Source organism: Oratosquilla oratoria, chromosome 21 (genome assembly GCF_046742065.1).
Source record: "Oratosquilla oratoria isolate Oo_2021 chromosome 21, ASM4674206v1, whole genome shotgun sequence".
Taxonomy (NCBI): Eukaryota; Metazoa; Arthropoda; class Malacostraca; order Stomatopoda; family Squillidae; genus Oratosquilla; species Oratosquilla oratoria.
In genome coordinates this window covers 24,213,113-24,324,385 of record NC_134797.1, presented here as the reverse complement: position 1 = coordinate 24,324,385, position 111,273 = coordinate 24,213,113, and the positions used below count along the sequence as shown (strand labels likewise).

The 111,273-nt window shown below is 44.9% G+C and overlaps 4 protein-coding genes across 7 annotated transcripts in view; 3 read left to right on the top strand and 1 right to left on the bottom strand.

The window, feature by feature from the left end:
• Positions 1-6,556: 6,556 nt before the first annotated feature.
• LOC143036783 (uncharacterized) lies at positions 6,557-35,167 on the top strand. Its single transcript, XM_076204522.1, has 16 exons — positions 6,557-6,665; positions 10,848-11,038; positions 11,716-11,933; positions 16,020-16,121; positions 17,006-17,176; positions 17,755-17,912; positions 19,474-19,706; positions 20,442-20,653; positions 23,130-23,321; positions 24,235-24,344; positions 26,348-26,519; positions 28,412-28,482; positions 29,263-29,454; positions 31,093-31,213; positions 31,517-31,680; positions 34,946-35,167. The coding sequence occupies exons 2-16, from the start codon at positions 10,893-10,895 to the stop codon at positions 35,150-35,152; spliced, it is 2,469 nt and encodes an 822-aa protein (XP_076060637.1). The 5' UTR covers positions 6,557-6,665; positions 10,848-10,892; the 3' UTR covers positions 35,153-35,167.
• A 458-nt stretch (positions 35,168-35,625) lies between these two features.
• Positions 35,626-73,005, top strand: LOC143037034 (uncharacterized). The gene is made up of 31 exons (XM_076205139.1): positions 35,626-35,635; positions 35,773-35,880; positions 35,987-36,115; positions 36,366-36,544; positions 37,902-38,925; positions 50,215-51,531; positions 52,019-52,176; positions 52,637-52,735; positions 53,468-53,625; positions 55,565-55,644; positions 55,976-56,098; positions 56,708-56,825; positions 57,636-57,733; positions 58,014-58,229; positions 58,945-59,172; positions 59,480-59,646; positions 60,523-60,663; positions 61,143-61,248; positions 62,043-62,181; positions 62,357-62,473; positions 63,399-63,502; positions 64,412-64,500; positions 66,288-66,480; positions 67,199-67,513; positions 69,007-69,128; positions 69,268-69,387; positions 69,633-69,770; positions 70,512-70,652; positions 71,000-71,115; positions 71,982-72,137; positions 72,322-73,005. Exons 1-31 carry the CDS (start codon positions 35,626-35,628, stop codon positions 72,560-72,562), a joined length of 6,450 nt encoding a protein of 2,149 aa, XP_076061254.1. The 3' UTR covers positions 72,563-73,005.
• LOC143036649 (uncharacterized) lies at positions 46,329-50,210 on the top strand (the record flags this gene model as incomplete). The annotated part of the gene is made up of 1 exon (XM_076204207.1): positions 46,329-50,210. A coding segment is annotated over exon 1 (3,882 nt), but the record flags the coding sequence as incomplete, so codon positions are not given.
• A 29,150-nt stretch (positions 73,006-102,155) lies between the features above and the next one.
• Positions 102,156-111,273, bottom strand: part of LOC143036782 (proton-coupled folate transporter-like) — a 23,689-nt gene continuing 14,571 nt past the window's right edge. For all 4 annotated transcript variants that reach the window (XM_076204517.1, XM_076204520.1, XM_076204518.1 and 1 more), the window contains exons 7-10: positions 110,960-111,199; positions 107,152-107,235; positions 106,475-106,634; positions 102,156-104,397 (exon numbers count right to left, since the gene is read on the bottom strand). In XM_076204517.1, the coding sequence (XP_076060632.1) occupies positions 104,244-104,397; positions 106,475-106,634; positions 107,152-107,235; positions 110,960-111,199 (638 nt within the window). In that variant the 3' untranslated portion in view covers positions 102,156-104,243. The remainder of the gene's footprint in view (positions 104,398-106,474; positions 106,635-107,151; positions 107,236-110,959; positions 111,200-111,273) is intronic.

Genomic DNA, 111,273 nt, shown 5'->3' with positions numbered 1-111,273 from the left:
CAATACGGAGGTGCGGCAGTACCTGGTTTGAATCCTGCCCATGGCCGAAATTATTTGGGTATCGCTGCGCTTCGGGTCGTTACTCCGACTCTCGTGGGCGGGGAGTTGTGTATGTGTAAGGTCATAGCATTACCCATAGATCGGTCATACGAGCTCTGAGCTCTCTTCCGGGAGGAAAATAGCTGTCGATCACGAGTCCAACACGCGATCCAAAGACCAAGGTGAATACACACACACACACAAGCACACATCCAACGCTGTCTTGTCCTACACAGGTTCACAGATTACAATAGAAACACATGTTGGTGTCTAGCCATTGTATGGAAGCAGCATTATATGGTGCTGTGTCCCATCCCTTACTTCCCATTTGTCTTTACAGTGTAAATCATCTAGAATGAGCATCTTTGCATAGAAAGGATGTCGGAAAACAGGAGGCAAATTATCATGAAGCTATTGCGAGAAGGATAATTATATAATTCAATTTTACACTCGATACTCTCATTGCGATACATTCAATACATTTTTTTAACTAAACATCTGATTTTTTTATTAGTTACTCTGAATAATTAAAAAATGCTGCAAAATTCAGGTTTCATAAATAAAAAAGATAGAAATTATTTCATTTTTACTGTGCAAAGTAAAAAGCATGATGTTTACTTTCAAATGAAAAAAAAAAAAAAATGAAAAAAAAAAGCCATAAAGAAAAACCGAAGATATTACAACAGAAAAAAAAACTTTACAGGACAGGGGGATTTAAATTTTCGCGACCATTTGATGGTTGCGATGTATAGCAAATCTTCAATTTCCTCTTTGCTGATGAGGTGTGAGGATGAGTGGTGTGGCGTGGCAAGTAAAATGCTTGCGGAGTGTTGGGTGCAGCTTTGCTGCTTTTCTCCTCTTTCTTTTTCCTTCTTGTTTCTATGTCAGGTACTTATGGGCCCTCTGTATATTCTGCCGCTTCACTCTCTTGTTTCTTTCCCATGATCACAGCAACAATACAGGGTGAGGAATCAAAATTGTTGCATACGGTGAGAACGCCAGGAGCGACGTCACCTTTCCTTTGACCTTTTCAAGAGTACTGGTTCCCTATCCGCTGTCTTTGTGGGGTATGCTGGTGGGAGTAGTTGCCAAATATCTCCATAAACACAATTCTGTAGCAAAAAAACAAATAGCTATAGAAATATTGACGCCATTTCAATATACAGAATTTTTTATGGAATGGGTTGCCAGAGGTTGCCAATATTTTATCTATTTTATTCTGTATAACAATAGAAACGAAATACAGTTGTATAACTTTGTATGAGATTTTTTTTTATGTTTACCTAAAATTCGCTCATGTACCAGAATTTTGGAAGAGCAGTAATATCTTTCCAAGATCATACTTTCATTAATGCGAAAACGCGCGCGCGCGTGTGTACGTGGGTGTATGCGTGGTTGCGTGCATAGACACACACACACACACACACACACACTCGGTGGGGCAGTGGTAGAGTTCCCGACTGCCACTGCGGCGGTCCAGACTCGAATCCCGCCCAGGGCTGAAATAATTTTAGTATCACTGCGCTGCGAGTCGTTACTCCAGCTCTCGTGGGCGGGGAGTTCAGGGTGTGTGTGCGTGTAAGGTCACAGCATTACCCATAGATCTGTCATATATGAGCTCTGAGCTTTCTTCCAGGAGGGAAATAGCTGTCGACCACGAGTCAAAACGTGATCAAAGAACATGGTGAATCACACACACACACACACACACACACACACACACACACACACACACACACACACACACACACACACACACACACACACACACACACACACACACACACACACTTAAACGAACGGACGGCATAGACGAAGTACTGAAGGAATAGTGAAATGTCGTGGATCACAATGCAAAGGAAGTACCGATTGTTTTTTACAGGGTGGGGGGAAATTGCTCGTGGTGTAGGGAAAGTAAGGAAAAAGGAGAAGGGGAGGGATTACTGAGGGAAATGGAAGGAAATGAGGAAGGTGAGGACTTGGCCCAGGCAGGCAGACGAAATCTAAACAAAAGAGGTCCGGACCAATTTATCGATGATGAAATGTCTAATAAAAATGTAAAGATTAGAAGTATAGATAAGAGCAATATAGTAGAAAGTGATGAGAATATTTTCCAGGGATTTAAAGAGGGTGGGGGGGACACAACACACACACACACACACACACACACACACACCCCCGACTGACAAGACTAGAAGAGAAGGTCGATAAGATGATCGAGGACTTGGAGCGTAGGTTCGGTCATGTTAACAACATTATACGGAGAGTTGAAAAATTGGAAGAACTAGAGAAGGCGAACAAAAACTTAACTAAGGAAATTGAAGAATTAAAAAAACAGTTAAAAGAAGTAAAAGATGAGAATAAAGTCTTAAAGGAGAATAATAAGGAGAACAAGGAGGGTTGGAAAAAAATCATGAAAATAGCAAAGTTGCATTCACTGACATAATCAGACAGCAAATGAATGAACAAACTTCAGTTATTAAAGTGATGAGACAGAAGGAGAATATAGTAAGAGACTTAGCAGACAGAAAGAAATGTATAATTATATTAGGAATGGAAGAGAAACATAACCCAGATAGAACCACAAGAATCATAGAGGAAAATGAAGCAGTAAGAAATTTACTAGAATTAGTTCAGAAAGATGAACCAGAAATAATGAAACAAATCGAAGAGGAATTCAGGCTCGGGAAATATAGTACAGTTAAGACCAGACCAATTAAGATTAAATTCAGGTCACAAACTACGGCTGAGAATATCTTATCCAAAACAGGGAAACTAGCAACAAGTGAACAATACAAAAAGGTATGTATAAATATGGAAATGAATAAAGAGGAAAGAGAGGAAGAAAAACAGAAAAGACTTGAAGCAAAGGAAAAAAACGAGATAAGAATGGAGTCAGAAAAAGAGAGATTCTATTGGAGAGTAGTGAATATGAAACTAAAGAAAGTCGACATACAAGAGAAAAACAAAAGGGAAACAGAGAACACAATGGAAGTGACAGAAAACTAAGAGTGTCTTACACAAATATAGATGGATTAATAACAGGATTGAATGAGCTGAATGATAATTTGAAAGAAAAAGAACCAGACATAATGGGAATTGTAGAAACAAAATTAAAAGGTCCACTACCACCCAACAGTGTAGGACATGATGCATATAATTATTGGATTAGAAACAGAGTGAAAAAGGAAGGGGGTGGAGTTATGTTCCTGACTAAGAAGGATATAAACGTGAAGTGTGTCACATATGGAAAGAATACAGTAGAGATGATAATGATGGAAGTAGAAGACAGAGATAAGAAGAGCAGAAAGTTTGTGATAAATTATGTGCCCCCAAAAACAGCCTCATGGGAAGAGAGTGAACATAAAAGTATGTTAGAGGACACAAAGATAACATTAAACAAGATAATGGAAGAGGGAGTAAAAATAGTTATGATGGGCGACTTTAATTGCAAAGAAATCTGCTGGGAAGAAATGACAGTAAAGGGTGGAGACGGCTCATGGGGAAACGCTCTACTTGAGATGGTTACTGACCATACAATGACACAATGGATACAGGAGAACACTGGGTATAGAAATGAAGCCATCGAGACTAGACCTAGTAATTATATCCGAACCTAGAATAGTGGACAAAATTGAATATAAAACACCAATAAGTAAAAGTGACCACATATTGATTGAACTGGAACTTAATGAAGAAAAATATATGAAAAGAAATGAACAATATAGAAAAGGAAGAATGATGTATGAAAAAACAAACTTTGATAAAATAAGAGAATTCTTTCAAAAGGAAAACTGGGAAGAAATATACAAAGAAGAAACAACAGTAGAAGAGAAATGGAATATTTTGACAAAAAATTACAAAAAAGGAGTGGAAAAGTATGTCCCAAGACAAAAACAAGAAAAAGAATATGTAAAAAGCTGGTACAACAAAAGCTGTAGGGAGTTAAAAGACAAAAGAGACAAAGCCTGGACCAGATGGAAAAAAGACAGAAGACCTGAAAAATGGAAAATATATACCTGTTATAGAAATGAATATGTACAAATGTGCAGAGAGGAAAAGAGAAAATTAGAAAAAGATATCATAGAAAAGTGTAGAGATCAACCAAATCTACTCTACAGATTTGTAAACAATAAACTGAAAAACAAACAAGACTTGGAGAAATTAAGACAAGAGGGAGTTGAATACACTGAGGAAATGGAAATGGCGGAAATTATGAACAAACATTTTAAATCAGTGTTTACAAGGGAGAACATACAACCTGAAGAGAACGAAATGGAAAGAGAAAGTCCCCCCTATGGAAGAAATAGAAGTAACAAAGAATGAAATATTGACACACTTGAGTAATCTTGATGTCAGAAAATCGCATGGACCAGATGAAATAGCAAACTGGATACTGAAAGAATGCAGGAATGAACTGGCAGACAAAATACATAGCATACTAAACAGTTCCTTGAAAGAAGGAAAAGTTCCAGAAGATTGGAAAAAAGCAAATATAGTACCTATATATAAAGGAGGAAATAAAGAAGAACTTACAAACTATAGACCAGTCCTCTCTAACAAGCACAATAGCAAAAATTTGTGAACGAATTATCAAAAGTAGATGGGTAAAATATTTAGAAAAAAAAAAAACAAAGTGTTAAATCAAAGGCAATTTGGATTCAGACAAGGACGATCATGCGTCACCAATTTAATATGTTTTCTATTCAAGGCTAATAGATATAATACAAGAAAGAGATGGATGGGCGGACTGTGCATTTTTAGATCTAAAGAAAGCTTTTGACAAAGTACCACATAAGAAGTTGCTTAAGAAATTAGAAACTGAAGGAGGAATACAGGGCAAACTACTAAATTGGATGGAGGACTTTTTGCAAGAAAGAAAAATGAGAGTAGTGATAAGAAACCAGCACTCAAAATGGGATGAAGTAATAAGCGGTGTTCCGCAGGGAACAGTTTTGGCCCCAATAATGTTTGCTATATATATTAATGATATGGATGAAGGAATTGAAAGCTATATGAGCTTCTTTGCAGATGATGCAAAACTACTGAAAAGAGTGAAAACTGAAGAAGATTGTGAATCACTACAGAGAGACCTAAATATAGTACAGGAATGGAGTAGGAAGTGGGAGATGGAGTTCAATACAAAAAAGTGTAGTATAATGGAATTTGGAAAAAGCAAAAACAGAATAACAGGAGCATATAAATTGGGAGAAGAAGGAATAAAAAAAAGTAGAAAATGAGAAGGACCTGGGAGTCATTGTTATGAATAATATGTCACCTGAGCAACATATAAATAAGATTTTTGGAGAAAATTATAATTCAATATGAACAATTAAAGTTGCATTTACATACCTGGATGAAGAAATGGTGAAGAAAATTCTAATCGCCCTGATAAGACCAAGATTGGAATATGCAGCAACGATTTGGTCACCAAGTACAAAAAAATGTATAAAAAAACTTGAAAGAATACAAAGAGCAATTACAAAACTGGCACCAACGCTCTCAAAACTACCATATGAAGAGAGACTAGAAAAACTTGAACTACAGACACTAGAGCAAAGAAGAGAGAGAGGAGATTTGATAGCTATTTACAGAATCATGAAAGGCATAGAAATTACTGATAGAGAGAATCTGATAAAATGGAATGACAGAAATACAAGAGGACACGGAAAGAAAATAAAAAAAGACAGCTATAGAAGAGATTTGAAAAAGAACAGCTTTCCTCACAGAGTAATAGACAGTTGGAACAAGTTAGATGAGAAAGTGGTGTGTGCAAAAACAATACATGAATTTAAAAATAGTTTAGATAAAATGAGATATGAAGACGGGACCCCACGAGCATAGCTCCCCTTCCCGTAAAATACAACTAGGTAAATACACACACACACCTCGTGGCGCTGTGGTTAGAGTTCTCACCTGCCACTACGTCGGTCCGGGTTCGACTCCCGCCCAGGGCTGAAATTTCAGTATTGCTGCGCTGCGGGGTGTTACTCCAACTCTCGTGGGCGGGGAGTTGGGTGTGTGTGTGCGTGTAAGGTCACAGTATTACCCATAGATCGGTCATACGAGTTCTGAGCTCTCATCCGGGAGGTTAATAACTGTTGATCACGAGTCCAACACGTGATTCAAGACCATAGTTAATCACACACACACACACTGATGAGGTGTGCGCGTTATTGGTTGCGCAAGGTCCAAAACGGTCATTAATAGTTTTCTTTTTTACCTCAAGTAATAGTTACTAGCTACTCTGTCAGTGTATTGGATTCCTTTTACAAAGATTTATTCATTTTATTTTTCGTTTTGTTTTATTTCATTTATTCATTACTTAACTTATCTATCAATTAATCTATCAATTGATTGATTAATCCATTCATTTTCATTTATTTGTTTACATTCTTATTTCTAACTTTATTCTAATGTTAATTTGTACAAATCCGTTGATGAGACTTTACTATCCGAATTTGTAATTTGTTATGCCGAGGCCAGCGCCAAAGGGGAGAACAAACGTTCGGACAAGGTTGAATTGGTTCCCCGCGACGGCGCGTAAGTCAGTTCACTTGATTGTGTGGTTGACAACAAGTAGGAACTAAGAAATCGTCGGCTTTGTCTTCGTTCTTTCGACAAGGGTGAGTAGTTTGTACAAAGCGAACAATCCATCGTTTGTTACCCCGAGTTTTACCAAATGGGAAACCCGCAGCCCAGAAATGGCCGGCAATGATCCTCAGGAATTTTCACAGCGTTCTCTGGGAAGAAAATTTGGAATGTGCCTGATGTATTTTAATGTGGGATATTTCTATGTGCCTGATTGAAAGTGGTTAGGGTAAGAGCATAGTCGCCCGTTGTCCGCTCTCAATGTGTAAAAAAATATAAGAAATTCAGTTGGATGATAGATATCTTGGTCCAAATCAGGAGACCGTATCAGACCTCCAAATAAAGGTCGGGAGATTGGCGGGTTTTGAAAATGAGGCATTTTTTCAGATGTGCACATCTACGCGATATAGCATTGGAAAATCAAATGATAATCGTGTAAGTTATACCTTAATGTGATATACGATAACAGATAAAGTTTCTATGGACGATGCATAAACGATTGGAGTCGCGGCAACTCTCGAGACGCCATATTTGTTTTAATAGATTCGGAGGTCGAAGATTACGACCCTGGTTATCTGTAGAATTACAGGTACCCACCATCTTTTTTTTTTTTTTTTTTTTTTGTGGGGGGGTGTCTAGCGCCTCACGGCCAAGTAATCAAAATCGAATGACCCTATATGGCTCATGGAACTTAACTTTAGAATTTTCTAATCCCGTGGTGTCTAACTAGGATGCATAACCGGTAAAACTTCATTCTAAAAATCTTAAGCTATATCTGCTCACCTCAACATTTTGCTGAAAGTGGTCAACCCAGTTCCGATATTGGTGTACTAAAGTGGTTTTAATTATCTTATTTAGAGCTACACGAAAAAATTCCCCTCCCCTTTTGCAGACGGGGAATAGTACTTTTGACGTATAGAATTGGGGTTAACTATTACAGAAGGTTTAAGGCTTAACCTAATTCATGGAGGATTGAGCTTGCCTTTTTGTTCATGGTGTATCATGCAGCCATTTTTTTTAAATTGAATAGCTATTGTGGCAGTTACAAAACCGTTAATCTTAACGACTTAACGTCTGTTAAATATTGCTTGTTTTGTGTTCTCGGTAAGATTACAATTATGGAGTTTACATCGGAACGCTTGTGCAGAGAATGTTCACTGAATAGTTGAATTGTTTTTGGCGAAATGCATAAGTAGGCAATGTTTTGGCGAAAAGTCGTTAACGTTAACGGTTTTGTGGACGTCGTGAGGACTTCAAGCCAAACGTAAATAGTCACGTGTTTAGTTTCAGCTGGCGCATCGACAGGGGTACTAAACGAAGTCCCCATCCCCAGTTCTTTCTTTTGTACTTTTAAACCAATTACGTCTAACAACTAACGTTAGTGCTAAACTTGGTTGTGAATAGCTAGTTTGTGAATTTGTTTATTCATTAGATAATGGGTATTAATTGTGCACAACTACGCGATATAGCATTAGGAAATAAAATATCATTTTCAAATTAGAAGGCATGAGCATAACATGAGATCTTGGCGGAAATTACAAAAAACAAAACAAAACAAAATAATCCTACAAGCAAATTTACTAACGAAGCCGCTAGTATACGGTCCAGACGCCTTGTCTGTCCAGTCCAGTCGTTGTCAGTTAGACGATGGCTTTCACGTTGTGTACCGGGTGTTCTCCAACTCCAGGTGACGTTAATAAGCGCTTTTACAAAGACTATAGGGCTTCCTTGGACTGATAGAGCACGGGGTTCTGCCGTCATGTTAATTGCCCAAGGTATAATGATAATCGGGCCGTCAGTATCTAACGACGACGACGACCTGGATAATCTTTAGAGTTAGAGGTATCGAATTACTAAATATAGGTTTAGGTTAGGTGTGTAGGAAGGAAGGTCGGGTAGGTGGGCGGGTGGGTGTGAAGCAAGGACGGTGGTTGGTTGGTTGGCTGTGAAGGTAGGTAGGTAGGTAGGTAGGAAGGTTTGTGAAGGTAGGTAGATAGGTAAGAAGGTCGTGTGGGTGGGCGTGAAGCAAGCAAGCAAGCAAGCAAGCAAGGAAAGGTCGGGTGGGTGCGTGCGGGTGTGGGGTGAGGGTTGGGCGGGTGGATACGGGTGGGGATTGGCAGTTTCCACATGTATCGTTATTTCGGTCTAGAACAGGGGTTCTCAGCCTTGCTTGGCCCATGCACACCTTTCGCCATTTGTCAGAAATGTCATCCCCCCCCCTTTCCAAGATTTTCAAAAGGTGCATTCTGAACATGCAAATATTACTAAAAATCCTTTTTTTTCCAAATTAGTATATATACATTTAGTTTTACATGGTTTGTTTATAATAGTTTTACAAATTAAAAGCAATTTGAAAATATAACGTCACCATAGCCGATAATATTCTTACGCGAGCTATATTATCGCACGGCGTAACTTTTCTAATCCAAAGGTTAACTTGGGTCAGCACAGGTATAATTCCAGCCCAGGTGACAGGCCAGATAGGCCAAAACCTATAATTGCTTCCCTCACCCCGTAAACTTGCTGTGGTCACAATTCACCCCCAGAAAACCCAAGATTTCCACCCACCTGGGGGGTGACTTTCACTCCCTAATGAGAACCCCTGGTCTAGAACAAGGTGGCGAGAAGTTTCTCTCGGACGTTATTTCAATTGAACAGAGGGTTCAAGACTTAAGTTCAATCGATAAAGGTGCAGTGTTTCGAAAATACGCTTAACTGGTGTTTAAGTAGCATGGCCACTAAGTGACGTATTTTGTGATAATTGGGTAGTTTGTTCATTTTTCTGACCATACTTGTTACTGATTAGAAAAGTATTAGTTTGTCATCTGAACATTTGATAGCTAACGTAAACCAAAACTGTCCCACTTTTATTTTGGTAGAACTCGTGAAAGAGGTGCAATGGTAGTAAACAGGTTGATCAGTTTTAGTACATGGTGACGTGACAACTAGAGTACAGTGCGAACTTGGTTGAAATTGATTATCAGTATCCTCCCACCAAGCTGTTCATTTCTAACGTGTTTTGATTTCTTGGGTACAGCTCCAGTATATAAAAAAAGTTGTTGATTGCATTCTAGTTGTTCATACAAAACTAAAGGGTGAGTAACTTACGCCAGGAGTCGCATAACTGCTGTGGAAGCAGTCTCCTTGATCCTTTGCGCTCCTTGCACTGATGAGGTAAGTCACGGTTCGACAGACACGTGTTTAAAGTGACGTGTGAACGTGTGCACGGGGTATTTGGTTATCGAACACGTTGGTTAAACCCCAAATACCCCGTTCACACGTTCACACATCACTTTAAACACGTCTGTCGAACCGCGTTCGACGAAACCGTTAGACCGTCTAAACCCCCTCTTAGGCTGCGTTTACACCAAGCGAATCTAATAGATTCGATTCATGAAGAATCAACACGATTCATGAATAGTGTTGATTCGCCCCACTAGTTTCCATGTAACCGTTTACGCCAGGCGAATCAATGGACTCGATTCGCCTGCTGGAATAAAAGGTTACATCGAAACTATAGTGGTGAATAAACGCGATTCAGGAATCGTGTTGATTCTTTTCAAATTGAATAGATTCGATTTGCTTGATGTAAACGCAGCCTTAGAAGTGCGGTATTCGATCCCACAGCTGATCGAGCGAGATCGGCGTGCTTGCAACGACTCGCTAACGCGCATTTTGTTCAAAATTAACCCCCCCCCCCTTCACGCACAATAACGCAAAGCGTTCATAAAACAACGAAATTGAACCTCCATCAGAGAAAAGAGATTTATTCTGGAGGGGAATGTAGTATGAAACTGAGCAAACTAAGTGTAACGTACTCGGGTCTATTGATAATCCTAGATGTCTAATTTCGTGCATTTTTTCCACGCTACTCGCCCAAATGAAAATCCAACATTTACTGGAAGGGAATGTAAAGCAATTTGGTTGGCATTTCATTTCCTTGTCTTGGAGTCGTATGGTATTTGAGTTTCAGTCGATGCTCTTTGAATTGTTCGAATTTTTATTGCCTGGCCCGAAAGGTGTGGCTGTGGACGCTGGAGGACCCTTCGTCCACGAGGTCCTAAGAAGGAAAGAATAACGAATGGGACTTTGTATTGGTGTATGTGATGGGTGTGTATGGCTTGACTCTGCCACTCCCACCATGGGTTTTGTAAAATTTATTTTATACATATTTTTTCCATCCACTTGTTTATAAATTTTCCCCTCCAACCCCACAGGTAACGAAGTTGTATTGGACTCCTGCACCAGGTCCAGTGACGACCATGGTGCCTGGCAAGGCTCGCCCTCGAGGGGGCCTCCTCCTCTGCGTCTTCGTCCTTGTGCTGCTCCTCGATGGTCTGGTGGCCGGGGATCGGGTCAAAGTCAAAGACGAGAACCGGGGAAGTGAGGGAGTTAATGCTCGAAAGAGGTGGGCTATCACTGTCACCATGTTTTATGGATTTGTTTGTTTCTTAATTCTTTATTTTCTATACTTGTTTCATCTATATAACATTTCTTGAATATGCAATGATAAACATGAAATATAGTGCAATCTCGTATTATCTTCTAACCTAAAAATAAAGATGTTGCAAAGAACAAAGTTCTAAGACATGAATTGAAATCAGGGTGAGGCAAGACGGGAAAAAGGGATACCAGGGCCGTCATTTTTTTTTCTGAAAGGAAATATAGAATAGAATAAAACGCTGACAAAGTAATCTTGACTTTGTCAATATGGATAAACATGGCAAAGGAAACGTGGACTGGAAGTGAAGCTTTTATTCCTGACGTTTCGTCTATTGACTTTGAGAAAGTCGGTAGACGAAACGTCAGGAATAAACGCTTCACTTCCAGTCCTCCATGTTTCTTTTGCCGCGCCTATGCAACTTGTTCACATGGATTTTCATTTGTCAATATGGCTTTGCATGTCTATAGCTAGCAGGGACTTCGGCCATAATTTCGGCTCAAAACTATTGGTTTATCTAGTTTTAGTTCATTTACCTGTTCATTCTATTCGTAATTCTATTCTTTTTGATCTTGTATTATTTTATATCTCGTTTATTGGATTTTTCTAATTTATTCGAATCTCCGATTTTTTTTTTATTTTAGACTAGCTCGTGTTCCCGATGCTGCTGAAGGATCCTCTCGTGGTGCCTCTGATTCCTGGAAGGATCTCCCCGGGTTGCCTGAACTCTTCTCTAAGAAGGCAGAGAAATCCCCGGCAGAAGAGGCCGATGTTGAAGAGCCAAGGGACGATCCTGGTGTTCTATCGGGGATCTACAGCCGAATGAAGAACTGGATGTTTCCGAATAGTTCACAGGAAACAAGTAGGTGGACTGACAAGTTCCTTTTGGGAGTCTATGGCAAATGAAGTTTACAGAAAAAAAGTATAAATTAATAGATTAAGACGTTAATGTATATAGAAATTTTGAAATCTTGATACTGTATAGCAAAGGCATCTTCCCCTTTATTAAGGAGGTAGCCAGCTAAGGCGTGCATCCACTCGCACCTATTCCACTTCCAACACCAGTTTACTTCCTCATCTTGTCTCCTCATGAACGAAGGGTCGTTCCTATCCCCTGCCCGTGTCAGAGGAAATGCAGCAAGACACAGTAGGACCATTTAGTTTACACGGCGGGTTTCTCTCCCATTCCCCTCATAGGGCAAACAAGACTGATAAATCCCTCCGGGCTACGTCAAAATATTCAGGCACAACCATACTCCACTAGCATCTGTCCTCTGCCTTCTTCCTTCCCTTCTCAAAACCTTCCCCTTTTAATCAAAGATCCTTCCACTCCATCCATTCATCTGCTCCTCGGTCAACCCCTAAAGTTCGCTCCATCCACCTACTTTTCCACGTGTTTATTTTCTCTAATCTTCACTCGTTCTTTCCATATACCCAGACCATCCAAATAACATTTCATCAGCCCTATGTGCCAGCTCCCTACCCTTGATCTTCATCTAGTCTCGCTCTATCCAACCTTGTAACCTCCTCCATACTTCTCGGATACTTCTCGAACAGTTTTAAAGTTATCCTCTCTGCCTCTTAAATTCAGTCTCCGTCCCATAGTGTCCTAGTTTCACCCCATCATGTTCAGTTCCCGTCTCTCCGTAATTACTGGTTTAATTCTGTTTACTGTTCCCTTATATGGTACTATTTCTTCATTCACTTTCAATTTTTCTTCACGTAAGTATATCTTTCATATCTTTCTGTAGTAAGCAAGTAATTTCTCAATGGGGGTGAATTAAACTTAAATTTTCTTCGTTTCTTTCCGAATATTACGTGGCTTGTCAATTTACACCAAGGGACTCCTGCCTGGGATCCTCAATCCACTCACTAAGTCACTTCTGCTCCGACGCCACCATTTTATTCATCCAATGATCTTTAACGTTATAAATGTCTCCCCCAAGGGCGTGACTTTTCTCCCGTGTACCAATAATTTTTTCCCCTCCAATCACTGTTACATCTTAAGCAATACTGCTTACACAAGCAATCTCGATATCGAGGCGAAATGACTTAGTTTACATATTGTCACATCAACATTAAAATCTGTTCCCTAGCGGTTGTTTATATATTTCAAACGGTGAGCGAGATTATGCAACTCCTTCGCGACTCAAGTTTTCAAAACATCCTACACAATAAAATTCTCGCCACCTACCCCTCTCTACCTTACTTGTCTACCTTTATCTACCAGTCTCTTACACCTAGGTGCAATTTCTCCTTTATATAATATTTTGGCATCCGCTTCCAGATACTAATTTCTTGTGGCCCTTTCGAGTCCGTCCCCCAAAGACATTTTCTTGCTTCCCCCACTCTAAAGTTTACCTCGATCCCCACTCAATTTCCTACTACCTGTGGCCCCCAAATACTTAAAACTATCCACTTCGTCTAATATCTCTCTTAAGACTGGTTTCCATCTTGCCGCCACTCTCCCCCCCATGTAAATCTCCGCATCTTGCTTTTACCCACATTTACTTTCAACTTCCTATCGTATCCATTCCCAAACTGTAATTAACTGCTTTAGACCCTACTGTCTCCGCCACAAGCGCAGTCGTCTGTAAATTGGGTCACCTCCCACTTCTCTCCATTATTTCTAACCATCTCCAATCCACTGCCCCTCGTCCTTTCATTCACCTTCCGTACCACCACATCCATGTTACGCATTGAATTGCCATGGCAATATGACGAAGACCTGACGTAACCGCACCCTCATCTTTAACCACTCGCCCTCGTTTACAATCCTATCATAAGCTCTACTAGTCTCGTAAAAAAAAAAAAAAAAAAAAAAAAATTGCCCTTGACGAAGCTTTTTCTTAATCCTCTATCTGCAGTACCTCCCACAGTGCCTTCCTGGCTACTGTCGTTAGCCTTCTAATACACAAGCCCTTACAGTAAAAATTTGATCCACGCATCCTTTTGCCTAACCCATACTGTCTTTCCAACTACGCTCAACAAACTGATCCATCTAAAACTACATTCACACTTGTTCCCATTTCCTTTGTAAAACAACTATACAAGCATTCTTCTAGTCCTCCCTTAGACACTCGTTTAAATAACCTCGTTAGCCAATCCACTGTAACCTTACTTACCTTTTGGACACCCCGCATGACACCCATCCAACTCGGGTGCTTTCCAACCTTTGTAATTTTATCTTGTAATTCATCTTTCCCTATATCTTATTTTCCTATCCCATAATTTCCCTAGCACCTGCCATTGACACAATAAATCTCTCGCTAACCTCTTCCACATTCAACAACTCTAAGATACTATATTCATCTTTCCCTTACAGCCTTCATTTCCATTAACATCTGTCCATCTGCACATTTTAACTATTTCTCTATACCTGACTCGTACCCCTCACTCGTCCTTCCAAAATGTCTTGTTTGAAAAAAAAAAAATTGACATGCTTAATTCTATACCAGTTTTCTTTATCGTAGTCTTGTCGTACGTTTTACTTTCTATGTACCTAGTGTTTCAAGAGTCCAACTTGCAACCAATCCACGTATGCCTGCTTCTTTTCTATGAACATCATCGTCTAATCATCCCACCACTCGCTACCTTTCCTTTGATTCCCTCCCATTCTTTGTTCCAAATACCATCTCTGACTTGGTCATTTTCTCCTTGAAACAAACTCGTTCATCTTCTACTACCTCTACTCTATGCCTCGTCACCTTCAACACTTCTCAGCTTCTGGTATTCTTTTAATTTTCCTTCTCGTTCAAATTTACTCAAAGCATCTCTGCCTTCCACCCTTTTCCTCTTCCACTTATCCTCCACTCTCAATTTCCCTTCTATAAAAATTATCCGACACACTCCTACTCTCCCCTAGGAACATGGGCACCCAGAAGTCCATTATTCCTTGGAATAACGCTATAGTCCATTAATGCCATCTACCATCCTTTCCCATATATACTTGTACTTGAATCTTTTTAAACGCTATAAGCTCCCTTTTAAGATCCTTCTCCAACGTCTTTATACTATAACTTTTACCTGGTACTAAAAAAAAATTCCTTGCATCTTTGATCCTCCCCTACTCTAACAATGAGATCCTCCAACACAACATTGGTATTCCTCCCAAAACTAAGCACTCGTTTAAATATCCAAAAAGCCTATTTTCTCTACGCTCTTCCCACTACCAGGTCCATACGCGCTTACAAATATCCACATCTCCCATTCCAATTTTACACTATATCCACATTAGCTTTGGAGATGCTCTACTCTACTCCATCTTTTTCCTATCTCATCACTTACCAGCAGTTGCTCCTTTCCTTCTTCGCCCCCTCCTCTCTCCCGACACACTCCCCACCACACCTCCAGATTCAAAATCGCCCCTCCCTTTCAACTAGGTTTCACTTGATACTAATACATCCATCTTCAATCTCGCAACACAATGCTTATCTCTTCCCGTTTACTCTAAACTGTACTACAACTATGAACACTTAATGACCCAAATTCTAGGATTTTTGTTGTTCTCCCAGATCCCCTTATGCCTTATGATAAAGATACAAAGCAGGATCATTAGTCCGTCCTACTTTGTCGCCTTTCAAGACACTCGAGAATCACGGTGGCAGAATTATCCCCTCCCCCTCCAACCTACCACAGGGTATACGAAGATGTACAAGTAAAAGACTGTTTCAAAGAAGGAGCATAAATTTGGTACAGTTGTAGTACAAAATTAGAATCTCTCATTAATACTTAGAAATTTTACTAGAGTACTATATTCCATAGGGGTGACTAGTCCCTAAAGCATTGGCTGAATGCTGTCGTGCAATCACTACTGCATGACCACGTACAGTCAATAAACTGACAAGGTTGTTGTACAGGGTAAATGTCTTTACCCTTAAACTGCTAGGGGTGGGGATGTGGGTTTGACTTTGTAATACTGATAGCGACTCTTGTCAAATCCACACAGGGAAAAAACTGTCTGATTTTCGGAAGAGACTTGCTAAGCGGACTAAATCCATTGTACACACTTACACAAGTCTACGGGACACCGTTCTACCGGACAAGAAAGGTAAGTGACTTGTATGTTCTTGCGAACAAGTACATTACCTCCAGCCACAATCTGACGCTTCTATCTAGTTATCTATCCTACAGGAGGCTTTTTCCCCATTATAAGGTGGGTAGCCACTCGAGTAGTGCACCCACTCAGCCCCGCAACCCCACTCCCATCCACCACCTATACGTTTCAATTTTCTTACTTCCTTGTGAATGTAGGATGATCCCTACCCCATGCTCATTTTCTGGGATTAAAACAACACAGCAAAGGACACGCCAGGGCACCAAAAACCAGGGGAAGGGGTTAACTATGTCCTACTCTTAAAAAAATTGTGTAGCTCGAGAAATCTGTGAAGGTAAAAACTTGTAAGGTGTAATTCGTTCGCAAAAAGTCTTCGTGTTTTAGAAATCCTCAGTGGTAATGGAAATATGGCTTAAGTTACCAGTGAACGTTATGGTTCAAATAATTCTCTTAAGAATCTCGTGAATTAGAAAGTCTCCTGTATTCGGAACGAGAGGTTCCGAAATTTAGGAATTCTAGATACCAGAAATGCTAATAGGGTCTTTGAAATATCTAGTTCTGAGTGCACGATTTTTTTTTTTTTTTAATTCTCGATACAGTTACCTAAATTTTAGAACAACTCCCCGTTGTCAAGTCGACCCCAACTACAACGGGACTGAATTCGCGTGGAGGCGACTGTACGATACAAATTATTGAAACTAAGCAGGAAATTTAAACCATGCACATAGTTTTGCACTGTCGCCTTGTATACATTTCATACTGATTTTTTTGTCCCCCCAAGATGTATTTTTCCCACATGAATGTTGTAGAATTTGAGGAACCTTTCTACGTCTCGCGTAGTCTCGCTAATCTCGTGGCGTCTTTGCCCATTCCTTTAGGTTTCGATGCGCCCAACTTCGGCTACACCAGATCGGGACTCGATCTCGTCGGATATAGGAAGGCGCAAGTTCCCGACTTGAGGCCGGCCGAACTGGAGACTTCAGGGGACCTTGTGATCCGTAAGAAGAGAGCTCTCTCCCTGGACACCTTGATATATGGAGGATCAGGAGGCAAGTTATTCCCATGTAGCACTTGGACAGATAACGTTTTCCTGCATCACTTTTTTTTCAATGCTGGGTATGTTCTGCGTTTAGATTTCTAATCTTGGCTCCTCCCCAGCCTTTGAGTCCTTAATCCCATCTTTAGACTACAAAGGTTCCAGGAGTGAGCCTTTACAAAGGTTCAATTGTTTTGATGGGTAAAGGGTCGACATTTCGAAAATTGACACGATACAACAGCGAGAGTAATTTTTTTTAATTTTTTTTAGTAATTTTACTAGAGTATTTTTGTATTTGTAAAATTTGCGAATGTTTAATTCAAGACTTTAAAACTACTGGATAAAATGTCCTAAACATGACCATGTTTTATAACTAGTCTTGTTCATTGGAACCTCTCTAGATACCTGTCCTATAGAAACCTGTCATTCCAACAGGCTACTGGCGACTACCACTTGTCCTGGTCATTCAGCCAGATAGTAGTGGCCCCATTTTCTCACTGATTTAATCAATTAAATTAATATTTATTCCTATCCAAATTAAAAAAATTCTGAATGGAACGTCTTCTACAAGATTTCAAACTTTCTCTTCAGTGGTCTACCAAGCCACAGGGGTCGAGAACGCCGGGAAGATCGGCCTCGGAGGCTACGAGGACCTCAAACTCGTCAACTTCAAGAACCACCTCGTGGCCGTGACTAGGGACGCTGAGGATGAGATCGTCGTCCATGTAGCCTGGAACGAAGACCTCCAGGTGAGCAAGACTGTTCTCGAAAGTAGTTCAGAACCCCAACCGCCAACCTCCTGGGACTCTCTAACCCCTCGTCCTCCTCGTCCCCGACCCTCTGGGAGCTCCTCTTTGTCCTCCTGACCTCCCATCATCTAGGCTCTCCTCCTCGTGCCCAACCTCTGGGCTCTCCTCCTCGCCCTCCTCATCCCTGACCCTCTGATCTTTCTTCCTCGTCCTCTTCGTCCCGACCGTGACCATCTGGTATCTCCTCTTCGTCCCCCGACCCTGACCCTCTAGGCTTTCCTCTTCGTCCTCCTCACCCTCGACCCTCTGGGTTCGCCTCCTCGTCTTCGACTTTCTGGGCTATCCTCCTCGTCTTCGACTTTCTGGGCTGTCCTCCTCGTCTTCGACTTTCTGGGCTGTCCTCCTCGTCTTCGACTTTCTGGGCTGTCCTCCTCGTCTTCGACTTTCTGGGCTGTCCTCCTCGTCTTCGACTTTCTGGGCTGTCCTCCTCGTCTTCGACTTTCTGGGCTGTCCTCCTCGTCTTCGACTTTCTGGGCTGTCCTCCTCGTCTTCGACTTTCTGGGCTGTCCTCCTCGTCTTCGACTTTCTGGGCTGTCCTCCTCGTCTTCGACTTTCTGGGCTGTCCTCCTCGTCTTCGACTTTCTGGGCTGTCCTCCTCGTCTTCGACTTTCTGGGCTGTCCTCCTCGTCTTCGACTTTCTGGGCTGTCCTCCTCGTCTTCGACTTTCTGGGCTGTCCTCCTCGTCTTCGACTTTCTGGGCTGTCCTCCTCGTCTTCGACTTTCTGGGCTGTCCTCCTCGTCTTCGACTTTCTGGGCTGTCCTCCTCGTCTTCGACTTTCTGGGCTGTCCTCCTCGTCTTCGACTTTCTGGGCTGTCCTCCTCGTCTTCGCCTTTCTGGGCTGTCCTCCTCGTCTTCGCCTTTCTGGGCTGTCCTCCTCGTCTTCGCCTTTCTGGGCTGTCCTCCTCGTCTTCGCCTTTCTGGGCTGTCCTCCTCGTCTTCGACTTTCTGGGCTGTCCTCCTCGTCCCCGACCACCTGGGCCCGGTCCGGTCCTCCTCGTCCACGACCACCTGGGCCCGATCCGGTCCTCCTCGTCCCTGACCACCTGGGCCCGGTCCGGTCTTCCTCGTCCACGACCACCTGGGCCCGGTCCGGTCTTCCTCGTCCACGACCACCTGGGCCCGGTCCGGTCTTCCTCGTCCACGACCACCTGGGCCCGGTCCGGTCTTCCTCGTCCACGACCACCTGGGCCCGGTCCGGTCTTCCTCGTCCACGACCACCTGGGCCCGGTCCGGTCTTCCTCGTCCACGACCACCTGGGCCCGGTCCGGTCTTCCTCGTCCACGACCACCTGGGCCCGGTCCGGTCTTCCTCGTCCACGACCACCTGGGCCCGGTCCGGTCCTCCTCGTCCCCGACCACCTGGGCCCGGTCCGGTCCTCCTCGTCCACGACCACCTGGGCCCGATCCGGTCCTCCTCGTCCCTGACCACCTGGTGTCTTCTCCCCCTATCACCTAATGAAGCTTACAAAAATTGTAAACCATTTTCTTTCGTTCATTACAGTTTGTCAGGAGCAGAGTCGCACTCGGAGGCACAAAGTTCTTGCTCACCGTCGTGGGGAAGGTCAACAATCCCGGTGACCTCGAAACTGATGCCCTCTTGATCGCCTACATCCCCACTCCCGACGAAGTTGACGCCAGGGTCATGATCGACGAGCTTGTGCTGCAGAGCGGAACGGTGGAACGTAATCACTTGCAGACGATCTTCGGGATGACTCCAAGCTGCTTGCATGCATGGTAGGCTTTAGTTCGTGTCTTCGATCACGTGCTGCACTTGCAGTTATTCCCTTTTCCGGATGAGACCACGCATAGTCAGACCTATGGTTAACGATATGACCTTGCATGGCAAATTCTTGTTGCCCAATGGGAACAGTGACTGATTGATGTGAAGGTTGACCCTGAGCGGGGCGTGGTCTTGGGTTTGTGTGGTGGTCTGATCTCGAACGGGTTCTGTTATAGGTAACGCAACCTTAGACTACCTATTAAACCCCTTTCTTTGATACAGTAAGCTTAATAGATTCCATTACACCTTAAGTGGGGTGCTGCTTTGTGCACTGGACTCTCCTAGCCTTACCAAGACAACGATGTTTGTTACCTCTGGGGCAATGCCGTGGGTGTTGCCGGTTACTTGGGGGCCGGGGTTCCCCTGCATGATGTCTGAGGACAACGGATAGACTGGGTTATCACGCCTTCGTAATCTGTCGGTTGCTTCAGGTGTCTTTTGCAGAAAACCAGCGGCCTTCAGGTAGACGGCAACAGTCCCCGGGCGGGCTCGCAAGTCTCGTGGAAGAAGTCTTGTATAAGGATTGTTAATATGGGACTTTGTAGTATGCATTGTCTTTTGTATTGATGGTTGGATCTAAAGCAGCTTGAAACTGTGGCCAGATCTGTTCTGTGTTGGTATAGTTTCAGTGCTGAGCACAACACTGCATGTGGTTCATACTACTGCCTTACTACTTCGCGATATTGCAGGAAGTTTGCCGGCGAAGACTTCCTTCTTCTTATGGGTAGCGAGCCATGCGCCACTTCGACAGACCCAAACGAGAGGTGCGTCGATGTCTACGCCTTCATGGGCACATACTTCGACAAGAAGGCCATCTTCGACGCCCCAGCCAGCTCGTATATAGAACCAGTCATCGTCGGGGAGACCTTGTACATTGTAACGGTCGTGAAGGACGGGAATGGTGAGTTCTTGAAGCATGAAGGTTAGTGTTCGTGTGGTGTTGGGTGGTGATGGGCCTTCAGAGGCTGTTGGTGGAAGACCTGTCTGAAGTATTTTTCTGTAGTATCTTGTATACCAAACGCCCTTTCCATCTTATGGAAAGGATGGAAGAGTCGAAGCGTGTAGGAAATGGTCCTAAATAGTGGCTGTAAAAACTTGGTGCCTTGTATTGCTTACCATACAATATCTTATTGATCTGCCTACGGGATTAGAACCCTGGGCTGAATGGCGACAGATCACCTCAATCCTAACCCGCTACCGACAGTTACGAGGAAAATTTAGAGACAATTTAGTTTCCAGAACTCCCGTAAACATTGATCGAGGAAATGGACTACAACGCTCGTGCAAAGGGAACCCGTTGTCGGGAGACCAAATGGTCTTCTTGACATTCACCTCGTGGATCTATCGGTAGCGCGCTAAGGTTCGAATCCTGCAGAGATCTATTTTATAACTGTCGCTACGAGTATATACATTTTCAAAGTTCACTTCCACACTATTTTGATGTCCACGGGAACAATAGGATGGGGGGAAACTCCAAGGGGTCAGGTGTCTGCCATGAGTACTTGTATAGAGTGACGCATTGTTAGTCTACACAAAACCCCTTCAATTAGCTCTTCGGAAGGATCTTGATATCGAGGCCTGTAAGATAGATGTGAATGATAGAGCAGTGGCTCGCAAAATGGGGACCATAGATACCTACTGTAGATACCCCCTGGGAGTGGGGGTGGGGTGTGAGACGGGGCCAAAAATGGGGCTACACACCGGAAGCTTCTTAAAGAGGCTAAAGAACGGCAGGACACAAGTCTGATAAGTGGCGAAAGGCAGGTTGAACCCTTGGTTTTGACCCAAGTGGAAGGGTTACATTGCAAGTGGAAGTGTACGATGCATGTGTTGAAATGTCTTTGAACCTTTTACCAAATGCCATCACTAGTCTTGTTTAACGCGTATCTGGCGAATTGTTGCGCATGAACCGTTGCGCATGTACCTGACACAACACGTCACATCTAGACCACACCGTGCAGACTATTTTTCAGTTGCGCCTCTCCCACTGGCGGTGTATACGAAAAATCGTGTATAGCCGCGCATATTTAGGACGTATCCTTCTACCAGCTTTGATCGTGACCAGACGTGCCCCGATGTGCCACGGACAGTCCGTCTGTATCCAGCGGCAAGATTGAGGAAAGGTAGCAGATTCTCAGTAGACGTGCTATGGCTGGCCGGGTTCAGTCCTCGCTGGTTAAAATTCTAATTTTACTTTTGATATTTTCTGTAAACATGTTGTGCATTTATATGCATATTCACACCAAACGAATATACTATTACCTGTCCTCTCGCCGGCAAAATGGCTCCGCTACTTCAGGAAGTCTGTTCCGTCGGCCGGAACAAGGACGTCTCGCTCCTTTAAAGTTGAATGTACACCCGCTTAGAGGAAGCAACCCTCTATGCATAGCATACAAACACAAACATATCGCAAACAAAAACACTACTACACGCACAAACATCTACACGAGTTTTTCTTCTATTGAAATTTTAATTTCTAGCTTTCTCTTACTGAATCTTCTCGTTTCAGTTTACCTACTACTAAAAACCTTTGAATTTAAAAAAAAAAATTGTCCCTACGACTAAGCCTCCTACTCCTTCCTTGTTGGTTGAGGTTAAGACTAATAGATATCCCTAAAGTAACTTAGGTTACATATGAATCACAATGGCAAAAGCCGACAAGACTGTGAGAATAAACACCTTGTGAGATCGAAACCTTTATTAGTACTACGTTTCGCTTGTTACAGGATGAGGAGAAAATGCCTCGAAGCGGCCGCCATTCAAAGCTTCAAAACCATTGAGCAGAACAGAGGCATGTTTAACATCGCCCCTCCTATAATCCATCTGTTACCCGCATTAAATAAATGTATGAAATGTCCCCCTTAGTCCACTTCAACAAACTGTCCGAAATGTCCTCCTTTGTCTCCACCAAGTCCCACCCGTCCCCCTCCTCCCCCTCCACCTACCACCCACCCCTCCCTGATAACCTCTCCCAGTTCCTTCCCTGTTGGCTTATATGTGCTCAGAGTGTGTGTCATGTCTGTACTTGAAAAAGCTGTAACAAGCGAAACGTAGTACTAATAAAGGTTTCGATCTCACAAGGTGTTTATTCTCATAGGTTACATATATTGATTTCGGACTCCAACTCGGTCTCATGCCCACCCCTCCTAAGCCACGACTTCAAGCAATAAATATCCCTAAGAATTGCCCGGTGGAAATAGCCCTCTTTTATACACTATTTCAATTTTCATACAGACATCTTCCCCTCCAACTATCGATCCCGCGCGAGCCGGTCTGTCATGGGTACTCCATAGGTACTCCATAGGGGGGAGGGGGGAAGAGATCACGGGGACCACTTGTTCCTTTCCCTTTATACCAATATTTTCTATCTCCTCCAGGAAGTGACGATGCGGAGAGTAACGTGTACGAATACAAGGAAGAGCTGGTGAGCCAGTCTAAGGGCTTCGAATTCTCCCACTCTATCGTCACCCGTGGGGCTGTCCACGCTACCTCCTTCACCCTCGGGCCTCGAGAGGATCGGGAAGTCTTCCTGGTTGTGGCCAACAACTGCGAGGACAGGGTGGGAGAAGGCAAGTCTTTAGCAGTTGTCTCTTGGTGTCCTGGTTAAGTGGCTTAGTGTTACCTTGCACTACAATGCCCCAAACTAATAATCCTTAGATGCATCTTCCCCAAGTGATTTGGGGACCCTCCCGGAGGCTTTTGCCGGTTGTTTGAAGGCCACTGGTCCTCTGTAAGAGACGGGGCTAACGGATTGATTGGGTTACTGTAAAATCGTTTCGGCAAACGGTCAAGGGTGGGATCGGGGGTGGGAGTTAATCAAAAGTTACAAAGTAAACTTACCGTGCAAATGGTTGACGCGTGCACCCGTCACAAGAGTAGTTGCAACATTGCTGACGCGGCCCCCTCAAAAAAGTACATGTATAACATTAAATAAAACATGCAAGGTGGTCCTTGGGTTACCCTTTGTGTTTTGACATTTAAATCCACGGTAATAAAGTGACGAAGAACTGATTTCCTTGCCGAGTACAAGTGTTTGGGTTTGGGAGCAACGCTGGCCGCCAACTTGCGTCTGAACAGTTTAATCACTCTTAGTCATTAATATCAGACGAAGTATTCCGCCCCCACAGTGGCTTGTAGTGCGTGTGTAATGCTCTTCCAGGTTAACTGGTCCGTGGGCTCCACCCTAGGAGCCTCCCCATAGCTATTGCCTGTCGCAACAAATTTAGTAAGATTAGATTATAACTGAATGGAATTTGTCTATTAAAAGTTCTGTTGGATTCGGTAAAGGTATTAATAGAGTAAACTTTGACCCCTTTACGGCCCTTGGTTACAGCTTGAAAAAAAGGGAGAAGGGTTCATTTAAACGGCATTTTTTCCTCGTAGGGATATTAAACATGTCAACTTGAGCAGTTTTACGAAAACGGTAAAATGCGACATCGCCCACTTAGGGAATAAATGTTTTTCTTGTTCACTTTTCCTCAGTTGGATGCGATCCCCACACGAAGTCGACTATTTTCAAGCACCACGAGGGGAAGTTCCACATCTTCCAGAACATCGACACGTACGGTGCCGTGCAGTGGCACCCTTTGCAGGTATGTGCGACCATTTGGCTCAAGTTTCCATGCGGTGCCACACACCCTTGGCATTTGATTTAGCGATTCAATGCAGGGAACCCACCTAATGCCCGCGTGATTATGGTCTCGCTCGTAAACTATTCTCACAAAATTGACCACGACTCTTTACATGGAATTGTACAACTTACCTGGTATAATGTTGGTCTTTAGAGTGGGGTAGGGGTTTGAGGACGGGAATTGGGGGGTTGAGGGAAGAGGTATGGGGGGCGTTGGGAGAAGGGTATTGGATTTGATGTGATTAGGGAGGGATATTAGGAAATTTGAGGGGGATTTGTGGGATGGGTAGTGGGTGAATTGGGGGCATTAGAGGAAGGGTATTGGGGGGATTTGGGACTTTAGGTGTTGTGGCACTGGGGGGACTTTGGGTGTTGGGGCACTGTGGGGGACTTTGGGTGTTGGGGCACTGTGGGGGACTTTGGGTGTTGGGGCACTGTGGGGGGACTTTGGGTGTTGGGGCACTGTGGGGGGACGTTGGGTGTTGGGGCACTGTGGGGGGACTTTGGGTGTTGGGGCACTGTGGGGGGGACTTTGGGTGTTGGGGCACTGTGGGGGGACTTTGGGTGTTGGGGCACTGTGGGGGGGACTTTGGGTGTTGGGGCACTGTTGGGGCGACTTTGGGTGTTGGCGCAGTGTGGGGACTTTGGGTGTTGGGGGACTTTGGGTGTTGGGGCACTGTGGGGGACTTTGGGTGTTGGGGCACTGTGGGGGACTTTGGGTGTTGGGGCACTGTGGGGGACTTTGGGTGTTGGGGCACTGTGGGGGACTTTGGGTGTTGTGGCACTGTGGGGGACTTTGGGTGTTGGGGCACTGTGGGGGACTTTGGGTGTTGGGGCACTGTGGGGGACTTTGGGTGTTGGAGCACTGTGGGGGACTTTGGGTGTTGGAGCACTGTGGGGGACTTTGGGTGTTGGAGCACTGTGGGGGACTTTGGGTGTTGGAGCACTGTGGGGGACTTTGGGTGTTGGAGCACTGTGGGGGACTTTGGGTGTTGGAGCACTGTGGGGGACTTTGGGTGTTGGAGCACTGTGGGGGACTTTGGGTGTTGGAGCACTGTGGGGGACTTTGGGTGTTGGAGCACTGTGGGGGACTTTGGGCACTGTGGGGGACTTTGGGCACTGTGGGGGACTTTGGGCACTGTGGGGGACTTTGGGCACTGTGGGGGACTTTGGGCACTGTGGGGGACTTTGGGCACTGTGGGGGACTTTGGGCACTGTGGGGGACTTTGGGCACTGTGGGGGACTTTGGGCACTGTGGGGGACTTTGGGCACTGTGGGGGACTTTGGGCACTGTGGGGGACTTTGGGCACTGTGGGGGACTTTGGGCACTGTGGGGGACTTTGGGCACTGTGGGGGACTTTGGGCACTGTGGGGGACTTTGGGCACTGTGGGGGACTTTGGGCACTGTGGGGGACTTTGGGCACTGTGGGGGACTTTGGGCACTGTGGGGGACTTTGGGCACTGTGGGGGACTTTGGGCACTGTGGGGGACTTTGGGCACTGTGGGGGACTTTGGGCACTGTGGGGGACTTTGGGCACTGTGGGGGACTTTGGGCACTGTGGGGGACTTTGGGCACTGTGGGGGACTTTGGGCACTGTGGGGGACTTTGGGCACTGTGGGGGACTTTGGGCACTGTGGGGGACTTTGGGCACTGTGGGGGACTTTGGGCACTGTGGGGGACTTTGGGCACTGTGGGGGACTTTGGGCACTGTGGGGGACTTTGGGCACTGTGGGGGACTTTGGGCACTGTGGGGGACTTTGGGCACTGTGGGGGACTTTGGGCACTGTGGGGGACTTTGGGCACTGTGGGGGACTTTGGGCACTGTGGGGGACTTTGGGCACTGTGGGGGACTTTGGGCACTGTGGGGGACTTTGGGCACTGTGGGGGACTTTGGGCACTGTGGGGGACTTTGGGCACTGTGGGGGACTTGGGTGTTAAGGTTAAAGACACTTCTCTATTGCCAGGTTGGTTCCAGCGTCTTCCTCCTCTTGGTCTCTCTCGCCGAGGACGAGTCCAAAAGTGTCGAGGTCTTCCACTATGATGGGAGTAGATTCGTCACTGTCGACGAGATCGATGACTTTCAGCCTGGCACGGTCGGAGTCTCCTCGGTGTCCTTCCACCAGAGGACCTACATAGGCAAGTTCTCCTGAAGTGCTTCGTGGGTGAATTGGAAAACGTTTGAAAGAAAGTGTGGATCATTTGTCAATTTGTTGTAAAGACTTGCAGGTTACCCGTGGCTCCCTATTAATCGGAAACAGCCACCTGATTGGCTGTAAGTCACTCGAGAAAGAAATAGTATGGTTAGGATGGGGTAGTGTAAGGTGTTTTCGGTGTCCACTTTGTGCTGGTTGCATCTGGGGTAGCTTTTCTTCGGCCAGGCATATTGTGCTGGTATATTCTTGGTGAGTTAAACACCATATGAGGACGGAGCCTTTATTTGTACGACGTTTCGCTGAAATAAGCGAAACGTCGTACAAATAAAGGCTCCGTCCTCATATGGTGTTTAACTCTTCAGTCTTGTCGGTAACTGCCACTTTCATGAAAATATTTTCTTGGTGCTGGATGGTGATCTGAACGCAGTCGAGCTATTGTAGGTCTTACTTTTGATGGGAGTTTTGTACGTGTTTGGCGGTCTGAGTATGAAAGCTCTTGTACGTCTGGTGCAGATGGAAGGTTGCCAAAGTTAGAATAGTACTACAGTATACTGCTGGTTGTGCCTGGGATGTGGGATGGGTGAATAGGGTATAGGGCTTCTCATAGATCTGTGTACTTATCATTTTCATGTAATGTTCTATGGGGAGGAATTTGGTATGTAGGTGTTCTACTAAGGGGGAGGGGCAAAGAGTGATTGCATGTGGTGGTCTTGCAAGATGGACAGCGAAGCTCTCAAAAGCCGCTAACTTCCTTACCTCCCAGGATGCGCAGCTCTTGAGCTGACACCCAATCTCTCTACTGGGCTCAAGATCACTATAAACTTTAATTTCTTGCACTTCACACACGAGTTGACGACCAACAACTGTTCCTTCTTCGTATAATTTTCAAACTGTGACGTAGAAATGGTTCCACACTGATACAACAGCCCAAAGTCTTCCCAGCGACCTATGGGAAGTTCCGAGAACCATTGCCAGCCACTGTAGTATTGCATGTTTTCCACTTGGTGAAACTCGAAGCAACATCTGTTGTACTGGATTGGTTATGGTGAATCTTGTACTTTTTACAAAGGGTTGTCCAGTAGTTGGTATCAGTGCTGCGGAAGCTTAGGGTTTCTCGAACTTTACTATTGTATGTTTTGATTCATGGTTTTCTGGAGAGAGTAATATTACTGGTTTGACTGGATCGGCTGCTTATGTGAGCTCTCCGGGCTTTTTCTAGATCTGGTGTTGGGAGATAACTTCTAAAGAAGTTGAATAATGCAGATAAGCGTAGTGCGAATTTGGAGTCCACGGAACTTTTTTTACTCTAAGAAATTTGCTTGTCTTGGTTTTTGCAGCACCGCTGACAGATAACCGAGAATCCGTCGAGGATGCAATCCTCTCGGCCGTAAAGGCATCGTGCTACTACACCCCTCCCTCCCCTCCCTCCTCTCCGCAAGGAGGTGCGGCCCTAATGGGTCGGTACCTGGTTTCCTGATCTAGGGTGTTCGACGAATGGAATAAACTTAGTAACCATGTAGTAAGCGCTGAAACTTTCAGTTGTTTTAAGAAACGATTAGACAACTTTATGGATGGGGATGACAGGTGGTGATGGATACGGAGCTGCCTAGTGTAGGCCTTATGGTCTCTTGCAGTCTCCTTCATTATGTTATGTTCTTATGTTCAGAAATTTGCCATTACGGATCAGTGATGCATGGTAGCTGCACAAGCTTGCTGAGCAGATTTTTCAAACTATGTAGTGTTTTATAGCATTTCCTTTGCTAGTGATTTTTGTAAGCAAAACTGTAAATGCAGTGGGGAAAGCTATATTTACATGTCCTTCATGGTTCAGGTTTGAGTGATGATTAATCTTTATGGAATTAATATTTTTCACAGGAATGGCATGTCCCAAGTGCGATGCAGATAATCTGTACGAGCTAATATACACCTACGAGAACAGAGCCCAGGTATTCTTTTACAGTTACTGTATTTGATACGAGGGGGGTTGGTCCCGATGTAAATTAAATGGGGGAGGTGTAGACCAGGCTAGGCTGTCGGGCTCCGCTGTGGATGTGGTGTCTTACTGTGTTGCTTCTGACCTGAGCAGGGGGCAGTGATGCTCCATAATCTATAAGGAGCCAAGAGAAAAGGGGGAAAATGGATATGGGGTGGGTGGAAGCTGGGGGCATGGTTTGCATGCCATGGCTGGTTATCTAGCTTGTAAAGGGAGAAGTCTTTTGGTATACAGATAGTATTTGATATGAAGATGCTAAATTTGGATGCAGTAGTAAATATACAGTCTTGATGTTGCAGATGTGGGGACTTAGACTTGATATTTCAATTCTGTCGAGACACTGCCTCCTCTGGGATTTTGGTAGAGGCCTGGTTAGAATTTTTTGCTTAGTCTCCCTATCCAGACCTGAATGTTCAAATATAACTGGCATACTTAAGAACTAACGTGTCAATAAATGGATAAAATATAAATTGGATAAAAATACAATGTTTAAAAGGGAGAAATAAATACATGTTTGGAAAAAATATTGCTTGAAAAAAATAGGCAAGACAAACTGTACAAATAAAATGTACAACACTTCGAAAATAGAATAGAATACACTATTAGAAAAATAGAATGCAATATCAAGATGGTAAAATAAAACTAAAATATATAAAGTGCAGTATCTTGAAGTTAAGTAGAATGATAATTAGAAAAAATTTGGAAAATAAATCCAAAATATCTATTGGCACAGAACTTCCGTCGTTCTTTGGGGCAGTGGTGCAACGAGACACTACAGGCCCTCGAGACTAGCCCCACGAACATCTCCACCCTCCTAGACCAGGCCCGTCAGATGCCTGGGGTAGAGCCAGGACAAATAGACTTCTCTGATCGAGACCTTGTCATGGAAAATGTCACCATTGATGACCTGACCATCTTAGAATCGGTAAGTTAAGTAGTGTATGTGGTCTAGCAGGTGGGGTCGAGGCATCTTTTGGTGGGTGTGGGGGGAGGATTTACTGGTGTGTGGGGGAGGATTATTTTTTGGTGTGTGGGGGGGAGGATTATCTTCTGGTGTGTGTGGGGGGAGGATTATCTTCTGGTGTGTGGGGGGAGGATTATCTTCTGGTGTGTGGGGGGAGGATTATCTTCTGGTGTGTGGGGGGAGGATTATCTTCTGGTGTGTGTGGGGGGAGGATTATCTTCTGGTGTGTGTGGGGGGAGGATTATCTTCTGGTGTGTGTGTGGGGGGGAGGAGGATTATCTTCTGGTGTGGAGTGGAGGATTGAGGTACCGTGTGTGTGGGAGGCACCTCCTGGTTGTCTGTGTGTCTCTGTATCTGTCTCGCGGTCTGTATCTGTCTCGCGGTCTGTATCTGTCTCGCGGTCTGTATCTGTGTCTCGCGGTCTGTATCTGTGTCTCGCGGTCTGTATCTGTCTCGCGGTCTGTATCTGTCTCGCGGTCTGTATCTGTCTCGCGGTCTGTATCTGTCTCGCGGTCTGTATCTGTCTCGCGGTCTGTATCTGTCTCGCGGTCTGTATCTGTCTCGCGGTCTGTATCTGTGTCTCGCGGTCTGTATCTGTGTCTCGCGGTCTGTATCTGTGTCTCGCGGTCTGTATCTGTGTCTCGCGGTCTGTATCTGTGTCTCGCGGTCTGTATCTGTGTCTCGCGGTCTGTATCTGTGTCTCGCGGTCTGTATCTGTGTCTCGCGGTCTGTATCTGTGTCTCGCGGTCTGTATCTGTGTCTCGCGGTCTGTATCTGTGTCTCGCGGTCTGTATCTGTGTCTCGCGGTCTGTATCTGTGTCTCGCGGTCTGTATCTGTGTCTCGCGGTCTGTATCTGTGTCTCGCGGTCTGTATCTGTGTCTCGCGGTCTGTATCTGTGTCTCGCGGTCTGTATCTGTGTCTCGCGGTCTGTATCTGTGTCTCGCGGTCTGTATCTGTGTCTCGCGGTCTGTATCTGTGTCTCGCGGTCTGTATCTGTGTCTCGCGGTCTGTATCTGTGTCTCGCGGTCTGTATCTGTGTCTCGCGGTCTGTATCTGTGTCTCGCGGTCTGTATCTGTGTCTCGCGGTCTGTATCTGTGTCTCGCGGTCTGTATCTGTGTCTCGCGGTCTGTATCTGTGTCTCGCGGTCTGTATCTGTGTCTCGCGGTCTGTATCTGTGTCTCGCGGTCTGTATCTGTGTCTCGCGGTCTGTATCTGTGTCTCGCGGTCTGTATCTGTGTCTCGCGGTCTGTATCTGTGTCTCGCGGTCTGTATCTGTGTCTCGCGGTCTGTATCTGTGTCTCGCGGTCTGTATCTGTGTCTCGCGGTCTGTATCTGTGTCTCGCGGTCTGTATCTGTGTCTCGCGGTCTGTATCTGTCCCTATCTGTCTCTCGCGGTCTGTATCGGTCTCTGTGTGCGCGTGTGTGCGTGCTCGTGCGCGACCTGTCTTTGTGCGTAGGAGTGGGGTATGGGGATCGGTATCTCTGTGTGGAGGGCGAGGCTCAAAAGCTTCGCTCCCTGAGTACTTTAAAACCGGGATGAATGTTCTTCCCTCTTAAAATGACCAGGGTCACTGTACGTTTTGGTTCCAAATTTCAGGGTTTGGTTCAACTGGATCTTGAGAACCTGACGGACACGAGCAATGGCCTTCGGGAACTTGTGGACAACCTTACCCAGAAGATGGAGACGAAACTGCGCGTGGGAATCTCCACATGGCCAGGTCAGTGAAGGAAACTAAAACATCGGCTTCGCCCCTCCGTCGTGGTAACGCTCTCCCGCTTGAATGAAAATTTCATAGAATGCTTTGGTGTCCCCCTACAAAAGGGAAGGTTCCCCTTGTTAGTTTCACTGGGATCTCGCCATAAAATGGACTTTAATCAAGTGAGATATTTTTAAGAACCTTGCCTACAGAGGGTGACTCCCCCTACATGCCTCGAATGCCCACCCACATTCTATCCTACAGCTTCCATCTAGCAAAATTTTATATCTTCGATGTTGAATGCCTTCTGCTTGTTCTTCGCAGAGCGCTTGACTTTCGACATGCTCGTCCTTGAAGATGCCAATGTGGAGAACCTCTCCGTTGGAATGTTTGGTGAAGAAAAAGCGATAACTTGGGATGACGTCGTTCCATTGAACGGAACTCAGCCTCTCACGTTGACTCAGACGTTCAATGACTTGGTTCTCACGGTAAGGAAATGTTAAAGTCCCCGTGCATGAAATGTGGTAAAAACGTTGGGATTGCAATATTATCAGCTTGATGCCGGACAACAGCCTGTGTGCTCAGTCCGTTCAAGGTGTGGCATACGTCGTGCCAAATCAACTTTGTACATACCTCTCTGATTTTCAATCTGTTATTTGTAATTTTTTAATTCTGTATATAGTAAAGGAAGTTGTATAGTGCAATGGGTACCACTTTCCAGGATCATAACAAAGATTACCTACACCCCATCCCATTTGTCTCACCTGTGACACCAACTCGGCGTGGTAACATCGGGAAAATGTTCTGCCACGTTTCATGAAGTTTATTCAATATGGCTTAACGTCAAACTCCCCCTTTGTCGGGGCTTTGTATAGTGAAATTTAATGACCAATGTCCTTGGTCCAACTTCGCCGGTGGTAGGGATCGAACTACCATCCCCTCGACCTTCGCCGCAGGCAGGGATCGAACTGCCATCCCCTCGACCTTCGCCGCAAGCAACGATCGAACTGCCATCCCCTCGACCTTCGCCGCAAGCAACGACTCCCTAACCCGCTCGGCCAGTGAGCTTCCATTTATTCAAATAGTAATCCTAAAGTGATGCTCATACTATACGGCTTCCTTTACCACACAGAATTTAAGAACTATTTCACATAACACATAGATGGGAAACAAGATGGATAGGTGTACTCTAAGTTTCATTTGGGAGAATGGAGTTCGGACAACGTTATAACATTTAGATGGTTCTTGGCTGATGTTAAAAACGTAGAGGTGGATACCAATAACCTTGTTAAGATTTACCATCCGAGAGCCCTTAGTCCTTGGCATGTTTTATAGATGAAATTTATGCAGAGAAACTATTCACTCCTGTATATAATATATTAGCCTTTGAAGAATCCCTCCCTCGAAGAACCACCACACTAGCAAAACTGCGTTTAGATCATCCAGCGCTAAGCATTACATACAGAATAGGCTTTGCCAAGAACTTCCCTTTATCTAGCCATTGGACAGACAACACCAAAGGCCTCGTCTTAAATTGCCTCGCCCTACCCATACCCATATGCTATTTGAATTGTGGACCAATTTAATGGTCGCTGGCTGTTGTCTAGTAATAGAAACTTGACCTTTGGGTAATATGGTCCTCCAAATTTCCTAGCTCTTAAACCTAGAGCAGGGACGGGCAACCTTCTAAGAGTGAGGACCAGATGACTTTTGGAAGGAGGCCGCGGGACGAAGTGAAAAACGAAATCCCCAGAATCTCTATTTTGTACAATACATTGAATACAATGAATAAATTACACAAATTGCATTGAACACCCTACAAATCAACGAGACTGCTGGTGCTGTTTGCCATGAAGCATTTCCATGTCTGGCTCGATGGTTGAAGTAAACGGAAGTGTCGTTGAGGTGGCGGTCTGAGAGCTGGAAGCGAAGGTGAGACTTCGTGTACTTCATTTTGGAGTTGTTGTTCGCAACAGTAGGTGCTGCCGAACATGACCACAATGCGATGTCGCGGAAGAAGGACAACGGGAAAGAAGTGCGGAACGTCGCCTTCATTTCATCGTTGCACAGTAGCTCCACCAACTCCACCAACTCCACCAACTCCATCTGTAGGGAGGCAGGGGCGTCTTCCACGGGGAAGTCAAAGGGAGCAGTGAAAAGCTTGAAGTCCCCAGCCAGCAGCCTGACTCCTGCAAAACGGGAAACAAATTCCTCACGTAGAGAGGTGACGACACCAACTCAAGTGTCCAGGTCCACGTCGTGAGGGGCACAAGCAGCAAGGCGAAGAAAATGCACAAACTGACCAGAGGCCAATTGAGCCTCCCACAAGCGCAGCTGAACCTCGAAGGCAGTATTGTGTGCGTACATGTGTGCCACGAGAATATCTTTGCCTTGCAGCATCATGTTGAGGGTGTTCAGGTGCGCCGTGATGTGCGTGAGCAGGGCCAAGCGAGCTAGCCACCGCGGATCAGAATTGATCAGCGTGGGGAAGGTTCTTCTGACGTAGGGCACCGTCGGTCGTCACGCCCACAAGACGGGAGAGGTCCAGGGAGTGTTGATAAACACACTGAAGCACAGCGTCGCAGATGTCTTTCCCAGTGGTGGTGCCGCGCAGCGGGATAAGCTGGAAGAATTCCTCACACACCTGAAGGTCAGCGGTGACGCCGCGGATGAAAACGGCCAGATGGGCCGTGTCCTTTGTGTCGGTGCTCTCATCCAGAGCGAGGGGAAAGGCGACGAAGTTCGAGCTGCGTGTTTTGAGTGAGTCGTGCACGTTGTCCGACATATCCTCGATGCGACGATGAACCGTGCGTGGCGAAAGGCTCACGCTCTCAAAGGCAGAAGGCTGCTCTGGACAGAAGAGTCCACTACAGCGAGGAGGCATTCCCTGAAGTCCCCATCCGCGAATGGCTTCATTCGGCAAGCAAGGATGCGGGAGACTTCATAACTGGCGCGCGTCACATTTTCAGCCTCAGCATTCTGCAATTTTGAAACTCCCCATTAAAAGTTTAGCAGAATCTAGTGTAAACTTGGGCTTTTCTAGAACCTCGCTAATCTGATCTAGCTTAAATTTCTACATACTACATACATGCTGCTGCTGCAACTGCTGCAACTAGTATTACTAATTGAATATAAAGTAATCCAATAATTTAATTTATTTGAAAACTTTATATCTTATATATATATATATTTTTTTTTCTCCTTTTGTTGGGAGTTTCGCGGGCCGGATTGCAATAATAATGCCTAGCAGGGTGGCGGGCCGGACGCTAGGCCTTCGCGGGCCGGACGCTAGGCCTTCGCGGGCCGGAGGTTACCCGCCCCTGACCTGGAGCTTAATGTACCCTCCTAGTATTTACACGATCACTTTTCCTCTAAAGGTGACACTTGCCAGGTAGAAACATCTAAGCTCGACAAAATAGTCTGAAGTTTGGTCAAACTACCTTTGATCACATTTGTTCCTTTGTCCAGTAAAAGAGCAACTGCATCCTACTTGTAGAGCACACAAGATTATTCTAAATCTATTCTTCCTCTCTGGGTGGCGTTTGGAGGAAACAAGGTAGGTGAACGATTTGGTCAAAGTTGTCGACACGCGACGGCAAATGGTCTTCAATCCCAAAATTTCAGCAAAGGCCATCATGTTTACCCCTACTCCAGCCGAGCAAGTAACGTCTGTAAAAAAAAAAAAAAAAAAAAAGATTCACGCTCTGAATAAACTTCCGCTTCACTTTTAACATTTACTCTTCCACGTTCTAGTCTTCAACAGAAGTAGACAAACTCAACGGCCTGCCCCTGGCTGACTACATGACTGTGAATGGCTCCTTCATCAGCCCGCACAAGCTCATCGTTGAGGGCGTCCTACAGGTCGACAAACTACAGGTTGATGGAACAGTTGACAGTGTTACCTTCGACCACCAAACAATTTTGTTCGTCGACGGGATACAATCACTCCAGGGCAAGTAGCTCTTTCTCTCACTACTCCTCCTCCCCCCTCTCCTTCTCCACTTTAACCTTGTGTGGTGCAGCCTACTATCTCTCCTCCGAACTACATATACCTGGTTTTCATCCTAATGGCTTGGTGACAGCTTCCTCTTGCTGTTCCTGCCCACAGAACAAAGGTAACTTGCTGCTTCGGTCGAAGTCAAAACAGCACGTAGTATAGTTTTCTCGTCCTAAGATGGAAAGGAATGGTTAAACATGATATACTGACGGGATTTTATCTTTATTGGAGAACGTGGTGCAACAAACGGGTAACGCCAAATTGTACAGACTTTGCTAAAAAGTTAGCTTAACCTCTTTTAAATCAGTCTTATAGAAAAGTCTGGTATTAAAACAAAATCGGCAAAGTTATACAATTTAAATTTAATAGTATTAATAATCTATATCTCGTTCATTCAACTTTCGCATTACAAAAAATGATAATCATGTAAACAGAAATGGCAGTTTGTAAAGTTCTGGAACATTCATGCTTGCTATACGTACGAACACACACACAATGACGCATCACTTATACGTACATCTGTACATAATGCTAACAGAATTATAATATCGCAGTACTTTAACCTTCCGCTTCTTCACAAAAGGCTCGGTCACCTGCGACAATCTCGTCACCAGCAACTTCTCGGCAGAATTAGTGAACGGGATACATCTCGATACAATCGTACTCCGTAGTGGAAACTACACCATTGAGGGTGAGTGTTTATCAGTTATCGTAATTTCTAGGTCACCATCATAGAAACCGATCCTTGTCGTAATCGGTTATCTGCCCTTTGTTTTACGTGATTGCCCTGCATCCAGGGAACATCGAGGCTTTGGACATCGTGCACCCGTTCAACCTCGCCGTGGATCGGATCTCTGGGTACGACATGACGTCACTTGAGGACCGGATCTTCCAAAAGAATTACTCCAATCATCAGGTCATCACAGGTACGTGTTGACACTATGGGAAATGTTTGGGATTTTGGGTATAACTTGAGCTCTGAAGAGCTGTGAATGCATTTGAACTGCATGGAGTAATTCAGCAGTTTGGTTTTCATATTAAATGTAATAGTTTAAAAGCAATACACAATTCGTGTTCCGCATGAGCAAAAGCTACCTATTTTAATCTGGTATCTTCTAATCGTAATTGTAAAGTCGGTTAAGGATTGGTATTCTAATAGCTTTTCTAACCCTTCAGCGAAAAACTTGTATGCTAACTTGGAAATGGAAGACATGAAAGTGCAAGGTCATCTCAACGGTGTCGGTACATCAGAGCTGATCATCAATGATCGTAACCTCGCTTACCATGTCAATTTGCTGGTCTTCAGTGATCTGGAAGTCGAGAAGATAAATGTATGGGGTGACTTCGACGAAATGGTTAGTAAATTGAAAGTTCGGTAACAAGTAAAAATGCCACCAAGTTGCATGTCGGAAGACCCTTTTACTCGTCTACAATCTTCCACTTGCACCACACAATACACGCAAAAATATAGTTCTGATCACAAAACGAGCACTTCGATCGACCTTCGCAGGCCACAGGAACTACTTTAAAAGTAATCAACCTCCGATCACTAGTTTTGAAATATCCCACCCTAGCCATACCCGTAAAAAAGTTTCTACCTTGAGTGACATGTGGGCCGATCCTATAGCCGTTTCAGTATAGAATATAGCCCCCGCCACGTCGGCTGCGTGTCGTAAGAGGCGACTAATGCCGATCCCCGGGCGGGGCTCTTGTTTCCCCGCACACGGCTTCCTCTTAGACTTCCTTTTCCACTCTTCCCTTCTCTTCCGCTTGCTGTCCCCTCCCTCCGACCTAAAAAAAAATTCTGGCGCTGAATGATCATTTTGGTCCCAGTGCCTGGCCGTCGGCCAAAAACTCATAAAATCAATCAACCTATAGCCGTTTCCAGTTATCTGGGGTTACCCGAGAGCCATGGTCTCCAGTAAAAGATCTAGAGCAGATCGGGACAATGTTCAATCCCCTATCCCCACCCCAGCTGGACTAGAAATCTAGTATTAGCTAATTCAAATACTTTCACATTTGGCCACAATAGACTTGAGTGAGGGGGTCCTTAACCTGAAGTCCATTGAACAATCCCCAGGGGAGGGGAGGGCAATTTAGAGCGAGGCGACAAACTGAAAGCTAGTGGTGGTTATTGGACTGCTCACAATTTTGTTGGTCTCCAGGAGGCTAAAGAACAGCAATACATAAGTATGGAAATGCGTAAGAAATTAGGTCGACCTCTGCTCTCAAGGAGCTAAAGGGTCGTACTAATTTGAAAAGTAATCTTCATAATCACGGTAGCTGATGCTAAACTATCTCGTTTACAATAGAGGGACCTGTAGTCTTTGATTAGGTTAATGAACAGAGGTCAGATTAACTAGTATTAACACCTGCTAGTCCTTCACCCAAGTCAAACTAGACTTGCTGTTATTAGCACGGCTTCTGGTCGAAAACTTCTCAATTGCCATGTTTCATAGTAATTCGGAATCTTGAAGCTTGTGTGTCTAGTTCCCTTGAACAAGTTTTTATTCAAAACTCACTCCTGTGGAATAGTTATCAGGATTTCGATAGAATAAAATTCCAATCATAAGAGCCGATTGTAGTAATGAAATTTGTTGGGCTTGAGGATTCCAGCGGTTTGATTGTTAGTGTTTCTATATGATCAACTGATTCACCTTACTATATCAATACTGAGCTGTTGACGTGAAGTTTCTACTTTTCTACTTTCAGATAAAGGACGGGAAACACGAGTTTCTTCTTCGTCATGGACATCAGATTCTTGAGGGTCCAAAGAACATAGGTCACCTTCATCTTATGAATGATGGACAGTGGGTTACGCCAGAAATCGAACAAGTGGAAGAAATCTATGATGAATACTACACAGTGAGGGATGGCGAGCAGAATACCCTTATGAGACAACGTGATTTAGACTTGTGCAGATCGATGACACCTGACTACGGGGAAGGGTGGCTCTTGGAAACTCTGGAATCCATTGGAAAGGACGTGAAGAATATAGAAGACTTGGGGAGTGGATGTACTTCCAACGACATTCAATGCATACAGTTCAGTTCCGGTGGTGAACTAAATTTAGAACTTCAGCCCAATAATTACATCAAATGTTTACTTAACGAGATGGCAGTAGAGGAGAGTTTGAAGAGAGATTTATTAGAAAAGAATGTGATAGATCTCTCAAAGAGAGAGCACTTGGGTACTGTGAGCAGAACCTTGCTTGATCTTGCATATAGGATATGGCTACGATATCTAGATTTAGTTTCTGAATCTGGCTGTTCTTATATACCCAAGAGTTTAAACCTTGGGTACCTGGAATTGTGCATGGACGTGAAATCGTGGCACGAACAAGAATTAAGAAATTACGAGAAGTTTGTCGACCACATGGAGGATCTTGTCGTCATTTACAAGGTGAAACTCTCTAATCCGATTTTGGCGGACACAAAAAGCAACACTAACGACCATGAAGAGATCATCCAGACTGTTGGTGACCTCGCAAAAGCGTTGCAGATTGAACTGCGATGCGTAATTGAGGACTGGAACAATACAGACGTCAAGAATACATCTAGTTTAACACCTGATGGGAATATTGCACAGATCTTGCTAGAGCACTGGACGGAAAAGTTGGAAGCCCATCGGTATGGCCTAAGAAAAACCATAAACGAGACGACGGGTGCAATTATGAACTACGCATCTTGTAATCCAGTGCATGATCACATAACTTTCTTACAGCGGTTCGTCACAGGTGAGTTGTCTTCCAAGTTTCTAAACTACATAGAGACAGTTGGGAAAACTTCAACGACAGACGTGCTTAATTCTAGAAGAAAACGTTCCTTAGTTGACCACACTGTAGATGATCATGATGAATACGAAAGTGGGAGACTGGGATGGGGTGTCGAAGGCGAGAAAGGATACTGGAATGACGTAGGACAGGCTAACGAGAATAGTGATGCAGCTATAGGTAGTTTTAGCTTTAACGTTGATTTCAAGAGTACTGTAGATTCCAGTCGTGTGAGTGAACATATGGGTAGTACTGGGGAAAAGACAAACCCTGATTTCACAGGAAAGATACCCAAGGAGTTCAACACACATGTCCAAACACTTGGCGGAGATCATTTGCCTAAAGGGTCGTCAAAGAAAAGCATCGGGAAGGGCGTTGTTGAATTTGAAGAGGAAAAGGAAAGTGCGCAATTTGAATCTCGTTATGGAATAGGTATGGATACTGCTAAAAATCTAGGATCCTTTGTCAATGAGATGGTGATCGGTAAAACAAAAAATGTTGACGGTTTTCATTCCACGCTTGCATTTCCTATGGTGTCATTGTCGGACCTGGGTGAAAGATATTCTCATGGGGATAATGTAGATCAGTCAGAAGGGAGTGGAGATTCTATGGAACAAGTTGGTATGGCAAATATCGAGGGACTAAATAAGGTAGGAAGTAGGCCTTGGGAGAGTAGAGTGGTCAAAGCCTCAAGCTATATGGAAAAACCTAGAGGGATAGGACTTGTCAATGAATATAGTCGGAAGTCAGGCACTGCTATGAAAGATGTGCCTATAGCATTGGGAAGCCTGAATAAAGTCCATTATTTGAAAAAGAGAAAAGAAAAGGGTCTAGATGCTAACAGACGTGTTAGCTTTCGTTTGCTGGTTGAGGACGACTATGATTTAGATGAAATAAAAAATGAAAGGGAGAGAACTCGCACGCGTAGAAAGAAAGAAAATGTTAATGCGGGACTTCCAGATCTAAAGGCCTCTTTATTGGAAATGGAAATGTATGATTTGCTGAAGGGCATTTCGAATAGGAGTACCTTATCAAGTAGCTTGGAAGAGGAAAGTCGCCAGAACAGACAAAATGCAATGTTAACGGATCTACACACAGTCGTCAAGAGAGAGTCCCCTATGGAAAATAGAGAAATAACATCACTTAAAGATGAAACGGTGCAATCTAATAACGGTGGCATTTTGAACACTGAACTTGAAGGTGCTTTTAGAATAGTTCCTCCCATGTCACGTGATACCATTTCAGAGTCTGAAGTGGATAGTCCACGTCCACCTCTTGGCGAAAGAAGGGAAGACGGCGAAAGGAAGGGATGTAAAGGGAACAAGAGCAAGGAAAGTGACGCATTGCCGTTTATTGGGGCTGGGCGAGATGGAGAGGCTAGTTGGAATATTAGCTCTGTGCTTGAGGAGGAGTTTGAAAAATCTCTTGCAGAACCTCCACAAGTTCAGGATGAAGGAAGTGGTGAAGTACCTGAGACATCCTCCTCGGTGGATCGAGAACTGGGGGGAAGCCTTTCAGCGGCCGATGTGTTAGGTAGAGGGCAAGGTAAAACGGGCGAACGACAACGCCAACGCGCAAAGCGAAAGCGTAAGCAAAATAAGAGAAAGGAAGAAACTAAAGTTTCAGAAGAGATGCTCCCAAGTTCTCTTGCCTCCGGCACAATCGTGAAGTCGACGACTGACTTGAACCAGCAATATGGTGACGTGGTAGGTTTGTTGGTTGTACCAGAGGAGGATTCAGAGGCGAGAATTGTGGGAAAGAAGAGTAAAAAGAAAAAGAAGAAAAACATAAAGGTACAGGGAAGATCGGTAGTAATTGAGTTTGAAGACCCTATGGTAGTGGATACCAACACTGACATGACAGAGACTGAATTGAAGAGGGTAACCCAGACGAAACCTGGCGATCTGGGTATTCTGACGGGACTAATGGGCGAGCCCCTTGCAGCTCTTGTGAAGACCACTACCATGGGTATAGATACATGGAAAGAGATCGAGTCGTTGAGCAAGCCATTAGGCAAACTAAATACAATCCCGATGAAGGAAGTGGCGACCGGCGAACTAGATGCGACCATTAAGGGAGACTTCGAGTTTCCGAGGATATCGACTGAAGTGGCAGGGGAAAACCCTAAGTCGTTGACGGAGTCTGCTGTAATGGCGGCGGGAGGATCTGATTGGATGACTCCGAGCGATCCCGGGTCACCGACAGTGACGATAGGACGGATGGAGAAGCCAGAGTCGAGGAGTACCACTATATTAGTGGGCGAACCCAAGACTTCGAAACCGGTAACAGAGCTAACGGACGAGTTAGATTCATGGGTGAACTCGGTGGAGCCAACGGAGAAGCCAGATTCTACAACAACGGTGACGGCAGGTAAGCCCAGTTCTACAACGATGACAAAGGGAGAGTCAAATTTCACAATGGAGAAAACAGGTGAGCCTGTTACAATGAGTGTTACGGGTGAGCTTGATATGACGACGACGACGACAGCGGGCGAGTCCGATACGACGACGACGACAATGGGCAAGCCCGATACGGCGACGACAATGGGCAAGCCCGATACGGCGACGACAATGGGCAAGCCCGATACGGCGACGACAATGGGCAAGCCCGATACGGCGACGACGACGCTGACAATGGGGAAGCCCGATACGGCGACGACGACACTGACAATGGGCAACCCCGATACGGCGACGACGACGATGACAATGGCCGAGCCCGATACGGCGAGGACGACGATGACAATGGGCAAACCCGATACGGCGACGAAGACGCTGACAATGGGCGAGCCCGATACGGCAACGACGACGCTGACAATGGGCGAGCCCGATACGGCAACGACGACGCTGACAATGGGCGAGCCCGATACGGCAACGACGACGCTGACAATGGGCGAGCCCGATACGGCGACGACGATGCTGACAATGGGCGAGCCCGATACGGCGACGACGATGCTGACAATGGGCGAGCCCGATACGGCGACGACGACGCTGACAATGGGCAAGCCCGATACGGCGACGACGACGCTGACAATGGGCAAGCCCGATACGGCGACGACGACGCTGACAATGGGCAAGCCCGATACGGCGACGAAGACGCTGACAATGGGCAAGCCCGATACGGCGATGAAGACGCTGACAATGGGCAAGCCCGATACGGCGATGAAGACGCTGACAATGGGCAAGCCCGATACGGCGGCGACGACGCTGACAATGGGCAAGCCCGATACGGCGACGACGACGCTGACAATGGGCAAGCCCGATACGGCGACGACGACGCTGACAATGGGCAAGCCCGATACGGCGACGACGACGCTGACAATGGGCAAGCCCGATACGGCGACGACGACGCTGACAATGGGCAAGCCCGATACGGCGACGACGACGCTGACAATGGGCAACCCCGATACGGCGACGACGACGCTAACAATGGGCAAACCCGATACGGCGACGACGACGCTAACAATGGGCAAACCCGATACGGCGACGACGACGCTGACAATGGGCGAGCCCGATACGGCGACGACGACGCTGACAATGGGAAAGCCCGATACGGCGACGACGACGCTGACAATGGGCGAGCCCGATACGGCGACGACGACGCTGACAATGGGAAAGCCCGATACGGCGACGACGACGCTGACAATGGGCGAGCCCGATACGGCGACGACGACGACAATGGGCGCGCCCGATACGGCGACGACGACAACAATGGGCGATCCCGATACGGCGACAACGACGACGACGACAATGGGCGAGCCCGATACGACGACGACGACAATGGGCGAGCCCGATACGACGACGACAACGACGACGACGACGACAATGGATGAGCCCGATACGGCGACGACAATGGGCGAGCCCGATACGGCGACGACAATGGGCGAGCCCGATACGGCGACGACAATGGGCGAGCCCGATACGGCGACGACAATGGGCGAGCCCGATGCGGCGACGACGACAATGGGCGAGCCCGATACGACGACGACGACGACAATGGGCGAGCCCGATACGACGACGACGACGACAATGGGCGAGCCCGATACGACGACGACGACAATGGGCGAGCCCGATACGACGACGACGACGACAATGGGCGAGCCCGATACGACGACGACGACGACAATGGGCGAGCCCGATACGACGACGACGACAATGGGCGAGCCCGATACGACGACGACGACAATGGGCGAGCCCGATACGACGACGACGACAATGGGCGAGCCCGATACGACGACGACGACAATGGGCGAGCCCGATACGACGACGACGACGACAATGGGCGAGCCCGATACGACGACGACGACGACAATGGGCGAGCCCGATACGACGACGACGACGACAATGGGCGAGCCCGATACGACGACGACGACAATGGGCGAGCCCGATACGACGACGACGACGACAATGGGCGAGCCCGATACGACGACGACGACGACAATGGGCGAGCCCGATACGACGACGACGACGACAATGGGCGAGCCCGATACGACGACGACGACGACAATGGGTGAGCCCGATACGACGACGACGACGACAATGGGTGAGCCCGATACGACGACGACGACGACAATGGGTGAGCCCGATACGACGACGACGACGACAATGGGTGAGCCCGATACGACGACGACGACGACAATGGGTGAGCCCGATACGACGACGACGACGACAATGGGTGAGCCCGATACGACGACGACGACGACAATGGGTGAGCCCGATACGACGACGACGACGACAATGGGTGAGCCCGATACGACGACGACGACGACAATGGGTGAGCCCGATACGACGACGACAATGGGTGAGCCCGATACGGCGACGACGACGACAATGGGCGAGCCCGATACGACGACGACAATGGGCGAGCCCGATACGACGACGACAATGGGCGAGCCCGATACGACGACGACGACAATGGGCGAGCCCGATACGACGACGACGACAATGGGCGAGCCCGATACGACGACGACAATGGGCGAGCCCGATACGGCGACGACGACGACAATGGGCGAGCCCGATACGGCGACGACGACGACAATGGGCGAGCCCGATACGGCGACGACGACGACAATGGGCGAGCCCGATACGGCGACGACGACGACAATGGGCGAGCCCGATACGGCGACGACGACGACAAGGGGCGAGCCCGATACGGCGACGACGACGACAATGGGCGAGCCCGATACGGCGACGACGACGACAATGGGCGAGCCCGATACGGCGACGACGACGACAATGGGCGAGCCCGATACGGCGACGACGACGACAATGGGCGAGCCCGATACGGCGACGACGACGACAATGGGCGAGCCCGATACGGCGACGACGACGACGACAGTGGGCGAGCCCGATACGGCGGCGACGACGACAATGGGCGAGCCCGATACGGCGGCGACGACGACAATGGGCGAGCCCGATACGGCGGCGACGACGACAATGGGCGAGCCCGATACGGCGGCGACGACGACAATGGGCGAGCCCGATACGGCGGCGACGACGACGATGGGCGAGCCCGATACGGCGACGACGACGACGATGGGCGAGCCCGATACGGCGACGACGACGACGACGACGATGGGCGAGCCCGATACGGCGACGACGACGACGATGGGCGAGCCCGATACGGCGACGACGACGATGGGCGAGCCCGATACGGCGACGACGACGACGATGGGCGAGCCCGATACGGCGACGACGATGGGCGAGCCCGATACAGCGACGACGACGACGATGGGCGAGCCCGAAACGACGACGACGACGACAATGGGCGAGCCCGATACGGCGACGACGACGACGACAATGGGCGAGCCCGATACGGTGACGACGACAATGGGTGAGCCCGATACGACGACGATGACGACAATGGGTGAACCCGATACGACGACGATGACAATGGGCGAGCCTGATACGATGACGACAATGGGCGAGCCTGATACGACGACGATGACGACAATGGGCGAGCCCGATACGACGACGATGACGACAATGGGCGAGCCCGATACGACGACGACAATGGGCGAGCCCGATACGGCGACGACGACGACAATGGGCGAGCCCGATACGGCGACGACGACGACAATGGGCGAGCCCGATACGGCGACGACGACGACAATGGGCGAGCCCGATACGGCGACGACGACGACAATGGGCGAGCCCGATACGGCGACGACGACGACAATGGGCGAGCCCGATACGGCGACGACGACGACAATGGGCGAGCCCGATACGGCGACGACGACGACAATGGGCGAGCCCGATACGGCGACGACGACGACAATGGGCGAGCCCGATACGGCGACGACGACGACAATGGGCGAGCCCGATACGGCGACGACGACGACGACAATGGGCGAGCCCGATACGACGACGATGACGACAATGGGCGAGCCCGATACGACGACGATGACGACAATGGGCGAGCCCGATACGACGACGATGACGACAATGGGCGAGCCCGATACGGCGACGACGACGACAATGGGCGAGCCCGATACGGCGACGACGACGACAATGGGCGAGCCCGATACGGCGACGACGACGACGACAATGGGCGAGCCCGATACGGCGACGACGACGACAATGGGCGAGCCCGATACGGCGACGACGACAAAGGGCGAGCCCGATACGGCGACGACGACGACAATGGGCGAGCCCGATACGGCGACGACGACGACAATGGGCGAGCACGATACGGCGACGACGACGACAATGGGCGAGCACGATGCGGCGACGACGACGACAATGGGCGAGCACGATGCGGCGACGACGACGACAATGGGCGAGCACGATGCGGCGACGACGACGACGACAATGGGCGAGCACGATACGGCGACGACGACGACGACAATGGGCGAGCACGATACGGCGACGACGACGACGACAATGGGCGAGCACGATGCGGCGACGACGACGACAATGGGCGAGCACGATGCGGCGACGACGACGACAATGGGCGAGCACGATGCGGCGACGACGACGACAATGGGCGAGCACGATGCGGCGACGACGACGACAATGGGCGAGCACGATGCGGCGACGACGACGGCAATGGGCGAGCACGATGCGGCGGCGGCGGCGGCGACGACGACGACGACAATGGGTGAGCCCGATATGGCGACGACGACGACAATGGGCGAGCCCGATACGGCGACGGCAATGGGCGAGTCCGATACGGCGACGACGACGACGGCAATGGGCGAGCCCAATACGGCGACGACGACGACGGCAATGGGCGAGCCCGATACGGCGACGACGACGACGGCAATGGGCGAGCCCGATACGGCGACGACGACGACGGCAATGGGCGAGCCCAATACGGCGACGACGACGACGGCAATGGGCGAGCCCGATACGGCGACGACGACGACGGCAATGGGCGAGCCCGATACGGCGACGACGACGACGGCAATGGGCGAGCCCAATACGGCGACGACGACGACGGCAATGGGCGAGCCCGATACGGCGACGACGACGACGGCAATGGGCGAGCCCGATACGGCTACGACAATGGGTGAGCCCGATACGGCGACGACGACGACAATAATGGGCGAGCCCGATACGGCGACGACTGCAATGGACGAGTCCGATATGACGACGACAGCAGTGGGCGAGTCCGATATGACGACGACAGCAGTGGGCGAGTCCGATATGACGACGACAGCAGCGGGCGAGCCCGATATGGCAACGACGACGACAGCGGCGGGCGAGCCCGATATGGCGGCGACAACAACGACGACGACGACAGTGGCGGGCGAGCCCGATATGGCGACGACGACAGCGGTGGGCGAGCCCGATATGGCGACGACGACGACAGCGGCGGGCGAGCCCGATATGGCGACGACGACGACAGCGGCGGGCGAGCCCGATATGGCGACGACGACGACAGCGGCGGGCGAGCCCGATATGGCGACGACGACGACAGCGGCGGGCGAGCCCGATATGACGATGACAGTTGAACCCAGTATGACGACAATGACGACGACGATGGCGGACGTGTATGATGTGACGGCGGAAGCGGACGCAGACGAGTTTGTGACGACAGAGGCGAGGACGATGGAGGCAGGGGCAGAGACTGAGGAGTTCGGTGTGACGACTGAGGTGGAGGCGGAGGAGTTCGGTGTGACGACTGAGGTGGAGGCGGACGAGTTCGGTGTGACGACAGAGGGGGAGACGGTCGAGTTCGGTGTGACGGACGCGTCAGAGGACAGGGACGAGTTTGATGTGACGGCGGAGAGGATGATGTCGGGCGAGTTTGATGTGACGGAAGAGACGGAGGGGTCGGGGGACACGGACGAGTTTGATGCGACGACGGAGACAATGATGTCGGGCGAGTTTGATGTGACGGAAGAGACGGAGGCGGACGAGTTTGATGTGACGCTGGAGACGGAAGAGGGCGAGTTTGATGTGGCACTGGAGATTGAGGCAGAAGAGTTTATGGCGCTGGAGACGGAGGCAGACGCGTTTGATGTGACGACCGAGGCTAAGGTCGACGAGTCTGATGCGACGACGAATCCTGAGGGGTACACGGACAAGATTGATGTGACGACGGAGGCGGACGAGGACAAGTTTGGTGTGACGGTGGAGAAAATGGTGACGGGCGAGTTTGATGTGACGGAAGAGACTGAGTTGAAGGCGGAAACGACGAAGGCGAGCGAATTTGATGTGATAGCGGAGACAGTGGCGGGGAGGTTTGATGTGACGGTAGAGGCGGAGGTGAAGTCGGAGACGACGGGGGTGGATGAGTTTGACGTGACGGCGACTACGGAGGCGAGCGAGATTGATGTGATGGCGGAGACGACGGAGGCAAGTGAGTTTGATGTGATGGCGGAGACGACAGAGGCGAGCGAGTTTGATGTGATGGCGGAGACGACAGAGGCGAGTGAGATTGATGTAATGGCGGAGACGACGGAGGCGAGTGAGATTGATGTGATGGAGGAGACGACGGAGGCGAGCGAGTTTGATGTGATGGCGGCGACGACGGAGGCGAGCGAGTTTGATGTGATGGCGGCGACGACGGAGGCGAGCGAGTTTGATGTGATGGCGGCGACGACGGAGGCGAGTGAATTTGACGTGACGGCGACGACGGAGGCGAGTGAATTTGACGTGACGGCGACGACGGAGGCGAGTGAATTTGACGTGACGGCGACGACGGAGGCGAGTGAATTTGACGTGACGGCGACGACGGAGGCGAGTGAATTTGACGTGACGGCGACGACGGAGGCGAGTGAATTTGACGTGACGGCGACGACGGAGGCGAGTGAATTTGACGTGACGGCGACGACGGAGGCGAGTGAATTTGACGTGACGGCGACGACGACAGAGGTGAGCGAGTTTGATGTGATGGCGGAGACGACGACGGAGGCGAGCGAGTTTGATGTGATGGCGGAGACGACGACGGAGGCGAGCGAGTTTGATGTGATGGCGGAGACGACGACGGAGGCGAGCGAGTTTGATGTGATGGCGGAGACGACGACGGAGGCGAGCGAGTTTGATGTGATGGCGGAGATCGAGCCGGAGCGGGGCGAATTCAATACAACGACAATGGACGCGGCCGACTATAATAAGACAAAATTTTCAACTTTGCTTTCGAAGTTGAATACGGGAGGGATTCCTACGAAAGGACACGTGCTCAATAGAATGTACAAAGTAGAGGGATTTCTGAGTACAGTCGTTGAAGCACACGAGAATATGTACAAAACTGCACACTTCCGGTATTCCGCTTTTGATATTCTAGTCAACAACTATCTGGAGAGAGTTCTCTCCATGCTGAGAAGAATAATTGAATGTCCGATTGACATGGCTCATCATTTGGAAGGAAAGTCCTCGAAATGGATACTAGAGTTTTCATCTGTTCTGAATGCCCTGGAACAGTATCCGAATTTGAGTCCCAGTCTTGAAGAAAAGATGGCAAAGGTCATCAACTTGGCCGAGAAAGCCCGAATGGTTCTCAAAGACCAGATGAATCGGGTCAAGAAATCGAATGTGTATGTTCAATGTTTTGAACTGGCTTTGTCATCGAAATGCCTGTTTTCTTTGGTTTCAAATTCAACAACCAGCAAATTGACCCCGGCAACCATTCACGAGACTGGGGCTACCGCAAATGCAGCTTCAGGGACTGAAACTTCCAGTGATGTAGCAGGTAATCTGAGCAAGGAATCTGGATATACAGGATCTTATTCAATGATTCCGAATTATTTACCAGAAGACGAATCTTCTGACACGCTTCCTCCAGATGACGAATATGCCCGGTCGTCGACGACGACGATGACGAAAATGACTACCTGGACCAGCGTAGAGACTTTGCCGTCGAATGTCCCCACATTACCATCGGTCACGCAATTGCCACAGTCGGTACAACCCTCACCGCCTCCTTCACCAACGCCACAGCTTCAGCCATTATTGCCACCAATGTTTTTCCCATTACCTCAGTCAGACTCTGTACTTGAAACTTCTGTAACTGAAAAAGACACTACTATAGAAAGACCGATTGAAGATGCACATACTCCAGGAAATGTAGACGTAGATGGTGAGACGGTGATCCGTTTTGAGGTTACTGATGGTTATAATAGTGGTACAACAGCCGTCGAAAGTTTACCGGGGGTACTTGATGCTAATTCGGGCCCATTGGGTAATGACCTAGTAGGTAGTTCTTACCAAGATAATATAGATAGGTGTTTAGAATACGTTAACTTGGTCGTAAAAGACTTCGGTTGTAAGAGGCTTCACTCTTGGAAAATGACCTCGCAAGAGAATAGAACACTTCTTGTGCTCGAGTCTCTTTTTACCGATGTATTACCCACTGCTCGCGAATTTGTTAGAAAATTAGACGAAAAAGCACAAGTAGAGTACTTGAAAGGGTTGCATTCGAATAAGGCTATTTCAGTACATCTCAAATTTGTCTTTTGCGAGTATCTGTTTAAAGTTTCCGCAGAATTTGGTACACTGGCGAAAGAAATTAGTTCGAGTACGGTTAAGTTCGAAACTTTTGAGGGAAGAAGTGGACCAAAACAAAAAAATTATTCGGAAACAAAAACTACCACCAATAACGCTGGGTATAAGGTAAACATTAAACCAGATAAAGAAATGCATACAAAGGAAATTTTATTTTCAGCCGAGGGAAGGAACAGGACAATTTCTGTCGGTAAGGTTAGGGACTCTGGACATGTTGAAGGACTAAACCAGAATTTATCAAAGACTTCTGTAGGTATTGTTGAAACTTGGGACAACTCTACCTTTTCGATTATCCCGTTGTCTGCAGATCTAGTGTCAGGAGTTGCCGAAGATGAAGGTCCACGCAAGAGACGATCTTTGACAGTGCTTGCTAATCTGCAAAAGAGCTTACTTAATTCTACCGCTACTGAAGATGGAACGACAACGGAAGTGATTGGACAGGTCAGCGAGATCGAGGAAGCTCTCGTGAATCTAAAGAAAAACATATCCCGTAAACTGGAACAGTTGATGCCTGATGGTTTAGAGTACATTAGCAAAGAAGACTGTGAAATCTTCGTTGACGTGTCTACACTTGAAGATTTGCAAGAAGATATTGTTCGCCTCAGTGCTTCGGCGCGTCCAGAATGTGAAAGATCTAGTTTCGCTAAGGTTGTGGCTGACGGCGCAGAAGTCGGCAAAATGCTGTGTTCTATAGTGTCACAAATGATGGGAGAAATCTACATTATAGACCAGATACTTGCAGAAGCTGCTCCTCAGTCACACAGCATAAGTCGGCGTGAAATACTAAACGTTACAATGGAAGAGCTTCAAGAGACTGCTATTGTACAGTTACAGGAGCCAACACTTCGCCCAAGATCCTCGATCATGATGCGGGCACGACGATCCTTGGGGTCGAAACGACAAACGTTAAAGAACAGGAAACGACACAGAGAGAGTTCACCCCAACAGGAAACTACTGATGAGCAGCGTATACCATTGATGGATGTCAGACCACGGAGTGCTTCATCTGACCACTTAGGCGACCAACAAGTGGAACCAGTATCCTCAATTGAACAAGACTCGTCTTCCACATCGTCTGCACAGCCTGATAGGGAACAAATAATTGCCCTTGCTATGAAGATTAAAAAATCTAAGGCTTTGACAACCATCTGGGAAATAGACTGCAACGGTAGAGAAAGAGGAAAGAGAGAAGCTACCATGGTTCAGATAATGAATTATCTGAATCGCACACTCCCGAAATTGATCAAATACGCAGACATGATCATCGAAGATGCTTCGCGTGTCGTTGATAATTTCTCTTGGTATTACATTCAGAGGCTGGCGGAGCATGCAAAGACCATCAACATCATTATTGCTCAGACTTCGTTTACTTTCATAGACCAAATCGATGATCTGAAGGAGCTTTGTCGTCGGGTGCCCAAAACTGTTGAGTCGTTGCAGGAATATCAGAACCTGCTTCAGGCCCAACTCCTTTACTCCGGTGCTTTGCTGTACCGAAGACTTCCTCGTCCTGTTGCTGGTGGTTCGACAGTGTCTGAGAAAATCTCCGGTGTGAACATAACTGCCCTCTGGGGTCATCTGGTAGCGAGCATTCCGGACGGGGACAACGTTTCGGCATTTATTCGTGAGTGTAATTTATTTGATTTTTTTTTTTTTATATACTGTTTGAAACTTTAGTGCATTTTCCAAAATGGTACGTGTTGACTGGATCGTTGGAAGTATGAAAGTCCTAATAACAGATTTTGTAACTTCACATTTACTGTTTATTTTCAACATCTCCACCCTTAATTACAAAGACAATCTTAACGGGTTTGTAGTAAGCAACAGTTGAATTTGTTCACCTGATGTATGGACACATCTTAAACGGATAATTCAACAGTGGTATTAGTCTTGGATATTCGGGATCAGGGGACTATTAAATTAGCTTAGCGGTTGTTGCAGATAACATCGTGTTGTGTGGTCAGTACACGCCCATATTTTGTCCACAGGCATCAGCTAGCCAACTACTGGCGTCAGTCGTTCAACCCCCACCCCCCTCGATGGCATTTTACTTCCCTCCCTTTTCCTTCATGAGTCCTTACTAGTGTGTAATCTCTTCTTTCGGTCCTCAGTGACGAACGGTATCAACTTGGCGAACGTGTACTGCCTGGATGAACTGAGGGTGGACGGAACACTAAACAATGTCAACGTAAACGATATCAGAGAGAACGCCCTTCGTCTGAACGAAACGTTCATCTATCCCGAACTGATCTTCGAGATACCAGTCGTGGTAAGTGAATAGAAACTAGGGTACCAGCAACGGGTACCTGATTGTGATGGTCCTACAAGATGGACAAAGTAGCTGCCCATTTTCAAAAACTGTAAACCCTCGTGCCTCCATCAGAAGATCCAGCCCTAAGGTGTTGGCATCAGATCTGCTTAAACCCAGGGTCTTTGAGCTTAAAATGCATTTTTACATTTCCACACGTGCAGAGCTGACAACAGATGACTACTACTTTCAGTTGGTGACGTAGAAACTGCCCCGTACCAACACAACAGACACGTGTCCAAAGATCCTTCCCCGAGATCTGTGGGAAGGTCTGAAGACCATTGTCGGTCGCTGTGGAGCTTAGTTTCCCCACTAAGTGAACCGTGTGACAAGTTATTACTTGGCATAATGCACTATTTACTATGGTTACCTTTATATCTTACGCTACACAAATATTCACCAAGTAATGTTTTTCTTGTAGGTGGAGGGTAACCTTCAGATCCATTCCATCGACGGGAAGAAGGTGGAGTTCTGTGGTTTGGAGAGTAACGTCACCTTTGGTATGGATGTGGAAGCTACGGTAAGTAGATTCGCAGCAAAACTCCCAAGGGAGATGGATAGCGTTCTCATGGAAGCCGCAAACGGTTGCCATTTCTACGTGTCGGTGTACAAATGTTCGTACATTATGAATTTTACAAAGACGTCGATCTTGGAGTGGTCGACGCATACGCCTCTGTTCCATTGAGAGGTTTTGATGGTCACATTATATAGATAGCTATGTCTAACTTTCACACTTGGTATTGCAACATTTATGCGTAGTGTCAGAACTTTTGTCAAAGACGCGCCTTAGTTTACCACGTACAGAGTTTGCATTATTAAGCCTATTTTTGACTTCCCGTCTTAAACTGTATATACATATTCCTATATACTTTAGATACACTTCATAACTTAAGTCGGAGATCTTTCCATCAGATCTTTAATGTTACCATAAGAAAAAAATGTTTACTTATTTGTACTTGCCATGAGGACACCTATTGTTAACGGAGATGTGCGGGAGCGTTTGGTAGTAAAGAAAAAAAAATGGTTGACACCAGACTATTCCATCCAGATGTAGTATCGCATCAAAATGGCCTTACAAGAAAGATATGAAGTGACATCTATTAAAATGGTTGAAGGTTGAACTTCTTCAGTTATCATAAAGTTTAGAGTTGAACTTTGGTTACTGTGAAGTGGTTAGAAGAGTTCCCCCAACTTATAGCAAAGTGGTTAGTCATTTAGCGTTTTCCATGGCATTATGTATCTACTTTTTCAGAATTTGGAGCTCCTAAGCGACGCCACAGTGGAGAAGACTGTAAACGGCATCGATCTTGACTTGGAGATGGAGAGGGTAGCCATTCTTCAGCCGGGCTCCAGCAGGACCTCCAACAACTTCACTCGTTCGGTTACCTTCGAGTATCTGGATGCAGAGGAGTAAGTGATTACATGCTAGCAGGGATAATGAAGCAAATTAAATCCCGATGTTCAATACTAGTCTCACTCAATTGCACGTTTATTAATTCGGCATTGTTAAAAGTAGGTCCCGAGTATTCTCTCCCCTCGCTCAAGGACCCTTAATAGATTTTTATGAAATTGTCTTGTACCACATCTAAGCACTTTTAAGCTTCCTGATCAAGATTAACCCCGTCCCTTGTATATGTAGTTTTTGCCGTAACAATATCCCAGTTGTCAAAAGTCCCATCGATTGACCTTGCAACTACTTGCTAAACTACAATCCATTGCAATAACCCTGGAATGCCACATGCCACCAACTTTACGCCTCGGAAGGGTTCCACACATACAATAGGAACCCCACACATTTCCTTAATCTTGTCTAACGCTCCCCGAAAGTGCGCAAACAATCCCTCGCTGCCTAACTTTCATGCCTCGTTTCCCCCTGCGCTCAGGCAGATAATGGGCTTGGCCCTCTCGCCAACCATGCATGCTTCGATCCTGTCGCTAACATCGCCTATCACCCCCCTCCCCCGGGGGAAATGCATCTGCCTTATGTTTTCTACGTTTGTCTTAAAAGGCCCTACTTAAATACCTTGCCTGGCTATCTTCTATAACCAAATTTTTACCTGCGAGCAACTTTAGATACTGCCCTCTTCTCCTCTTGCACCTCGATCGTCTCGTTTTGCAGTTCTGCGAAAGCTTGGAATGAGATCTCGCACTCGGGTGGGCTTAGTGAGGGTTTTCTTCCACTTCCCCGTGTTTTTCTAGTCTGTTTTCCACTCGCTAATGTCTGGTTTCAAACAACGTTTATCATCCATGCTTTGGGCCTTGGAGCAAAGAACTTTTTTCTCCTCTCCAAGGCTCACAACAGCCTCTTCAAAGGCTATAGTTCTACGTAGATACTTTGGTACTGTTCACTGTAATACAACCACTCGCCATCTGTTTAGAACAGCTATCTCGGCTATTCCAGTGTGCCCTGACCTGATCTGCTTGACGACTTGAATAGGTGATATTCAGAGGCTTTCGACTTAAATGTCCTAAGTGTGAAGTAACGTAAATAAAATGTGAAATATTAGGATGCTTGACTATGTTTAAGGTTTCTCAAACCGTCAAGTCACTACAAATACTATATTTTTTATATCTTGTTTCATCTTATTACTCCTGAAGTTCCTTTTGCTGGGGCAGTGGTGTGTTCAAAAGCGATTACCTCGTCCGCAGGCATACTTAGAGGGTTTGTTCTTTACATGGCATAGTTGTATAAGATTTTGGTACAATTATTTCAAAGTTGTATTGTTTGTGTGCACGAAGGAACCAATGACGGGTACCTGCATGTGGTCCTACAAGACGGGCAGCGAAGCTACCCATTTTCAAAAGTAATCAATTCCATCACCTCCACCTGAGGGGCTGACACTGGGTCCCATGAGTGGCCTAGATGTCTATAAACTTTAACTGCATTTCTTGAACCTTTTCAGATCTGATAGCCGGAGACTGCTCTCCTCCACCCACCACTTTTGTCCGTTGAGACACCGTCCTATACTGATAAAACAGAAAAGTCTAAAATTTCTAACCATAGAGATCTGTGCTGTGGGTTTTCCACTTGGTGAGGCTCGAGGTAACAAACGTGTACAAGCTGCAGGCCCCGGCTGCACCTAAGTCAAATTTTAGTCTACAGGTTTTAGATTAGTTGGGCACACACAAGAGCGGCAATCATAAGAGAAACTCGCTTTATATCAGAAATAATGGGAAACCTGATCTAGTTTATAGGTGTGGAATCCATTAACGTAAGGTTTGCTTCTTGGATGGTGTATTCCGAGCACTAGCCTAATTCTCCTGACAGACTAGACGTTATTGCATTGTAGTAAATTCTTCCTTGCCTCTCGAACTGATGACACCTCTCCAATTGTTTATACATTTTCAGAGTGATTAGCTCTTCTACTACGCTTGGTGGGAAGGACCTTGACGAAGTAGTGTTGGTCAACAAGAATGCAACTGTCGAAGGTGAGTTCCACGTCTAGACGTTGAATGAAATGGACGAATGATATGACGATCCCTTGTTTTATGCATGTCTAAGTTAGTCTTTCAAAGTGTGGAATCTCATTAATCTGTCATTTACTTGTTTTCTTTTCGTAATATCAAACTGTCACAGAATTGGTCAGCACTACCAGACATGTCGAGATTTCTTTAACTTTGCATTGTGCACCCTCGTTCAAAACCATACTTGTGCTGTTTATGTACCTATTTTCTTTGCCACGCGACTCGCCAACTGATTCGTTCGGTCAACCTACCAAAAATCCCGCTAAGTTTCTTCTCGATGACCTCTTGTTTTCAGGACCGGTGTTAGTTTCCAATCTGACCTGCCTGGACTCCCTCTCTGTCGGCACGATGGAAGCTACCCTCGTCGATGGTGCAAACCCGTCAGAAGTTCTGGGAGATTCGCTCTTGGCGTATTCGGGTAGGACTACACCCCCACTCGACCCCCCTTTCTTTTCTAACCCCCCCCCCCCGTTCTATCAAGATTTGTTTCGTACGATCTGCATATACAGGTATCACCCCTCCCTTGATATCGCCTTCGAGTTAAGAAGCGCTATTCTACAGGGTGTCCATAAAGTCTGGACACGTAGGTAAAAAATAGGTAAAAACTTCAACACTTTATTTTTAATCTTTGTTTTTATTCAAATAACGTCTTCAATATGTTTTCAATCATTTGCAATGCAAATATTAATGCGTTTTACAAACTTCTTATGAACTTGATGCAATAAAATTTCGTTACCCTCAATTTTGGCACATTCGTCCCTAATTCGCTGAGCAAAGTGCATTGTCTGTAATTTTTACTGAGTACACTCCTTTAGCATACCCCAGAAAAAGAAATTAGAAAAATTATATTAATATCGCTATAAATAAGATATCCAATTATTGTGTTCAGACTTTATGGACATCCTGTACACCATTGTTCCCCCCGCCACCCCAGCATTTCCTTATCCAGTAATCCTTAACTACTCCACTTACAGGAGCATTCAATACCTCTCCCCTTCCCCCAGTTGATCACTTTTGTCTTCTGCAGAGGATCCTCAGACTGTGAAAGGGCCTCTGTGGGTGGATCAACTCAGGGTCAAGAAGAACGTCACTACCATGAATGGGATCCAGCCTATGCAGGGGAATGGAACGCTCGATCTCTGGAGGTGAGTTGGGTCTTTGGGGGCCGGGCTGGGTCTTTGGGGGGCCGGGCCGGGTCTTTGGGGGGCCGGGCCGGGTCTTTGGGGGGCCGGGCCGGGTCTTTGGGGGGCCGGGCCGGGTCTTTGGGGGTCGGGCCGGGTCTTTGGGGGCCGGTCACTCGGCAATTCCAAAATGATAGTTAACCCATATCGAGGCGCCAGAAATAACATTATCCCTATATCCCTATATTTTCTATTGTTCAAATTTGGTATTCATGTGCTCATTCTTACATTTGTTTACAAAGTTTAATATGTAGTTGTAGAGTCCTTGGGATTTAATCCCGAAGGTGCTCCGAGTTTTGAACTGGGACTTCCGAAGCAACTTTCACACGTATCCCCCTGACGTCTGCCAAACTCGTTTGGCACTGACGGGTTCTTTGAGATTGAGGCTTGATCCTGTTCGCCACTGAAGGTGCCGGGGGATGACATGGACCTGGATGAAATTAAGTGGTATCAGGTGGGAAAAGGGGGCAAATGTCACGTGATAGGGAAGGTACATGGCTAAGAGTTTGGTATTAATTCTTAAGTATTCTTTTTTGTTTTACTGTATTTTTCTTTTAACTTTTTACTGCTATATATTTTATTACTATATCTTATCATTTTTCTTGTATTTTTTTTTTACTTGTTATTTTTAATTTCGATTTTTTACGTTTACTCCTTATATCAATATATCTATATTTTACATCTTTACTTTATTTTTCAAAACCTTTTTCACATTTTCAGTCTTTATTTGTTGTATATTTTACTTTTTAATTTACTCGTTTCTTCTTCCTTCAGCTTGAAGGAGAGCGTCGTTTACATCGATGGAGAGCTGGCCGAACTGGACTCGCTGACCATCGAAGGCAACGTCACTATTAGGAACATTCAATGCAGCAGTAAGAAGAAATCTAAATAGCTTTTCTTTTTTTCTTTTTTTTCTTTTTCTTCTTTTTTTTTCTTCTCTTTCTTTCCAACGCGGCATTAATGTTCTAGTTGTCCCCGTGTGCTTACTACAGTCCCCTCTCCCACTAGCTAATCTTGAGGCATTTTCCCGTGCTCCCTTATGCACCCCTACTAACCCCTCATTTCCTAAATTTCCCACGTGACGTTCTCCCCCTATTCCTCTGCACCCACACCCTACCTGACCTACATTTAGTTCTCCCCCTATTCCTACAGGTGCTTTTGATGGCGTCTCCTGCCGAGCCTTCAAGGGCGACTGGTTACTGAACATGACCGAGCAAGACCTCTTCGCCTCCTCCGTCGAGGGGCTCGATGTGGAAGACCTGGAAGTCGCCCCGGGGCTCACCGTGGGCTCCATCAATTTCTTGGAGTTCTTTGACCACTGTGTCAAGATCGACGATAACACGACCCTCCCGTCCCCGGTACACTTCGGTAAGAGCACCATCTTCGACTTCGGTAGGAGGGGGAAATATTTGGGTGTAGGTGGGACTTGTGGTCATTTTGAAATGTGGTTGGGAAGAAGTGGGGGACTTCGAAATGGGGCGTGAATGGTTACAGATGTGGAAGGGAATATAAATCCTCTTCGGGCTTTATCGATTTATTGTAGTGAAGAAATGTTTACAGCATGGGGATGCAATACCTTTCGAAAGAGTTCCCAGGTACTCCCTCTAAGGGAGTACCGCATGTGCGTGAATAGGTATATCATAGGTTTGGGAATTATACAATACTATGTGTTAGTTGCATTGCAATGGGCCTCTTTAATATACATCTTGATATGGTGTATGGTTTGCAATTATAATTGTTTGGTAGGTATAAGAAAGTGGTTAATGATCTGTCTGGCGGCACTATATACTCGTTTCGATAACTTTCAGTTGAGCGGTGGTGTGATGTGTGTTGTATATTTGAGTTGGCTGTTTGCGATTTGGGATTGTGGAGGTCCGCAAGATTGGATATATTGCACGAGGCCAATGTCTGTGGGCAACTTCTTGTATGCATGTAGATCACGTGTCAGGCATGTCATATCGTAATGGTGTATATAGAACTTGAAACGGGGGTGGGGGAGGGACTGACTTTAAAATGTTTTTGCATTTGTTACAAATCTAGCCATTCCTTCGTATCAACACCCACTCCCCCTTTTTTCCGACAGAGAACGTGATGAGCCTGGGCTCCGTAGACGTTGCAGGAACTTTCGATAGCTTAAACCTCGACGAGGTAGCCCTAGAGTATACCCCTGGGGGAAATATTGCCCTCGGAGGGCGGAAGACCTTCGCTAATGACTTCGAGTTCACAGGAAACTTCAGTGTCTTGGGCGAAGTCAACGGTCGCGACATGAGGAAAGTCTGCAGCGGCAAATTAGATAAGCTCGTGATAGATGGTAAGCTGCTTAGCAACACTAACTTTTCCACTTGTCGAGCGATGTAGAGGGAGCCAGTAATTAGTTGTGAATGGAGTTGTTGTAAATGGATAAGCAGACTTCGCCCGAAGGAATTTCTTGTCACCTTTATATATTTGTCGAGTGGGCGAGTGGGACGGAGGTGGGGCATTACCTCTGACTAAAGTAGTGTAGTGGTGGAATGATACTTCATTCACAAGGAGCCAAGACTGGTGTGGGACGAGTACATGATTTCACTCGACCAACCTTCTTATAAGAGTACCTTTTTTTAATACAAATTTTTCTTCAGGTGACGCGTTCTTTAACGACATCAAAGTCAACTACGTGAAGACGAAGAATTTCATCTTCCCGAGCGAGTCGACATCACACTTTTGGATGAGGAACAAGGAGGCTGTTGTTAAGTTCCCAGTGGAGTTTGACGGTTTGGTCGTGAAGAACACCACCGTCACAGGACAGGTGAGCCGGATAATGTGCGTGTGCGTGCGTGCGTGTGTGCGCGAGAGAGGAGGGGGGGGAGGTGGTGCACAGAAGATTAGAATGAAGTCGACGATAATCTTGTGCTAAGATTCCGCCTTTGTGCAGGTATTGTTAAAAGCGAGGAAACCTTTTGTGCTGACACCAATTACCAAATATACATTTACTGGTTTGTTCATTCATTTTTCGTTAATCTATTGTTTTTCTCCAAACTTGTGATCACCTTCGTTTCTGCACGTGAATGTCTGCGTGCCTTTTCCATGTTGGCATGCCTCTATCAGGAATATTCATAGTCGTAGTTACTTGGGTTTTCGATACAATTTCTTAGATTTCGCTGATTGGGGCCAATCTGAAACACGGCAACAATGATCAACTGTCCTCGGGCCCTCCAATTGGCCTCTTTGGAAAGGAACATTGGACCATTTGGAGCATTTTCTTTATGGGTCTTTGTTACTGGCAAATTGGAGCAAAAGGGGAGCTGTAGCAGATTGTCAAATTTTGTATAAAATGTTTGGGGGTAGGTGGGTAGTCGATGTTGATGGATCTTGAGCTTGGGGTTGGCACTTACTGATAGATTTTCAAGATGGGGCGACAGGGAAGAGATCGTAGTAGCTCGTCCCTACCAACTACATGAGAAACTTAGAGTAACGCCCCTCCCCATAGTCTCGCAAAAAAAAAAAAAATTAATTCTAATTTTCAATACTATTAATAATTCTTTTATTTAAATTTCTTTAAACGTCACTTACATATGATATATATAAGTACTTTAAACCTTTTATATCAAGATTAAACATTTGTTCAATTTTCAATATTTCATACTTTAATGGCTTGATACTTTACCTCCCCCTTTACATAAAGTTCAACTCTGAGGACTTGGAGAATCTACACAACACCGTGATCTACCGCAGTTGCCCCGACGACCAGGTGCCTCGCGTGGTCACCGCCAACTGGACCGTACAGAACCTTCAGGCATCTGAATTGGTCACGAGCGATCTCCAGGTAAGAAGTATCGCAGAATGGAAGGGACAAGTCTCCCGTGGTGACGAGGGGCAGTTTGTTCAATTCTGGGTAATGTTAAGATTTGTTCAGTGTGGCACATTTTTGGCGTGGTGGGTGGAAGTGTATGCGTGCCCAAATGTTAACTTGCAAAAGAGTCGGTAATTTGTATTGCAATATAGTTTCATATTGCAGTGTATGAAAAACGGTATAGCTATTCTCGGGAGTAATGTTAAACTGGTCAATCGATCAATCGGTTGCCCCTGGTGTCTCGAAGACCCGCGGCCCCCTAGCAACGGAGACAATAACCTCCGGGAGGTTCCGCAAGTCACTCGACGAAGCTGTTTCGTTGACTAGGGATTATGCAAGACTCCTCTACTAGGTATTATCCCATATGGGATGACAAAATTGGGAAAGGATGCGTACATATGGTAATCCAACTTTATTTCGAGGCTTTCCACGAACTCTTTCCTCTTCGTCAGGTGGACACTGTCAACGGCTTCAGAGTCGACGTCGATGACGTCATGGTGACAGGCAGAGATCAGGTCATCACAGGGAACCACGAGTACGAGCAGCTGGAGGTATCAGGTGGGTTCGTAGGGCTTCCTCTTCCTCCTGTTCTTCAGTATTGCCCTCCTCTTCCTTCCTACTCCGCGTTCAACGTCGCTTTCCTCTTCCTCAACATAACTTTCTTCTTCCTCTTCCTCAACATAACTTTCTTCTTCCTCTTCCTCAACATAACTTTCTTCTTCCTCTTCCTCAACATAACTTTCTTCTTCCTCAACATACCTTTCTTCTTCCTCAACATAACTTTCTTCTTCCTCAACATAACTTTCTTCCTCAACATCACTTTCTTCTTCCTCAACATCACTTTCTTCTTCCTCAACATCACTTTCTTCTTCCTCAACATCACTTTCTTCTTCCTCAACATCACTTTCTTCTTCAACAACATCACTATCTTCTTCCTCAACATAACTTTCTTCTTCCTCTTCCTCAACATAACTTTCTTCTTCCTCTTCCTCAACATAACTTTCTTCTTCCTCAACATAACTTTCTTCTTCCTCAACATCACTTTCTTCTTCCTCTTCCTCAGCATCACTTTCTTCTTCCTCATCAACATCACGGGGTTTCTTGTCCAATCCAGTGAACACCTCGGTAACCCCCCCCCCCCCAGTACTTCCCCAGGTCCTGCCCTGTCATGTTTGCTCAGGTCCTGGGCCTTATCTATGCTCAATCCCGGTGTTTGTCAATGTCCGGTACTGGGACCAGGTCCGGTACTGATGATCCTCAAAGCCTGGTCCTATGTCCAGTACCGGGAATGGGTTAAATCCCAGCACCTTCTGTTCATCGCTCTTAGATCCATCGTTTTTTCTCCCCCACAGGATCTGTGACGTCAGATCGAGTCCAAGAACTAGACGGGACCTTCGTCGACTTTGATGCCATGTGTGTCGACGGCCGCAGCTGTGACGTCACCGCTCCCAAGGCTTTCGGCACGCTGGTGGTCGACAATCTTTTCGGCGGGTGAGAGGGAGAGGGGTGGTCTGTCGTGGATGGTGGTGGTGGGGAGGGTTGGGGTGGTGGTGGCGTTTGTTCTAATGATTGAGAGCTTTGGCTATCTACGCTTGGGTTGTTCTGTGAATTAGATTTTGCTAGAAGGTACTAGATGGCCTCTGAAACTTCGCGTTCTCTCGTGCAGCACTGTCAATGGGATAGAGTTCTCGGAGTTCGCTCAGGCCGTCGTCAGGAGGAGCTCGGGCGGGACTGTGCAAGGAACGACTTACTTCAACGAGTCTCTTACGGCTCCAAGCCTTTCGTAAGTAGACTCTACGGTTCTGTTCCCGCTTCGGGTCTGTCTTAAGTGGGAATTAATGTCGAGGACAATAATCGTACCCACAATTCCACTCCTGTAGAAAAATTACTAAGCTGTTGCCGGTTACCTGAAGGCCGTAGGTCTTTTGCAAGAGACCAGGGGGAACAGGCTGATTTATTTCCCAACTACTGCAGTTGGCCTGTAGTAGTTGGAACAAGGTCCTAAGGCCTGCTATAGGTAAGTGGTCCAAGAGATTAGTAAAGGGCAATTTCAATATAGTTCTCACGTGGTCCATGTATACACGTGCAAGCTCGTTCTTGCATTTACTTTTTTTTTTTTTTTTTTTTTTGTCTAGGAGTCGGTGACACCCCCAACTAAAACGGGGCATAATTTTCTTGTACATTAGTCATGTATAAATTCTATCAAACTCTAATTGTACTTTTATGTAGTCACCACGCAATTTTATTCAGCTGAGGGAGGCAGAGGGGTTGTTCCAAAAATATTAATTTAATGTGGGGGTCTTTACCAAAAGAAATTAATGAATTTAATTGATGAAATGGTAAAAGAAATGGAGCACTTCCATGGCGCTCCCTCCAATAGACCAAGTCTGGCTTAAGCCAGAATGAAATCTGTAGAGTATAACAGGACTTGAAGGATTGAATGTCCCTTTGGTTTCATCGGTTGCTTTAACTAATGTGAATGATTCCATCGTGTTGGAATTTCAAATTTCAAGAGCTGACTTTTTATTCCCAAGAATCTCCTTTTCTGCATACAGCTAAGTTCAAATTAACGTTTCTCGCCCTATTTCAAGATCCTATTTTTTCCTCGCTTGTCTAAGTGCGGAAAAGTTTAGTATATCTCACAACCTCTAATTCCACCCACGCCAACCAACTTGCGTGGTCACAACTCAAGAGGTACTTTTCTTCAGGGTCTTGGGCAGCATTAACGGAGAGGTCATAAAACCTGATATGTACTTCGACAAGGTCTCGGACCAGGTCATCAGAGGTCAGCTAACCATTGGACGGACCCAGGGTAAGTCTAATTTTACTTTCTTATAGGTTCAAGATTTTCATTTTACACGTATTTATGTAGCTCATTTTTCATTTTAATTCGATTTTTTACTATATTCAATTTGGCTTTGATTTTTTTCTCGTTACTTCATGTAACGAGTTACCTATATGTACCAGCCAGTGGTGGTCCAGCAAGATTGCAGACAGATACCTATCTACAAAACCCGTCAGCTTCTCTCCTCCTTGAGGTGCAGCTCAGAGGCTGACTCTCTCCAGATTGGGGTCAGGATCTACCAACTTCCGCTGAATTTCTCCACACCTTTGCAAGCGTAGAGAACCGACAACTGGACCCTTCCCAGTGACAATTGACGAATGCAACCCTCCCACAAGCCGGGACACAAATTTTCCCACAGATACAACGGTCAAGTCATCCTAGAGATCTGTGAAAGGTCCCGAGGATTATTGCTAACTGTTGTGGGGTTACATTTATGTAGTAATAACTACCTCAAATTCCTCATGAAACCCGTAGCGTGACAGTGAATGGCAACTGTCCTCGGGTCGTCACAAAAATCCCTCGAAGTGATCGATTGTTGTACTGTGGGTTTTGTTACTTGCTAGTAGAAGTTGTGGTTGGGATAAGGAAAGGAACAGACCTCGGTTGTAGATTCCTTGTGTGGAGAACTGAGCGACAATTGATAGATCTTTGGCCTGATCAATGTGCTGCACCTCAATTATATTTCTTGTTCAATTTGGATATCTAATATATAAAATGTTTGATTCGGCTTGTACTTTTTTATATTTTGGATTAATGTATGGAACAATCTATGCAACTTGTGCTTTTGGTATTCATCCAGTTAACTTTTTATATTATAGATACTTAATGTATGTAATGATTTGTCCAACATTTTCAAAATCTCCCTGTTTACTTCAGCCTCCGACACGGTTGCCAACTTCCAGGACGTCATGACGGAGGATCTTAAGTATTGTGGCGTCAACCTCAATGACTTGCTCCATCGCACAGTGAGTTATTTCTTCGTGTACAAATCCTCTAGGTATCCTTAAACTCTCGGGAGTTCTTGTGATTTAGTAGGTTCTGGTCTTTGAATATGTTGTGCATGCGGGTTTACCAGTGGTTCTTTGTTCTGTGAGTACGGCATTTCCCCTTGAAGTAGTTCGAGATCAAGTTCAGATTTTTAATTCTTTATTGTACTCTTTTCTTTTTTTCCATGACTTCTTGTGATTTGCTTCTGAGAATATTCAACTTGGTGGTTCTTGATCATTTTTCTTTATCTCGTTCTCTGAAATTGCTGTGAACTAGTCCTCGCTTCTAATGATTTACTTTATAATCTGTAGGGCTCCTCGAGTTGTCTTCCTAATTTCGTGGCCAAAGATTACGCACTGGTGTCTCGTTCACTTAGTTTTAGGATCGAATCCCGCACTTCTCTCCAGTTCCCAGCAGTAACTATTACCTGTCCTAACCGTACTTAAAGCGCATGGGAGATAAAGGTGATGGCTTCGGCCGCAGCCGCAAGACTTCTGCCGCAGGCTACTCAACTTCACTTTCAGTCGAGGATAATGTATACTCAATATATGCATAGGTTCAGTGATCTATAAAAATTGCATAGATTCTAAACATGAATCCTTCATTTTAACCGGAGGAATGGCGACTTGGAGGGGCTTAAAGTCTGTTGTTACCTCGAGTGCAGTTGACTGGAGACCTGAAACGGCCGGCAACGGTCCTTGGACCCTCTTATAGATCTTTGGAAAGATACCTTAGAATATTGTCTGCGTTCTATTAGCGGAATACAATTTTGATGTTACTGCCTGAAAGTAAGAGGGGGGGGGGAGTCGCTGGTTAACTGTCTAAAGATGGAGAGAACACGAAGTTGAGAGATTATTGGTCCATGAAGACGGCAGGCTCCTTAAAGCTGCACCTCTAACTACAAGTGAAGTTGACCGAAGTTGACTGAAGATGGGTGGCAGGGAGGAGACACAATGAGACGTCCTTCTAACAGAACTACTTCGAGGGTGTATCAAAGGTCCCAGGAGATTGTCAGGCAAGCGAATTTTCTATGTTCAGCGCCATATGAAATCGTGGCGGGACAAGGATGGACCTCTTGTTCACATCCTACAGGCCTGTAGGATGCATTACTTGGTAACACTCGATGAAGAATAGGACCCGCAGTAATTGACAATGATCCTTGGACCCTCCCATGGATCTCTAAGGGGAGAAACGTTGGTTTATAAAAATTTCACAGGTTTAGAATAATCAGTTCCCAGGTCTCGTTGTGTGAAAAGGTGGAGGATTTTGTAATTAATTTGGGTCTAGTCTCGGTCCCAGTGCACCCCAGGAATGAAGTGAGGAACTTAATGGGTTTTGAAGATGGGCGACAGATCCCTAAGCTTTTGAAGGAACTTGCATGTACTGGTGGGGGTCGCTTGACAAAGAACAAGTAGGTTCTGGCCGGTAGCAGTCATCTTAGTAGTAGGTTCTTCTGAGTTCTCTCCGATTACGCTGGAGTAATCGGAGCGCGCTGGTCTCTTGTTTGCTTAGCTGTGAGTTCGAATCGTGCACTTCTCAAATTCTTAGCAGTGACTGCCATCTGTCCAAACAGTCCCTTAAGCGCATGATGACATAAAGGTGATTGCTACTGCCACAACTATTCTTCTCTTCTCCTGTCGTAGACTCTTCAACTTCTTGAAATTACAAACTAGATTTTGTAAAAAAAATTCTTGTTGATTTTTGTTCATTTTTTCCTTTGTTAATTTGCCTTGCCTTTTCCATTTCCCAAATACGTTCTTTCCAGGTGAACCTGCTGGACCCCACGGTGATAACAGGAAAGGTGAACTTCTCCAGCGGCGTGGTCTTCAACAACGTAACCTACAAGTTCCTGGAGACAATGAAACTGGTCAGAGAACAGCCCGATCAAGCCGAGGTGATGGAAGATGGCTACGAAGGCCTCAGGAGCAAGGCTCTGATGATGAAATCTTCACTCGAAAGTGAGGCGCGGCTTGAATCTGTTAACTCGAGTTGCACAAAATGGAGGGCGGGGGTGGAGGAGGGTCCTAGTTCTCGAAGCGACTATCTTCGAGGGTCTAAACCATTGGTTCTTAACCTGTGGGGAATTCCCCACTGGTGGGGAATGGCGGAGTTGCCAAGTAGGGAATGACCGGTCGGACAGAAGTCTTTTTTTTTTTATCGATGTTTTTGTTTCTTTTTGTTTGTTTCTGGTGTCTTCTTGTCACCGATGCTGTGGTGGGAAATGGAGTTGGCTCACTAAAAAGTGGGGAATTGGAGAAAAAAGGTTAAGAACCCCTGGTCTAAACTTTCTGGGAAGGAACTTGAGGTTGTCTGTGTTGTATTAGTGTGGGGCTCTTGTCACAGGCTGGAAATAGGAGTAGAACAGTTGTTACTGGTCAGCTCTCCATATGTGAAAAAGAGCAATAGATTTAGCTGAAGTTGACAGCTCTTTGGCCCAATCTGGAGACTGCGTCGGATCATTAGGAAGGCCCAAAAGACCGTTGCTGGGTGGGGGTTTGTAGTCGCTGAAACTGTAGGCATCACTTGGTAACCCGCTAGTTTATCTTAACCAGGGCCATTATAGATAATTTTATGGATAGTGATGGTGGCAAGGGACATAGAACTGCCTAATGTAGGCTTTATGATCCCTTGCAGTCTTCTTGATTATATTCTTGTGTACAGAATTCTTTTCTTCAGGTCAGCCGACAGAGTTCATGGGATGGTTGAAGACGCAGACTTACTTCGACAACTACTACAAAATCATCCCACTCAAAGGGACAGACACTCTTGTGCCACTGAAGAACGTACCATTCAATTCGATCTCTATTTTGAGTTCGTCCTCGACCTCCTCCTCGCACTGGGACACCTTCACCCCGCCGGCCTTGTTCTCGAACCCCTCTGTGGATGGCGTCGTGTTGCCAACGGTGCGTTATCTTGCTTTGCTCCCATGGCAACGGAATTTCGAAGTTCTTAGGTTCGACGAAGAAAAGCGAAGGTTCTTCGGTGTTGAAGGCAAGTTTTTTTTTTTTTCACTGGATGGGTAGGGGTGGGATTTTTGTGAATCCGGTTTTGAGGTTTGACACTTTCCACTTCATCTCTAAGATAAAGAAAAAAAAATCGTCAACCTCGTGATGCCCTAGGTTCGACTGACGTCCAGGGGTTGATGCCGGGAGTGAGACATTAAACCTCGTAATGGTCACTGAAACTTTCCATACTAATAAAATTCTTCCAACTACCTACCAAATACCCTCTGCTGATGGTGCTTGTTGGGGCATGACATCCTGAAACCCTTGATCACGATCCACATGGATGGCCCTGTTGTGCTCCCAACATATCCTCCTTAAACCTAATTTGGCTGGGGAGGGGCCCTCACCAGCAAGGTCGTCTCGATGCGGAAAGAATAACTGAACAGGAATGAAGCAAAACACTCCCAAAAGCCACGTCTCCCCAACCTATAAACCCTCCTGTTTCCTACCCACTCCAACTTTAGAATAGGTTATACAGTACAACAGTATCACCAACAAAAAATATGGACCTCCCTCACCTCCCCAGTTGCTTCCGTCATCACTGATATGTTCATCCTAGCCATCCTACAAGCAGTTTTTACCAAGTCCCACCACCCACTGGATACATATTGGTATCCTTTGCAATGAACGAACCAACAAAGCCGTTCTAAAAACGGCATAAACCTCTTGACACCGCATAATTGAATACAAGTCGGTCCTCCAACCCATAATGTTAAGTATGTAGTAGAGATGATTAACAAACTAACCACCTGTAAGCAATAGAGCCCCACCTACATCCATGCCCTTTCTGATGGAGGTGAAGGGGTTGACGGGTTTAGAAAATGGATATCTTTTCTGCCCATCTTGCAGGACCTCCACATGCAGGTACCCGACATTGGTACGAAGCTGCCTAGTGTAGGGCTTATGGTCTCTTGCAGTCTCCTTTATTCTTATGTTTTTATCATGTACTTCTGGGGGCGATAAAATCCTGTTCCTCCACAACTTGCTACAAAGGACAGGGTTCTTCATCTACCTAAACACTCGTATCCAACACATGTCCAACATGACAAATGCAAGAAATATAACACACGATGTCTGTGCAAGACTGTACACAAAAATGATACCCGTAAACCACAATTCTTTAATTTTCAATTTTTATCTCTACTTGAATCCATTGTGTATAGTTCTATATTTTTGTGTTAACTATGGTTGAATTTGTGGCTTGGCCGGCAATGACTAATAAAATGGAAAAGATGCTATAAGCTTCTGAAGGTTCTTGTTAGTGTATTTTTAGAGCTTGGAGAACGTGCCAAACAGGCTATTGCTGATCCCTTTTATTTAACTTTGGTAGACTTTATCAGACTTAAACTTTAATTTCTAGAATTTCAAATGAACTTCTGATATCCTTGAATCATAAATTTTACTGAATTTTATTTGTACATGGTTTTAGTTTTTATACAATTTTACTTGGTTTTTACTTACCTTCTACGTACATTTCAGGATGGCATTTTGAAGGAAACTGCTCAACAGGTGTTGCCGGGTATCGCCACGGTACCCACAACTACGTTGCCTCGATCAACACCTGTCCTACACCATATACAGTAGACAATGCGTCAGTTGTGGTAAGCAGGACCAGTGAGGTCGGTTGGGGTTGATTCAGAGCTACCAGTTCTCGAGATTCTACGGAGGGGAGAGGGGAGTGGTGGGGTAGGGACTTCTTGGAGGGTTTGGAAAAACTCCATAATTCTTTCTACTCTACAGCTGAGACCCTACGGTGCCAACCAGAGTATGGAGGAGTTGGCCTTCGTGTCGGAGATGGCATTCAATTCGACACCTCGTGTCCACGCAGTCATCGCTACAGAGTCGGGGTCCGACCTTCAGGTGAGGTCAGAAGTCCTGCTCGTGGAGATGTGGGGATGCGTGATCCTGTAGAAGGCAATGGACTAGATTGAGAAATAGGCTGAGCCACGACCTTTTCCTGATCTGGAACTGTGATAGGTCAAATCTTCAAATAAATACTCTAGGTTGATCAGATGAATCCCCAATTGGAACACACCGGGCTAGCGGGTGGAACCCTTTTATATTTGCTAGTCTAATTTTGTTTCATTTATGGTGCATGTTTCCAGGTGGTCATGCTCAGGGGTCGCCCCTGCCTGATAGTCTCTCAGTACTCTTCACTCGGCTGCTTCGTCGTCTGTCATGGGGATACCAACAGCTACGATCTTAGTGTTGTTCAGCTGATCTCTCTACCCTATGTAACTAAGGTGAGTGTTCTCGATCTCGTTCAGTTCATTCTACTGTTGCCTCAAGTTTCAAAGTGGGGAAAGTCTGCAGCTCCACGGTGGCTGGCAACGCATCTCGGAACGTCCCATGCATTTGGGAATACTATGGACGTCTGTGTTGCATCAGAGTGGGACTGTCACAGATTCACTGGACGGAGAAGAGAGCAATATCATGTCATCTTTGTGTGGAAGTTCAAGAAATGCAATTGAAATTTCTTTATATTGGGGCCCAGTCCGGAGACGGAGTGCCAGCCCCTCGGGGCTGCTGCACCTGATGGAGGCGAAGGGATGGGGTTAATGGGTTCTGATGATGGGAAGCTTCACTGTCCATCTAGCAGGACTAGTGCATGTAGGTACTTGTCAATCTTCGTGACTTAACGTGCACTCTGCTCTCTAGGATGATTCCAAACACTTGTGGCCACAATTTAATACGTGTACATATGCACTTGAGCACGTCATACACACAGGCACATGCACAAGTACTACAGATGCCTGACTGAACCAGGATAACTATGATAAAGAAAATATTGTTGAACAGGTGCAGCTTTGGTCAATTTACAGTTCTAGAATAACAGAAATTGAATAGCTAACAACAAAAACTATTTGCATGATTTTTGTGGGTGAGGTTTCGAGTGTTTACGCGCAGTGAACATGAACTATACTTGTTTGCCAGGATAAATGTGCTGCAAACTCTAGACGATAACATCACGACTCCCTCTACAGATATCTATAGTTGAGCACGAGTGGAAGACTGGGACAAAGGACCTCTTCATCCTGATGGCGAGCACACCGCAGACAACGGATCACGGCACAGTCCACCTCCTGAAATACGTCGTGAAGGACGACTGGTTTTACGAAATCGAGGTGAGCAAGTTCCAATGTGAACACGAGTCTTCAAAGTTGATGCTAGTCAAAGGGAGGGAGGATGGGAGGGAGGATGGGTGATGCGTGTTGAAAGACGAGGGGAGGATGGCGGTGAAAGGAAGGTTGTGTTGACTAAAGCAAGTTTAGCAAACCTGAGTACCTAGTTCCTCTCCTTGCATTTTAATTAGTTACTTTCATGATCACCATGGTTGATTGCAATCTATTTTAACTGCAGTCGTTTACTATATTTCATTAGAAGTGATACCTGAAATAGTCCATTGCATTGAATGGGTAGATTCTAGTGTTCCTTGACTAACCTGACAAATTGCTTCGACTCTTCTGTGAAGGTCCTGAGAGAGAAAAAGATCGTTAGCGTCGCCGGCGTGAGTTTCCAGGGAGAGGTGCTAGTGGCTGTAGCCAAAGCCTTTATGTACAACCATCATGGCGGCATCGCTATACACAAGTGAGTCGCTCTTGTCCTCGAACGGTTTCAAGTTCCTGACTACTACCTCCCTTATAAGAGGAAGTAGGCTTTTGGTATATAGTTTGTATGCATGATCTGCAGTACAGGTAGACTGCTTGAGGGGAGGCAATGGAAAGTTTCCTCGGGGTTTGAGTTTTGCTAAAGTAAGAAGCTGATGTTCAGCCAACTAGGGAGGCACTATAGGAAGAGCAGAGATGTGTGTACATTGTGACGAATGTGGATAGGAGGTAAAGGGAACACGGGCTGAGGGAAATACTTTTGGTTCCTCTGAAGAAGCCACTCAGGCGAAACTAGTCAGGAATAAAAATATTTCCCTCGGCCCATGTTCCCTTTACCTCCTATCCACAGAAGAGCAGAGAGTTAAGGGTTGTATATGGGACAAACTCGTCTGTAACACTACTTCCTGATTCTTTAATATAATTTGGTTATCTATTCCATATAGATTCATTGCAAAATCTATTCAACTGCATAGTCAGACTCCCAGATTGGAAACCACTAGTCACCTATAGACGTAACTCTGTCAACTCCAGAATAGTTTAGGCATGTTTACAATAATGTTTACAACCTTTGAGACCTGACCCGTGTTGCGACACGTGCTTCTGACCCAGGGCAGTGGACAAGGTGCAGGGATGACCCGTCATCCAGGAGGTGCTCAGATAAGGGGGAGGGTGGAGGGGTGTGGAGTGTATTCAGGGATGGAATGGGTGGAAATGATTTTATGCCTTTCCCTTTTTGGCTACCTCCCTTGTAAGGGGAAAAAAGCCTTGGTATATGTATGTATGTATGAGACCCGACCGCGTTTATGTACCCTCTCACCCTCTACTAAAATCTCCTGGATTCTATAGGCTAGACGAGAACTCCAGGCTGAAACTGGTGCAAATCCTGAAAGAGGAGTACCCGTGGGATGTGGCCTTCTCGCCTGCTCCAGACGGAAGCCTCCACCTATACGTTACCAACAAGATGGGCGCAATCATGACCTACACAAAGAAAGGATTAGGCAGGTAATGGTGTTAGAAGCGTGACATAACTACTTTAGTCCTTACATCAATCCAAAAGCGAGCAAGGTTATCCCCCCCATGAACCTGTTGGATATATTCCCTTGGTCAAAGGTTTCCTAAAGCGTTGGACGGTATGATCCCTCGTAACATTCACAACTTCTGTGCATTCTCTTCAAATCTTCCTCAGGTTCCTTAAGAGAAGAGAAATGCATCTAGAGGGTGCAGTCAGCGTGGTTCCCTTCATCAGCTACACGGACAGAGGCGATGGACGTCCACACCCAGGTCATTACCTCGTGGCTGGTGGTCTCCCCGACAGGAACGACCTCTCCAGCTGGAGTGGCGTCTCTTCTGTACTCCTGGAGGGGAAGTACAAGGGCAAAAACTACGAGGGGCGTAGCCCTGTCCCGGAAATACACCCAGAATTCTAGTTAATTGAACGGGAAGACCCTCCTTCCCTTCCTGACAGAACCCGTGGAATACTGGGCGGTAGACAAGGGAGGGATTCCTACCTGACGGAGATTAATATAGTCGGCATGTCTTCGTTGACAAGATGGCCGTTATTGTATGATGGCCAGATGTTCTACGGTGCCTTTGTATATGTACATAACATCCTACTCCTGTAGGAATATCTTGACAAATATGTGATGTCTGTATCTACACCCCGTATAGTAAACGTTTTTAAGTGCCTAACCTTCCTGAGCCTTTCTACGCAAACTTTTCCTACTGTCAACCACAGAATACCTACATTTTTTAGAAATGTGAATACAGTAGGGGTGTAGTACTTGTGGTTTGTTAATGAAATATTGTTAAATGTTTAATATTTTTATTGTTAAATTGTTACCGTTATCAAAAAGATGTACAACCAACTTTTCGCCAAGTTTCATTTCCCAAGTACTTCCCGACTCGGGGACTTGTTATGCCAAAGGTACGGTTTGCAGAGGCAAGTAGGGGTGTGGGGCATATTTGACTTGGCCAATACAAACTCGCTTTGGTCAGACAGTTCTGATAACCCGAAATCTACTTTCTGCTTCAGGTGGACAGTTGGTGGTTTCAGTCGACGTCGATGACTTGGTGACAGGCAAAGGCCAGGACATCAGAGGTCCCACGAGTACAAGCAGCTGGACGTACCAGATAAGTTCTACCTTGCCGCCGCCTCTGACCCAACTTTACCGCTTCCTCTGACCTAAAGTGACTGACATGACTTAGATCTGTCTCTGAACTGATGCGACTTTGACGCGACTCAATCTGCCTCTGGACTGACCCGTTCCTAATCGGAACCCACCCGATCAGGAACGATTAGTGAATTTGGTGCCTCTGTTCCGTCCCGGTGTTCTCCTAGGTCCTCGTTAGCCACAAGTGCTCGCCCAAGTCCTGGTACGTACCGGGTGCCCACTTCCGGTACCGGGGCCACTTCCGGTTTCTCCATGTCCGGTACTGGGATCAGGTCCAATATCGGTGTTCATGCATGCCTGGTCCAAAGACCGGGTTAAGTACAGGTTCGCGCTCGTGCCCGGTACCAGGACAGGGTCAAATCATAGTTTATCACAAAATGCAATCCAAATTCCAATCCCCACCCCAATCCTAATCCCCCACCCCAGTCCTAATCCCCACCCCAGTCCTAATCCCCACCCCAATCCTAATCCCCACCCCAATCCTAATCCCCACCCCAATCCTAATCCCCACCCCAATCCTAATCCCCACCCCAATCCTAATCCCCACCCCAATCCTAATCCCCACCCCAATCCTAATCCCCGCCCCCAATCCTAATCCCCGCCCCCAATCCTAATCCCCACCCCAATCCTAATCCCCCACCCCAGTCCTAATCCCCCACCCCAGTCCTAATCCCCCACCCCAGTCCTAATCCCCCACCCCAGTCCTAATCCCCCACCCCAGTCCTAATCCCCCACCCCAGTCCTAATCCCCCACCCCAGTCCTAATCCCCCACCCCAGTCCTAATCCCCCACCCCAGTCCTAATCCCCCACCCCAGTCCTAATCCCCCACCCCAGTCCTAATCCCCCACCCCAGTCCTAATCCCCCACCCCAGTCCTAATCCCCCACCCCAGTCCTAATCCCCCACCCCAGTCCTAATCCCCCACCCCAGTCCTAATCCCCCACCCCAGTCCTAATCCCCACCCCAATCCTAATCCCCACCCCAATCCTAATCCCCCACCCCAATCCTAATCCCCACCCCAATCCTAATCCCCACCCCAATCCTAATCCCCACCCCAGTCCTAATCCCCCACCCCAGTCCTAATCCCCCACCCCAGTCCTAATCCCCCACCCCAGTCCTAATCCCCCACCCCAGTCCTAATCCCCCACCCCAGTCCTAATCCCCCACCCCAGTCCTAATCCCCCACCCCAGTCCTAATCCCCCACCCCAGTCCTAATCCCCCACCCCAGTCCTAATCCCCCACCCCAGTCCTAATCCCCCACCCCAGTCCTAATCCCCCACCCCAGTCCTAATCCCCCACCCCAGTCCTAATCCCCCACCCCAGTCCTAATCCCCCACCCCAGTCCTAATCCCCCACCCCAGTCCTAATCCCCCACCCCAGTCCTAATCCCCCACCCCAGTCCTAATCCCCCACCCCAGTCCTAATCCCCCACCCCAATCCTAATCCCCAATCCTAATCCCCACCCCAATCCTAATCCCCACCCCAAACAGTTGAACTGTTCTCATGTAATTCAAACGCAATCCCTTCGCAAAATGTGCCAAATAGTTCAAACTGGCAACATTGTATCAGGTTGCACGATGCAGCAACTAATGTTGAATGTCTGAAAATGCACACATGGTAATACAAAATTTCTCTCCAAACATCCATTGCCTCTTCGTCAGATGGAGACGGTAACAGGCTTCAGTTGACGTCGACGACGTCATGGTGACGGGCAGAGACGAGGTCGCCACGAATACGAACAGCTAGAGGTAGCAGGTGGGTCCATAGGGCTTCTTGTACTGACCTTTTCTTTACCTGCCCCGCCCTGGCCTCTCCTCTCTCCTCCTCTCTCCTCCTCTCTCCTCCTCTCTCCTCCTCTCTCCTCCTCTCTCCTCCTCTCTCCTCCTCTCTCCTCCTCTCTCCTCCTCTCTCCTCCTCTCTCCTCCTCTCTCCTCCTCTCTCCCCTCTCCCCTCCACTTGTTTCTGTACCTGCTTCTAGGATCTGTTAGTAACTGTAGCTGACTTAAGAATCTCTTGTAATTGTAGCTGATTTAAGAATCTCTTGTTAGTATTTGTAGCTGACTTTAGAATCTTTTGCTTGTAGCTGCTTTAAGGATCTGTTATTAACTGTATCTGATTTAAGAATCTCGTTAGTAATTGTGGCTGGTTTTAGAATCTCGTTAGTAATTATAGTTTTAGAATCTCGTTGGTAACTGTAGCTGGTTTTAGAATCTCGTTAGTAACTGTAGCTGGTTTTTAGAATCTCGTTAGTAATTGTAGCTGGTTTTTAGAATCTCGTTAGTAATTGTAGCTGGTTTTAGAATCTCGTTAGTAACTGTAGCTGGTTTTAGAATCTCGTTAGTAACTGTAGCTGGTTTTAGAATCTCGTTAGTAACTGTAGCTGGTTTTAGAATCTCGTTAGTAACTGTAGCTGGTTTTAGAATCTCGTTAGTAACTGTAGCTGGTTTTAGAATCTCGTTAGTAACTGTAGCTGGTTTTAGAATCTCGTTAGTAACTGTAGCTGGTTTTAGAATCTCGTTAGTAACTGTAGCTGGTTTTAGAATCTCGTTAGTAACTGTAGCTGGTTTTTAGAATCTCGTTAGTAATTGTAGCTGGTTTTTAGAATCTCGTTAGTAACTGTAGCTGGTTTTTAGAATCTCGTTAGTAACTGTAGCTGGTTTTTAGAATCTCGTTAGTAACTGTAGCTGGTTTTTAGAATCTCGTTAGTAACTGTAGCTGGTTTTTAGAATCTCCTGTTAATAGCTGTAGCTGGTTTTTAGAATCTCCTGTTAATAGCTGTAGCTGGTTTTTAGAATCTCCTGTTAATAGCTGTAGCTGGTTTTTAGAATCTCGTTAGTAACTGTAGCTGGTTTTTAGAATCTCGTTAGTAACTGTAGCTGGTTTTAGAATCTCGTTGGTAATTGTAGCTGGTTTTAGAATCTCGTTGGTAATTGTAGCTGGTTTTAGAATCTCGTTGGTAATTGTAGCTGGTTTTAGAATCTCGTTGGCAATTGTAGCTGGTTTTAGAATCTCGTTGGTAATTGTAGCTGGTTTTAGAATCTCGTTGGTAATTGTAGCTGGTTTTAGAATCTCGTTGGTAATTGTAGCTGGTTTTAGAATCTCGTTGGTAATTGTAGCTGGTTTTAGCATCTCGTTGGCAATTGTAGCTGGTTTTAGAATCTCGTTAGTAACTGTAGCTGGTTTTAGAATCTCGTTAGTAACTGTAGCTGGTTTTAGAATCTCGTTAGTAACTGTAGCTGGTTTTTAGAATCTCGTTAGTAACTAGCTGGTTTTTAGAATCTCGGTAGTAACTAGCTAGTTTTTAGAATCTCGGTAGTAACTGTAGCTGGTTTTAGAATCTCGTTGGTAATTGTAGGTGGTTTTTAGAATCTCGTTGGTAGCTGTGGGTGGTTTTTAGAATCTGTTAATAGCTGTAGCTGGTTTTTAGAATCTGTTAATAGCTGTAGCTGGTTTTTAGAATCTCCTGTTAGTAGCTGTATCGGTTTTTAGAATCTGTTAGTAGCCTCTTTTAGATCCCGGTTTTACCTGCTCTTGCCATGTGCACCTGCCACCTGGTCCATTACCTGCTCTTGCCATGTGCACCTGCCACCTGGTCCATTACCTGCTCTTGCCATGTGCACCTGCCACCTGGTCCATTACCTGCTCTTGCCACGTGTACCTGTAACCTGCTCCTTGTAGTTCTTGGACCCAGCGGATTTTCTTTCTCTCCCACAGGATCTGTGACGTCAGACGGCGGCGAGGAGCTGAGTGAGAGGGCCCTGGACGATTTTTGTCGCCATGCGTACCTACGGCCACAGCGACGACGTCATGGTGACGGGCAGAGACGAGGTCACCACGAACACGGACAGCTGGAGGTAGCAGGTGGGTCCATAGGGCTTCTTGTACTGACCTTTTCTTTCCCTGCCCTGACCTTTTCTTTCCCTGCCCTGACCTTTTCTTTCCCTGCCCTGACCTTTTCTTTCCCTGCCCTGACCTTTTCTTTCCCTGCCCTGACCTTTTCTTTCCCTGCCCTGACCTTTTCTTTCCCTGCCCTGACCTTTTCTTTCCCTGCCCTGACCTTTTCTTTCCCTGCCCTGACCTTTTCTTTCCCTGCCCTGACCTTTTCTTTCCCTGCCCTGACCTTTTCTTTCCCTGCCCTGACCTTTTCTTTCCCTGCCCTGACCTTTTCTTTCCCTGCCCTGACCTTTTCTTTCCCTGCCCTGACCTTTTCTTTCCCTGCCCTGACCTTTTCTTTCCCCGCCTTCTCTCCTCTCCTCTCCTCTCCTCTCCTCTCCTCTCCTCTCCTCGCCTCGCCTCGCCTCGCCTCGCCTCGCCTCGCCTCGCCTCGCCTCGCCTCGCCTCGCCTCGCCTCGTTTCTGTACCTGCTTCTAGGATATCTTGTTAGTAACTGTACCTGCTTCTAGGATATCTTGTTAGTAACTGTAACTCCTAAGGTCCCTTGTTAGTAACGATAGCTACTTCTAGGATCTGTTAGTAACTGTATCTGCTTCTAGAATCTGTAACTGTACCTGATTCTAGGATCTGTTAGTAACTGTACCTGCTTTTAGGATCTGTTAGTAACTGTACCTGCTTCTAGAATCTGTAACTGTACCTGATTTAAGAATCTCTTGTTAGTAATTCTACCTGATTTAAGAGTCTCTTGATAGTAATTGTAGCTGATTTAAGAATCTTGTAATTGTAGCTGATTTAAGAATCTTGTAATTGCAGCTGATTTAAGAATCTTGTAATTGTAGCTGATTTAAGAATCTCTTGCAATTGTAGCTGATTTAAGAATCTCTTGTAATTGTAGCTGATTTAAGAATTTCTTGCAATTGTAGCTGATTTAAGAATCTCTTGCAATTGTAGCCGATTTAAGAATCTCTTGCAATTGTAGCCGATTTAAGAATCTCTTGTAATTGTAGCTGATTTAAGAATCTCTTGTAATTGTAGCTGATTTAAGAATCTCTTGTAATTGTAGCTGATTTAAGAATCTCTTGTAATTGTAGCTGATTTAAGAATCTCTTGTAATTGTAGCTGATTTAAGAATCTCTTGTAATTGTAGCTGATTTAAGAATCTCTTGTAATTGTAGCTGATTTAAGAATCTCTTGTAATTGTAACTGATTTGAGAATCTCGTAATTGTAGCTGATTTGAGAATCTCGTAATTGTAGCTGATTTGAGAATCTCGTAATTGTAGCTGATTTGAGAATCTCTTGTAATTGTAGCTGATTTGAGAATCTCTTGTAATTGTAGCTGATTTGAGAATCTCTTGTAATTGTAGCTGATTTGAGAATCTGTTGTAATTGTAGCTGATTTGAGAATCTGTTGTAATTGTAGCTGATTTGAGAATCTGTTGTAATTGTAGCTGATTTGAGAATCTGTTGTAATTGTAGCTGATTTGAGAATCTGTTGTAATTGTAGCTGATTTGAGAATCTGTTGTAATTGTAGCTGATTTGAGAATCTGTTGTAATTGTAGCTGATTTGAGAATCTGTTGTAATTGTAGCTGATTTGAGAATCTGTTGTAATTGTAGCTGATTTGAGAATCTCTTGTAATTGTAGCTGATTTGAGAATCTCTTGTAATTGTAGCTGATTTGAGAATCTCTTGTAATTGTAGCTGATTTGAGAATCTCTTGTAATTGTAGCTGATTTGAGAATCTCTTGTAATTGTAGCTGATTTGAGAATCTCGTAATTGTAGCTGATTTGAGAATCTCGTAATTGTAGCTGATTTGAGAATTTCCTGTAATTGTACCTGATTTTAAAATCTTGTGCTTGTACCTGTAGCTGCTTTAATGATCTGTTAACTGTAGCTGGTTTAAGAATCTCGTTGGTAACTGTAGCTGGTTTTAGAATCTCGTTGGTAATTGTAGCTGGTTTTAGAATCTCGTTGGTAATTGTAGCCGGTTTTAGAATCTCGATGGTAATTGTATCTGGTTTAAGAATCTCGTTTGAAATTGTATCTTTTATTATAATCTCTTTGGTAATTGTAGCTGGTTTTAGAATCTCGTTGTAAATTGTATCTGGTTTTAGAATATGGTTGTTAATTGTAGCTTGTTTTAGAATCTCGTTGGTAATTGTAGCTGGTTTTAGCATCTCGTTGGCAATTGTAGCTGGTTTTAGAATCTCGTTAGTAACTGTAGCTGGTTTTAGAATCTCGTTAGTAACTGTAGCTGGTTTTAGAATCTCGTTAGTAACTGTAGCTGGTTTTAGAATCTCGTTAGTAACTGTAGCTGGTTTTTAGAATCTCGTTAGTAACTGTAGCTGGTTTTAGAATCTCGTTGGTAATTGTAGGTGGTTTTTAGAATCTCGTTGGTAGCTGTGGGTGGTTTTTAGAATCTGTTAATAGCTGTAGCTGGTTTTTAGAATCTGTTAATAGCTGTAGCTGGTTTTTAGAATCTCCTGTTAATAGCTGTAGCTGGTTTTTAGAATCTCCTGTTAGTAGCTGTATCGGTTTTTAGAATCTGTTAGTAGCCTCTTTTAGATCCCGGTTTTATTACCTGCTCTTGCCATGTGCACCTGCCACCTGCACCTGCCACCTGCACCTGCCACCTGCACCTGCCACCTGCACCTGCCACCTGCACCTGCCACCTGCACCTGCCACCTGGTCCATTACCTGCACCTGCCACCTGGTCCATTACCTGCACCTGCCACCTGGTCCATTACCTGCTCTTGCCACGTGTACCTGCAACCTGCTCCTCGTAGTTCTTGGACCCAGCGGATTTTCTTTCTCTCCTACAGGATCTGTGACGTCAGACGGCGGCGAGGAGCTGAGTGAGAGGGCCCTGGACGACTTTGTCGCCATGCGTACCTACGGCCACAGCGACGACGTCATGGTGACGGGCAGAGACGAGGTCACCACGAACACGAACAGCTGGAGGTAGCAGGTGGGTCCATAGGGCTTCTTGTACTGACCTTTTCTTTCCCTGCCCTGACCTTTTCTTTCCCTGCCCTGACCTTTTCTTTCCCTGCCCTGACCTTTTCTTTCCCTGCCCTGACCTTTTCTTTCCCTGCCCTGACCTTTTCTTTCCCTGCCCTGACCTTTTCTTTCCCTGCCCTGACCTTTTCTTTCCCTGCCCTGACCTTTTCTTTCCCTGCCCTGACCTTTTCTTTCCCTGCCCTGACCTTTTCTTTCCCTGCCCTGACCTTTTCTTTCCCTGCCCTGACCTTTTCTTATCCCCGCCCCGCCCCGCCCCGCCCCGCCCCGCCCCGCCCCGCCCCCTCCTCTCCTCTCCTCTCCTCTCCTCTCCTCTCCTCGCCTCGCCTCTCCTCGCCTCTCCTCGCCTCTCCTCTCCTCTCCTCGCCTCTCCTCTCCTCTCCTCTCCTCTCCTCGCCTCTCCTCTCCTCTCCTCTCCTCTCCTCTCCTCTCCTCTCCTCTCCTCTCCTCTCCTCTCGCCTGCCTTGTTTCTGTACCTGCTTTTAGGATCTGTTAGTAACTGTACCTGCTTCTAGGATATCTTGTTAGTAACTGTAACTCCTAAGGTCCCTTGTTAGTAACGATAGCTACTTCTAGGATCTGTTAGTAACTGTATCTGCTTCTAGAATCTGTTAGTAATTGTAGCTGCTTCTAGGATCTGTTAGTAACTGTAGCTGCTTCTAGAATCTGTTAGTAACTGTACCTGCTTCTAGAATCTGTAACTGTACCTGATTTAAGAATCTCTTGTTAGTAATTCTACCTGATTTAAGAGTCTCTTGATAGTAACTGTAGCTGATTTAAGAATCTCTTGTAATTGTAGCTGATTTAAGAATCTCTTGTAATTGTAGCTGATTTAAGAATCTCTTGTAATTGTAGCTGACTTAAGAATCTCTTGTAATTGTAGCTGACTTAAGAATCTCTTGTAATTGTAGCTGACTTAAGAATCTCTTGTAATTGTAGCTGATTTAAGAATCTCTTGTTAGTACTTGTAGCTGATTTTAGAATCTTTTGCTTGTAGCTGATTTAAGAATCTTGTAATTGTAGCTGATTTAAGAATCTTGTAATTGCAGCTGATTTAAGAATCTTGTAATTGTAGCTGATTTAAGAATCATGTAATTGTAGCTGATTTAAGAATCTTGTAATTGTAGCTGATTTAAGAATCTTGTAATTGTAGCTGATTTAAGAATCTCTTGTAATTGTAACTGATTTGAGAATCTCGTAATTGTAGCTGATTTGAGAATCTCGTAATTGTAGCTGATTTGAGAATCTCGTAATTGTAGCTGATTTGAGAATCTCTTGTAATTGTAGCTGATTTGAGAATCTCTTGTAATTGTAGCTGATTTGAGAATCTCTTGTAATTGTAGCTGATTTGAGAATCTCTTGTAATTGTAGCTGATTTGAGAATCTGTTGTAATTGTAGCTGATTTGAGAATCTGTTGTAATTGTAGCTGATTTTAGAATCAAGTAATTGTAGCTGATTTGAGAATCTCTTGTAATTGTAGCTGATTTGAGAATCTCTTGTAATTGTAGCTGATTTGAGAATCTCTTGTAATTGTAGCTGATTTGAGAATCTCTTGTAATTGTAGCTGATTTGAGAATCTCTTGTAATTGTAGCTGATTTGAGAATCTCTTGTAATTGTAGCTGATTTGAGAATCTCTTGTAATTGTAGCTGATTTGAGAATCTTGTGCTTGTACCTGTAGCTGCTTTAATGATCTGTTAACTGTACCTGATTTAAGAGTCTCGTTATCAATTGTAGCTGGTTTAAGAATTTCGTTGGTAATTGTAGCTGGTTTAAGAATCTCGTTGGTAATTGTAGCTGGTTTAAGAATCTCGTTGGTAATTGTAGCTGGTTTAAGAATCTCGTTGGTAACTGTAGCTGGTTTTAGAATCTCGTTGGTAATTGTAGCTGGTTTAAGAATCTCGTTGGTAACTGTAGCTGGTTTTAGAATCTCGTTGGTAATTGTAGCTGGTTTTAGAATCTCGTTGGTAATTGTAGCCGGTTTTAGAATCTCGTTAGTGACTGTAGCGGTTTTTAGAATCTCCTGTTAGTAGCCGCTTTTAGATCCCGGTTTTATTACCTGCTCTTGCCATGTGTACCTGCCACCTGGTCCATTACCTGCTCTTGCCATGTGCACCTGCCACCTGGTCCATTACCTGCTCTTGCCACGTGTACCTGCCACCTGCAACCTGCTCCTCGTAGTTCTTGGACCCAGCGGATTTTCTTTCTCTCCCACAGGATCTGTGACGTCAGACGGCGTCGAGGAGCTGAGTGGGAAGTCCCTGGACGACTTTGTCGCCATGCGTACCCACGGCCACAGCTACGACTTGACCGTTCTCAAGGCAGGTGAGAGAGAGGGAGAGGGAGGTGATATGTTGAGTGTAGATTTTTAAACTTGCTAGCAACTTTATTTACGTTTGTACCCGAATCTCTGTATAGTCCTTCGTACACATGCCTGTCTGAACTTGGCACAAATGATTAGTGATCTTGGATTTCGCTGATGGGGACGTTTAAGCTGGGCCATCAGACTGTAAGTCTTATCTCTGACGAACAGGAGAAAAAGGAAGCAGTTGCTGGGTGTTTACTTGTGTAAAACATGGAGAGTGGTCGAAGCTGATGGATCCTGAGCAAGATCCTGTCAGTGTTAGAGCCCTTGGGGCCGCACTTCCAGGTAGTGAGGGTGTCGGGAGGTTAAAATGGGCAACTGAGACCGTCTTCTGCGATGTCCACCGCATAGGACCACTACTAACCAGTGCTTGATTTTTTCCTGTGGAGGTAATTTAGATCATTGGAAATTGTGACCTGTTCGTATGATCCGCCCCCCTCTTTCTTCATTTATTATTATTATTATTTTATTATTATTTTTTTTCTTATTGCGTGGCAAGATGGTAGAAGACGCGTGATCGAAGCTCCGCGGCTGCCGGATTAATAATATGAATGGTATCACTGATGGCTGAGCGTTCGTTGGGATGGTTCGAATCCTGCCACCAGCGAAGCTGAACTAAGGGCATGGTTCATTAAATTTCACGCTACAAAGCCCTCTGTGAGGGGCACCGTCCTGGCCTTCCGATAAGTGGGGAGTTTGTGACGGTAAACCATATCATCATCACTGCAACAAATGATTCCCTCCATAAGGAATTGACAAGATAAGGTTTGGAATACGTACGTTCTCGGACACCCCATAATTAATTCTTCTTCGCCAGGCTGACACCGTCAACGTCTTCGAAGTCGACGTCGACGACGTCATGGTGACGGGCAAAGAAGTCGCCACGAACACGAACAGCTAGAGGTAGCAGGTGGGTCCATAGGGCTTCTTGTACTGACCTTTTCTTTCCTTACCCTGACCTTTTCTTTCCTTGCCCTGACCTTTTCTTTCCTTACCCTGACCTTTTCTTTCCTTACCCTGACCTTTTCTTTCCTTGCCCCGCCCTGGCCCCTCTCGCCTCTCCTCTCTCCTCTCTCCTCTCTCCTCTCTCCTCTCTCCTCTCTCCTCTCTCCTTGTTTCTGTAGCTGCTTCTAGGATCTGTTAGTAACTGTAGCTGCTTCTAGGATCTGTTAGTAATTGTAGCTGCTTCTAGGATCTGTTAGTAACTGTAGCTGCTTCTAGGATCTGTTAGTAACTGTAGCTGCTGTTAGAACTGTAGCTGCTTCTAGGATCTGTTAGTAACTGTAGCTGCTTCTAGGATCTGTTAGTAACTGTAGCTGCTCTAGGATCTGTTATAACTGTAGCTGCTTCTAGGATCTGTTAGTAACTGTAGCTGCTTCTAGGATCTGTTAGTAACTGTAGCTGCTTCTAGGATCTGTTAGTAACTGTAGCTGCTTCTAGGATCTGTTAGTAACTGTAGCTGCTTCTAGGATCTGTTAGTAACTGTAGCTGCTTCTAGGATCTGTTAGTAACTGTAGCTGCTTCTAGGATCTGTTAGTAACTGTAGCTGCTTCTAGGATCTGTTAGTAACTGTAGCTGCTTCTAGGATCTGTTAGTAACTGTAGCTGCTTCTAGGATCTGTTAGTAACTGTAGCTGCTTCTAGGATCTGTTAGTAACTGTAGCTGCTTCTAGGATCTGTTAGTAACTGTAGCTGCTTCTAGGATCTGTTAGTAACTGTAGCTGCTTCTAGGATCTGTTAGTAACTGTAGCTGCTTCTAGGATCTGTTAGTAACTGTAGCTGCTTCTAGGATCTGTTAGTAACTGTAGCTGCTTCTAGGATCTGTTAGTAACTGTAGCTGCTTCTAGGATCTGTTAGTAACTGTAGCTGCTTCTAGGATCTGTTAGTAACTGTAGCTGCTTCTAGGATCTGTTAGTAACTGTAGCTGCTTCTAGGATCTGTTAGTAACTGTAGCTGCTTCTAGGATCTGTTAGTAACTGTAGCTGCTTCTAGGATCTGTTAGTAACTGTAGCTGCTTCTAGGATCTGTTAGTAACTGTAGCTGCTTCTAGGATCTGTTAGTAACTGTAGCTGCTTCTAGGATCTGTTAGTAACTGTAGCTGCTTCTAGGATCTGTTAGTAACTGTAGCTGCTTCTAGGATCTGTTAGTAACTGTAGCTGCTTCTAGGATCTGTTAGTAACTGTAGCTGCTTCTAGGATCTGTTAGTAACTGTAGCTGCTTCTAGGATCTGTTAGTAACTGTGGCTGCTTATAGGATCTGTTAGTAACTGTAGCTGCTTCTAGGATCTGTTAGTAACTGTAGCTGCTTCTAGGATCTGTTAGTAACTGTAGCTGCTTCTAGGATCTGTTAGTAACTGTAGCTGCTTCTAGGATCTGTTAGTAACTGTAGCTGCTTCTAGGATCTGTTAGTAACTGTAGCTGCTTCTAGGATCTGTTAGTAACTGTAGCTGCTTCTAGGATCTGTTAGTAACTGTAGCTGCTTCTAGGATCTGTTAGTAACTGTAGCTGCTTCTAGAATCTGTTAGTAACTGTAGCTGCTTCTAGGATCTGTTAGTAACTGTAGCTGCTTCTAGGATCTGTTAGTAACTGTAGCTGCTTCTAGGATCTGTTAGTAACTGTAGCTGCTTCTAGGATCTGTTAGTAACTGTAGCTGCTTCTAGGATCTGTTAGTAACTGTAGCTGCTTCTAGGATCTGTTAGTAACTGTAGCTGCTTCTAGGATCTGTTAGTAACTGTAGCTGCTTCTAGGATCTGTTAGTAACTGTAGCTGCTTCTAGGATCTGTTAGTAACTGTAGCTGCTTCTAGGATCTGTTAGTAACTGTAGCTGCTTCTAGGATCTGTTAGTAACTGTAGCTGCTTCTAGGATCTGTTAGTAACTGTAGCTGCTTCTAGGATCTGTTAGTAACTGTAGCTGCTTCTAGGATCTGTTAGTAACTGTAGCTGCTTCTAGGATCTGTTAGTAACTGTAGCTGCTTCTAGGATCTGTTAGTAACTGTAGCTGCTTCTAGGATCTGTTAGTAACTGTAGCTGCTTCTAGGATCTGTTAGTAACTGTAGCTGCTTCTAGGATCTGTTAGTAACTGTAGCTGCTTCTAGGATCTGTTAGTAACTGTAGCTGCTTCTAGGATCTGTTAGTAACTGTAGCTGCTTCTAGGATCTGTTAGTAACTGTAGCTGCTTCTAGGATCTGTTAGTAACTGTAGCTGCTTCTAGGATCTGTTAGTAACTGTAGCTGCTTCTAGGATCTGTTAGTAACTGTAGCTGCTTCTAGGATCTGTTAGTAACTGTAGCTGCTTCTAGGATCTGTTAGTAACTGTAGCTGCTTCTAGGATCTGTTAGTAACTGTAGCTGCTTCTAGGATCTGTTAGTAACTGTAGCTGCTTATAGGATCTGTTAGTAACTGTAGCTGCTTCTAGGATCTGTTAGTAACTGTAGCTGCTTCTAGGATCTGTTAGTAACTGTAGCTGCTTCTAGGATCTGTTAGTAACTGTAGCTGCTTCTAGGATCTGTTAGTAACTGTAGCTGCTTCTAGGATCTGTTAGTAACTGTAGCTGCTTCTAGGATCTGTTAGTAACTGTAGCTGCTTCTAGGATCTGTTAGTAACTGTAGCTGCTTCTAGGATCTGTTAGTAACTGTAGCTGCTTCTAGGATCTGTTAGTAACTGTAGCTGCTTCTAGGATCTGTTAGTAACTGTAGCTGCTTCTAGGATCTGTTAGTAACTGTAGCTGCTTCTAGGATCTGTTAGTAACTGTAGCTGCTTCTAGGATCTGTTAGTAACTGTAGCTGCTTCTAGAATCTGTTAGTAACTGTAGCTGCTTCTAGGATCTGTTAGTAACTGTAGCTGCTTCTAGGATCTGTTAGTAACTGTAGCTGCTTCTAGGATCTGTTAGTAACTGTAGCTGCTTCTAGAATCTGTTAGTAACTGTAGCTGCTTCTAGGATCTGTTAGTAACTGTAGCTGCTTCTAGGATCTGTTAGTAACTGTAGCTGCTTCTAGGATCTGTTAGTAACTGTAGCTGCTTCTAGGATCTGTTAGTAACTGTAGCTGCTTCTAGGATCTGTTAGTAACTGTAGCTGCTTCTAGGATCTGTTAGTAACTGTAGCTGCTTCTAGGATCTGTTAGTAACTGTAGCTGCTTCTAGGATCTGTTAGTAACTGTAGCTGCTTCTAGGATCTGTTAGTAACTGTAGCTGCTTCTAGGATCTGTTAGTAACTGTAGCTGCTTCTAGGATCTGTTAGTAACTGTAGCTGCTTCTAGGATCTGTTAGTAACTGTAGCTGCTTCTAGGATCTGTTAGTAACTGTAGCTGCTTCTAGGATCTGTTAGTAACTGTAGCTGCTTCTAGGATCTGTTAGTAACTGTAGCTGCTTCTAGGATCTGTTAGTAACTGTAGCTGCTTCTAGGATCTGTTAGTAACTGTAGCTGCTTCTAGGATCTGTTAGTAACTGTAGCTGCTTCTAGGATCTGTTAGTAACTGTAGCTGCTTCTAGGATCTGTTAGTAACTGTAGCTGCTTCTAGGATCTGTTAGTAACTGTAGCTGCTTCTAGGATCTGTTAGTAACTGTAGCTGCTTCTAGGATCTGTTAGTAACTGTAGCTGCTTCTAGGATCTGTTAGTAACTGTAGCTGCTTCTAGGATCTGTTAGTAACTGTAGCTGCTTCTAGGATCTGTTAGTAACTGTAGCTGCTTCTAGGATCTGTTAGTAACTGTAGCTGCTTCTAGGATCTGTTAGTAACTGTAGCTGCTTCTAGGATCTGTTAGTAACTGTAGCTGCTTCTAGGATCTGTTAGTAACTGTAGCTGCTTCTAGGATCTGTTAGTAACTGTAGCTGCTTCTAGGATCTGTTAGTAACTGTAGCTGCTTCTAGGATCTGTTAGTAACTGTAGCTGCTTCTAGGATCTGTTAGTAACTGTGGCTGCTTATAGGATCTGTTAGTAACTGTAGCTGCTTCTAGGATCTGTTAGTAACTGTAGCTGCTTCTAGGATCTGTTAGTAACTGTAGCTGCTTCTAGGATCTGTTAGTAACTGTAGCTGCTTCTAGGATCTGTTAGTAACTGTAGCTGCTTCTAGGATCTGTTAGTAACTGTAGCTGCTTCTAGGATCTGTTAGTAACTGTAGCTGCTTCTAGGATCTGTTAGTAACTGTAGCTGCTTCTAGGATCTGTTAGTAACTGTAGCTGCTTCTAGGATCTGTTAGTAACTGTAGCTGCTTCTAGGATCTGTTAGTAACTGTAGCTGCTTCTAGGATCTGTTAGTAACTGTAGCTGCTTCTAGGATCTGTTAGTAACTGTAGCTGCTTCTAGGATCTGTTAGTAACTGTAGCTGCTTCTAGGATCTGTTAGTAACTGTAGCTGCTTCTAGGATCTGTTAGTAACTGTAGCTGCTTCTAGGATCTGTTAGTAACTGTAGCTGCTTATAGGATCTGTTAGTAACTGTAGCTGCTTCTAGGATCTGTTAGTAACTGTAGCTGCTTCTAGGATCTGTTAGTAACTGTAGCTGCTTCTAGGATCTGTTAGTAACTGTAGCTGCTTCTAGGATCTGTTAGTAACTGTAGCTGCTTCTAGGATCTGTTAGTAACTGTAGCTGCTTCTAGGATCTGTTAGTAACTGTAGCTGCTTCTAGGATCTGTTAGTAACTGTAGCTGCTTCTAGGATCTGTTAGTAACTGTAGCTGCTTCTAGGATCTGTTAGTAACTGTAGCTGCTTCTAGAATCTGTTAGTAACTGTAGCTGCTTCTAGGATCTGTTAGTAACTGTAGCTGCTTCTAGGATCTGTTAGTAACTGTAGCTGCTTCTAGGATCTGTTAGTAACTGTAGCTGCTTCTAGGATCTGTTAGTAACTGTAGCTGCTTCTAGGATCTGTTAGTAACTGTAGCTGCTTCTAGGATCTGTTAGTAACTGTAGCTGCTTCTAGGATCTGTTAGTAACTGTAGCTGCTTCTAGGATCTGTTAGTAACTGTAGCTGCTTCTAGGATCTGTTAGTAACTGTAGCTGCTTCTAGGATCTGTTAGTAACTGTAGCTGCTTCTAGGATCTGTTAGTAACTGTAGCTGCTTCTAGGATCTGTTAGTAACTGTAGCTGCTTCTAGGATCTGTTAGTAACTGTAGCTGCTTCTAGGATCTGTTAGTAACTGTAGCTGCTTCTAGGATCTGTTAGTAACTGTAGCTGCTTCTAGGATCTGTTAATAACTGTAGCTTACTTAAGAATCTCTTGTAATTGTAGCTGACTTAAGAATCTCTTGTAATTGTAGCTGACTTAAGAATCTCTTGTAATTGTAGCTGACTTAAGAATCTCTTGTCATTGTAGCTGACTTAAGAATCTCTTGTAATTGTAGCTGACTTAAGAATCTCTTGTAATTGTAGCTGACTTAAGAATCTCTTGTAATTGTAGCTGACTTAAGAATCTCTTGTAATTGTAGCTGACTTAAGAATCTCTTGTAATTGTAGCTGACTTAAGAATCTCTTGTAATTGTAGCTGACTTAAGAATCTCTTGTAATTGTAGCTGACTTAAGAATCTCTTGTAATTGTAGCTGACTTAAGAATCTCTTGTAATTGTAGCTGACTTAAGAATCTCTTGTAACTGTAGCTGACTTAAGAATCTCTTGTCATTGTAGCTGACTTAAGAATCTCTTGTCATTGTAGCTGACTTAAGAATCTCTTGTCATTGTAGCTGACTTAAGAATCTCTTGTAACTGTAGCTGACTTAAGAATCTCTTGTAACTGTAGCTGACTTAAGAATCTCTTGTAACTGTAGCTGACTTAAGAATCTCTTGTAACTGTAGCTGACTTAAGAATCTCTTGTAACTGTAGCTGACTTAAGAATCTCTTGTAACTGTAGCTGACTTAAGAATCTCTTGTAACTGTAGCTGACTTAAGAATCTCTTGTAACTGTAGCTGACTTAAGAATCTCTTGTAACTGTAGCTGACTTAAGAATCTCTTGTAACTGTAGCTGACTTAAGAATCTCTTGTAACTGTAGCTGACTTAAGAATCTCTTGTAACTGTAGCTGATTTTAAAATCTTGTGCTTGTAACTGTAGCTGATTTTAAAATCTTGTGCTTGTAACTGTAGCTGATTTTAAAATCTTGTGCTTGTACCTGTAGCTGATTTTAAAATCTTGTGCTTGTACCTGTTGTTTATTTTAAAATCTTGTGCTTGTACCTGTAGCTGATTTTAAAATCTTGTGCTTGTACCTGTAGCTGATTTTAAAATCTTGTGCTTGTACCTGTAGCTGATTTTAAAATCTTGTGCTTGTACCTGTAGCTGATTTTAAAATCTTGTGCTTGTACCTGTAGCTGATTTTAAAATCTTGTGCTTGTACCTGTAGCCGATTTTAAAATCTTGTGCTTGTACCTGTAGCCGATTTTAAAATCTTGTGCTTGTACCTGTAGCCGATTTTAAAATCTTGTGCTTGTACCTGTAGCCGATTTTAAAATCTTGTGCTTGTACCTGTAGCCGATTTTAAAATCTTGTGCTTGTACCTGTAGCCGATTTTAAAATCTTGTGCTTGTACCTGTAGCCGATTTTAAAATCTTGTGCTTGTACCTGTAGCCGATTTTAAAATCTTGTGCTTGTACCTGTAGCTGATTTTAAAATCTTGTGCTTGTACCTGTAGCTGATTTTAAAATCTTGTGCTTGTACCTGTAGCTGATTTTAAAATCTTGTGCTTGTACCTGTAGCTGATTTTAAAATCTTGTGCTTGTACCTGTAGCTGATTTTAAAATCTTGTGCTTGTACCTGTAGCTGATTTTAAAATCTTGTGCTTGTACCTGTAGCTGATTTTAAAATCTTGTGCTTGTACCTGTAGCTGATTTTAAAATCTTGTGCTTGTACCTGTAGCTGATTTTAAAATCTTGTGCTTGTACCTGTAGCTGATTTTAAAATCTTGTGCTTGTACCTGTAGCTGATTTTAAAATCTTGTGCTTGTACCTGTAGCTGATTTTAAAATCTTGTGCTTGTACCTGTAGCTGCTTTAATGATCTGTTAACTGTACCTGATTTAAGAGTCTCGTTGGTAATTGTAGCTGGTTTTAGAATCTGGTAATTGTAGCTGGTTTTAGAATCTGGTAATTGTAGCTGGTTTTAGAATCTGGTAATTGTAGCTGGTTTTAGAATCTCGTTGGTAATTGTAGCTGGTTTTAGAATCTCGTTGGTAATTGTAGCTGGTTTTAGAATCTCGTTGGTAATTGTAGCTGGTTTTAGAATCTCGTTGGTAATTGTAGCTGGTTTTAGAATCTCGTTGGTAATTGTAGCTGGTTTTAGAATCTGGTAATTGTAGCTGGTTTTAGAATCTGGTAATTGTAGCTGGTTTTAGAATCTGGTAATTGTAGCTGGTTTTAGAATCTCGTTGGTAATTGTAGCTGGTTTTAGAATCTCGTTGGTAATTGTAGCTGGTTTTAGAATCTGGTAATTGTAGCTGGTTTTAGAATCTCGTTGGTAATTGTAGCTGGTTTTAGAATCTCGTTGGTAATTGTAGCGGTTTTTTAGAATCTCGTTGGTAACTGTAGCGGTTTTTTAGAATCTCCTGTTAGTAGCCGCTTTTAGATCCCGGTTTTATTACCTGCTCTTGCCATGTGTACCTGCCACCTGGTCCATTACCTGCTCTTGCCACGTGTACCTGCCACCTGCAACCTGCTCCTCGTAGTTCTTGGACCCAGCGGATTTTCTTTCTCTCCCACAGGATCTGTGACGTCAGACGGCGTCGAGGAGCTGAGTAGGAGGGCTTCGTGATAATCTCTCCCTCCTTCTGACATCTTCATCCCGTCTTCTCTAGGACTTAGGCAGCGTTCTGCGCATTGAAACTTGGGTTTTGTTCAAAATTTGGGACCGGGCCCTGTACCTGCCTCGGGTCTCGCGCCCAATCCGGTGAATTGGTGCCTCGCCTCTCTCCCGGTGATCGCCCAAGTTACTGTGATAACTCCCGGTGCTTGCCCACGTCCGGTCCTGGGACCAAGACCACTGCCAGTGATTGTCGATGTCAGTGTGTCAGTCGTGTCAGTGTCTCGGTCAACGTGTCCGACAATGTGTGTGAGTCTAAGTCATTATGTGTCTAAGTCATTACATGTGTAAGTATATGTCTAAGCATGTCTAAGTCAGACATACACTGACTTAGACATATACGAAGTATGTCTGTCTGTCAGTCACTGTCTGTCAGTCACTGTCTGTCAGTCACTGTCTGTCAGTCACTGTCTGTCAGTCACTGTCTGTCAGTCACGGTCTGTCAGTCACGGTCTGTCAGTCACGGTCTGTCAGTCACGGTCTGTCAGTCACGGTCTGTCAGTCACGGTCTGTCAGTCACGGTCTGTCAGTCACGGTCTGTCAGTCACGGTCTGTCAGTCACGGTCTGTCAGTCACGGTCTGTCAGTCACGGTCTGTCAGTCACGGTCTGTCAGTCACGGTCTGTCAGTCACGGTCTGTCAGTCACGGTCTGTCAGTCACGGTCTGTCAGTCACGGTCTGTCAGTCACGGTCTGTCAGTCACGGTCTGTCAGTCACGGTCTGTCAGTCACGGTCTGTCAGTCACGGTCTGTCAGTCACGGTCTGTCAGTCACGGTCTGTCAGTCACGGTCTGTCAGTCACGGTCTGTCAGTCACGGTCTGTCAGTCACGGTCTGTCAGTCACGGTCTGTCAGTCACGGTCTGTCAGTCACGGTCTGTCAGTCACGGTCTGTCAGTCACGGTCTGTCAGTCACGGTCTGTCAGTCACGGTCTGTCAGTCACGGTCTGTCAGTCACGGTCTGTCAGTCACGGTCTGTCAGTCACGGTCTGTCAGTCACGGTCTGTCAGTCACGGTCTGTCAGTCACGGTCTGTCAGTCACGGTCTGTCAGTCACGGTCTGTCAGTCACGGTCTGTCAGTCACGGTCTGTCAGTCACGGTCTGTCAGTCACGGTCTGTCAGTCACGGTCTGTCAGTCACGGTCTGTCAGTCACGGTCTGTCAGTCACGGTCTGTCAGTCACGGTCTGTCAGTCACGGTCTGTCAGTCACGGTCTGTCAGTCACGGTCTGTCAGTCACGGTCTGTCAGTCACGGTCCTAGGATTTGTCGATGTGGATTCTCTGGGATTGGGATTGTCCAATGCCGCTTATTGCTCGTGCCCAGTAACTTCCCCACCCGTGGCTCTCTCCTCCTCACCCCTCACATCAGTTTTCCCCCATAGCTGGCCTCCTCCCTAAAGTCAGATGGTATAATTCATCACAATGTTCCTCAAGTTTCTTGGAAAGAAATTAATCTGGAAGGAGCCAACAGCGTAGCACTCTTCGCCAGCCACACGGACGGAGTTGGACGTCGCCATCTAGACCACTATCTCATGACGGGCGATCTCCTACAGGAGCGAGATCTCCAGATGGAATGGGAATCGCCTGTACACGGACGGCATACTAATGTTTCTTTCCAGAGATCTGTGCGAGATTCCGATGACCGTTGCCTGCTACTGTGAGGACGAGTTTTCCACTCGTTGAAACTCGATGCAACAGTTGACTGACTGACGACCTCCTACCTAACAGAACCCGTGGAATACTGGGTGGTGGACAGGGGAGGGGTTCCTACCTGACACAACCCGTGGAATACTGGGTGGTGGACAGGGGAGGGGTTCCTACCTGACAGAACCCGTGGAATACTGGGTGGTGGACAAGGGAGGGGTTCCTACCTGACAGAACCCATGGAATACTGGGTGGTGGACAGGGGAGGGGTTCCTACCTGAGGTTAATGTAGTCGGCAGGTCTTGGGTGACGATATGGTGTGTATCATACCCTTGTGTCAATGCCAAGAGCCCTCTACTGCAGGGGTATTTTGAGATGTATTTTGATGCTGCTGTCTGTAACTACACCCCTTATAGTACCTACGATCCCCCTTTTAAGTGTAAAGTATTCCCAAGCCTGCTACCATCCTCATTATGCCTAAACTTTAGTAATGGGAATACTGTACGAGGTGGGTTAAGTATTGTGGTCTGTTCATCCAAATTGTCAACAGTGTACTTGCTGATGAATAATTACTGTCAATAAAATGCTATATATATAATATATTTTCTCTTTCCTAAGTAACTTCTGTAGGTCTGAGATACATAAATTTGTGGAGGTGAATGAGACCAATTTTGATCTCTGAAATATCTGGCGAGATCAATTTATTGTCGAAGGGCGTTACATCGTAATGCACACCTCCATTTGGATGATGAAAATATTACATATGCAAATATAGGCTTGATTATTATACAATCTTGTATGATAGTTTTATATGGAGTAATTTGGGGGTGAAATACAATTTTTACAGTAACATTGGCAGAGTAAAGACATCGGATTTTGTGGAAACAATACGCGGGAAACTTAACCACAAAAAAACTGAGGTATTGACGTGTCACTACAATAATCCCCCCCTCCCCTAGTGACGAGGTAGGAGGAACGAGATTTTTGTCTTGAGGCGTGACGAGTTGTCAGCAGGATCTGATGTCGCTGACATAGCAGGTTTAAGCCTGGCGTTAGCGTGTAAGTTTATAGGGGTCCGTGGACGGGCAGGCGGTCCGGCTGGAAGGGGTCTGTAGACGATGTGGACAAGGCGATCCGGCTGGCAATCCGGAAGCGGCGGTTGGTGGTTGGAGTCTGTCCGGCAGAGCAGGCTGCATCCCAATTGGAGTAGCCGACATTAGTCCGTGGGCGAGGAGGCGGTGGGACCCCGTGCATTGGTCCGTGGCAGGCGGTGGCGGCGCAGCAGGCATTCCGGGGCAGGCGGCTGCGAAAGTGGCAGGCACTCCTGCGGCTGTCGGCAGCGTCGGCTCGGAGCGACGTCGGCGGTTGGAGACAGCGACAGCTCCGGACGGCGGTGGCGGCTGGAGGCAGCGTTGTCGGCAGCTCGGGGCGGCAGCGGACAGCAGGCAGGTTGTGCGGGCGGCGGCGTACAGCAGGCAGGGCGGGCGGCTGGAGGCTGCGACAACGACAGCTCGGAGAGACGATGACGACTGGAGACAATGTCGTCGGCAGGGCGGTCCGGGACTGGCGGCGGTACTAGGTGGCGGCGATTCAGTGGGCGGTCCGGGACAGGTGGCGGTACTACACTAGCACTGCTACTCTAATACCGGAACTATACTAGCACTGCTACTCTAATACCGGTACTATACTAGCACTGCTACTCTAATACCGGTACTATACTAGCACTGCTACTCTAATACCGGTACTATACTAGCACTGCTACTCTAATACCGGTACTATACTAGCACTGCTACTCTAATACCGGTACTATACTAGCACCGCTACTCTAATACCGGTACTATACTAGCACCGCTTCTCTAATACCGGTACTATACTAGCACCGGTACTATACTAGCACCGGTACTATACTAGCACCGCTTCTCTACTACCGTTACTATACTAGCACCGCTTCTCTAATACCGGTACTACGCTAGGAACGCTACTCTAATACCGGTACTACGCTAGGAACGCTACTCTAAAACCGGTACTACACTAGGAACGCTACGCTAATACCAGTACTACTCTAGCACCGCTACTCGAATACATGTACTATACTAGCACCGCTTCTCTACTACCGGTACTACACTAGCACCGCTACTCTAATACCGGTACTACGCTAGGAACGCTACTCTAAAACCGGTACTACACTAGGAACGCTACGCTAATACAAGTACTACTCTAGCACCGCTACTCGAATACATGTACTACACTAGCACCGCTACTAATACCGATACCACATTAGTACCGCTACTCTAATACCAGTACCATACTAGTACCGCTACTCTAATATCGGCACTATACTAGTACCGCTACTAATACCGGTACTATACTAGGACCGCTACTCTAATACCGGTACTACAGTACCGCTATAATACCGGTACTAGACTAGTACCGCTACTCTAATTCCGGGACTATACTAGTACCGCTTTTAATACAGGTACTATACTAGCACTGGAACTCTAACACCGGTACTATACTAGCACTGGAACTCTAACACCGGTACTATACTAGCACTGCTACACTAATACTGCCACTCTAATACCGGTACTGTACTAGCACGGCTACTATAATTCTGGTACCATACTAGTACTGCTATAATTCCGGTACTATTCTACTATAATACCGGTAGTATACTAGTACTGCCACTCTAATACCGGTTTTATACTAGTACTACTGTAATACCGGTACTATACTAGTACTATAATACCGGTACTATACTAGTACTGCTACTCTAATGCCGGTTCTATACTAGTACTGCTACTCTAATACCGGTTCTATACTAGTACTGCTACTCTAATACCGGTTCTATACTAGTACTGCTACTCTAATACCGGTTATATACTAGTACTGCTACTCTAATACCGGTACTATACTAGTACTACTATAATACCGGTACTATACTAGTACTGCTACTCTAATACCGGTTCTATACTAGTACTATAATACCGGTTCTATACTAGTACTGCTACTCTAATACCGGTTCTATACTACTACTGCTACTCTAACGCCGGTTCTATACTAGTACTACTCTAATACCGGTACTATACTAGTACTATAATACCGGTTTTATACTAGTACTACTTTAATACCGGTTTTATACTAGTACTACTGTAATACCGGTTCTATTCTAGTACTATAATACCTGTTCTATACTAGTACTATAATACCGGTTCTATACTAGTACTATAATACCGGTTCTATACTAGTACTGTAATTCCGGCACTAGCACTGCTATTCTAATTCCGGTACTATACTAGCACTGCTACTCTAATACCGGTATTATACTAGCACTGCTACTCTAATACTGGTATACTAGTACTATAATACCGGTACTATACTAGTACTGCTACTCTAATACCGGTATTATAGTAGTACTGCTACTCTAATACCAGTACTATACTAACACAGCTATTCTAATACTGGTATTATAGTAGTTCTACTATAGCGGTACTACATTAGTACTGTTACTGCTACCGGTACTATTTTAGTACTGGTATTTTAATACCGGTACTATACTAGTACTGCTACTCTAATATCGGTACTATACTAGTACTGCTACTAATACCGGCACTATACTAGTACTGCTACTCTAATACCCGTAATATACTAGTAATTGCTAATACTAGTATTATACTAGTACTAATAAAGCTAATATACTAGTATTGGTATTTGTCATATTTTATTTAACTTCGAATCGTTTGTTTGTTTTCGCGTCATACTCTGGTTGCGTCGTTTGTTTTGGTTGAGCGTCATACTCGGTATACTGTAGACCAGGGGTTCCCAAACTGGGGGAAATTTCCCCCTGGGGGGAAATTTGAAGCTACCAGGGGGGAAATAATTATACCTACGAACTAAAAAAATCTCAGATGAATTTTCTCATGTCTGAGAGAGAGAGAGAGAGAGAGAGAGAGAGAGAATGCCTGTTTATCAGTATATATGTACATTTGAAAAATAAATTAGTAAATAGTCAGTGTGTTTTAACTACTCTTTCCCTCATACACATGAAAGGGGGAAATCTGGATGGTTGAACTGGGTGCAAGGGGGAAATGACAGAAAAAAGTTTGGGAACCACTGCTGTAGACGAAGCTAACTAGCAACGTCGTCACATTCTGTCTGGGACCGATTAGAGTAACAGTCATGACTCTCCTCTAAGTTGCTTCCCTCCCTTTACTTGTTCAATTATGTGGTCTACTCATATGATAAGTCCTATATGTCCATTATATATAGTGTAAACTATATTTTGTAATGTATTTCCAGGTGTTCTAGTTGATTAAAGCTTGGGAGTAGCTACCAAGTCTTATTATTATGACAATTTAATCAACTAGAACATGGAAAAACTATTAAAGCCGGCTCGTCTGGATCTGGTCCCCAGCTCCTCAACTGCAGCGCGAGAGTGGAGGCACTGGTATAAAACCTTCTCCAACTTCATACAAGAGTGTGGAGAAAATGCACCTGATAAACTAAGAACTCTTGTGAACTGTGTTAGTCATAATGTCTATGAATACATCGAGGAATGTACTAATTATGATTCGGCTATTTCTGTTCTACAGAAATTGTATGTAAAGACGCCCAACGAAATATTCGCTAGGTTACTCGCAACTCGTCAACAAAAGCCCGGTGAATCCTTAGATGAGTTTTTGAGAGAACTACGTAAGTTAGGTAAGGATTGTAACCTAAAGGCAGTTAGTGCTGAACAGTACAAGGAAGAGTTAATTAGGGATGCCTTTATTAATGTCTAACCTCGCCTTTGATTCGCCAACGTCTCTTGGAAAACAAGACTTTAGATTTACAGGCTGTTTATGATCAAGCTTATTCTTTAGACTTAGCTCAACGCAATGCCAACTTTTACGGTCCCGTAACTCCTCAATTTGTGCGCAGCGCTGCTGTGATGACCCCAGATCGTACTCGGACTTGGGATGACTGCTGAAGATCCGATATTGGCAGCTACCCTAGCCATGAAGAGTAGGTGTTACTTCTGTCGAGGACTACGCCATAAACGTATTACTTGTCCCGCTCGAAATGATACTTATAAGTGTGGTAAGCAAGGCCATTTCGCTCGTGTATGCATGTCCATGGTGCCGGCTCCCTCAAGTAAGACCCGTACAGCTACTATGGTTCACTCTTCCCAACCTTCGGTCCTTGCCATCATCTCTGGTACCACTTTCCCTCAGAGTATCTATCTAGCGGCCACCTCGACAACTATCAATGGACGAAAGTTATCGGTACTTGTCGATTCCTGCAGTGATGACAGTTACATATGTTGAAATATAGATATTTGTTATTGTGCATATTGTATTGTTTTTGATTGAATGTATAATGCAATGTATAGTAAGAATTTTTTCATTTGATTTATTGTATAATCTGAACTTAATTTGCATGTATAACCAAGTTAAGTTGGTAGGCCTGAGAGATTTCCCGCGCTAAGGGAGACATTACGCTTCTGCAAGTTAGTCATGGTAAAGCCACGGTGTTGAAAGGTTGATGTGTACATCTTTGTCTGAACATAAACTTATTTGTGTCATGTGCATTGTGTCTTTGAAGAACAGTTAGGAAATTGCACGGGACTTGAAACTTCTAATACATCGAACAGGTAAAGATATCACTTTAGCTCAGTCATTACACACTAACTCTCATGGTTATGTCGTAGTTCACTTAACGCTACATCTTAATGGACAAACTTATCCTTCCACTCGTCTTGCACTGATGACAGATTTGTGCTGTGGGGTACTGCTTGGTCAGGATTTCCAAAAACAACACCAGAGTATAGTTCAGGGGTGGGGAACCTTGTTGTGCACCTTGCAATTCATCGTCCCACATAGAGGCCGCACTGAACAATTTTTTTTCTTCAATTATTTTATCCCTTTTTAGGGGCCCCCTCCATAAAAATTCAGTTTAGAAATATTTTTTTAATTTTAAAAATATACATATGTATAAAAATCGTTCCAATTTCTGGGAGCGACATCACTGAACACGGTTAACTTTGCTTTCGTCTATGTGTGTGGTGCACGTTTCAGGTGTATAATGATTTCAGACTTAAAAAAATATTCAAGGTCTTTTAAAAAATAATATGTATATCAAAGACCGCAGGTCCCCCTCCTCTGGTATAGTCATTGAATATGGTGGACCAAAACCTACGCTCAAGTTACCCGATACTGACTCGTACTGTTCTCTGGCGGCTGCTGCTGTAGATGACCCTTCTCTTTTTCAACAATTGTCACCTAACTGTAAGCCCATAGTCACTAAGTCGAGATGTTATAGTAAAGATGACAGAGAATTCATTGAAATGGAAATAAACAGTCTACTTGCTGAGGGGATTATTGAGAGTAGCTTATCCCCATGGAGGGCTCAAGTTGTTGTAGTGAAGGACCCAATGAATCGACATAAGCAAAGGATGTGTGTGGATTACTCACAAACTGTGAATTTATACACAGAGCTAGACGCTTATCCATTGCCAAGAATGGACACTATGGTGAATGAACTATCAACATACCATGTGTTCTCAACTTTTGACTTAAAAAGCGCATATCACCAAATTCCGCTGAAAGAATCGGACAAGAAATACATAGCCTTTGAGGCCAATGGACGCCTATATCAATTTTGTAGGGTTCCGTTCGGAGTGACAAATGGAGTAGCTGTCTTTCAACGTGTGGACCCTTCGCGGGCAGAGTCTCCGGACTTTGCCCGGTAAGGGCAAAGTCTGCCAGGCACAGCTCGACCGTGTGGACGCGGCATAAGAGAGTGCAGTACATCAGTAAGTACCAATTCCCAATGTTGATCGGGTAGATCCCGTGACTTCAGGGCCAGCTGGATTGCCTTCCATATAATACCGTTGAGCCGTTCCACTTGTCCATTGGCGACAGGGTGATATGGGGTAGTTCGACTCGTAGCAACTCCTTTTTGTAATGCCGCGTCCACACGGTCGAGCTGTGCCTGGCAGACTTTGCCCTTACCGGGCAAAGTCCGTAGACGCTGCCCGCGAAGTGTCCACACGGCTGACGATGGTGGTTGGAGGTTAGTTGGCCGCAAGCAGAGGTTGGGAGGGAGTGGTTCAGTGCGGTACGATAACCATGGTTCCCGCCATACTTGGAAAGAAGGTAGCACTTTACAGCATTATAATTGCTGCCTGCATTAAAAAGAAAAACAAGAAATCACGGAGACATGTCTGATGCCGGGAGTGATTGCAAAGACATGATTTAAAGGGAAGCTCAGTGACAATCCTACGTAAATTGCAGGATGAAAATGAACAATTGTTTTGCAATTACATTAGAATGAACATCATCAGCTTTTCTGTTCTTTCGAAAGTGGAGCCATATATACAAAGGCAAGAGACAAATATAAGGAAAAGCATAGCACCAAAAGCACGTCTTGTCGAGACCAGTACACACTAGACTAGGTGCGGACATGGTGGTAAGGTAACTTCGGTCTGTACTGAGCGGGTTTGCTAACTTTGCTCGCACCTCACCTCGTGCGTTTGGCAGCGACGTCAGCCCTCCATCCACTGCCCGCAAATGGCGCCGGGAACGGACAGTTTGATGGTTTGCCCGATGAAATTGCCCGTTGTCGAGCAAAGCCCTCGTGCCCGGCGGACAGTGCTCGACCGTGTGGACGTAGCATAAGGTTCTGGACAGATACGGATGGGATTGATACCTATAGAATACTTTGTCTTTTTATTTTTTAGTAGGGGAGAGTGTCATATTTTGTTATTTAACTTCGAATCGTTTGTTTGGGCGTCATACTCTGTCTGTGTCTGGCTACGTCGTTTGTTTTGGTTGCGCGTCATACTGGGTAAACTGTAGACGAAGCTAATTAGCTATGTCGTCGCATTCTGTCTGGGACCGGTTAGAGAAACAGTCGTGACTCTCCTCGTAAGTTGCTTCCCTCCCTTTACTTGTTCAATTATGTGGTCTACTCATATGATGAGTCCTATATGTTCAAGTTGATTAAAGCTTGGGAGTAGCTACCAAGTATTATCATGGCAGTTTTATAGTACAAATTTTATAGTGTTACCAATACTAATACTATTCCTACTATACTGGTAGTACGGCCACTATAATACCGGCACTATAATAGTATGGGCACCATACCAGTACTATAATAGTATGGGCACTATACCAGTACTATAATAGTATGGGCACTATACCAGTACTATAATAGTATGGGCACTATACCAGTACTATAATAGTATGGGCACTATACCAGTACTATAATAGTATGGGCACCATACCAGTACTATAATAGTATGGGCACTATACCAGTACTATAATAGTATGGGCACTATACCAGTACTATAATAGTATGGGCACTATACCAGTACTATAATAGTATGGGCACTATACCAGTACTATAATAGTATGGGCACTATACCAGTACTATAATAGTATGGGCACTATACCAGTACTATAATAGTATGGGCACTATACCAGTACTATAATAGTATGGGCACTATACCAGTACTATAATAGTATGGGCACTATACCAGTACTATAATAGTATGGGCACTATACCAGTACTATAATAGTATGGGCACTGTACCAGTGCTATAATAGTATGGGCATTGTACCAGTGCCATAATAGTATTGGTACTATAATACCAGTATTACAATAGTATTAATGCTTTAATACCATTACTATTATACTAATATTGACACTATACCAGTACTATAATAGTACTAGTTCTATAGTACTAAAACTATTACCAATAATAAAGGACCAACACTGCTACTATAGTACTAGTTCTGGTATTATAGTAATAGTACTGGAAATATTGGTACTTTAGTATCAACACTAGTACTATAGTACTAATATTGGTACTATAATACTTGTATTGGTACTAGTACCAGTACTATTGTACTAGTATTGGTACTAGTACCTGTACTATAGTACTAGGATTGGTAATAAAGAACAGCTTTCCCCACAAGGTAATAGACATTTGGAACAAGTTAGATGAGAATGTGGTATGTGCAAAAACAATACACGAATTTAAAAACAGTCTAGATAAAATGAGATATGAAGACGGGACACCATGAGCATAACTCCCCGTCCCGTAAAATACATCTAGGTAAATACAGACAAACGTATCAACAAATTAGTTGCAGAAACTTTGAATTTATTAAGACCAATGAAAACCTTTGATTACATGGATGAAGAAATGGTAAAGAAAATATTTGTTACATTGATAAGACCAAAATTGGAATATGCTTTGACACTATGGACACTTAGTACTAAAAAGAACAAAGTTAGAAAGAATTCAAAGACCAATGACAAAGATGGCACCAACACTCTCCAAATTGACATACGAACAAAGATTGGACAAACTTGACCAACTCTGGAACAAAGAAGAGAAAGAGGAAACCTAACCATCTACAGAATAATGAAAGGGATGGCAGTCCTTGATAAAGATGACTTACTAAAGTGGGATAGGAGAAAAGAGGATCTAATAAAATGGGATAGTAGAGATACAAGAGGACACAGAAAGAAAATCAAGAAAGACAATTATAGAAGAGACCTGAAAAAGAACAGCTTTCCCCACAGGGTAATAGACGTTTGGAACAAGTTAGATGAAAATGTGGTGTGTGCCAAAATGATACACAAATTTAAAAAGTCTAGATAAAATGAGATATGAAGACGGGACACCACAAACATAGCTCCCCTTCCCGTAAAATACAACTTGGTAAATACACACACACTAGAGGACTTAAGGAATTACAATTTATCATTTGAAGTCAAATGTGTACTATAAGAAATTATGAATAACAGAGGAGGGAAAATGTGAATATTTTTACATATGAAAATACTGTACATTGATTTGAAATGCAAAACTTTTTTTTTAAGTGATATGGAAACAGTATGTAAAAACTATTTTGGCAAAGAAAATACACCGTACATTTATGGAAAAGGTGATGATAAAACGTCTGTAGATATTTGGTAAATTTTACAAAATATTGTTTGAAGTAAAAGAATGTATGTAGTACATAACTAAAAAGGCCAGTAAACTGATATGCATAACCTTACAGATGAAAATTATTTAATTTAGAATGCAATAAATCCTCAGAAAATATGGGAAAAATGTCACAAATACTTGTATTCAGTGGGTGATTTTTTCCCCATTTGTTTGTTAATAAATCAATCCTTTGTTTATTTGTTTTTATTCATTTATACATTTGTTCATATATTTAATAATATATTCATTTGTTTTTTAACCAACTCTGGCAAATATTGAAATGCAAGCCAACACCTCCTCACAGATGCTGTGGTTTCAAAAGAAAGGCCATTGATCTTTCCCTCTAAGCTTCAGTTTTCTCATCAAACCTCAATTTGGACATGACATCTCCTATCTAACATTGACTAAGTCAACTTAAGAAGCTTCTAGAAACCTCTTGGTAACACTGACACTTGTTCTGTGAGACTGGCATGTCTAGTAATTCCCTGGAAGGGGGAAAGGATAAATCTGTCCATTCATGGTCCACAGATATCATAGGACACTGCCTTGATTTTGACTGAAATCACGCAGCTGGCAATAGTTCTTGTTCCATATGAAGAAATGTCTGTATATTGTTCGCATTGTATCGGTGAATGTCTTGGCCTCTCACGGACTGGCAGGAAGATGAAGTAAACGGACGACAGTTGTCAATTCTTTCACTATCCCACTCCTACAAAGTGGGAAGTGAGAAACCCCTGGTAGGGCAAGCCCTGTCAGTTTTGGCAAGCCGCTGGGTTTCTTAGGCTGATGTCTGGGTTATCTCCCTGCCTGGCCAGTGCTGTCAAGAACCCAAGAACCAATGCAGGAAACCTGCAGCATGTCCCGGGAATTGAATTCACAAACATCTGTTCATGAGTTCGACATGGTATCCACTGGGGTACGGTGTGGCCCTGTCAATTCTCCTTAGGTGGAAAAGTGGAGGGCAGTGAGTCAAAGCTAATTCGGTAAGAATTCCGAGGTGCGAGTGTTGAGGACACCTGGAAACAATTGTTAGGGGAATGATCTTTTCCAATGTCCCCTCTCCCCGTACCACTCCACAGCTTCTTAAATCTATTCACACATTATTGTCATTTTTGTGGGAGGCTTTTATATATATGAACTCTTCTGATTTTGAATTCACAGCCCAGAAGAAAGTTTGGACTTGCCACCCAGTAAGCCATGAGTACATGTAAGTTCAAGTATTTACACATATTCTCTGGGTTGCAAGACCATCTCTTTGATGAATCTTTGCAGTCAAGGGTCAAAAGGACTTCGAAGAAGAGGCTTCCTTTCTTCATCTTGTTGATGTCTTGTAGCAAATTTACTGATCTCCTCCCGCACTTCCTCATCATCCTTCTTTACTCTGTCACTTGGAGTTTTGTCAAATGGTAAAATGAAATGGAACACTCTGGAATACAGAAAGGGGAGAGAATAAATATTGTATACCTGCTTTACATATGTGCACATACACACACACAGACATATGAATTTCTGCAGAATATTAAGGTGGCTTGTCAGTATATGAATAAAGATAATGAGAGAACTCATAGAAACCCTAATCCCTCCAAAGATCCCCACACAGAGTGAAAAATATAAGAAAGATAGTTATTGGTTCTACCAATATTGAAAGATTGAAGACTGATAATTTGATTACAGTGTTCAGATCTGCATTGGCAGAAGAGAGCTCTTAATAATAATAATATTAATAATTTATTTGGCAAAGAATCAGTACACATGAAGTGCAGATAATGACAAGAACACTTAGTTTGAAATAATAATTGCAACTGCCGAGGATAACACAAAAAAGCATGTACACTTATTTCCATTGTGGTCCTCATTAGATTGTTATTCTATACTAATCTACACAGACAACATACATAGGGGGTTGAGGAGACCAGAGACAGTCATGAGTAATACTAGTCAGTACAAATATGACACATAGACATAGTTATAGTTTTTCTAATATTACTAAAATGTTTGAAACACACAGGATATTGAGACCAAAATTGAGTACTATCACAATAAGGAAGGGTTTTAGGTTATGAGGATAAAGTGATTAAGGGCATGAAGAAATACAGCTTTCCATACAGATGCATAAATGCTTGGAATAGCTTAGAAGGTGATAGAGCTCAAGTTGGAATAATATATGAATTCAAATCTAATTATGATAATGAGAGACAGAGATTTGATAATTTTAGAGATAAATTTTTGAGCATTGCACATACAAACATACACACATTGAAAAGAAAAGAATCGACCTCTAAAAAAAAAATACTAGATAAGACCAAGACTGGAGTATTCAGCGACACTATGGACACCCAGTACAAGAAAGAATATAAGGAGAATAGAAAGAATCCAAAGAGCAATGACAAAGATGGCCCCAACACTTTCAAAATTGACATATAAGCAAAGATTGTCTAAACTGGAATTACCAACCCTGGAACAAATAAGAGAAAGAAGTGATCTGTTGGCCATTTATTAAATTGGGATAAAAGAAAAACAAGGGGACATAAAAAGAAACTAAAAAAAAAGTTATAGAGGAGATTTGGAAAAAAAAAGTTTTCTACACAGAGTGGCAGATGTCTGGAACAAATTGGATGAAACATTAGTGTGTGTAAACACCATACAGTAATTTAAGAACAAACTAGATTTTGCAAGATAAAGACAGGACACCATGAGCATAGCTCCCCTTCCTGTAGAATACAACTAGGTAAATACAAGTGTATGCACATACATACACAAAGAAACTAATATGAAGACAGCAAAATACCATGAAAATGACCAGGAGACAGACAAAATGGAAAGATAAAGGAAATGAGAAAGTACATGCCATAAATTCATTATAAATGGATCCAAGATCCCATGAAAACAATCATGAACATTGCAAACTTTGTGGGGTTGCAGTACAACAAACCCTGCACCACTACCTCTTAAGAGTGCAATATTACTGCTATTCTTCACTGAAGTTTCAGCCCGTCACTCATCTCAGGAGTGGCACGGCACCTCACCATCTCCCCCTCCGTGATAACCCTCGTTTTCCTAAAGGCACACACTCCCACTGGTACTATCTACAGTCAAGCGATGGCTTCTCTTCCTGATCTCCTCCAAGTACCAGCACTCACACAGTGGCATAATGTGGACACCACCTCTTGAGTTTATGTATAAACTGTTCCAGACTGCCACAAAATTGTGGTCCGGGTGGGTGCCAGCCCCGCAAAAAATCTCATACAAAAGAGAAACAAGAGGACACGCAAAGAAACTAAAGAAAGACAGTTACAGAAGAGACCTGAAAAAGAACATTTTCCCACACAGGGCAATTGACGTCTGGAACAAACTGAACAGTGAAACGATTAATGCCAGAAATATACACAAATTCAAAAGCAAACTAGATGTAGAGAGATACAAAAATGAGTTAACATGAGCATAGCTCCAGTCCCATAAAATACAACTAGGTAAATACAAACATTCTAGTGCTATATACATACCCATACACAACTCCGGGGACCAGAGCCAGAACTCCAGCAATGACAAAAAGTAGGCCAGGCATATCCATGTTCACAGTCAATGGGTACACATTGCCAAAGAAGAGGGAGCCTAACATGATTCCTAACTGTTCCACCGTTGCCATAAAAGTCATGAGACGACCTGTTCAAAGGAATATAGAGTTACTGGTGGAAGAGTGTAGGGTGCTGAGGGTGTAGTGGAAGGGCTCTGTGATATTACCAGCTAAAAAAAAGTTTTCAAAAATGATCTACTGATTTTATTCTATAAAGAAAAAATAACTTGGGGTTCCAATTATCAAGAACTTTAATGTCAAACAATACTAACAGAATAGGACATTTACTCATTAATAATTTTGAATGCATTTTTATATTCCATACAAATAGTGCAATTAGTTTTATATTAATCATATTGCTAAAACAAAATTAGGGTTGAACAACATAAGATATATGTATGAGATGGAAATCAACTCGGTGGCATACTCATCCACTGGTCGAGAGAAATTCTATCCAAGTAAAAATGTATATATCCATATAATTTTCTATATCTTTTACCATGGACATAAAAAATCAAGAATAAATAGAACGCATCATCAACATTTCGATATGAAGCCTGAGGAGCTAGTGAGTGACTACCACAAAGAAACAACATTTATTAATACCTTGTTCATTTTCTTCTACAAGACGAGACACCACAGCACGGTGAACAACAAACAGATATTGTCCGAAGGGGCCTAGCAGGAGGGCTGAAATTAAAGAACAGTAACTTATTAGTATTTTCCCTAAATATAGATGAGAGGGCGAGGAGGAAAAGAGTAAGAAGTAAAAGCGGAAGGAGGGTAAGCTGCGCTCACGGAATAGGTGTTTGTAGGAGGGGGATAGGTCTATTGGGAAATGAGAGGACAGTGATATGTGTATATATATACATATATATGTATATATACAGGTAAACGTCGACTTACGATTTTTCGACTTTACGATGACGACGACGACGATATGATATATTTAACCCCTTCCATACGGTGCCGCACACGTAGGCGTCATGAGGAGCAAGTGGATTCGCGACGCTGCCATATCGGCGTCTTGATTATATTTATTGTAGTCGCCCCTGTGTTTACATTTTCTCAAATGTGCCCTGAATCCCATTCTCTGTGGTTTTCAAAATTCGCGGGTGAAAGAGAGAACGATCGATATAAGCGGTGACTATATTTTATGATGCGAGTATTATTACGACACGTCGTACGGCTGGCATATATACGTACGTCAGGATGATAATACATACATGTATATAAAAAAATACATATTATAGTGTTTGAATATGGTAAAAAGGATAAAAATAATTAAATAAACTACTGTACATGTTTAATAGGCTATATTCAGTATCTCTGGTGGTTAATATACAGGTAGGCTAGGTACAGTGACCACGGAACAGTGATACACAAATTGGGGATTGACTTACGATGAAATCGTCTTACGATGGCTCTATCGAAACCTAATGCCATCGTAAGTCGACGTTTACCTGTATATATATATATATATATATATATACTGAGTAATTTAGACAAGTGATTTGGATGATGGAGAACATAAGCACAGGGGAAGGCATGGAACCCTAAAAACACTAACGTTTTGTTCACGTAGAACTGTGTTTATGTTCTCCATCATCCAAATCGTATGTATATATATGTATATATACACTTAACCCTTTCTTCTATTTCCCCCTGTCCTTCTTGTTCCACACACCATCCTTGCACACTTTAAGACTCCCTCCTTGAACCATCCCCATTCCTCCTCCACACCCATCTCTGCTCTATCCTTTACTTCCTCCCACTCCTCCTTCAGCTTCTTTTCGTACTCCTTCTCCTTTTCCTTTTCATTGTACTGTGTCTTGCGACACTGCTTCTGACCCAGGGCGGTGGGCGGGGTGCAGGGATGACCCGTCATCCAGGAGGTGCTCAGATGAGAGGAAGGATGGGAGGGGTGTGGAGTGTATTTGGGGATGAAATGGGTGGGAGTGTTTTTATGCCTTTCCCTTTTTGGCTACCTCCCTTGGAAGGGGGAAAAAGCCTTGGTATATGTATGTATACACTTAACCCTTGATTTAATGGACAAATGCGTGCAGACCCTTGTCCGTTATTTGCAAAAGTCCGTTATTTGAAAATCAGGTCCGTACGTTACCAATGCTGGATACCGGACATAAGTCCATTATGTAGAAAATTGTCCGTTAGGTTTCGGCATGCACATATGTATTAAATATGTAATAAAAAGCTACAGTACGTATGTATATTGATGTACACTACATATAAAGAAGAAATTGAACCATTTCTTACCTTAAATCTAGTTGCTGCTATTTACATAAGTACAATACATGGTTCTCCATTGGACAATTTTTCATTTTATGGACTTTGTCCAGTATTTGACTGGTACTACCAGACACACTTTTTTTGTCCACTAAATCGAAAGTCCACAAATTCGAGGTCTGCTAAATCGAGGGTTGAGTGTGTATATGTATATGTGTGTATATATATATATATATATATATACACACACACTTTAGTTTTATGTACAAGTATTTGTTGTGGCTTGAGAGGTGCAAGAAAGAAAAGGATTGGTGTCAAAGATTTTTGTGATAAGACATAAGTGAGAGAGCTTTAGCAATGGGTAAGGATATATATATATTTATTTTTTTTTGGGTGGAGCTTTTGGATTTGGAAAAGGGTTATGATTGGGTAGACAGGAAGTAACTGTGGGTGGTTCTGCATATATATGGTATAGGAGGAAAACTGTTAACAACGGTCAAGAGTTTTTACGAGAGCCTGTGTTAGAATTAGAAAGGGAGAGAGCGAGTGTTTTGAAGTAAAGGTAGGACTTTGCCAAGGATGTGTCATGTTGCCATGGCTGTTTAATGTGTGTGTGGATGGGGTGGTGTGGAGGATAAATGCATGGGTAATGGGCAGGGGATTGGAGATGGTTAAAGAAAATGGAGAAAATAGGAGAGAAGCCAGTTGTTGTTTGCTGACAACACTGCTTGTGGCAGGATCAGAGGAGGGATTAAGGGAGTTAGTGACTGAGTTTGGGAAGGTGTGCAAAAGGAGGAAGTTGAAGGTAAATGTAAGGTGATGAGATGTACAAGGGGAGAGGATGGTAGCAAATTAGAAGTGAGTAATATGGGACAGAGGCTGGAGGAAGTGGATAGCTTTAGATACTTAGGATGAATGTGGCAGGAAAGGGAGGAGTGGAGGTAGAATGCAGTAAATGTCTTGGGGGATTAAAGTGTAATGAGAAATAGACATATGGGAATGGATACTAAGAGGAGATTGTATGAAGGGGTGATTGTGCCAACAGTACTGTATGGGGCAGAAACATGGAACTTAAGACAGGAAGAGTTTAAATATTTTTGAGATGAAATGTCTGAGAATTATAGTAGGTGTTACTAAGCTAGATGGAGTGAGAAACGAGGTGAAGAGGAGAGTGATGGTGGAAAAGGAGTTGAGAGATAGGGTTGATGAAAGAGTATGGGGATGGTTTGGACACACGGAGAGAATGAAGAAAGATTAGTAAAAGAAGTGTGGAAGGCAGAGGTGGATAGAGTGACCAGGAGGGGACGACCGAGGATAAGATGAATGGATGGGGGTAAAAGGGGCGCTGAGAAATTGGGGGATGTCTGTTGAGGAAGGAAGGAGGAAGACGTAAGATTGGGGTGAATGGAGAATGGTTTTATATGGATGATACTGTGATGCATGGAAGGGAGTGGGTGGTGGATAGGGAGAGGGTTAGGGAGTGGTTATGTATGAATGCTATTTTGAGGCAGCCTGAAGGGATTTATCCCTGTCTTCTCTTTTTCTGCATGGGGGATGGAGAGTGGGGAGGTTGCTGATTAAATGAAGTGCCCTTGCTGTGGATGTGCAGTGGCTTGCTGTATTGCTTCTGACCCAGGGCAATGGGCGAGATGTAGGGATGACCCATCATCCAGGAGGAGCCAAGAAAAGAGGGAGGGGTAGTGAGAGTGGAGGAGGTGGAGATGAAATGGGTGGGAGTGGATTTATGTTTTTTGATTTTGGCTACCTCCTTTGTATTGAGGTGGGGTGGGAGGGAACCCCTGGATAGATGTATGGATGCATTACTATTATCATCATTATTACTATCATCATTTTCACTGTCATGTTTAGTATCATTGTTGTAATTATTATTACCATTGCCTTTCTCATAACCATTCCTTTTACCAGTATAATTCCTATTATTACCATTATCATTGCCATTGCCATGATTGTTGGTTACAATTATCACTATTGATACTATTAACATTACTATTATTAGCTTCATAATTGCCATTATCCTATCATTCCTATTACCCTTACTTTCATTATCATCATTACTGTCAATTATTACTATCGTCACTTATTAACATCATCATTGTTGATATCATCAATAGCAATATTACTATAATACCAGTTATCACTGGCTACTCACCCCAATATACAAGAGAACATTTGCTGATGATACCGATGATGATGAAGTATCCAGCTCTTGAAAGGGCACCAAGGACACCCAGGGTAGTGTTCCGACAGTTGACAAACCGCCTCAGGAGCGGGAGAACCACTACCAGAGAGGCACCCTCCAGTAGACTCTTGACGGTGTAGATCTCGAGGAAACGATCAAACGAACAGTGGACAGAAGACTGCACATATACAATGCTTATGTCAACATCACCTGGAATTGGATAAGCAGAGGAGGTTTGATGGTGTGGGATGTACTCAGGTGTGAGGGGACTGACACTTGGAGGT

Excerpts from the sequence above, each read along its gene's own strand:
- LOC143036783 (XM_076204522.1), top strand. The coding sequence starts at position 10,893 with ATGGTGCCTGGCAAGGCTCGCCCTCGAGGGGGCCTCCTCCTCTGCGTC. Across the intron at positions 20,654-23,129 it reads GGTCGTGAAGGACGGGAATG|GAAGTGACGATGCGGAGAGT; the intron begins GTGAGTTCTTGA and ends TATCTCCTCCAG. Across the intron at positions 31,681-34,945 it reads TCAATGACTTGGTTCTCACG|TCTTCAACAGAAGTAGACAA; the intron begins GTAAGGAAATGT and ends TCCACGTTCTAG.
- LOC143037034 (XM_076205139.1), top strand. Across the intron at positions 64,501-66,287 it reads ATGACTTGCTCCATCGCACA|GTGAACCTGCTGGACCCCAC; the intron begins GTGAGTTATTTC and ends CGTTCTTTCCAG. Across the intron at positions 71,116-71,981 it reads GGCGGCATCGCTATACACAA|GCTAGACGAGAACTCCAGGC; the intron begins GTGAGTCGCTCT and ends TGGATTCTATAG.